The sequence below is a fragment of the Lynx canadensis genome, chromosome B3, assembly GCF_007474595.2.
Source record: "Lynx canadensis isolate LIC74 chromosome B3, mLynCan4.pri.v2, whole genome shotgun sequence".
In the NCBI taxonomy this organism is placed as follows: domain Eukaryota; kingdom Metazoa; phylum Chordata; class Mammalia; order Carnivora; family Felidae; genus Lynx; species Lynx canadensis.
In genome coordinates, this window is record NC_044308.2 from 145953344 (window position 1) to 146095232 (window position 141889).

The following is a 141889-nucleotide window of genomic DNA, read 5'->3' on the forward strand; positions in this document are numbered from 1 at the left end:
AGGGAGCTCTGGGTGGGTGTGACGTGGCTTGGAGTGTGTGGGAGGCAGGTCACGATGACTTCGGGGTGTCTTTCGGGGGCCACTCGGCAGGCGGTCATTCACTGAGGTGGCAGCCTGGGGGAGGGTAGACTTCCGAAGCAGGTAACTGGGAATACAGGGACCGCAGTGTATTGTAAATGTGTGCCGTGTGCAGGAGGACACATCCGGGGGACAAAGTGCTCTTGTGACTTAGGGTCCATGTTGCGGGGGACGTGCGTTCACTGAGCAAGTGTTTCTGAGCACCTACCATGTGCTGGGCTCTTCTTTCTGTGTTGGGCATCATCAGGGAGCCACAGAAAACTCTGTGCTCTTGGCATTAACTTTCTGGGTGATGGGAAAGAAATAACCAACCAATATAATGAGAAAGGGAGCCCCAGAGTGTGCCAGAGGGGCAGAGAAGAAAACGCAGTGGGGCAGCGGCACAGGGCAAGGGCATGGCCACTACAGGACCCGTGTGCGGACGAGCTGTGGGGGCACTGAGGCCTCCTGTGAACTCTGGACACGGGGCTGCCCTTGCCACTGATAGGTCGCCGAGGGCAGGGTGGGCAGGGTGAGCCCTCCGGGGCACAACCGTGGGCAGCCTCCTGAGTGGGTGGCACAAGGCTGGGGCAGCAGGTGGGCCCAGAGAGAGAACGGGATCTGTTCTCAGAGTTTGGCCTGAGACCCTAGATGGGGCCCCCTCGGCCGGCAGCGGTGACATGGGGACCCAGGGTGTGAGTTTCCTGTTGCTGCCACAGCAAATCCCACAGACCTTTGTCTCCTCAGTGTCTGGAGCCAAGAAGTCTGCCCCCAGCCCCTGGGCCACAGGCGGGCGTGGGCAGGCTCTGGGACACAGCCTGTCCCTGGTTTCCCTGCTCCAGGAGCAGCACCTGGGCTTGTGGCCACCGTGGGCACCTTGCTCTGGTGTCACGCTGCCTTCTCCTGTGGCTCTGTGACAACAGTGACCCCCACCAGCCGAGACCACCTCTCTTCTTGTACCCTGACCTTGATGCCTCTGCAAAGTGCCTTTGCCCCAGAGGTCACATGCAGAGGCCATGGGGGTCGTCTGACCACAGCCCCGCGTCCGATCGTGGCATGTCAGGTGTCAGGTGTGGGTCAGCCTCCACTGGCCACGTGCAGGGATGAGCATGAGCTGAAGCCGTGGACGGATGAGGGTGGGTGAGGACGGAGGTGGTGAGAGGGACGAGCAGTGACAGGGGGACACCAGCATTGTGGCATTGGGGGCGGGGGGGCCGTGGACCGGCTGGGCTTGACAGTGGCTGCCCTCACTCTTGCCCCTGGCCAGCGGGTGGCGTCCACTGTGCTCGCCTGCCCCCGTGACCACTTCCTCTTCTGCAGCTGGGGACCCTGGGCGATGGCAGGCTTCCAACGGTGACTGTGTACTGGGCAACACCAAGGTCTCCCATGTGCCCCTTCAGGCACGACTGCGTGCACTGCCCCCGCCTGCTGCACCGGAGGGAACAGACCCAGGAGGCCGTGGGGCCGGGCACACACAGAATGAGCTCCACGTGTGGGCAGCACCCACTGCCCCCAGCTAGGTGCATGGGAGCCGTGTGGCGCCTGGGCATGTGTCTGTGCGCATACGTGAGCACACACGGTCTGCAGACCAGTGCGTGTACTATGTGCGTGCAAGCACGAGCCTGGCGCTTGCACGTGTGTGTGCGTGTGCTGTGTCTGTAGGCTGCAGTGTGCGCGAGCATTGCCTGTGTCTGTGCACACGCGCTTCTGTGTGAACTGTGCTTGTGCACATGTGTGCGTGTGCGTGTGCATGTGGTGGGTGTATCTGTGAGTGTGCAGAGCGGCACCTCTCCCCCCTCCGGCTTCCCCACGGGGCAGCCCCCCGTGGCCCGCCTGCCACAGCCGCACCCCAATCCCGGCTGGGACTCTCTCTCAGCCCCGGATCCTCTGAGCCGACGGAGGCAGGGAGACAAGAGGCAGGGTATGTGAGCAAAGTTGTTTATGGGGCCGGCTGGCAGGTGGGAAGGCAAGGGCCCACAGTCAGGGCCGCGGGTTCAGGAAGCGTGGGCTGGGTTTGGCGGCCGAGCCCTGGGCACGGGTGGACAGAGACGAGCATGGGGCAGGCAGAAGTGGGGCCGGGGCGCCCCGCACAGGCCAGAGTCCCAGCCTCCCTTCTCTGCGGGTGCAGGACATCCGCTCTCCTGGGGCTACTTCACCTGCAACAAGAGCCCAGGGGTCAGGAAGGGGGCCGGTGGCCGGAGGGTGCAGAGGGGGGATGTGAGGAGCCAGGTCCCCAGACGACAGGGCCCAGACCCCCGTGTCCTTGTGAGCAGGTGCAACGTGCCCGCTTCCTGGCCGGAGTGCTGTGGCAGAGGGGAGGAGCCTCTGATGCCCGACAGGCCCCGGGCCCCTGTCCACGGCCCATGGCGGCTGCACATCCCTCCCGCTCCCACCAGGCTCCCTGGGCTGGCTCCAGTGTGCCCCCCACCGGGCAGGGCATCGCCTCCCCCCAGCCCTGCACACAGGTGTGCCGGCCGCCTTACTTTGATGAAGGTGACGAAGCCGCTGTAGAGCAGAGTGAGAAGGAAGAGGGCGGCGAACGTGGGCCACAGTCTGCCGGTGTCTTCCAGGTCCGTGGAGCCGCCGCCGCTCTCGTCATGGCTCTGGGGGGCTGGGGGGGCCATGTCCAGACCTGGGGAGCAAGGGCGCTAGTGAGGAGGTTCGGTTCGGAACCCGCACACGACGGGTTGCTGAGTGACAGGGGACTGCTCCGGGCATGCTTCTCCCGACCCGGCGTCTGTGAGGCTTCTCCCGGCCGGGTCCCCCGGTGCCCACAGAGCCAGACGGGGCCCCCCACCCCGTGCAGCAGACGGGCCGGAACCGAGCACTGTGGCGCACAAGTCCCGGGCGCGAGCGGGAGGTGGTTGTCACCCGGTAGGGGTAGTCGCACAGGGGACCCAGCCAGGCAACGAGAGGTGGGAACGGCACGCACGAAGCTGTTCTGGGAGAGAGCCGGGAGGGCAGAGGGGCCCCGAGTGGCTGCCGCGGAGAGCTTGGGCGAGTGGGGGCAGGGCGGGCATGGCGGGATCTGCATCTCTGAGCAGCCGCTCCCCTGGACACTCGGGCGGGGGCCAGGATGGGAGGGGTTGCCGGGGTCCTGGTTCAGGGCCCAGTTCCTGTGTCACGGGACGTGAGCGTGGAAGTCGTGTGCGCTTGCAAACTTTATAGCGGTCTGTTTATTCTAATAATGAAAACATGGCAATCTTTGTTAATTTCATCTTTCTAGTAATTAAACCCTGTTGCATTCTAGGAAGGTGTTGGTCCACGAGAACAGGAAATATTAACAAAGGCAGCTGTCCTTGCTCCGGATAATTTGAGAAAACCTGTTCCAGACACGTGAAGTGTAGTGGTGAACGGTTGGGGGGTCAGCTGGACAGTCAAAAGTTACACAGTCCTGCACGGACAGTGCCCTGTCCAGGTAAAGGCCGTGTGTTCTGACCCCCCACCAGAGCACCAGACTGAGCCCCAGGGCATCGAAGGCTGCTCAGAGGACAGGAGGGCGGGTGGGTGACATGTTCATTTGCGCCCTTCAGTCCAGTGAGGCGGGCCAGGCCGGTGGGCTGCGTGTCGGGCTTGGCCCAGGAGATGCTGTGATGTGGTTGGATGTGATCGCAACTGCTGTTAATGACAGAGTCTGGATCTCCTGTGGGTCTAACTCTGCTGCTTCTTATCTTGATTATGGCTGAAGCTTTTCTGCTTCTTTGCATGTCTTCTAATTTTTGATTGCACGCTGGGCATTGTGAACAAACAGCCAGCACTGGAGAAGTGGAGCATATGATAGCACTTTCCTCGGGGCGGGGGTGAGGGCACATCTGGTCTATCTAATCAGGACTCAAGACGGTGGGATGTCAGGACAGTTGGCTTCAACTCCAGTGTTTGGGGTGGGTCAGGCCCCTCCCTCCTCTGGGCTTCAGAGTCCAAGCACCATGCAGGACTGGAGATCTGTCCCAGCTCTGAGCACAGGTCCTGTCTGGGGCAGTCAGTGGTGGAGGGGATACAGTTGGGGCTCATCCCTATTCTTATTCCTCATGTCAGCCCATGTGGATGTTAAAGCCTTGACTGATTCCCTCAGGCCTCTCTCCTCCCTGGATGCCGATACCTCTGTCCGCCTGTGCCCAGGGTGGGGGTAACGTAACCGTGTCCGTCGGTGTCCAGGGTGGGGGTAACGTGGCCAACAATGTTGTCTTGCCCGGGAGCCAGGTCAGCTGGGCTTCTCTGAGTCCTCAGCTCTTCAGTGACTTCAAATAAAGCTGGTTAATAAAGTGCGTGTGGCGCCGTCCTGCTGTTCCCGCTTGCCACGCTGCCTTCGTTATCTGTGACGTCCTCACTGGAAGCTCACGCATCCCGGTGCTGGGCAGCAAGGCTGGGCTGTGCGGGCACGGCCAGCAGGAAGACACCCTCAAGGAGGCCACTGTGATTAGTAGGGGAAGGACTGGAGGCAGTTGGCAGAGAAGTCCGGACGCTATAGGGTCCCCACACGAAGTGGAGAGTGTGGGCCTGTGGGGGGTGAGCTTAGGAATCCCCCGGGCTTACACCAACGGGTTAACAAGGCACAGAGAAGTACGAAGCTATAGGATGCTCACCCCCGAGTTTGGGTAAACAAGACAAGGCAACCAAGAATAGGGGGGTATAGAGGACCCCGATGCATAGGTATATGAAATAAACAAGAGTAGGCATTCAGGGCAGAAGCACCCCCAATTTAGTACTATAGCAGCTTTCACGGGAGAATAGGACCAAGCTGGGTAAGTTGGCGAACTGCACTAGGGACCCCTGCACTGCAGGCGTAGCGGCCCAGAGCGGAGATGGTTAACGAAAGCAAAGGTGCCTTGTCAACCCTGAGGTCACGTGTCCTCCCTGCCTCATCCCCGAGGCTGAGATAAACAGAGGTGCTGCCTCAGGTCCGCTGTAAACAACCTTCCTCCCCACTGCCCGGCGCCCGGATTTTGTTTTGTATTAACCCAAACCCCTAACCCCGAGGATCCTCGAGACCCCCTTTCCCTCACGTCCACAAGTTAATGTTCACGGATCCCTCGTCTCTTTGTGCACGTCCACTGCCGTGTTTGCAAGCCTTCTGACCCTGATACAAACGGGGCAAGGGCCCTTATTCGGGCTCTTGTCTTTTCCCGGACGTTAGCCATCTCTCACTTTAATCCTGTGTCCCGCTCTCTTGCTGGCCAAGAGAGAACTTTAGACTTGGAGTCTACGGCAGATGGTGACCCCATTGTGATAGAAGGAAAGGGGACTATGGGCCGACGTGGCAAGGTGCTGCCGCGGCCAGGCAGTGCGACACAAGGACTGCAGGACGCCGCGGAACGCTAAAGGAGCTCCAAGAAAAAAAAAAAAAACGCACACGCACTGGTTACCGTGTCTACCTGATGAGGTAAGGGATAAAGCGAAACTAGTTTTGCCGCCGCAGAGCTTTTTGAGAGATCTCCCATGGGGCAACTCCCTCCCTCTGACTCCCTAGCCCCTGAACAAACGCGCTATGTTCGAATTTCTCAGTCCCTAGGAGAGATAGCAGGGACTACTCTAAATTATAAGGCTCTCCTTAGATTACTGGCTGTCCAACAAAATTGCCCTTGGTTCCCAGAACAAGGAACTTATGATCTTGATGTGTGGGAACGAGTAGGGAAAACGTTAAAGGCCAGGCATTCTAGAGGGGCTAATACCCCCCTAAAGTAATCCTCACCTGGTCCATTGTCCATACTGCCCTTCTCCCCTCAAGCTCGGACGGTGTATATGAAGATGTAGTTATCTAAAAAGGAGGAGAAACCTCGCTCCCCCTCTAGCCAGCCTGTGCCTGTGGCTCCTTTACAGCCAGGAGATACTCCTCCTCCCCCAAAAGGGTGGTACGATATCGATATCGAGCCTCTGAAAACCTCACCAACCTGCTCTGATAAAGTCCTCACCCCGGTGCAAAAGTACATTAAAAAAAGCCCATAAGGCCAGTAAACTCCAGCTATTTCCCATCGACAGGCAAAATGGGCAATTGGGTCATGAAGGCCTGCTCTTTCTAATTGTAAAAGAATTGCACAAATCAGTTCGGCTGTATGTCCATCACAGCCCTTTTACAATGGGTATTTTAGAAAATATTCGCGGCTCTCATTCCACGTGTGCCTGGGACTGGGGCTCTCTTAAGAACATCATCCGGACCCCAGCCCAGTATGCTGTCTGTGCCCAAGAGTTTCATGATGTTCGCATGACTCGTGCTGTGCAGAACTTTGCCGCTGCTATTCTGGTGTCTTTTCAACAACTGTCTGACACAGGGCAGTATCCCCAACCAAGGCAGCCAGCCCAGCTTCCAGTCGCTGTCAGCAAAGCAATGCACCGAAATAGCGCAGTGGATTTTACAGAGGGCATCCCTGATAGAGGGACTCTAACTCTCTCTGTCTCACTGTTTCTCCCTATACACTCTGTTAGTCTTACTATATGTGAGGGCCTCTCCCTCATTCATTTCCTGGGTTAATAACTATGATGATTAGAACCAATGGTCTCTGGCTAGTCTACCTCGGGATAGAGATTTTAAGGAATATTCCCAAGCAGCTGCTGAAACTCTTTTTGTTTGGGGGAATTTCCCTGCCTTCTCTGGCCCAACATGGACTGCCTAATTCCACTAGTGCAAAACAAAACAAAACAAAACAAAACAAAACAAAACAAATGATACAAAACAAAACAAAAATCGATATCTGTTCATTTGGCTGAGCTGACAGACTTTAGGACCATATAAATTCTTTTCTCTGTCCTCTGTGCCCTTCTCTGCCTTCAGGCCTCTTGGAGGTTCCTCACCTTTTCTGTCTTCTCTCCCCCTTCCTCCCATTTCTGCACCGCCTGGGGTAAGGCCTGCTATCTGAATCTTCAATGCTTCAGACAGCACTCCTCCCCATGCCGTCAAAAGGCAAAAACATGAAGACAAAAGCTTCTGCACTGCAAAGGAAACAATCAACAAAACTAAAAGGCAACTGATGGAATGGGAAAAGATATTTGCAAATGACATATCGGACAAAGGGCTAGTATCCAAAATCTATAAAGAACTCACCAAACTCCACACCCAAAAAACAAATAATCCAGTGAAGAAATGGGCAGAAAACATGAATAGACACTTCTCTAAAGAAGACATCCAGATGGCCATCAGGCACATGAGAAGATGCTCAATGTAGCTCCTCAACAGGGAAATACAAATCAAAACCACACTCAGATATCACCTCACGCCAGTCAGAATGGCTAAAATGAACAAATCAGGAGACTATAGATGCTGGAGAGGATGTGGAGAAATGGGAACCCTGTTGCACTGTTGGTGGGAATGCAAACTGGTGCAGCCGCTCTGGGAAACAGTGTGGAGGTTCCTCAAAAATTAAAAATAGACCTACCCTATGACCCAGCAATAACACTGCTAGGAATTTACCCAAGGGATACAGGAGTGCTGATGCATAGGGGCACTTGTACCCCAATGTTTACAGCAGCACTTTCAACAATAGCTAAATTATGGAAAGAGCCCAAGTGTCCATCCACTGATGAACGGAGAAAGAAATTGTGGTTTATATACACAATGGAATACTACGTGGCAATGAGAAAGAATGAAATATGGCCTTTTGTAGCAACGTGGTTGGAACTGGAGAGTGTGATGCTGAGTGAAATAAGCCATACAGAGAAAGGCAGATACCATATGTTTTTACTCTTATGTGGATCCTGAGACACTTAACAGAAGACCATGCGGGAGGGGAAGGAAAAAAAAAATGGTTAGAGAGGGAGGGAGCCAAAGTATAAGAGACTCTTAAAAACTGAGAACAAACTGAGGGTTGATGGGGGGTGGGAGGGAGGGGAGGGCGGGTGATGGGCATGGAGGAGGCACCTGTTGGGAGGAACACTGGGTGTTGTATGGAAACCAATTTGACAGTAAATTTCATATTGAAAAAATAAATTGAGGTAAATTCATTGGATATCTAATGAGATAAGAGGCTAAAGCACTAACTACTAGATGTAGGTTTGTGCTTCTGACTTGTTGCAAAATAAAGACTAAGGATATTTGGAACTGTTAAAAAACATGCTTTATGCTTAATGGATTCATAAGTCTACCACCTAAATTTTTCTAAGTAACAGACAATTCACAATTGGTCGCTATCTAGTTTTCACTGGAGACTAAGGTTTCTAAGAGTTAAAATTCTGCTAAATGTAGTTAAAACTGATAAAAATAACAAAGCAACTCTGTGTGTAGGAAAGAAAGATATAAGAAATGTAAATATATTTTGTTGAAGGTAAAAGAAAGTAATTTTGTCCTATACAAGACTGGTTATTTGCAGAGAAATGGCTTGGGACAAAGTCTAAATGCAAAGAAAAGTTGTGGAAGTTTCGTGCAGGAAATCTTTAAAAAGGAATTTTACGTGTGGTCGGGACGGACTAAAGTTAAAGTAAATGGATTTGAAAACTATACGGGGTTGAGATTCAAGTTCCTCCTCCTTTGAGCCAAAGGCTGGGAAATGATGGCAATACCCTTGGTGCTGGCCTCCAAATCCTCCACGTTTGTGTCGTTCCTGTTTAGCAGGGGACTGGATGCCTCTGCCAGATGACGGGGGGGAGGGGGTGATATTTGAAGGGCTTTTACTCAGATACGTGGGAGCCGTTTTGCTAAACTTAGCCCATCGTATGCCACAAATGGATATTCACATGGCTGAAACATATTTGTGTGGGCATTGGCGAGAAAGGCAGGGGAATAGACCTTGGCTTTGGCCCTTTAACCCCCTGCCTCAACGGCCAGTGATCGATATGTCAGTTACTGGTGAGCAGAAGTAAAATTAGTGCACCCTGCAACAACTACAGAAAACATAACACATTTTCGTTAATGGTAATGAATAAGTAAGTCAATACGTAAACGTATAAATAATTTTAACAAAAAGGGTAAAACAGCAGGACAGCATGCCCTTTTAAGTTGTTTCACTTAAGCCTTGGTTGGAATTACCCATTTCTTACAATCCACAAGGCCAAGCAAGTGTAAAATGAGCATATATTATGCTCAAAACATGTGAAAAAACAGAAAGGGGGAGATACCCCTGGCTGTCTGCATGACAACCTCAGCTTCTCGATCGGGCTATGATTACTCTTCACTTTTTAAATCTCAATCCTCAAGGACTCACCACAGCTGAGGGGCATTCTTTGAAATCAGATAAACCCGCTCACCCTATGGTGCTCTGCAGAAACCCCTGAAGGGGGGCCCACACAGACTGGGCCCACTCAGCTTCCCACCTGGGGTCGAGGATATGCTCGTGTTCTTTCAGATTCCCGACCTCTGTGGATTCCCTCAGAGGGAACCATGAGGGAATGGCATGGTGGACACCCCTAGGATATAGTCCGATGAACCAAGACTTCCGGAGAATGACCCCGAGGGAGCGGCCCCCTTCTTCAAGATGGGAGAAGCCTCTTCGTGGACTCCTCATCCTGAAGCCGCTCTACAAACACAAGTCCTTGCCCATGATATAACACGGGGAAGCCTTAAAACGCCTGTCTGACCAGGCTGGCATCCTCTTACAACACAGTGATATTGCATATACCCCTGATTCGCATCTGATGGCCGTGACTTCTGTCATTAACAAAAATTCAATACGTGTAAACCTGATTATACTCCTTGCCCTCATTTGTCCAGGCCAAGCTCGATATTCATATTGGGCCCATCTCCTTAACCCACCTCTGTTTGACAGCTTAACACTCCTAGGAGGCAGCGGGGTCAGTACTGTTGTCTGGACATGTCCTCCACTGTGCAGGGCTGCCCATGGCCGGGCCTGGGCTGTCGGGGGGTGTCCGAGCCACTGGAGGCTGGCACAGCCTTATTCTTATTAGCAATAATGACACTGAGTTCATGGGAGGAGCCACTCTTAACCCTCCCTTCCAAATGGAACAAGAGCATTGGCTTTAAATGCCAAGACCTCAGTGGTGGCTTCCTCCAGCACCTCCTGTGTGTGTTACCAAACTCAACAACTTATCTGCTCGTATTAAACGAAGAATCAATTGGCTTTTGCAAGCACAGCCCAAAACCTCTACAAGGCCAGACAATTTTCCCTTTTTTCTCAGCCACAAGCTTTGCTATACCTCAAAAAACAAGCATATCTCACACTCCTAATGTTATAGCTTGCTCTAGTCTCAAATATTCAGACCACCCCTGGAACATTATTCCCTGGACAACCTGTTATGGAGAGACTGAACATAATCTTCACTGGGGTAATTGGACTGTTATGATAGGGGTCCTAGAGGATATCATGAAACAAAATAGTCTAATAAGACCGTATCCTCTGGCCAGCCTAGTAGGGGGATATTTTTTGGAAAAATGGAGATTTGTCTGGCCCTATAGTTTCTGCATATAAAGGAAAATTAAAACGACCTTGGCTTGTTAGTCTTTGGAAGCTAGGTCTTCCCTTCTTCACTCTTCCTATTAGCCACGGTGAAATTTATGTAGAACCACATGCTAACCTAACTGGGGCCTCCCTGTACGATAAGCAGTTCACATGGACCAGTTCAAGGGACTATTTGTGTCCCTTCTCCCTATGTTCTCTTTGCTACCTCCACCATCCAGATCTGACAACTAGGACATAATTATAATATCTCTATGCCCCAAGGCTGGTTTATGTCCTGCATAAGTCATGATAACATCACCCAATTAAACATCTCCTCTTTATTAGTGCTTAGACAGTGCGTCTCAGCCTGGTTCCTGTTAACAGCTCTGTGTCCTACATGCATCCATCAGGACCAGGCGTGCTTTCCAAGCTTCTTCAACACTGACACTCTGCTGCAAGGCGGAAAAGATTTGTTAGCCTGTTAATCACGGGCATCCTAGTAGCAGTAGGCGTTATCGCCCCTGCCACCGTAGCTGGAGTCAGCCTGCATCATACTATCCAGACAGCCCATGTCCTTAACAAATTAATAACACCAAAGAATCTGTAAGCCAAACTTCGATTAATAAACAAGTCTTGGCCTGCCTTGAAGCTCTTGAGGCTGCAGTGGAATTCATCGGAAAGAAAGAGGAGGCCTTGTTCCTCTGCTCTAAACTGCCCCGTGACCCTAACAACCAGCATATACGCATGACTGCCATTCCTTAGAATCACTCCCAAGCTTGGGACGCTGTCCAGACACACCTTTGAAGTGTCTTTTCTTCCCACCTCTCTGACAATATAGAAGATTTAGATACGACATTGAGCCAACAGCTACAATATACAGAGGATCAGCTTAAAAATGAATGAGCTGATTCCTGGGGAATGTGGCGTTACCTAAATCCTTTCTCACTTACGGCTAGCACCCATCTCAAATTCTGGATCACTCTGGGAGGCAGAATGCTTTTACTGTGTCTCTTTTTATGTCTTTGCAGAATCTCCCTCCAAGCCATCCAAAAGCAAAAGGAGGACCAGGAGCTCATCATGACAGTTCTCAAACACAAGACTAGAAGAACCAAGAAAAGCAAAAAGGGGGAACTGTGGGGGATAAGCTTAGGAATCCCCCGGGCTTACACCAATGGGTTAACAAGGCACAGAGAAGTACGAAGCTATAGGATGCTCACCCCCGAGTTTGGGTAAACAAGACAAGGCAACCAAGAATAGGGGGGTATAGAGGACCCCGATGCATAGGTATATGAAATAAACAAGAGTAGGCATTCAGGGCAGAAGCACCCCCAATTTAGTACTATAGCAGCTTTCACGGGAGAATAGGACCAAGCTGGGTAAGTTGGCGAACTGCACTAGGGACCCCTGCACTGCAGGCGTAGCGGCCCAGAGCGGAGATGGTTAACGAAAGCAAAGGTGCCTTGTCAACCCTGAGGTCACGTGTCCTCCCTGCCTCATCCCCGAGGCTGAGATAAACAGAGGTGCTGCCTCAGGTCCGCTGTAAACAACCTTCCTCCCCACTGCCCGGCGCCCGGATTTTGTTTTGTATTAACCCAAACCCCTAACCCCGAGGATCCTCGAGACCCCCTTTCCCTCACGTCCACAAGTTAATGTTCACGGATCCCTCGTCTCTTTGTGCACGTCCACTGCCGTGTTTGCAAGCCTTCTGACCCTGATACAAACGGGGCAAGGGCCCTTATTCGGGCTCTTGTCTTTTCCCGGACGTTAGTCATCTCTCACTTTAATCCTGTGTCCCGCTCTCTTGCTGGCCAAGAGAGAACTTTAGACTTGGAGTCTATGTGTGTCATAGAGCCAAGGAGCAGAACCAGGTCAGGAGGAAGAGGACAGGGGCCTGGTGTGGGGGGACCTTCCGTGTGATGCTTTATAACGATGATGATGCTGGGCATGTGCGTGTGCTCAGGTGACCAGGGGTGCATGTGCACACACACCTGCAGCCTACACCTGGGGCTCTGTGCATGACGGCGGACCAGTCTCCAGCCTTGGCTGAGTCTGTCCAGGGGGCTGGTCCAGCCTCACCTGTGACATCACCTGTGATGGAGAGGCCTGGTTTGTGCCTGGGGAGGGCTCCCATCTGCTGGGTGTAGGAGAGTGGACATTGGAGGAGGTCAGTGTGGACCTGGCCCTCAAGGAGCCTCGGGTGGGGGGTCGATCTCCTTACACACCTGCTTAGGGGATCAGGGGAGGGAAGGTAAGCAGGGCCAGGAGGCTGCTCTGATGACCGGAGGACAGATGCGCCTGAGGGGCGTAGCCAGGGAAGAGGGTGCCCAGAGGGCAGGGGGCAATGCTGTGGAGATGGGCTGAGGACCAGGAGTCCCAGCCTCGGTGGGGACAGGGGCTGGTGCTGGGACATCACGGGGAGGCCTACGGGGACACAGGCAGGCGGACTGGGGGGCTGAGGAGAGCCGCCTTTCTAGGGGACGCTCCAGGCTGCTGCCCAACAAGATGCCAGCACTTCCAGACCTGGCTGTAGGAGGCAGTGGGTCAGTACTGTTGTGTGGACATGTCCTCCACTGTGCAGGGCTGCCTATGGCCGGGTCTGACGAGGGGGTGTCTGAGCCGGTGGAGGCTGGCACAGCCTTCCTGTGTGTCCCCCCCCACCACATGGCTGGCATGGTCTCCACATGGCATCTGCCTCTACCCCACTTCTAGGGCCACCTCTCCATGCTCGAACAGCGGGGGGATGGTGTCCTGCTACCTGCTTGGCCTGAGGTGTCCACCTCTGTCCCTCCAGGGCCTTGCCTGGGTGTTGTCCCCTGATGAGGTGGTGAGGGGGCCTGATAGCCAGCCTCTGAGGGGAGAGTGAGCCCTGGACCTCCAGTGTGAGCCCCCACCCTAGTGGGCCTCTGTCCCCTCTGCCCTACAGGTGGCCTGCAGTCAGGGCCTGCTGTGGGCATGTGCGGGTCAGATTCTCTGGGCGCCCCAAGCCCAGCTCCTACTTCTGGGTGTACCTGGCTTCTGAGGTGCTGACTGTTCTCCCGAGCCAGTGGGGGTCCTGGGGCTTGGGGAGGCTCAGATGCCCCTGGGAGGGTTGTGTCTGGGATGACCAGCCTCCCCAGGGGAGGCCCCTGCTCTGAGCTCAGCAATGGGGCGGGTCTTGGTGGGAAATGGTTGCTCCTTGCGGCCCGGCAGGGGTGACACCTACCTCCCACCCCTCCTAGTCCAGCACATGGCCTGTGGACATGAGGACAGGCTTCAGGGGGACGGGTGCCAGGGCATCCAAAGCCCTGAGTGCAGGGAAAATGTGTGCACACTCCAGGTGCCCACCAGGCTGGGGCAGGGTCATCCTGGCTGGGTGGCACAGACCCTTGGCTGCAGCCCCGGGACCTAGCCCTTCAGCTCCTCTGGGACTGCCCCCGCCCCCAGCCCTGGCCCCGTGCCCACGCGTGACTCACTGGCCGTGTCTGGGCTCCAGCTGGCGTTGAGCAACCTTCGGGAAGCCTCGTGCCGGACCACACACGTGTAGGTGTCCAGGCGAGGGGCCTGGGCCGTGCGGATGTGCAGGACGCTCCAGGTCTCGAAGGTGCTGCTCCCCAGCTCGGCTGCGGGGGGTGCAGTGGCAAAGGAAGCAGAGTCTACCTGGACCTGGTCCCTTAGCCAGGTGAGGAGGATGTCTGGGGGCGAGAAGCCGGACACCTTGCACAGGAGCCAGGAGGCTGCTCTGGACACAGTCAGGATGTGGACCGTGAGGCTGCCGGGCGCAGAGGCAGCTGCGAGGAGAAGCCTGGTCATGCGCGGGCCACCGGGGAGTTGGGGGAAGCTGGGCGGCCCGGGTCCCGGACAGAGGAGCGGCTGCGCCAGGAGGGGGCTGCGCGCGCAGGGCCCCCAGCCTCACCGTGTTCCCTGGGGGCTGTGGAGGGGGCCTCACCGTGTTCCTTGGGAGCTGCGGACACCACTTGGGAAGCCACGCCCAGGCCGCTCAGCGTGCAGGTGATGTTGGCCCCCGAGGCCCAGGAGGCCACGGGCAAGTCCAGGCGGCTTCTCAGGCTCTGGGAACCATTGGCACTCTCCTCCAGCGGCCCACTGTCCACACCCGCGTGCAGGGGCGCCCCGGCCACCTCCCAGGACAAGCGGGCCTCCTGAAGGCCAGCCCCCACTGCCAGGCAGGTGAAGGTGGCCTGTCCCTCGAGCCATGGGCCCTGCAGGGGAGGCTGTGGCAGGTAGAGGCTGGGAGGGCTGGTGTGGTTCCGACACTCTGCCAGAGGACAGTGGCCTCGGTCACTGGGGGCACTGGGGCGCGCAGACCCGGCCTGGGGGTGGTGCTGTGGGCAGTGCGACACGCCCTCTCTGACTCTGCCCGGCCTGCTGCTCTCCCTGGTGCAGACCCGGCCTTTGTCTCCTCCTGGCCTCCCGCCACCGGCCCGGGGGCTTGCTCCCGAGCTGGGCTGTCCCCGGGGCTCCCAAATCTGTTCTTCCCCTTCTTCCCCGCTCTGTGCCCCAGGGCACTGACCTCTGAGACTGGCGTCCGCTGTCCTTTCCGGCTCTCTGGTTTGCGCCTGGGTGTGGCTGGTGGAAGGCACTGCGGAGGGAGGTGGGGGGAGAGACTGTGTGCTGCACACGTGGTCGGGCCGTGGCCTCCCTGGGCCCCTCAGCCTTCCTGCTCTCTGGGGTTCTGAGACCTGCCCGGACCCGCCACTGCCCCCTAGTCACCACGCCACAGTCACTCCCACACTTGTGGCGACAATGGCCGGTGAGTTACCGGTCCCAGAAGTTTGCTCTGTAAAGGGTCAGACAGCAAATCTTTAGGCTTTTCTGTCTCTCCTCCTCTCACCCCATCCCCCCCCCCCCCCCCCGCCATTCCTCTCAAACTGCAAAGACTGTTCCCAGCTTGTGGGAGGAAACAGGCTGTGGGCAGCGTCTGGCTGCGGGCGTGCTGAGGCTCACATGCCCCGGGGGACGGGGACCGGTGAGCGAGTCCCGCTGCACAGACCACTCTGCATTCTTGCCCGGGGGCCTCCCCTGTCTCTTGATCAGTCCCCCCACGTGGAGCCAGGCCCCTGGCCGTGTTTGGAGATGGGGGTGTCGCGGCTCTGGCCTGGGTGGGGGCCACCCGTGGGGGGAGGCTCTCTGTCTGTCCAAATGCTTCTGCTAACGTGGCACAGGAGTGACTGTCAGACCCTCCTCCCGAGACGCCAGCAGGGCGACGGGGAGCCAGTGCGGGCGGGAGGGGAGGGCGGCTCCTGCTGTGGGGAGGCCTTGGGTCCCATGCCACGGCCCCCAAGCCTTCAGGGGGCATGCTACAATTCTGCAAGGGTCACTCCTGGCCGCTTTGGTGACGCATCCTCACGTGAGGCCCCATGACAAGCTCAGGGCCCAGTCCTGTGGGCTGCTGGGTCAGCTGTGTCCCAGTCCTGGCCCGTGGGCCTGCCTTTGTCGGCTATGCTTTCGCAGGGTGTCTTGGGTGGGTCTCCTGTTCACAAAGGGCCAGAGGCGTGTCTGCTGGTGCCAAGCACAGGGCCTGGTGCACAGTAGGTGCTTGGTAGACATCAGTTCAGGGCCTGTCTTTCCTGACTCAGATGGGACTTGAAGCCTTGCGGGAGAAGTCATGGAGGGCTGCCTGAAGGGGGCATCCTAAGAGATGGGAAAGCAGGAAAGGGTGTGCTGGGGTGGGGGCTCCTCACCTGAGACCCTGGCAGTGCTGGGCACTGTGGTGGAGACCTCTGATGGGGTTGGCCCAAGAGTCGACAGGGGGGCCTTAGTTTCCCAAGATGCTGAAATCAGAGGAAAGTGGCAGGTGAGGGTCGGACCGTGTGTGCACTGAGGTGGGAGGGCTGCGTGGTGGACGGGAGGACCTGGAAATGGCGGGAGGGAGGGACGAGCTGGTTGTGCTGTGCAGAGGTGGGGACTGGGCCGTGGGAAGCCTCACACTCAGCCTCTGCCTTTCTTTTCCACCCTGAGGACAGGGTCTGCGGGGAAAGGGTTTGAGGGTTGGGGTGATTGATGAGAGGTGACCCTCATGGGCACCGCGCTGAGGCCTGGGTGCCTGTGTCGGTCCTTGGGGTCAGGCCCTGGTGGAAGGTGTGGGAGACCCGGGAGGGCCCTCCTTGTGGTCTCGGGGCCACCCACCTGGCCACCGCAAGGCCTTCTGCAGCTTGCCGCTGGCGGTGCTGCACTGGTGGGGGTCTGGCTTCCACCGGGCAGTCAGGAAGGACAGCTCAATGTTGTCTTGTGCCTTCGGCAGGAAGAGATTGGTCTTTTTGGCCTGGTCCTGCTTCCCCGAAACCGAGGTCACCTGCACGGACTCTTGGGAGTATCCTCTTGTCAAGCAGGCCAGGACTACGGGGTCGCCTTCTTTCGGGGCTTGACACCCCGAGACCAAGGGGAACACGTGCAGCGCTTCTCCGGAGGCTGGAAGACAGACACGGGGTTCCGGAGTTGGGGCTCCCAAGGGTGCGGGGTGGGGGTGTGTGGCACGGCAGAGCCGGCCGAGTGGCCGGGGCTCCCACTGCGGAGCCCGAGGTTGGGGTTGCCCAGACCCCAGTGCAGGGCGGTCCCTCCGCGATGGGCCCGGGGCCATGCGTCCCCACACCCAGGGCTCCAGCTGCTGGCCCCTGGCCACCGCGGCACAGGTGCCGTTTGCCTGCAGAGGGGCCACGTGGCCAGACTTCTGTGTGGTTCTCCGAGGAGTGGGTGGGGTCGGCCCTCCCCCCGCCCCCCGACCCTGTGCCCTGGGGCGGGGTGGACAGGCTGCGCTGCACACTGGGCCCTACGGGCGGCAGGTCCCAGGATGAGGCACTCCAGGTGGGCTGTCTCCAGTCCCCTTGTCCTCTCCCCAGGGACCTGGCTGGCCAAGGGCGGCTGAGCAAGCGTGAGGCCCCTGAGGGCTCTGCTGTATCTTAGTCTGTGGGCCCTTTCCTCCTGGCTCCTGCCTCATCCCACGTCCCCCCAGGGCACCGTGCTGCCATTGCGTAGACAGGGTCAGTCATGCCCATTCTTCAGCCTGGACTGAGGTTGTCTGGGTGGGTGGGGGTGCCAACCCCCCTCCTCACTGGTCCCCTGGGGGCGGGACCCACCTCTCTGCTCTCCCAAGCACCTGGCCACCGTGCCCCTGCCTTCTCCCATCCACATGCAGAGGCCCCCGCTGCGCAGCCTCCCTGTCTTCCCCTCGGGCCCTGAACTTGGGTCTGTGGGCTGCGTTGCATCCTAAACCCCAGTGCCTCAGAACGTGATCTTGTTGGGGGGACACAGTCACAGTAGATAAAGTCATGAGGTCATACGGCCAGAGGGTGGGCTCCAAATGCAGCATGACTGTCCTTACAAAAGGGGATATAGACACGAACAGGAAGTGCTCTGCCTGAGGAGGACGGTGGGACTGGGGGGAGGACCGGTGATCAGACAGGCGTTATGCGCGAGGATGACGGTGGGACTGGGGGGAGGACTACGGATCAGACACGGCGCTGCGCGCGAGGACGATGGTGGGACTGGGGGGAGGATCGGTGATCAGACAGGCGTTATGCGCGAGGACGACGGTGGGACTGGGGGGAGGACTACGGATCAGACACGGCGTTGTGCGCGAGGACGACGGTGGGACTGGGGGGAGGACTACGGATCAGACACGGCGTTGTGCGCGAGGACGACGGTGGGACTGGGGGGAGGACTACGGATCAGACACGGCGTTGTGCGCGAGGACGACGGTGGGACTGGGGGGAGGACTACGGATCAGACACGGCGTTGTGCGCGAGGACGACGGTGGGACTGGGGGGAGGACTACGGATCAGACACGGCGTTGTGCGCGAGGACGACGGAGGGACTGGGGGGAGGATCACGGATCAGACACGGCGCTGTGCGCGAGGACGACGGAGGGACTGGGGGGAGGACCAGGGATCAGACACGGCGCTGTGCGCGAGGACGACGGTGGGATTGGAGGGAAGACCCAGGATCGGACACAACGGGCAGACGCCAGGGTTGGGGGGCATGGAGGGAACGCGCCCCCAGAAGTGACATGGTCAGCGTCCGGCTCCCGCTGTGTCGGCTGCCGCAGGAGAAGAGGGGCATACACACTCCGGTGCCAGAAGTGGGGTGTGACAGAGCCGACACGTGGAAGTGTCACACATGTAGTGTCAGAAGCCGAGGCTGCGGTTCTGAGGTGCACGTCAGAAAAAGCCGGACTGCCTTGAAGACTGTGCGCATGAATTTGGATGTTACCGGCAATTCTGATGAGGGCTTGGAGAGGAAGGGAGGGCGGAGGGCCTCCTGCCTCGGCTGTGCGCCGTGTGGACACGTGGCTCGGGACGTTTCTGAGCCAAGTGCCAGAGGAGGGGCTGGGCCTCTGCTGTCTGCTCCTGGTGGATGCGGGAGAAGGGAGAGGGAGAGGAAGGCAGGGAGCTGGCAGGGAGGAGCCAGAACTAGAAGCTTTGGGAGGGTCTCTTCCTGTCTGGACACAGGGCCCAGGGTCTGGCCGGGCCTCCTTTCGCTAAGGCATCACCTGTGTGGTCCAAGCAAGCATGTCAGTAGCAGCCATGTGGTTACCCAGGAAAGGTCCGGCCTCCACCTGGGCCCTCGCTGCCACCGCCCCGTGGCCCGTGGCCGCCCTGGCTGTCTGTGCGGCGTCCAGGCGAGCCTCTGCCACGGGTCCCACCCCCGCCTCTGCCACGGCCTGCCCCTCGTCTGCGGTGGCCTGGGGGGACGGAGACTGTTCTTGCGCCTCCCCTCTGCCAGATGCTCTCCTAACCGTCTCACCAGAAACTTCTCCTCCCATCCACACGCCCCAGATGCCTCAGCAGGTGGGACAAACCCTCGGGACAGGGACTTGTAGGTGGAGAGCCCTGCTGGAGAGCCCTGAGGCCCAAGCTTGGTTGCTGGCTCCCGACGTGATTGGGAGCCTCTCGAGCTCGGCTGCCGTCCTTCAGCAGACTGGATGAGCCTGAGACTCTGGGTCTCCCTCACGGAGATCTCTCCCGCCATGGCCCCTGGCAGGCAGTGTGCAGACAGACCCCCCCCCCCTTTCCCACACACGCTTCGCAACGAGGGATGGCCACCCCTGGATGCACACACAGCACACATGGGTGCAGTTCGGGATAAAGAACCTTCACGAGAAGCAGTTTCACAGGATAAAATATAAACGTTTATTTCAAGGCGACATGTGTGCACACTGCAGAGCAGTGCTGCGTCCACGGCACTTGGCCTGGTCTTGAGAAGCCTGCGTCTTTGGGCGGCAAGCGGGAGGGGTGACGTGGGAAGGATTTAAGTGCAAGTCGACAGGCTCTGCAGGCTGGGAACCCCGGGCCCCAAGGCAGTGCCCCCCTGGGTCCCATCTTCTGGGTCTCTGAAGTTCTTAGCGGGGGGGGGGTCATTTCACCTGCAGACGACAGACACATGAGCTGTTTCCCTGCTGCCCGAGGACAGTGGGTCAGGCTCAGCCTGAGGCCATCTGTGCCCCCCCTCTCCAGGCCGCCACTACCTTGAACAGGGTGACTGTGGTGCTGTAGAAGACGCTGAGGAGGAAGAGAACGATGAAGGTGGAGGCCATGGTGTTCAGATTCTCGAAGCCCTCCTCCTCGGCGCTCACCTCCCCCTCTGCAGGGGACACAGCACAGAGGGGTCAGGCCCGGCACCAGCACAGCCCAGCCCCAGAACCACCCTCGGCCCTCGGCTGTGCTGCACCCGGGAGGGACAGGTGGGGCAGGAGAGGGTGTCCGTGGCCTCCTGGCCTTGCAGTCTCCCTTGCACCCACCTTGTGGGGCTGAGGGCTCCTGGGCTCAGTCGGGAAGGGTCTCAGCCAAGCGTTAGCTGGGCCTTGACAGCCCAAAGCAGGGGGCCAGGTGGAGGCAGAATGTGGCCAAAGCAGAGCAGGGTAGCCCTGAGCACCTTGTCCAGGAGCCCTGGGATGGCAGAGAGTGCGACAGAGAAACATAGACGTGGGGGTGCGGCCTGGGCTGGGGCCGGAGGCAGTGACCCCAGAAGAGTGGCTCACAGTGTCCTGAACTCTCCTGTGGGGTGTGGTGACACAGCCGGAGCCACCTGCGGCTGAGAGGCAGAGAGCAGGGCCCCCTGCCACCTGTGGTTTGGGACAGGTGTGGCCCTGGCCGCCGAGGCCAGCGAGGGCTGGCAGTGAGGAGCTGGCAGATGTCTGGGCCCAAGGGGACCTCTTCACTTCCTAGTGAGGTTCCTACTCACTGTCTCTCCTTCTGGGAGTGAATAGCATTTGTGGGGCCCTGGCTGGCTTGTCTGCCCTCCCGGAACTCTGGGGCCAAAGGGTCAGACAGAGCCCTGAGGCTCCAGGGAGGCTAACACTGGGGTGGTCAGGCTGAGGACACTCAGTGGGGTCTGCAGCCCCTGCACAGGTGAACTCAGGCGCCCAAGGGCTTGGTGCCAGAGAGGGCCTGGGACGGGGCCGGAAGGGGGCTGTGTTGCCTTTGCCCATTCAGGAGAGGAGATCCTACTCAGGCCCCTCCCCTTTTCTGCCCACTGGGCTCTGTTCTCCCTCACTCCTGCTCCTGGGGCCTCACTTCCCACCCTTTCCAGGGCTGGGTGTTTGCAGGGGCTCCCCACTCAGATCACGCTTTCTACAGCCTCCCTCTAGGGAGGGGCCTCCCCACCTCTGGGGCCGGTGTCCAGGCACTGCCTGCCTTGTCCATTCACCCGTGGGTGCCTGGGCATGGCAGGGGCTTCCTTTGGCCCCGGGCCTGCCAACGGTGGCTATGGTCAGTGCCCAGGCTGGGCCAGCCCATGGACACACCTCCGAGCTGAGACAGAAGGATGAGCAGAGCATGGGCATGAAGGCCTGCGGAAAGTGACGTGGCTGGAGAGGGCGGAAGTGCCTGCCTGAGGCACCGAGTGACCTCGTGTGCACACATCAGCGTATCTGTGACTGTGTGTATGTGTGTGTACCTATGTGTGCATGTGTCTGCGTGTGTCCACATGTATGGGTGTGTGCTTGTATGTATGTGTGTGCATGTCCATATCCCTGTGCATCTCTGTGTGTGTATGCAAGTTCCTCCACGTCTATGTCCATGGGTGTGTCTGCATGTGTATTTGCACCCATGTACAGTGCATGAGTGCCTGTGTCCATGTACATGTGTGTTTCCTGTGTGTGTGTTTACATGCCTGCATGGGTGTGCATGTGTGTGTCTGTGTGTCCATGTTTCTGTGCCTGTGCCTGTGTAAGTACCCATGTGCATGCACGTGTGTGCCTGTGTGCATGTGTGTGTGTGTCCATGTGTCTCTGTGTGTGCATGTGTGCATGTGTGTGTGTCCATGTGTCTGTGTCTGTGTGTGCATGTGTGTGCATGTGTGTGCATGTGTGTGTGTCCATGTGTCCGTGCCTGTGTGTGTGTAAGTACCCATGTGCATGCACGTGTGTGCCTGTGTGCATGCGTGTGTGTCCATGTGTCTGTGTGTCCATGTGTCCGTGCCTGTGCACGTGTAAGTACCCGTGTGCATGCACGTATAAGCTTGCATGTGTGTGCATGTGTGTGTGTCCATGTGTCTGTGTGTGTGCATGTGTGCAGGTGTGTGTATGTGTGTGAGTCCATGTGTCTGTGCCTGTGCGTGTGTAAGTACCCATGTGCACGCACATGCGTGCCTGTGTGCATGCGGGTGTGTCCATGTGTCTGTGTCTGTGTGTGTGCAGGTACCCACGTGCATGCACATATAAGCCTGCACATGTGTGCATGTGTCCGTGTGTGTGTACGTGTGTGCCACACACCTGGGTGGCCACGAGAGCAGCGAGAGGAGCACAGAGACTTTCAGAGGCTGGGTGGGGGCAGGGGCGGTGGTGGGGGTTGGTCTGGGGGTGAGGACAGCACAGCTGTGGCCCCGGTAGGCGAGAGCATCGCTCACTCAGGACGAGCATCTTTTGAATGGATGTTTTTATTTCTAATTTGATAAAACGCCACATCTCACCCCATTGACACGGTTAGTTTGCACACATGCACACACAGCGACGGGTTCCCCAGGGACTCTGGGATCCACCCGGAGTGGGGCGGCCCACAGGTCAGTAGCAGGTGGTGGCCGTGTCAGACAAGACCAGGGACACGTTGTACAGGGTGGGTTTACCGGTGGACTTGTCCACGCTCCTCTCCGTCACCATGTGGGGCAGGGCCTCGTGGCCCACAACACAGGTGTAGGTCTCCCCCGAGCTCCACTCCTCCTCACTCACAGTCAGGGTGCTGTGGACAAAGTAGAGGTGGGGGTCCTGGGGCTCGGGCTTCGGGTCACTGGTCACGTAACTCTCAGAGGACATGGGTTGGCCTTTCTGCAGCCATTGCACGAACACATCTGCGGGTGAGAAGCCCTTCACCAGGCAAGTGACTGTGGCTGACTCCCGCAGGCTCAGCTGCTCCCGGCTGGGTGGCAGGACGTAGACGGAGGGCGGTTGCTTGTTGACGTCTGTGGGAGGAAAGGCGGCTGTTAGCTCAGGTGGGGGGCTGGGGGGAGAGGCTGTGGGAGAGTCCGGGGGCAGAAGAGAAGCGGACTCCTACCCTTGGGTTTAGAGATGGTCTTCTTCAGTGGCGAGGGCAGATCTGTGTGAGTCACCGTGCAGGTGAAGTCCTCCCCTGACTCCCAGTCCTCTGCACAGACGGTGGCCTCCCCCGTGGCACTGAAGGTGTTGTTGAGGTTGCTCTGGAAGATGGTGGTGGTTGGCAGAAAGTCGCCATTCTGGCGGGTCCAGGAGATGTTCAGGCTGTCGCGGGTGGTCAGGTCTACGACCCTGCAGGACAGCTTGGCTGACTTGGTTTGGAAGATGCTGGCGAAGGTGGGGGCAATGGCGAAGATTCTGATGCTGGCCTGCGTGTCTGGATCGGGAGAGAGTTTGTGTCAGTGACTGGCTGGATGGGCAACCGGGCAAAGGGGGGAGGTTTTCCCAAGAGAACAGAAGCTGGCCACGCCGAGCCTTGCTGAGCCCCAAGGACCCCTTGGAGGGGATGCTGGGCCCCCCCACCTGACAAGTGGCCCCCTCCCTGCCCTTGGCCGCTCCAGGAAGCCAAGGCTCAGGAAGCGGCTGCCCTGAGTGGACACCTATGAATGTGAGGAGGAGTCCCTGCCCCGAGGGGCTGCACCAGGGGCCAGGACCACTCACTGAGGATGCATGCGGAGGACACGTTCTTCTTGAAGGTCAGCCCATTGTGCTCCACATTGCAAGTGAACACGCTCTGGCTGAGCCAGGCATTCTCGGTGATGGTCAGCGTGCTGAGCACCCTGAAGGTCCCGGGCCCGGGCCCTTGGTTCTCAGCCTCCACGTTGCCTGTGTTGAAGCCCGACTTGATGGGCTTTCCGTCACGAAGCCAGGACACAGAGATCTTCTTGGGGCTGAAGCCTGTTGCCTGACAGAGGAGCTGGGACGTGCGCTGGTTGTTGTCAGAGAAGGCGTCACGGGGTGGGATGAAGACAGTCACGTTGGGGGACAGCTCTACAGGCACTGCGGTGAAGGGGACAAGACGTCAGCCCACCTGACCCCCCTCTCTGCCCCCATCCCCGGCCATGGGTAGGAGAGCCCGACTCTCACCTGGGATGGGCACGTTCACCTCACTGTTGCCCTTGGGGTGTTTCACATTGCATGTGAGGAAGTCATCTGAACCCTGGAGGACGTCCACGGAGGGCAGGAGCACCTGAGAGGTAGCCACGTACTTGCCCTCTCTCAGGACTGGAGGGAAGGTCTGGATGTCCTGGTTGTTGACCACACTGTTGTTCTTGTAGTTCCAGGAGAAGGTGACGGAGCTGGGCAGGAAGTCCCGGGCCAGGCAGCCCATGGCCACCAGGGGCTCATCGGACAGGGAGCTCTCACAGGTGATGAGGGGGAAGAGATTTGGACGGGATGAGGTCTCTGAGGACCAGAGAGGGACAAGAGACAGGGGTGAGAAGGCGTCTCCTTCCCACGCTCTGCCAGGCGGGCCAACGCCAACCACATGGCTCCCTCATTTCGCTACCACAAGGGCTGCCCTCGCGGCCTCCCCAGCCTGGACCGACGGCGCAGTGGGCAGCTGTGTCGAGGCCCAGGTCCTGCTGGGAAGGGGAGGCAAGGCGGCCCCCGCCCTGCTGCAGAAGTCCAGCTCTGGGCTTGTGGGAAGTTGGGGGTGCTTCACGCTGGGAGGGGCGGATGTGACCTCCTCCCAGCACCTGCCACCCTTGCACTCAAGTGCACTCTGGTGCCTGGCTCTCAGCTCAGGACAGCTCGGCCCTGACTGGCGGTGCCTTCCCTCTGAGACCCCAGAGCCACGTAGGCACACTGAGCCACGAGCCCCGTGAACCGTCCATGTGGCAGGCTGACAGCATGGAGAGAGGACCCCCCAAGCCCCCAGACAGACCACCAGCCCAGGCCTGTGTGTCTAGGGTCAGCAGAGACTGTGAACACGAGGAGTGGGAATTATGCAGATTCCTCTTGGCCCGTCCTTTGCACAACCAGGTCATTGAGGTCAGCCCAGTATTAGGACAGTCCAGCAAGGCCAGGTCTCCCCAATTAGAACTAAATGGCCCAACATGGGTTATTCTAGCACAAGCCTGGACATCAGACTCCTCTAAGCCAAGCCACTCAGAGAGTCCATTTCTGCTGGGCCAGCTCAGTGACCCTGATTAATTGGTTTGGTGTACTAACCCTAGCACACATCAGCCCAACCCAGCTCAGCCCAGCTCAGCTCAGCCCAGCTCAGCCCGGCCCAGCCTGGCCTACTCCAGCTTAGCTCAACCCAGCTCAACCCAGCTCAACCCAACTCATCTCAGCTCAGCCCAGCCCAGCTCAGCCCAGCTCAGCCCAGTTCAGCCTGGCTCAGCTCAGTCCAGTTCAGCCCAGAACAGTTCAGCCCAGTGCAACCTAGCTAAACTCAGCCTGGCCCAGCCCTGCCCGGTTTAGCTCAACCTATCCTAGCCCATCCCAGCCTAGCCCTGCTCATCCCAGTCCAGCCCAGTTCAGCTCAGCCCAGCTCAGCTCAGCTCAGCCCAGCGCAGCCCAGTTCAGCCCAGACCAGAACAGTCCAGCTCAGCCCAAACCAGCTCAGCCCAGAGCAAGCCAGCTAAGCTCAGCCTAGCCCAGCCCAGCCCAGCCCGGTTTAGCTTAGCCCAGTTCAGCCCAGTTCAGTCCAGCTCAGCCCAGAACAGCCCAGCCCAGCTCAGCTCAGCTCAGCTCAGCCCAGCTAAACTCAGCCCAGCTCAGTTTAGCCCAGGTCAGCCCCAGCTCAGCCCCAGCTCAGCCCAGCTCAGCCCCAGCTCAGCTCAGCCCAGCTCAGCCCAGCTAAACTCAGCCCAGCTCAGCCCAGCTCAGTTTAGCCCAGCTCAGCCCCAGCTCAGCCCCAGCTCAGCCCAGCTCAGCCCCAGCTCAGCCCCAGCTCAGCTCAGCCCAGCTCAGCCCAGTGCAACCCAGCTAAGCTCAGCCCAGCTCAGCCCGGTTTAGCTCAACCTAGTCCAGCCCAGCTCAGCTCAGCTCAGCCCACCTCAGCTCAGTTCAGCCCAGGTCAGCTCAGTTCAGCCCAGTTCAGCCCAGTTCAGCTCAGTTCAGCCCAGTTCAGCCCAGTTCAGCCCAGCCCAGCTCAGCCCAGTTCAGCCTGGCTCAGCTCAGCCCAGTGCAATCCAGCTCAGCTCAGTTTAGCTCAGCCCAACCCAGGTCAGCCCAGCCCAATTCAGCCCAGCTCAGCCCAGTGCTAAGCTCAGCCCAGCCCAGCCCAGCCTGGTTTAGCTCAACCTAGCCCAGCTCAGCTCAGCCCAGCTCAGCTCAGCTCAGCTCAGCTTAGCCCAGCTCAGCCCAGCTTAGCCCAGTTCAGCTCAGCCCAGCCCAGCCCAGCTCAGCCCAGTTCAGCCTGGCTCAGCTCAGCCCAGTGCAACCCAGCTCAGCTCAGCTCAGCTCAGGGCAAGCCAGCTAAGCTCAGCCTAGCCCAGCCCGGTTTAGCTCAGCCCAGTTCAGCCCAGCTCAACCCAGCTCAGCCCAGCTAAACTCAGCCCAGCTCAGCCCAGATTAGTTTAGCCCAGCTTAGCCCAGTTCAGCTCAGCTCAGCCCAGTTCAGCTCAGCCCAGCCCAGCCTGGTTTAGCTCAACCTAGCCCAGCTCAGCTCAGCCTAGCTCAGCCCAGCTCAGCTCAGCTCAGCCCAGCCCAGTTCAGCACAGCTCAGCCCAGTGCTAAGCTCAGCTCAGCCCAGCCCAGCTCGGTTTAGTTCAACCTAGCCCAGCCCGGCTCAGCTCAGCCCAGCCCAGCCCGGCACAGCCCGGTTTAGCTCAACCTAGCCCAGCTCAGCTCAGCTCAGCTCAGCCCATCTCAGCCCAGTTTAGCTCAGCCCAGCTCAGCCCCAGCTCAGCCCAGCCCAGTTCAGCCCAGCTCAGCCCAGTGTTAAGCTCAGCTCAGCTCAGCCCGGTTTAGCTCAACCTAACCCAGCCCAGCCCAGCTCAGCTCAGCTCAGCTCAGCCCAGCCCGGCTCAGCTCAGCCCGGTTTAGCTCAACCTAGCCCAGCCCAGCTCAGCTCAGCCCAGCCCAGCCCAGCCCAGCCCGGCTCAGCTCAGCCCAGCCCGGCTCAGCTCAGCCCAGCCCAGCCCGGTTTAGCTCAACCTAGCCCAGCCCAGCCCAGCTCAGCTCAGCCCGGTTTAGCTCAACCTAGCCCAGCCCAGCTCAGCTCAGTTCAGCCCAGCCCAGCCCAGCCCGGCTCAGCTCAGCCCAGCCCATCCCAGCCCGGTTTAGCTCAACCTAGCCCAGCCCAGCTCAGCTCAGCTCAGCCCAGCCCAGCCCAGCCCAGCCCGGTTTAGTTCAACCTAGCCCAGCTCAGCTCAGCCCAGCTCAGCCCAGCTCAGCCCAGCTCAGCTCAGTTCAGCCCAATTTAGCCCAGCTCAGCCCAGCTCAGCCTGGTTCAGCTCAGCCCAGGCCAGTTCAGCCCAGTTAAGCTCAGCCCAGCCCAGCCCAGCCCAGCTCAGCCCAGCTCAGCCCGGTTCAGCCCAGCCCAGTTCAGCCCAGTTCAGCCCAGCACAGCCCAGTTCAGGCCAGCTCAGTGCAGCTAAGTTCAGCCTAGCTCAGCCCGGTTCAGCTCAGCCCAAGCTCATCTCAGAAATGCCAGCTCAATCTGGTTTAGTCCAGCTTAGCTGAGGACTGCTTTGGGCAGCCCAGTGTAGTCCTGTACAGTGTAGTCCCAAAAGCCCAGTCCTGGGACTGGCCAGAAAATTTCAGGCCACCAGACCGGCGTGCCTTCGCCAAAGCCATCTTATCCAGGAATCCTGTACAGCTGAGCCTAGCTCAGGGTCAGTGCCTTCTGGTGCCCATCCCTACCTTTCCCACCCTTGTGTGTCCTTGGGGATTTCTTCAGTGGAATCCCCTATTTTTCCATGGCCCTGTCCAGTCTCAGCCAGCTCTTGGCCCCCAAGCATTATCAGTCACTACCACCTCAGTTTCCTGGGTAAAATACTTCCCGGCAAGTTTAAATTCACCAAGACATTTTATAAGGACTGAGGAGTGTTTGCCGTCATCAGAGTGAAAACCCGTCTTTGCCTTAGAATAGACAGAGACTTTGCTTCAGAAAACTGTGCTGGGGACTCTCCCCATGGGGCCTTCACTGTCCTGGGTACATGCCCTTAGCTGGTCTCCTCCCTTCTGAGTCTAAAGTAGGCCCCCAACTTTAACTAAATTTCCTCCAAATAAAAATCATCATTAAACATGACCAAAAATGCATCTCATCTGAATTTGCGCATATAATGCTGCTCTTTGTCCTGAAGCTCTTCACAAGGCGAAGGCTACTTTCAAATGCACAACAATGACCTCAAATCCGAAGCTGCGTTTATGACTCAAAGATGGCATGAAAGGCACTTTGTTTATGTTAGAGCATCTGAGCCATAGAATCCATAGTTAAGAAGCCAAGACAATGGCCACTCAGGATTCATACAAATAAATCTCATTGTTTCCCTGAGCGATCTTAAAAAATGACTCCTCCTCAAGCAGAAGCCAAAACACCACACACAAACTTTCCGGAGCAGCAAATTTGGCAGCCGGGACTGCCTCTCTCTTACCATTTTGGCTCCCTGGTCACCAGACAGTCCCGTGGGGTCTTTGGTATTGAAGAATTCCTCCAAATCCATTAAAATTGGCTCTTTGATGAATAGCCAGTTGGCAGAAGCCACGGCAGCCCTGGGGGGGGGGCAGGTGGACCCTCCACTGGGGCTCCTTCAGCTCAGGAGCCGGCCCGAATTCCTTTCTGATTCGAGACCTGACTGGGCTTCCTCTTACTCCAACAACCAACACTCTTCACTGAAATCACTCAGGACAATCAGCACACACGCTTCGCCTAAAACATGTCCCAACAAGAGTGCTCGAAAAGCAGTCTTGAAAGTGCTGACATGAATGAAGGCCACTTTATCAGGATATCTAAATGCTTCTTAATCACGAAGAGAAAATCAACCAACTTAAAATATTTAGAACACAGTAATTATGAAAACAATGCTTCGGGGTGTTAGAAAATGTTTGAGATTAATGACCGTTTGAGGAAATAACTAATTTAAAAAGTTAACATGAATGCATCGATAAACTGTCCCCCAGACTTCTCATTTCTTACATGTCTTAGTTTCAAAATGAGTATAAATGAGATGTTGGCAAGCGAAGACTGAAGAATTAAATTCAAATCGTTAAAAAAGGAACTGTTCCAGCTTCTGCCAGCATCTCGGTCTTATTTTAGAAATGCAAATTATGCAGGTGTTGTTTTTCAGACTCGCAGGGCTGAGCAAAACCTCCCGAAAACCATTTCTTCATAACCATAAGCTATAAATTTGCCAAGTCTGTTTACTTGTTTCCCGAAATAGACCGTCCCTGTGACCTGTTTCCGGCCACCTGGTGCAGGTGTCCGGCCCCACACGCCGCCCCCTGGCCAACTCCACAACACCACTTCCAGAATAGCTGAATTAAATAAAAAGTAAACTAATTCATTACTGTCAGAACTCAGCTCTGGGTAGGGGGGCCACAACACCGTGTTGCTATGTCCTGTATCTACTCCAGAAAGACACGATTCATGCTTGCTAATTGACTGATAGGATTAAAAAGTTTGGCATGCTCGAAAATCTCTCACATTTTAAAGTCTCAGTGGTCTTAATTATTTTTCTCAGGAGCCACTTCAGACATACCCTGTCCTTTGATAGTTATCGCGCCTCTCACAGGGAGCAAGCTGTCTTCTCCCAGAAGCTGCCCGCACTGAGCCGAGCTCGGTGGCCCCAGGCCTGCCCTTCCTAGGCGCCTAGTCCTTGCAGTTGACCAAGAATTGTAAGCACAGAACACCACTCCTCATTCCGAAAAAAGTCTTTCACGGCGCGCTCTCTGTGCGGCATTCTTGTGGCGCTCCAAACACAGCTGCCCACACACACTCGTGAGCCGACACCAGGATCCAGATAGCGAGACCTCTCCTGCCACAGCCACACTGTCCTGTGGCCATGGGGGTCCTGGCAACTCACCCACACATGGCCTGTCCAGCCTCCAGCCCCTCTTCAGGGGCTCAGTTACTGCCCCGGACATGCTGGCACTATTCCAGTTTTAGAAAAGCATCAGAAAATCAGGAGGCTCTGAAATCCCTAAGGCACCCAGCTCTCGTCCCCTCCGGCCAGCCTGTCCCTGGGGGACAGTCCTGAGGACCAGCCGTCGATGCCCAAAAAACCCCACAGACAAGAGTAGAAAATAAAGGCCCCAGCAGGGCCGCTCTTACCTGAGGACACTGTGACTGTGGTTCCATGGCCCCAGAGATCGATACCGTAGTAATCACAGTGGTAGAGTCTCCATTTGCACCCATCAAAACCCTGGGGGCCTCACCTGGCATCGCCCCCTCTGGAGGCGTGCACTTCCAGGCTGCACGGAGGCCGACCCTCCAAGTCACTGTTATCTGGAGGGTCCTGGACCCCCTCACTGGCCCTGGTCCCCACACCCCACTGCCCCTGAGACCCCATGTTCTGGCCTGGCCCCTCAGAAGCCAGACCACCGCCTGCCTGGGCCGCCCGACTACAAACCGCAGCCCCGAACAGGAACTCAGAAGTCCAATCAGCCCCAAGGGCCACTGCCCCGGACGGCAAGTGCATCAGGGCCACAGACCCCAATTATGTTGATTATACCACAGTCACGGGGGCCCCCCAGGAGGCTTCAGTTACGTGGCCAGGCCACTCAAAGGAGCCGCCTTGTCCCCAACTGTGGAAAGGTGATCTCCAGCCCCGTGTCTGGGGGACCCTGTCTCTGCCTCCATTTCCTGGCCTCCAAAATGCCCCAAACCCTAGATCTCCCCAAGTGCAGCCAGAGTGGGAAGGGTGAGGACCCACCTGAAGACACGGTGACCAGGGTCCCGGGGCCCCAGTAGTTGAACCAGTTGTCACATTGTGACAATGTTGGTGGGGCCCCAGACAAGAAGTGGGGCCTGGCTAAGGCCTCGGTCCACCTCAGATCACAGCCAGTGGGGCTGAGAGGACCAGGTGGCCCCTGAAGCTGAGGGTGGCTGAGGTCCCCGGAGAGCCTGGCCACCAAGCCAGCCCTAGATCCGAGACCCTGGCACCCTCCGTTTTCTCCCCAAATGCAGCCAAAACCTCCCGACAGAGAGAGGAGAGGAAAGCCGGGAGGACTCACCTGAGGACACCGTCACCACGGTTCCTTGGCCCCAGTAGTCAAAGTAGTCACATTGACACGGGCCCCGCTAAGGGGTGTACAAAAACCTCACCCCCTGACCACTGCCTGGCTTCCTGAATCCTCAGGTGTGAGCCCCCTCCAGCCCTGGACACGGAGCCCCCTCCCTCTGCCAACCTGCCTTCCACAGGCCGGAGGCCCCGCTCCCTGCAGAAAGGCCATCGGCAAGGTGGGAACCCCATAGCCTCAGAAGCAGCCCTCTGGCCTCCCCAGAAGGCCCCACACAGACCAAGGAGCCTCCGGATATTTCTTCCTCAGCCCCGAGACAGAGGGAGCAGACAGAAAGTCATCTTACCTTGGGAGACGGTGACCTGGGTACCTTGGCCCCAGATACCAAAAGCATTGCACAGGGATACAGTCCCTGCTTCTCCCCAGACAAAAATCTTCCCTGGCCCCTTGCACGGGCTGGGACTCATTCCCCAAGGATGCAGCGGACACAGCTGGCTTCCCTGCCCCCAGCCGCCCAACCCCAGGGCACGAGGGAGGCAGGCAGGGGTGCAACTACTCGAGGAGATGGTGACCGGGATGCCCCGTCCCCACATGTCGAGCTCATAGCGACACTAGTGTGCCGGGCCAGCCCCTAGCACACAAATATCCAGGCCCGGCCCCAACCCTGCTCTGCCACAACTTCTCCTTCCAGCCAACACCTGTCCCCGGGGCTTCTCTTCTCTCTGCCGGCTCTCAGCTTGCTTACCACCAGGGGCCCTGTCAGCTCTAAAGGCTAGTCCATAATGGGGCTGGGGCCCAGCAGGCCTCAGGCACTCAGCCCATGGTGGAGCTGTGACCGGCCCAGGGACCTGGCCTGAGGCCCCCAGAGCAGGTGCAAGGGGGACTCACCTGAGGAGACGGTGACCAGGGTGCCCTGGCCCCAAAACTGGAAGTAATCATAGGCACAGTGAGCTGTCCCTGTGCTGGGGAGTGCAGAACCCCCCACAGCCAGGGTCCCCAGGGAGCCCCAGGAACTAGAAAGTCTGTTTTCTGCTTGAAGAGATGATCCACCCTGGGCCCTGGCATGTTCCTTCCTGACCTCAGTCTCCTGGCCCGGGCTTTGGATGTCCTTCCCGACACCCGACTCCCTTTGGTCCCGAGGTCACGTTCTCGCTGCTCTGCCTTCCCATGACCTTCACTGCCTGGGGCCCAGTGTTGCCCTCCCTCCCTGAACCACTGGCCAAGCTGCGCCCCAGCACCCAGTCCGCTGCATACACCATGCCTCCCCTGGGGCCTTGGCGACCCAGTCCGTCCCTCTGGCTGGAACGCGTCTCTCTGTCATGACCACTTGGGAAATCCCCTGGCCTTCTGTGACCAGCTCAACACCACTCCCTCCCCTCCCCCGGCTTCGTTGGGTTGCCCAGCGACTCCCGCCCCTGGCCCTGCAGTGAGCCCCAGAGAATGAGCAGCTGGCCGCCCTGGGAGTGCTCTGGCACTGGGTTTCTGTAGAGCTGTCGGTCACGGTGGCCCTGGTTAGCACTATGGTTCCTGGCTTAGCCAAAACCCCACGGGCTGTAAGGCAGGCGAGGGGGAGCTTGGTGGTGGGCCACAGGGCACACAGGAGACCCGGACCTCCATCCGCCATCATTCCTGAGTCACGAGCACACAATGATCAAAATGTTGAAGGCCTCCCCTGCGCATTTTCCCTCTTTCTTTCAGAAATAAGAGCAGATCCAAGGCTGGGTCCATGAGCCACCTGCATTTGAGCTGTGTTGTCTGAGAACATCCCCAGTGGTGGCCCGTGGGCCCCACCCAGGCTCATGGCTGACCAGAGAGGTGGGCCCCATGGGGCCAGAGTCTCAGTCTGTGAGACTGCCCCTCCTCGGCTCACACAGGTAGAGGCAGCAGCATCTACGTCGTTAACTCTGCCCACTCATGTCTTCTGTGGACCAGGACTCCCAGGAGGCCAGGGCCACACCAAGCCCTTCATGCCCCCGGGGAGAGATGTCTGTGTTCCCACCCATCAGACCTGGGGCCGAGTGCCGGGACCCACAGGCTCCCATGGGCCGGCTGTGAGTGTCGCGGGTGTGTGTGACAGGGCGGGGGGAGACAGAAGGGAGACAACCAAGGACTGGGAGGGACGAGGAGACCCCGAGGCTTGTGGCCGAGCAGGTGAGGGAAGGCCATGCTAGAAGCACATGTGTCTGTGCGCCTGTGGGTTTGGGTGCATCACTCCAGGCACAGGGACAACCAGAGCCCTGATCCAGGCTGGGCTGTGGGCCTGGAGAAGAGTGGCAGGTGGCTTGGTTGTAGACGGACTCAAGATGGCCTATGTGCCCTTTGAAGAAGCTGAGGGTCTTTCTCTGGAAAGTTCTGTCTAGTATGGCATGGAGGATGGATGTGGGCTGGGCTGGGGCCACCAGGAGTAGGAAGGCCGTGGGGCTGTGGGAGGCAGAGGGCAGGGATGGCAGGCGTGTCTGAGGTGGGGCTCCCAAGAAGCAGGACAAAGGCTGGGGCTCCAGGTCACTGGCCTGGTCTTTGGGAAATGGGGGCAATGCTGGAGGTGTAGGCACAGCAATGGTGCAGGTGGTGATGTTGGCCTCAGGTGGGAGGTGCCGGGGAGACCCTGCTGTGATGCTGGGGCTCAGGACCTCTCCAGAAACAGCTGGACCGCAGCATGTGGACAGTGTCCGGGTCTGGGGCAATGAGGGTGAGCCTGGGGGGTGCTGTGGGGATGCCCTGTGTGAAGGCGGATAGGCTCAGTGGCCCGGAGGTGTCTGTGGAGGAAGCAGGCGGGGGAGGAGAGGCAGGGGTGAGGTGGGGAGAGTGGAGTAGGAACAGGGACTCTGTAGCCTGAGTGAGAACTGGCCAGTCCTGGGGACCCGGGGGCCAGGGCAGACTGAGGAGTGGGGCATGGCCTGTGCCTTCTCCCCACTGCCATGCCCAGCCTCCAGTGCCTGCCCTCCACGGCCCGTGGGGGTGGCTTCTGGCTTGCAGACCGGGCTTCCTGCAGCCCCAGCCCCTTTATGGAGGCTCTTTGTGCTGTGGTCTTGGCTCTGGGGCCTCCTGTCTCCTTTTAGGGACCAAAGGGCAAGGTCTGCTTCTGGCCCTTGAGGAAGCACCTGCTCTGGCTTTCTAGGGCCTTCCGTTCCTGGCTGGGGCAGGGAAGGTGCCCTTCATGCCCTGCTGGCCCTCCCCCACAGTAGAGAGCCAGCCAGGCTGCAGGCATCGTCTGGCCTGCAGAGGACCCAGTTCAGCTCTCGTAGACCAGTGTGTCCTATCGGGCCCCTGGGCAGGGTAGGAGCTGACCTCAGCAGAGCTCTTTGAGCCTTCTAGAAAGATCTCTGACCTGTCATCCCTGGTTTTTCCTGGCAATCCATGTGGAGTTTGGGTCGGGGCAGCTGTGGTGGGTCCTGAGCCTGCAAACCATGCTGCTGGCTGTGGTCATGCCCAGGCTGGGCTCCTTCTGCAGCATCCCACAGCCCAGTTCCAGGAGCCTGCCCTTGCCCCTCTCTCCACCACAAGCACATGTCAGGGAAAGGACATGGGTGTCACAGGTGGGTGCCCCAGTGAGTGCCGGGCATGGTGTCTGGATCGGTGTAATGAGGTTTCCAGAATGGGGCTATCTGCTCAGTCTTCCAGGCTCTGCCCATAGCTTCAGCCTCCAGGGGCCCTACCCCTTCCAGAATGGAGACTGAGAAGGTGTCTCCTGGCTCGGCTGCTTACGAGCAAGACTCCAGTGCAGCTGAAGGCTGAACCCCTGGGAGGGGAGGGGAGGGCACCCTGTCACTCAGCTCCCCTGTTAGTCATGGCATGTCCATGCAAGTGCTTCTGAAAACAGCCAGTGAGCTAAGAGTGGCTAGATGGGGCCTTGAGGTCCTTCCAGGCCTTGGTGGGCTAATCACACTCTAGGGTCGCATTCCCCCAGGATCGGACACTGTGGTAGACCAGATGGCCAGAATGCAAGTAGTTGAAAAAATTCCTAATGTGCACAGGGAGAGGCTTTGTGTCTGAGATTTGCCTTGATGGCCTCTGCCATCAGGGAACTTACTCCTGAGCACTTTCCCCCAGAAGGAAGGTCCTTATGCATGAGAAACATGACAGGAAAGCCCTTCTTGCGTCACTTGTTAGACCAGAAGCAACACAAGAGCAAATGGCTGCTGCCGCTGATAAACCAACAGTTGTGAGAAGCCACCAAAGGGAATAGAAAGGAACGAGAAACTGAATTTCCCTCCTCAAATACCCTATGATGAGCAAAAAAAGAGTAAAAACCAGAAAGAAGGCAAGAGCTTACAAACAAACAAACAAACAAACAAACAAAATGGGTGGGAACACAAACTCATGCTACCGTCAAAGAAAGAGCGAGAGTCCAGCGGCTGCTGGCACGCTCCCCACTTCACCCCTACGGCCCACAAGATGCAGTGGGGAGTTAACAAAGTCCGGAGCAGGCCCACATGTTCCTCCCGTTCCTGAGGGAAGGGGCTGGCCACGGGGTCCGCATGCCACAGGACAGAGCACTTTCAGTGCACGGGACAAAGGATCCACAGCGTCAGTCTTCTCAGTGAGTGAGGAGTCAGGACAGGAGTCTGCCCAGATGCCGAGGCTATGGGGTAGTGGTCGGGGGCCTCTGTGGAAGTCTGGCTGGTCCTCCGTGGTGGGAGAGGGGCTGCTGCCGGCACTGGCTCCTGAAGCAGGAGGGACGGCCAGGAGCAAACGCACTCTCATTGTCAGTCTGGCTTTTTGTTCAAGAAAGGAAGCCCCAGCTTCTCCTGAATCTCCTTGTCCAGACCATATCCTTGTGTCCATCTGGGGCCTCCATCATGGTCTTGTCCCCCGGACCTAGGAGTGTTGGTTCTCTTTTCGCTGGGGTCCAAGAGCACATACTGCTGGATGGACACCTCATTTCAACCTGCTCTCTGGCTGGCATGGGAGCTGCCACAAGGACGGGGAGGGCGGCCACAATGGGCCATTAGTGATGGAAGCAGTGGCTCCAAGGCTTGGGTACTCAGGGCAGTACCCCTCCCCCCAGAGTAGGACAAGCCTGTCCCTCTGGTCAGTCCCTGCAATGACCTGGACATTCACAGAACCTCAGAGATCATGACATCTCCTTCTCCCCTTCTTTTCCTGAAGGCTGGGCTGAAGCAGATCAGGCCAAGCTCAATCCTCAGCCAACGGCACTGAGGGGTGTCTGTGGCACGATGTCCCCCTTGCCGTTCCCTCGCCATTGCTGGCATGCTCTCGCGCCGGGGGGGGGGGGTTTCCAGCTGTATGCACTTTTGAGGCAGTGTTCAAGTTTTTCTCTTGCGGGTTGTCCTGACTTGGCCTCAGAGGCTCTCACCCACTCTCCCCACAGACTCCTGTCATCAAAGGCTCCCAACGAGAGTGAGTGAATGGGAAGAGCCAAGTAGCCTCAGAATTCTTGGGGCGCTCCCAATGGCCATCGGTCAAGGCTTGGCACCTAAACTGTATTAGAGAAAGTGGATGCTCTTTGGATAAAGGGTCTGGGTGGGCAGAACCAGGAATCATGGCTCCCTCAGTTACCAGAGCATGAAGACAATGAGGGGCTGCCACCACAGCCACTGACCCACCAGAGTTGGCTCCTGTGTGGTGAGTTGCTTTCCTGTTGGTGGCTCCCTAAGGCCCCTGCAGTGGGTAGACCAGTTGGTTTTCTTGGAGTAAGGAAGAGGCAAGAGTGTGCAGAGGTGCAGCTACGTCCTGCTCCACATTTACCACGATTTTCCTTGGTAAGACTCTTGAATGCTCTGAGGCTTAAGATCCCTCATATGCAGAAACACAGGTAATAGCATCTTGCTTACGAGAGTCTTGTGGGATTAAGAGGTAGTGATGCATAAGAGGCCCCTGGTGACAGGAACTCACAGAGAGAAGATCTAAGGAGAGTCATCAGCTATGACATGGAGGCTGAAATATTTGCCTCCATAAAATTTAAAAGTCATTTTATTTTACTTTATTTCATCACGATGAGTGCATTCCTATCTCACCTGCCCCCTCCCCTGCCCTTCTGTAACCATCATTTAGCTCTTTATAGATAAGAGTGTTTTTTTTTAAATTTAGGGAGAGAGGTTAGGGGGAGAGGCAAAAGTGGCGGGAGAGAGAGAGAGAGAGAGAGAGAGAGAGAGAGAGAGAGAGAATCCCAAGCAGGCTCCATGCTGTGCATGGATGTGGGGCTTGATCCCAGGACACTGGGATCTTGACCTGAGCCAAAATCAAGAGTCAGATGCTCAAGTGACAAAGCCACCAAAGGGCCCTAAGAGTCTGTTTTTTGGCTTGTCTCTTTTTCTTTGTTCCTATGTTTTGTTTCTTAAATTCATATATGAGTGAAATCATATATTTGTCTTTCTTTGATTGACTTATTTAGCTTAGTATAATTCATTCTAGCTCCATCCACATCCTTGCAAATGGCAAGGCTCCATTCTTTTTCATCACTGAGTAGTATTCCATTGTATACATATACCACATCTTTATCTGTTCATCAGTTGGTGGACATTTGAGCTCTTTCCATAATTTGGTTATTGTTGATAGTGCTGCTATAAACATTGGGGTGCATGTGCCCCTTTAAATTAGTATTTTTGTATCCTGTGGGTAAATACCCAGTAGTGCAATTCCTGGATCATAGGGTAGTTCTATTTTTAACGTTTTGAGGAATGTCCATACTGTTCTCCAGAGTGGCTGCACCGGTTTGCATTCCCACTGACAGTGGAAGAAGGTTCCTGTTTCTCCACATCCTTGACAACACTTGCTGTTTCCTGAGTTGTTAATTTTAGCCATTCTGACAGGTGTGAGGTGAGGTGGTACCTCATCATGATTTTAATTTGTATTTCCATGATGACGACTGATGTTGAGCATCTTTTCATGTGTCTGTTGGCTACCTGTAGGTCTTTGGAGAAATGTCTGTTCATGTGTTCTCCCCATTTTTATATTGGATTATTTGGGTTTTTTTGGGGTGTTGAGGTTAAGTTTTTTATAGATTTTTGATACTAACCCTTTATGAGATATGTCATTTTCAAATATCTTCTCCCATTCTGTCAGTTGTCTTTTAGTTTTGTTGATCATTTCCTTCACTGTGAAGAAGCTTTTTATCTTGATGAGGTCCCAATAGTTCATTTTTGCTTTTGTTTCCCTTGCCTCTGGAGACATGTCTAGTAAGAAGTCACTGTGATCAAGGTCAAAAATGTTGCTGCCTGTTTTCTCTTGTAGGATTTTGATGTTTTCCTGTATTACATTTAAGTCTTTCATCCATTTTGAGTTTATTTTTGTGTATGCTGTAAGAAAGTGGTCCAGTTTCAATCTTCTGCGTGTTGCTGTCCAGTATTCCCAACGCCATTTGTTGAAGGGACTGTCTTTTTCCTATTGGATATTCTTGCTTGCTTTGTTGAAGATTTGTTGACCATATAGCTGTGGATCCATTTCTGGGCTTTGTATTCTGTTCCATTGATCTGTCTGTTTTTGTGCCAGCACCACACCATCTTTAAACTTTTTTTTTTTTAACTTTTTAAATTTATTTTTGGGACAGAGAGAGACAGAGCATGAACGGGGGAGGGGCAGAGAGAGAGGGAGACACAGAATCGGAAACAGGCTCCAGGCTCTGAGCCATCAGCCCAGAGCCCGACGCGGGGCTCGAACTCACGGACCGCGAGATCGTGACCTGGCTGAAGTCGGACGCTTAACCGACTGCGCCACCCAGGCGCCCCTGCACCATCTTGATGCTTACAGCTTTGTAATGCAGCTTGAAGTCTGGAATCATAGTGTTTCCAGCTTGTCTTTTCTTTTTCAAGATTGCTGTGCATATTTGCCATCTTTTGTTGTTCCATACATATTTTAGAATTATTTGTTCCAGCTCTGTGAAGAATGCTGATGCTTTCTTTTAATATAATTTATTGTCAAATTGGTTTCCATACAACACCCAGTGCTCATCCCAACAAGTGCCCCCCTTCAATGCCTATCACTCACTTTACCCTCTCCCCCACCCCACATTCACCCTCAGTTTGTTCTCAGCATTTGAAACTCTCTTATCATTTGCCTCCCAATCTCTCTGTAACTTTCTTTTCCCCTTCCCCTCCCCCATGGTCTTCTGTTAAGTTTCTCAAGATTCACATATGAGTGAAAACATATGGTATCTGTCTTTCTCTGCCTGACTTATTTCACTTAGCATAACACTCTCCAGTTCCATCCACGGTGATGCAAATGGCCATATTTCATTCTTTCTCATTGCCAACTAGTATTCCATTGTATATATAAACCACATCTTATTTATCTATTTGTCAATTGATGGACATTTAGGCTCTTTCCATAATTTGTCTATTGTTGAAAGTGCTGCTATAAACATTGGGGTACATGTGCGCCTATGCATCAGCACTCCTGTATCCCTTGGGTAAATTCCTAGCAGTGCTATTGCTGGGTCATAGGGTAATTCTATTTTTGATTTTTTTTCAACGTTTATTTATTTTTTTGGGACAGAGAGAGACAGAGCATGAACAGGGGAGGGGCAGAGAGAGAGGGAGACACAGAATCGGAAACAGGCTCCAGGCTCTGAGCCATCAGCCCAGAGCCTGACGCGGGGCTCGAACTCACGGACCGCAAGATCGTGACCTGGCTGAAGTCGGACGCTTAACCGACTGCGCCACCCAGGCGCCCCTATTTTTGATTTTTTGAGGAACCTCCACACTGTTTCCCAGAGAAGCTGCACCAGTTTGCATTCCCACCAACAGTGCAAGATGGTTCCCATTTCTCCACATCCTCGCCAGCATCTATAGTCTCCTGATTTGTTTATTTTAGCCACTCTGACCGGTGTGAGGTGATATCTCAGTGTGGTTTTGATTTGTATTTCCCTGATGAGGAGTGATGTTGAACATCTTTTCATGTGTCTGTTGGCCATCTGGATGTCTTCTTTGGAGAAGTGTCTATTCATGTCTTCTGCCCATTTCTTCACTGGATTATTTGCTTTTCAGGTGTGGAGTTTGGTGAGTTCTTTATAAATTTTGGATACTAACCTTTTATCCTATATGTCATTTGCAAGTATCTTTTCCCATTCCGTTGGTTGCCTTTTAATTTGTTGATTGTTTCCTTTGCAGCACAAAGGCTTTTTATCTTGATGAGGTCTCAATAGTTCATTTTTGCTTTTAATTTCCTTGCTTTTGGAGATGTAAGAAATTGCAGGTCTCAATAGTTCATTTTTGCTTTTTAATTTCCTTGCTTTTGGAATAAGAAATTGCTATGGCTGAGATCAAAGAGGTTTTTTCCTGCTTTCTCCCCTAGGGTTTTGATGGTTTCCTGACTCACATTCAGGTCCTTCATCCATTTTGAGTTTACTTTTGTGTATGGTGTAAGAAAGTGGTCTAGTTTCATTCTTCTGCATGTTGCTGTCCAGTTCTCCCAGCACCATTTGTTAAAGAGACTGTCTTTTTTCCATTGGATATTCTTTCCTGCTTTGTCAAAGATTAGTTGGCCATACATTTGTCTCTATTTGTCTCTATAGAATAGAGTCTCTATTCTATTCCATTGGTCTCTATTCTATTCCATGTTTCTGTTTTTGTGCCAATAACATACTGTCTTGATGATTACAGCTTTGTAGTAGAGGCTAAAGTCTGGGATTGTGATGCATCCTGCTTTGGTTTTCTTCTTCAATATTACTTTGGTTATTTGGGGTCTTTTGTGGTTCCATACAAATTTTAGGATTGTTTGTTCTAGTTTTGAGAAGAATGCTGGTGCAATTTTGATTGGGATGCATCGAATGTGTAGATTGCTTTGGATAGTATTGACATTTTAACATGTTCTTTTGATCCATGAGCATGGAAAGTCTTTCCATTTCTTTGTGTTATCTTTAATTTCTTTCATCAGTGTTTTATAGTTTTCAGCCTACAGATCTTTTAACTCTTTGGTTAGGTTTGTTCCTAGGTATCTTATTATTTTTGGTGCAATTGTAAATGGTATTGATTCCTTAATTTTTCTTTCTGTTGTTTCATTATTGCTGTATAGAAATGCAACAGATTTTTGTATGTTGATTTTATATTCTGAAACTTTGCTGAATTCATGTATTAATTCTAGCAATTTTTTGGTGGAGTCTTTTGGGTTTTCTACATAGAGCATCATATTGTCTGCAAATCGTGAAAGTTTGGCTTCTTCCTTGCCAATTTGAATGCCCTTTATTTCTTTTAGTTGTCTGATTGCTGAGGGCAAAGATTCCCACACTATGTTAAATAGTAATGATGAGAGTGGGCATTTCTGTATTGTTCCTGACCATAGAGGAAAAGCTCTGTTTTTCCCGATTGAGGATGACATTAGCTGTAAGATTTTCATATATGGCCTTTATGATGTTGAGGTATGTTCCCTCAGTCCCTACTTTGTTGAGGGTTTTTATCAAGAATGGATGCTGTACTTTGTCAAATGCTTTTTCTGCATCTGTTGAGAGGACCAGATGGTTCTTATCCTTTCTCTTATTAATATGATGTATCACGTTGATTGATTTGTGAATACTAAACCACCATTGCATTCTGGGAATAAATCCCACTTAAACATTGTGCATGACTTTTTAAACATACTGTTGGATTTGGTTTGCTAGTATTTTGTGAGGATTTTTGCATCCATGTTCACGAGAGATGTTGGCCTGTGGTTCTCGTTTTTGGTGGTGTCTTCATTTCATTTTATTATTAGGGTAATGCTGACATCATAGAATGAGTTTGGAAGTTTTTCTTTCTCTTGAATTTTATGGAACAGTTTGAGAGGAATGGGTATTAACTCCTCTTTAAATGTCTGGTAGAATTGGAGACTGAAATCTCGTCACGAGAAAATGGCTGCCTTGGCTCAAATGTTTCTGCTTCTCCTTTTCTGTGTGATGCTCATGAGCTGTTTGTTTTGTTTGTCATCTTGTCCACAAGTGCTTCCCCTCAGTGGGCACAGTAAGACCACTCACACTTGCTGAGAGGACAGACATGTTAGTCTCCATCCTATCCTAGCTGTTCATGTCATGATTCCTGCTTTTCAACTCCCAAAAGAAGTTTTCCATTTCAAGCTGCCCTTCTCTGCTCTTTGAGTATGCAGTGGTTGCTCTGTTGTGACAACGTCCCGCAATGTGTGGCCTCCGCTCTGCGAGGTGTGAAAGCCCTGGCTCCTTGTCATGCCCACTTCCTTCCCGCCTCTGGTCACAGGGTCCTCCTCGGACCTCTGCTCTCCTACTAAACGGTGTGCCTAGCTCTGCCTCCACCCCTCCCACCTGGGTCCACCTCATTGACGTCCTTGGGCACCTAGCTCTCCGCGTGCAGCCGCGGCTGTCACCTGCCCTGACCTGGCACTTTTGCCGGGGGGGAAATTTCTGCTTTGTCGGGACAGAACCCATCTCCTCTCTGTTCAGTCTCCCCAGCCGCTTGGGTCTCAGCCTCATGTTTTAACCACATTAGTATTTTCCACGGGTTTTGTGGCCCCAGCTTCTCCGTGCATCTATTGGTGGCTGACGTATTTCACGAACAATTTTGCCATGTGGGGGTTATAGAAACCTCTTCACTGGATTCTTGAATGTTCAAACTGTTTTTCAGTAGTGTGACTTTTTCTTGTTGTCGATAAGGCACTTTATTTCTAAAACTGAGACATAATTGACATATAACGTTGTGTAAGTTTAAGGTGTCCACGTATGATTGTTATGGCAGAGCTAACACCCCATGGGGGGTCACATAATTATCATTTCTTTTTCGTGTTGGGAATAATTAGGATGTGGTCTCTCAGCAAGTAGGAAGTTTACGATACAGTATCGCTGACTGCACTCCCTAGGCTGTGCATCGGACCTCCAGAACTGTTTCATCTACTAGTCGTAAGTTTACACCCCAAACCACGTCTCCCCTGCTCCCCCACCTCCAGCCCTTGGTTGCCATCTTTTGACCTTCTGTTTCGAGGAGTTCGGCTTTTTAAGTTTCTGTACATAAGTGAGATCACACAGCGTCTTTCTGTGGCTCGTGTCACTCTCCATAATGCCCTCGAGGCCCACCCGTGTGGGCCGACAGCAGGATTTCCTTTGGGTGGCTGAGTGACACAGTCCACAGTGTGGACTCCACGTCTTCTCTATGTGTCCGCCCGAGGTGGACACTTAGCTTGATGCCACGTCTTCAGGGGCCTTATTCTGGAAGGACAGACAGGCTCCCGCCTTCCCCTGTGACCTGTCGTGCTGCTCACGGCTGCCTGGCGCTGACCGTGGGGTCAGAAGCGGAGGAGCCTGTGTCTCCCCTTTCTGAGGAGTTCGTCTTTTTGAATCCTGCCCAAGTCGATTCTTTCCAACGCTAACTAACGAAAGAAGAGGAGGGAAGATGTATTTTAAGATGGAATTCATACGCTCCATCCTGGCACAGGCACAAACTGCGGCCGACAGGGAGCCTCGCGCGCCTGAGACGAGGGACCCAGCGTGCAACGGCCGGCACGCGGCGTCGCGGGGGTCCCGCAGGACGCTGGTCACGTGTGCGCCCGTCCTCCGGTGCGCGTACGCGCCTGCGCGGCCTTGGGGCCCCGCGCGTCACCGCCACGCGCACAGCGTCTTCCTTCGTCCCCGAGGCTGGACCGTGCGTCTTGACGGCCGTCGCGGGCGTTGTGTTTCCCGTCACAAGTCCCGCTGCTCCGTTCATTGCTTTCCACTGGTGACGGATGATCGGGTGGACGTGTCCTTCTGTGGCCCGGTTTCCCTGGGGACTCCTCCTCCGGTGCGGGTGCGGCTCGCTGCTGTTCTCCCAATGCCGATACTGTTCCAGTTCACACTCGCACTCGTCGTCTCCCGAAGTGACCCCCTGGACGCGCTCTTTTTGTAGCGTCTCGTCGGAGGGAGGACGGGGCGGACGCCGGGGCGGGGCAGCCTCGGGAGCTCCGCGGCCCGGGGACGGGGACGGGGACGGGGTGGGCGGGCGGCTGGGGTGACCCGCGCTGGGCACCGAGGGGCCCTGCGGACCGCGGTCCCCGCCCCCCGCGGGTCGTGGCACACGAGGCGCTGGGACCAGGGAGAGGTGTTCGTGGGCAGAACGCCGGGCCTTCTCGGCTGTCCTGTGGCCTCCGTCACGTGGGCTCTGCAGGTGTCAGCGGCTCGTGGCTCCTCCCTGCGTCCTGTGCATTCGCGTTACCTCAGTCTCCCTAGGGTCACTAAAAATGGACGTTCCCCTCGCCACGATTCTACATGCGTGTCTCCGCCGATTCTGGGAAGCTGAGGGGCAAGGGCTGTGTGGGGGGGGGAGGGGGGAGGGGGGGGGGGGGGGGGGGTCCCGGAAGGAGGAAGTCACAGGCGGTGGGAACTGCGAGCCTCTACCACGCCCAGGAGCTCCTGGGACTCAAGCTGCTTCCCCTCCTTCTCCACTCGGCTCTGCGTCCCCAGAGGGGACCTGTATCCAGTACCTGGCCCGGCTCTCCGGCCTCCGGTCCAACCAGCTCCGGGCCCCACCCCCGCCCCGGCAGGTGCAGCCCCCCTCCCCCCCCGCCCCCCCCCCCCCCGAACATCCCCAGGGGGACCTGCTGCTCCCCCAGCTCCCCGCCTGCCCGCCCGCTGGTGGCCTGGCCGCATTCGTGCCTCTCTCCACCCTTTACTGCTGCCTTTGGGGTTGGTTAATTAAACAATATTTTCAGTATTTCATTTATGCTCCTCTGTTGGCATCACAGCTCCTTCTGCCTGACAGTGACGACTGTACGCTCGTTGTACGGTGTTCATGGCTCCCGCACATGCACACGCCCCCCCCCCTCCCCCCCCCGCAAGCAGGCTCTTTTACTTAAAATGGGTATGTCTTTTGCATGAAACCTTCCAACTATCTATTGGTTGGATAAAGTTTCAATTAAATTGAAATTTAATTGAATTTATTATTTCAAATAATTTTATTTCCAATAGTCTGTATTATCTGTATTGAATGTTGGTTGTATATGTGTGTACATTCATATGAAGATTTTCATTATTCAGCTTGTATAATATAGACTCGAAAACATTATACTTTTTATAATTAAATATTAATGTCTTACATATGGATTTACTCTGTAAGGAAGAATTGAAGGGGTTAGTCCCCCAAGTTCACGCACATGGAAAATATATTTGAATGCCCGTGTTTTGGGTCATAAAATTCTTGAGTCATATTTTCTCTCCAACAGAGTTTTATGGGCATAAATAAGCTTTCATTTTCTTTTGAGAAATCAGGTCAGATTGGTTCTCCTCTTGTCAATGATCTGATCTCCTTTTGCTTATTTCGAAGTTGTCAATTGCAAAATGAACAAATCTTTTAGAATTTCTAATGTTTAATCTTGAGAGAGAGAGAGAGAGAGAGCAGGGGAGGGGCAGAGAGAGAGGGAGACACAGAATCCAAAGCAGGCTCCAGGCTCCGAGCTGTCAGCACAGAGTCTGACGCGGGGCTCGAACTCATGAACCTCAAGATCATGACCTGAGCCGAAGTCGGACACTTAACTACCTGAGCCACCCAGGCGCCCCTCCTGCCTTTTAGAATTTCTAAAAGAAAGAAGAGTTTTACCAGAGCGCAAGTGAAGCCGCTGCTGGGACCCACACTTGCTCCGGAAGCAACCTTTAGTGTGGGGGATTCTCACATGAAGAGATACAGATCTTCATGAACAAAGAACATTCCAGAAAGTCACCGACTCATGTCCTGTTTCCAGTACGTTCAAGGCTGCAGTCTCCAACCTTATGGGAACGTGGGGAGGTCTTACTCTTATCTTTCTGTTTGCAATGTTTCCTGCAGGTTATTTGCCGCTGAAGTAGACGTATGGCATGTGCTCAGGGCAGAGAAGGAGCCCCTGCTGGGAAGTCTGGTCGTGTCGTTCTGGCCTTGGTCAAAGTAGAGCCTTCCTGGGCACTCAGGAAGTGCCTTAAAGCTGAATATCTCCTGTATTTTATTGAGCCCAGTAACTGTATTGACTGCTCTGGGTTGTTTTTTTCCTGAGAAGTTTAATAATGTTCTGGAACACTGTTCGAACACTGTTTTGAATCCTGTTGGTTGGTTTAAGATTCCCTATCGTCTTTCTGCAACTGGCGGGACTGGTGGGACTGCAGTGAGGGGCAGCCCCCAGGACCCCCAGGTGTGAGCATGTGTGAGGTGTGGTGACGGGCTTCCACAGGTCTCTGGCGTTGGGGGTGTGTGACCTCTGAGGTTTCCATGCAGACGACCCGCAGGGTGACACTGACTCCAGGGAGGAGGCTTCTGGGTGGAGGGACCCCCCCCCACACACAACAAGGCCCCCCTCAGAGCAAGTGTGGGCCTCGTGAGTGACTGTGGGGTTTTCTCTGAGACGGGGGGGGGGCTCTGGGAGGGTTTCCAGCAGGTGCATGGGGTGGGGGAGGGTCCAGAGAAGGTCTTGGAAGGCCTGCTGTTGCCACTTAGGGTGGTGGGGTGCACCGGGAGGCATGGGGTGCACAGGCGGGCCATGGGCCCCAAGCAGGCCATGCACAGTGGGCTGTGTGGTGTCCTCTGAGTGTGTAGGGCTTCACAGTGGAGCCTACAGGGTTTGGGGTGGATTAGACATGGGGAGTGAGACAGAGCAGCCGTGAGTATGGGTGGCCACGGAGAAGGAGCAGAGGGTGTGCAGTGGTGGGGCAAGCTCCAGGGAGGTGCCAGTGCCCAGGTGGCGTGTGGGCATCTGGTCCATCCAGGGCCAGGACCATCAGTGTGTAAATGGTGTTTGAGCCGGAGGACCGGAGGACGTGGAGGGATGCATGCAGGAGGACTAGGACCCTCGTCCCGGGTCCTCGGTCAGGAGTTGGGGGGAGGGCGGGAGCAGCGAACGGACACCGGCCAGGGAGGAGAGGCCAGACTGCAGACGCCTCAGAGGCCAGGAGCGTGCCTGAATGTGCGGGAGGAAGGTGGGGGTCACTTGTCTGCAGCTCACGGGCTTGGGCATCCCGGAACCATTAACCAAACCCAACTTACCTGGGACCCGACTTTGATTTCTCTGACTTAAATGGTCTTCATGCTTTCAAACCATTTATTCTTTTTTTTTTTTTTGAGTCTTTTAAAGCATTTTTATTTAAATCTGTAAATGTGCACAGAGGACACAGGATGTCCCCCGGCCTCTGGCTCTGCACAGGAGTATGCTGGAACAAGGAAACAGAGTGAGAACATCTTACTGCATTGTGGGACAGAGACATATCCTCATTGTAGCTATTAAATGTAGGTAACATCTGTCTAATTAGCCTTATTGTAGGGGTGTCTGGGTGACTCAGTCTGTTAAGTGTCTGACTTCGGCTCAGGTCATGATCTCACGGTTCTTAGGTTTGAGCCCCACATCGGGCTCTGTGCCGACAGCTTGGAGCCTGGAGCCTGCTCCGGATTCTGTGTCTCCCTCTCTCTCTGCCCCTCCCCTGCTCACACTCTGTCTCTTTCTCAAAAAGAAATTAAAAAAATTAAAAAATGAATTAGCCCTACTGTAGTTGCATTCTCCTTTTACAAAATCTTGCATTTATGCATCTAACCTACAAAATGTGAAAAACGCTCTAGAGAGTTGAAGAAAGGAGTTGGAATGAATCACCGTCAGAAGACAGGAGATATATTTTAAAAATAGAGTTAGGTGTTTCCACGCACACCGCATAAAGGTCCTGCTACTGGTCAGTCCTAACTGCAAATAGTCCTGTTTGATTAAGTAACAAGATTCATGCAACAGAAAAGAAAGTAGCACCATATAATCCGTAAGTTCAAATAAACATCCATTCTTGTTTTCGTGTGATGGTGACAGGTATGTGTGCACCTATGTGCTACCTGTCCCAACATGGTGCCGTCTTTTGTTTGGTGTGACTGTGTCCTTGTTGGCTGCCTGTGAAGGTGGCCTCTTTGGGGACCCACACACATGCAGGCAGGTGGGGGGGGCAGGCTTTTCTCTTATTCTGATCAAAATAGGAGATGACCTCAGCTGGGCAAGCAGGTAGGGAGGGAGCCTCAGACTGGGGAGACTGGATGGGACCCACAGCATAATCCCAGTGGGGGTGGTGGCTGGGAAGCTCCTCCATGGGGATCAGTCAGGATGCGTAAAATAGAAACCCCACTGCACCAGCTTAATCCTCCCGTGTGAGAACAGAGGAATCTGTCAACACCACTGGGGGCCAAGATTTCATCTATATTTTTGGCCCACTATCTTTAGTAGGTGAGCAAAGGGCCGCTCACCTCTGGGCCTTGCATCTATATCCCAGGATAGGCAGGCAGCAAACAGCAAAGTATAGTCTGGAAGCCTCCTTCTTCCCAAGTAGATCTCACTGGCCTCTGTGGGTCCTGTGGCCACTGGGCTGCAGAAGAGACTGGGAGGTGCCGGGAAGTTGAGGGGAAAGTGGATATCAGCTGGGTGCTGGGGTGGCCTGCCCCAGGCAGACTGTGTGGTGAGGGCCTGTAAGAGCTAAGCCCAGCAGCCTGCAGCCCCCTTCAGCATGTGGCCACCAATTCAAAATGGCGCCAGGGAGCATTGGGGTCATGACCCCTGTGTGTCCAGGCCTGGCTGTGGAGAGTTGGGCTCACCTTGCTGGGTCGTGGGGATGGCTGTGGGTCGAGGTCACGGGTGCCATGCCGGTGAGCTGGAGGGTCCTGAGGGGTCCCTGCAGGTGAGAGTAGGGGAAAGCAGCAACAACCCCAGGAAGGGTGGGCCAGGAGGGGGCAGGGTGACCGCGGGTGAGTGTGCATGTCACCCTGAGGCTGCTGGGCTCGAGGACCAGAGGGGAGAGTGTTTGGGAGGTGGGGGTCACTGTGAGGGCCTTCTCAGTAATCAGTCTTGTGGGGCTGGGGAGGGAGATCTGTGGACCGTCGTCTTCTGGAAGGTGGGGAATGGTGTGGCCTCCTTTCTGGCCGCTGGCCGAGCAGTGCGCCCTGGCAGGAGTGTGTCCTCATCCAGGGCTGCATGGGGTTCCCTGGGACCCTCCCCAGAATGGTTGCATCTGGATCTGCAGATCAGTAAGATTCCTGGGTAGGGGGTCCGTGTGCACTGAAGCTTGAGGGTGCTGACCTTAGGGACCTGGAGAAGTGGGGCTTGTGTCCCCTGCCTGGGGACAGGAGCACTGACTTGTTGGTGTCCTATACTGCTGGGGGCTCCAGGGCTGGGGCGTGCTCCTCTGTGCCTGGACCTTGCACATCTGGGTCCCTGTGTCCCCTTTGCCCGCTGCATCACCGCCTGGGACCAGGGCTCCTGAAGTGCAGCCCGGCTCTGTCTTGGGCTCCAGCTCGTTCCTGAATGACTCAGGCTCCCCCATCTGAGGCCCCCTGTCCTCCCAGAGGGCATCCTTGCTAGCCCCTCGGTCCCCGTTGCCAAAGTCCTGGACGCTTCTCCTCTCCACCTGCAGCTAGAGTGCCTGGTCCTCCAGGAAGGGGCCCTGACTGACCCACACACTCCAAGCCACACCCTGTGCCTCCCCTTCTCAGTGTCACCTGTACATGTGCAAACGTCTGTATACCCTCAGGGCGGCGTGTGCCTGCTGTGTCACACCCCAGGGCCTGGCTAAGTTCCCTGGGCTGATGAGTGAGGGAGTGAGTGAGTGCAGTATTGTGGTGCTGGGAGCGAGGGAAGAAATATAGAGTTGACCAGAGGAGAGAAACTGCAGGGAAATCCATGGAGGGAAACCCCAGCTTTAAGGTAAAGTACCTGAAAACCTCCCAGGCCTGAGTGCAGGGAGGGCAGGGAGGGGAGGGGAGGGGTGTGGAGGAATGGGGTGGGACAGGAAGGGAAGGCAGGAGGGGGTTTGCTGCCCTGGAGCTTATCTGCTTCCTGCCTGGGACATGTGGTGCTGAGCCCAGGGAGCTGCGCGGGAACAGGGTGCCTGGAGCCTGGCTGGCTCTGCCCCCAAGACCGGTGCTGGCCAGTGGGGACCTGAGCTGGATGAGCCTTCACCCAGGAAGGGAGGCCTCTGAGCTGGGGGCTCCAGGCCCTCTGGAGACTGGCTCACAGGTGACAGGTGGGTGGGTGCAGGCTGGTGGAGGGCCCCAGTGAAGGCAGAGCTCCTCTTCCTTGCTCCACATGGTGGGCTCGGGCTTTTGGGAGTCCTGTTGTGGGCTGGGGGACCCTGGCTGCCCCGTGTGGCCGAGTCCTCAGTGCTGGGACAGGGGCTCTTGAGGACCCAATGGCTGCAGCATGGGGGCCCCAGGGAGAATGCTGCCTGGATGACCGTCCCCACAGGGGAGGGCACTGGGCTCAGGGGCGATGGGCAGAAGGGGCGCACGGGTCCCTCTGGGTGGTCTTCCTGGTGCTGCCTGCTTGGCGGCTGGTGGCTGACGGGCACCCCATGTGCTGGCCACCAGCCGGGCATTCCTAAAGGGCCCTGAGGCCCGGCTGGACTCTGTCCAGCAGTGGCGCCTGGATGACCGACGTGAGGGGTCATGCCTGCTGACCCCTGCCCAGGGCAGCAGTGGCAGAAGCAGATGCTTGTGTCTCCCTGAGGGACACAGGCCTTGAAGGTCTGCTCTGGAGGGTGAGGACAGGGCCCAACCCCCCCCGGCCCCCCGCCCGGCCCAGCCTCCTGTCCTAACCCGGAAGCGGGGAGGCTGAGGGGTGTCCAGGGCTATCCGGTTACCCCAGGAGCCCGTGGACACCTCCTGGCTGGGGGCGGGGCTCCCCTGTCGGACCACTAGCTCCAGGCTGCGCCCCCAGAGCCCATGGGGACAGTTTTGGCCACAGCCAACGTCTCAGTGCTAGTTCCCACCGGACACAGTGACCCCGGGCTGCTCAGAATACTCCAGGCTCCTCCTTGGCCGTGAGGTCCCCGCACGGAGGGATGGGCTGCTGGGTGGAGGTATTCTGTCTGGCGGGGCCTGCGGGTGGGTTTTATGAATGGCCTGAGGCACCGTGAGCCCACCCGCTACTACCCACTCTGCCTCAGGCCTGCACAAAATCCACCAAGGACCCCCAGATGGGGAGGCTGCACTGGGCAGCCTGTCTCCTGGAACAGGACCCTCCTCAGGCTATCACTGACCCCCTGAACTGGGTGGGAGGATGCAGACCTCAGGCCGGGAGGCAGGCCCTTCTGCTGGTGGACCCACTTGGGGGCAGGGGTTTCCGGCCTGGAGGGTGTCACTGTGGGACCAGCTTCCGCTATACCACCATGACACAGACTGACTCATAAACCTCCTGGCCTGCTGGGGGCTCAGCCCCCTCCTGGGTCTTGTCTGATAGATGAACGCTGGGGGCTCAGGCCCCTCCTGGGTCTTGTCTGATGGACGGACGCTGGGGGCTCAGCCCCCTCCTGGGTCTTGTCTGATGGACGGACGCTGGGGGCTCAGCCCCCTCCTGGGTCTTGTCTGATGGACGGACGCTGGGGGCTCAGCCCCCTCCTGGGTCTTGTCCCATGGATGGCGGGGGCGGGGGGCTTCTCCATGCTGGACACTCCCCCTGAGCTCTGGAGTCTGGAGTTCCAGTGCGTGAGGATTCTGGGGCACGTTCAGCCCAGTCCGGTGTCTGGTTGAGCCCCATACGGGTGGGTGGGCTCTGAGGCAGAAGCCAGCCTCCCCCAGCCCACCCTGCGTGGAGCGGGGCTGCAGCCTGAGCCCGGGTCTGGTGGGCTGGCCTCCTGCTCCTTGGGCTCTGGGCCCCCGGGCATGTTGGGTCCGTCCTGTCTGTGAGGGGTCTGCTGCTCAGCATGCGGCTGGTCAGTGTCAGCCAGAACGGGGTGCCTGAGGGCAGAGGGGCAGAGGGCTCAAGGAAGGGCTTTTGGGTCTGTCCTGGGCCACTGTGGGGGTTGTGACACCTTGAGAGGGTCCCGTACAGAATCTCCCCTCCCTCCCGTTCCCCCTGGGGTAGGGGTGTGGCACCTCAGCCCAGCTCCCCCTGCAGCAGCCTCAGCCACTCCCCTGCACTGGCAGTGCCCTGTACACCTGCCCTCCACCTGGCAGGTGCGGGGTCACGGGCACCGGGACTTGGGAGCCGGGCCAGCACCCTGGGCTCGGCCCCGGGCTCACAGGGCGCTCGGCAGGGGGGTCAGCTCAGATCTCGGTCAGGTTCCGGGCCTGAGCTGCCCCCGCCCCAGTCGCTGTCTGGTATCTGCTCTGCAGTAGTCACAGTGCTGTTGGATATCATGGTGGGGGAGCCCGGCTCCCCATCCTCTGTGGCTTCCCCTCCCCGGAAGGGTCTTAGCACAGCACGTGGAGGGAAGAGGAGGGAGAGCTCAGGGAACAGGGAGAGGAGGTGAGGGCTGGGGGCCATGGGGAGGGCTCCCTGCAGAGGGCCTGCCAGCTGACTGTACCCCAGCCACGTGCCCAGGCCCGAGCCCAGGGTGCAGGAGGGCCTCCTGGGTGTGCAAAAACCCCGCGCCATCCTCTTGTTCTCAGAGGGGGAGCCTCCCAGGCAGTGAGGCCGGGCGGCTGGGAGGAGAGGGGCCGGCTCTGGAGGTCAGCGCTGTCCATACCCTTTCCTCCCAGGGTGCTTGCGCTGGACCCCGGTGCCCAGACCACAGTGCCCCAGCCCTGCCTCAGGACAGCACCGGCTTGAGGTCTGCAGCCTCTGATGACAACTGGGGGGACAGCATGAGGGGACAGGGCCCAGCCCCTAGCAGGAAGCAGTGGGGCCCAGGGAGGGAGGCTGGTTTTGAGCATAAGCCATGTTGCTGTGGGAGGTAGTACCCCGGTACCCACAGTGACAGAGGCTCAGACAATATGGCCTGTCCCTGGGGCCCAGAGGCGGGCCCTGCTCACAGCTGCTCAGCCTGTCCTGGCCGAGGCCACGGCCCCTCAGCCTGCCTCCGAGGGACATGCTGAGGCAGGTGTCCCCCGGGGATGTTGAGCGTGGGCTGGGCTGGGAGCTGGGGCTTGGTCGAGGGGCCCTGGGTCCCCCTGGGTCCTGACCCTGGTGTGGCTCATCTATAGTCCGTGGTGAGGAGCTGGGCATCTAGGACTGGTCCCTGTGGCCTGTGGAGGGGGTGCTGATGGAGCCTCTGTGGAGGGGAGGACCGACGGATGGACGTGGGCTGACCTGTGCCAGCCTGAGGGCTCTGTGCTCCCTGTCCTGGTGAAGGCAGGGCGGCTGCTGGGCCTGGGCTCTGTGACTCACAGGCCTGGTCCCTCTGCCCCTGTGTGCACCCAAGCCTGTGGTTTCCTCCTCCCCAGGCCCAGCACAGCCCCTCTGGTTATGGATGTGCCTCCTCCTTTAGAATCAGTCAGCCCCGGAGACCCCCTGAAGCACAGACCCCAGCGTGAGGGGCCCATGCCTCCAGGGCCAGAGGCTAGAGGTGAATGCCTCAGACTGACAAGGGTGAGCTGCCAGGCCTGGGGTCAGAGGGTGGGCCCCCAGGCAGCAGGTGGTGCCGGGCCTGGTTGCTGCTATGAGGGGCATCACTGTGGTACCACCCGTAGTTATAGACACTGTCTGATGCCCCATGACAATAACCAGGGCCTGGCCCCTGCAGGCGGGGCTGGTGGGAGGAGCTTCCTCAGGACGGGGAGGGCCCAGGGGCCATTAGGGCTGTGGAGGAGGCTTGGATCTGCCCTGGGACCAGGATGCATGCCCGTTGCCGCGGTGGGTGCCTGGAGGCCGCAGTCTGCAGCCCTGGCTGGGCTGGGACGGGAGAGGACGTGCCCAGAACGCCTGGGCTGGTAAAGGTGGATGCATCCTTGTTCGTGGATGCCAGGCCTGGGAGGCACTGGGGCAGGCTGGAGATGGAGGTGTGGGTCTGCCGCATTGCTGGGGCTCGAAGCAGTTGCTCCAGGGTGGGAACAGCGGCATCGGGGGCCATGGGCTGGCCAGTGAGGAGCTGTCCGCTTGTGGGAGTCTGCGGTGGGCTGGCAGGGACCCGGGGCTCGGGCTCAGGTCCGAGGGGCACTGGATGGGGCGGGCAGTGGGGGAGGAAGGTAGTGGCTTCCAGACAGGCCCTGTGGAGGGGACAGTCCCCCACGCCACTGCCCTTTGGCCTTGCCTGCCCATCCGGGAGATTCGGGCTGAGCTTCGCTGCTGTAAGTCATGCAGTAGATGCGCTCCTACCCCAACCTCCCCCCCGCCCCACCCGCGGTTAAAATCCCTGCTGTCCTACAGCCAGTCTCCCAGGAAGGTGCACCCAGTGGGGGTGCCCCTGCTGGGAACAGAAGCCTGGACGTGGGCAGGGGCAGAGTGTGTTTAGGAAGGCCCAAGATGTGCAGCAGAGGGCCGGAGCTCGGGGGCCGCGTGGCGGGGAGCTGGGTGAGGCCCTGGACAGCGTCCTTCCCCAGGAGCCTGGCGGGTACGGAGGGGAGCGCAGCTCTGGGCCCCTAGCAGGGCCTGGGCTGGGCTGGGCTAGGCTGGCTGCTCGGAGGGGCTTTCCCTGGAGGGCACTCACTGTGGGTGGGTTTCTAGCCTCCCGGCAACGACCAGAGCCCGCACCGCCCGTCTCCTGGGGCACAGGCCCCAGGAGCCCCCGCTGGCCCGTCCAGGATCAGGACCCATGTCCCTGAGGACGGCACGGGCTGTGAGGTGCCCCACTCCCTGAGAGCCTGTCCTGCCTCCAGCATCAGTGAGCTCCTACGCAGCCTAGTGTGGGCCTAGCTCCAGTGTCCACTCCTGCCAGCCCCGCGAGGGTCTCTGGGGGTCCTGCCCACTGGGAGTTTGCCCAGGGTAGACTCTGTCCTTCCTGCTCGGTTCCGCCGTGGTGTTGAGAGCAGGTCCGTTTCTGCCAGTGCGGATTGTGCGGCCACTCAGAGCCCTTTGAAGCCCCCAGCTGCGGGTGGATGTTGTACCTGGACACGAGCCCACGGGCCGAGCTGGCTGCCGGTGGCTCAGGAGGCCTAGGGTCCCGCTCTGGCCCTCAGGAGCCGGGCTGGAGGGCCCTGCCGCTCTGGCTGGTTTTTGCTGCTGGGTCTGTCACCGTGGGCATAGTCACTATCGTAGTAACACAGTAGAAAGTTCCCCGTCAAAAAGCCCCCGAGCGCAGCGGAGGGGCCCCTTCCCTGCCAGAGCCCCAGGCGCCCAGCCGGGCATGTCTGCACAGGTGTCCAGAGCTGCCCCACGTGGTGGACAGCTGGCGGGGTCCGGCTGCCCTGTCTCCCCAGGGACACCTGCTGCAGGGGCGGGTGGAGACTGAGCTTCCACGGGCGTGGGCACAGGGGGTGTGGGTGGTGGCCCGGGGTCTCACACACTCTTGGGGTGTGTGCCCACATCTGTGGCCCAGGCCACGGGGAGAGTGTCCACTTCGGGGATACTGTGTCTGCAGCGAGTCTCCAGGGTCGCTGGGGGCCTCCTGGTGAGGCCAGGTTTGGACGAGGCCAAGGGGACCACAGAGCATGGGATGGATGGACCAGTCAGACCGGTCGAGGGGCACGTGGGTCTATCCGTCCTCCCAGAAGAAACGTTTCCCAAATCGGGTTCAAACAGCCGTCCCTGAAGGGGGGAGTCCTGCCCACCTTCCCGGGTCCCACGGGGCAGGCCCCCAGTCTGCTTGGGGAACAGGTGCTGTGGGGTGACGTGGGGTTGGGGTGATGTGGGGTGTGGGGTGACGTGTCCGGGTAGCCCAGTGGCCACAGGGTGGGGCAGGGCCCGCTCACCAGGGCAACCCGTGTGCTGTCCCGGCCCAGACAGGCAGGTCTGGCTGAGGTTTGGGGTGGCCTCCGCTGGGGGGTTTCAGGGTCTGATGGAATCAGCAGGCAGGGTCCTGGCGCGGCGTCCCGGAAGCCCCGTTCCTTCCGTTGTGCCTGCTGCGGGTGGGTTTCGGTTACAGGCTGCACTGCCCTGGTGACACCACATGCATGGTGATGTGGCCCCATTCAAAACCCGGGGGAAGGCGTCCCTGCTGCGCTGAGAGCAGGGCCACAGCTGGGACCCCCCGGGACGGGGTTTTGGATGGGTGCTGTAATGCTGTGGTAGCACAGCTACTCCCGATACAGTAATCACCACAGTGACACAGACCCGCCTCCAATCCTTCTTCCCAGGGGGGCTGCGGGGCTGGAGGGGGAGGAGCCTGGGATGCCCAGGGCTGATCCGAGGGCGGAGGCGGAGCCCGGGGAGGCTCCTTGCCAGAACAGGGCACTAGGCGGCCGCCCATGCCACATGGTGGGGCGTTGTGAGGGGTCACTCTGGGGCCAGCAGGTGGTTCCCACCCGGGGAGGCTGGAGCGGACAGGGGTCAGTCCTGTTGCCGCTGAGCCTTGCACTCGGGGTCTGAGTTGTGCTCAGACCCGCGAGGGCGTCTGGCTCTGCCTCACCGGCCCCTCTCTGGCTGTCTCCCTTTGCCATCTGCCTGTGGCCCCATCTACCTTAGAGCCACCTGGGATTGTGCCATTGTGGTGACGGGCCTCAGTGACCAGCCACTGCCGGAGCACCTGCTGTCCTCGGATGCAGTTTCAATTCCCCCTGGTTCTAGCAGGACCTGGGGCACATGCAGGTGAGGAAGTGCAGGTGTGGGGAGGCCCAGGTGCGGGGCGGCCCAGGTACGGGGAGGCCCAGGGGAGGCCTAATCCTGGTTTAAGTCTTAGTTCAATGAGCTGGACGGAATTTGCCCTCCTCGAGGGCCCTTCATGTTAGTATGAAAACGGGCCTGCGTTGCTCTTTTTGGGCTCTTTGGGGCATGATTCACTTACAGGGTCCAGGAGCAGGTCTGCGTGGCAGTGACCGCGTCTGTGGAAGTCTGAAGCCCCGTCCACGAAGCCATCCGGGCCGGGGATGTCGGGTCTCTGGACGGCTCCCACCGCGGTGTCCGCCTGCTGAGCCGTCTGGCTAAGCTTCGTTGCTAGGAAAGGAAACGTGACGCCTATTCTGTGCTAACAAGTGCATTCTGCTGGTCGTCCCCAGCGTGAGCTGCTGCGATACCCTGAGTGGGCGAGTCCACACCCGCACCTGGCGCCTGCCCCACCCGAGCCACGGGAGCAGCTGTCATTTGGGGGAGCAGGGGTGTGGACATGCCCTCAGCCGACCACTGAGCCCCCAGTGTCCCAGGTCCCCTCCTGGGGCCGGAGAGGGCAGGGCCGTGGCCCAGGAGGCCTGGCAGCTTTGCGGGGGTGGGGCGCACATTTGTACAGCAGATGAAGGATGCTGGGGCGGGGCCCGTGGTCGTGGGCTGAGTGCTCGCTGTGGCTGCAGGCTGCGGCCTGGTGCCTGTCTTCACGTGGTCCTCAGCACCCACCCCGCGGGGCTGTTGTTATTACTGTTATGACTATGCCACTGTGCGGTGGGCGTGCTGAGGCCCAGGCCTCCACACATCTACCTCCCCCCTGCTCCCTGCTGGTAGAGGTCGCTGGGACGAGAAGGAGGGGACGGAGCTGGGTGGCATCTGGCCAGTTGCACGGGTCCCCCGGGGAGGTTGAGTGTGGGCTGGGCTGGGAGCTGGGGCTTGGTCAAGGGGCCCTGGGTCCCCCTGGGTCCTGACCCTGGCGTGGCTCATCTATAGTCCGTGGTGAGGAGCTGGGCGTCTAGGACTGGTCCCTGTGGCCTGTGGAGGGGGTGCTGATGGAGCCTCTGTGGAGGGGAGGACCGACGGATGGACGTGGGCTGACCTGTGCCAGCCTGAGGGCTCTGTGCTCCCTGTCCTGGTGAAGGCAGGGCGGCTGCTGGGCCTGGGCTCTGTGACTCACAGGCCTGGTCCCTCTGCCCCTGTGTGCACCCAAGCCTGTGGTTTCCTCCTCCCCAGGCCCAGCACAGCCCCTCTGGTTATGGATGTGCCTCCTCCTTTAGAATCAGTCAGCCCCGGAGACCCCCTGAAGCACAGACCCCAGCGTGAGGGGCCCATCCCTCCAGGGCCAGAGGCTAGAGGTGAATGCCTCAGACTGACAAGGGTGAGCTGCCAGGCCTGGGGTCAGAGGGTGGGCCCCCAGGCAGCAGGTGGTGCCGGGCCTGGTTGCTGCTATGAGGGGCATCACTGTGGTACCACCCGTAGTTATAGACACTGTCTGATGCCCCATGACAATAACCAGGGCCTGGCCCCTGCAGGCGGGGCTGGTGGGAGGAGCTTCCTCAGGACGGGGAGGGCCCAGGGGCCATTAGGGCTGTGGAGGAGGCTTGGATCTGCCCTGGGACCAGGATGCATGCCCGTTGCCACGGTGGGTGCCTGGAGGCCGCAGTCTGCAGCCCTGGCTGGGCTGGGACGGGAGAGGACGTGCCCAGAACGCCTGGGCTGGTAAAGGTGGATGCAAGGACTGTGGACTCCTTGTTCGTGGATGCCAGGCCTGGGAGGCACTGGGGCAGGCTGGAGATGGAGGTGTGGGTCTGCCGCATTGCTGGGGCTCGAAACAGTTGCTCCAGGGTGGGAACAGCGGCATCGGGGGCCATGGGCTGGCCAGTGAGGAGCTGTCCGCTTGTGGGAGTCTGCGGTGGGCTGGCAGGGACCTGGGGCTCGGGCTCACGTCCGAGGGGCACTGGATGGGGCGGGCAGTGGGGGAGGAAGGTAGTGGCTTCCAGACAGGCCCTGTGGAGGGGACAGTCCCCCACGCCACTGCCCTTTGCCCTTGCCTGCCCATCCGGGAGATTCGGGCTGAGCTTCGCTGCTGTAAGTCATGCAGTAGATGCGGTCCTACCCCAACCTCCCCCCCGCCCCACCCGCGGTTAAAATCCCTGCTGTCCTGGGGCGCCTGGGGGGCGCAGTTGGTTAAGCATCCGACTTCAGCCAGGTCACGATCTCGCGGTCCGTGAGTTCGAGCCCCGCGTCGGGCTCTGGGCTGATGGCTCAGAGCCTGGAGCCTGTTTCCGATTCTGTGTCTCCCTCTCTCTCTGCCCCTCCCCCGTTCATGCTCTGTCTCTCTCTGTTCCAAAAATAAATAAAACTTGAAAAAAAAAATTAAAAAAAAAAAAATCCCTGCTGTCCTACAGCCAGTCTCCCAGGAAGGTGCACCCAGTGGGGGTGCCCCTGCTGGGAACAGAAGCCTGGACGTGGGCAGGGGCAGAGTGTGTTTAGGAAGGCCCAAGATGTGCAGCAGAGGGCCGGAGCTAGGGGGCCGCGTGGCGGGGAGCTGGGTGAGGCCCTGGACAGCGTCCTTCCCCAGGAGCCTGGCAGGTACGGAGGGGAGCGCAGCTCTGGGCCCCTAGCAGGGCCTGGGCTGGGCTGGGTTAGGCTGGCTGCTCGGAGGGGCTTTCCCTGGAGGGCACTCACTGTGGGTGGGTTTCTAGCCTCCCGGCAACGACCAGAGCCCGCACCGCCCGTCTCCTGGGGCACAGGCCCCAGGAGCCCCCGCTGGCCCGTCCAGGATCAGGACCCATGTCCCTGAGGACGGCACGGGCTGTGAGGTGCCCCACTCCCTGAGAGCCTGTCCTGCCTCCAGCATCAGTGAGCTCCTACGCAGCCTAGTGTGGGCCTAGCTCCAGTGTCCACTCCTGCCAGCCCCGCGAGGGTCTCTGGGGGTCCTGCCCACTGGGAGTTTGCCCAGGGTAGACTCTGTCCTTCCTGCTCGGTTCCGCCGTGGTGTTGAGAGCAGGTCCGTTTCTGCCAGTGCGGATTGTGCGGCCACTCAGAGCCCTTTGAAGCCCCCAGCTGCGGGTGGATGTTGTACCTGGACACGAGCCCTCGGGCCGAGCTGGCTGCCGGTGGCTCAGGAGGCCTAGGGTCCCGCTCTGGCCCTCAGGAGCCGGGCTGGAGGGCCCTGCCTGCCGCTCTGGCTGGTTTTTGCTGCTGGGTCTGTCACCGTGGGCGTAGTAGCTACCGTAGTAACACAGTAGAAAGTTCCCCGTCAAAAAGCCCCCGAGCGCAGCGGAGGGGCCCCTTCCCTGCCAGAGCCCCAGGCGCCCAGCCGGGCGTGTCTGCACAGGTGTCCAGAGCTGCCCCACGTGGTGGGCAGCTGGCGTGGTCCGGCTGCCCTGTCTCCCCAGGGACACCTGCTGCAGGGGCGGGTGGAGACTGAGCTTCCACGGGCGTGGGCACAGGGGGTGTGGGTGGTGGCCCGGGGTCTCACACACTCTTGGGGTGTGTGCCCACATCTGTGGCCCAGGCCACGGGGAGAGTGTCCACTTCGGGGATACTGTGTCTGCAGCGTGTCTCCAGGGTCGCGGGGGCCACCTGGTGAGGCCAGGTTTGGACGAGGCCAAGGGGACCACAGAGCATGGGATGGATGCACCAGCCAGACCGGTCGAGGGGCACGTGGGTCTATCCGTCCTCCCAGAAGAAACGTTTCCCAAATCGGGTTCAAACAGCCGTCCCTGAAGGGGGGAGTCCTGCCCACCTTCCCGGGTCCCACGGGGCAGGCCCCCAGTCTGCTTGGGGAACAGGTGCTGTGGGGTGACGTGGGGTTGGGGTGATGTGGGGTGTGGGGTGACGTGTCCGGGTAGCCCAGTGGCCACAGGGTGGGGCAGGGCCCGCTCACCAGGGCAACCCGTGTGCTGTCCCGGCCCAGACAGGCAGGTCTGGCTGAGGTTTGGGGTGGCCTCCGCTGGGGGGTTTCAGGGTCTGATGGAATCAGCAGGCAGGGTCCTGGCGCGGCGTCCCGGAAGCCCCGTTCCTTCCGTTGTGCCTGCTGCGGGTGGGTTTCGGTTACAGGCTGCACTGCCCTGGTGACACCACATGCATGGTGATGTGGCCCCATTCAAAACCCGGGGGAAGGCGTCCCTGCTGCGCTGAGAGCAGGGCCACAGCTGGGACCCCCCGGGACAGGGTTTTGGATGGGTGCTGTAATGCTGTGGTAGCACAGCTACTCCCGATACAGTAATCACCACAGTGACACAGACCCGCCTCCAATCCTTCTTCCCAGGGGGGCTGCGGGGCTGGAGGGGGAGGAGCCTGGGATGCCCAGGGCTGATCCGAGGGCGGAGGCGGAGCCCGGGGAGGCTCCTTGCCAGAACAGGGCACTAGGCGGCCGCCCATGCCACATGGTGGGGCGTTGTGAGGGGTCACTCTGGGGCCAGCAGGTGGTTCCCACCCGGGGAGGCTGGAGCGGACAGGGGTCAGTCCTGTTGCCGCTGAGCCTTGCACTCGGGGTCTGAGTTGTGCTCAGACCCGCGAGGGCGTCTGGCTCTGCCTCACCGGCCCCTCTCTGGCTGTCTCCCTTTGCCATCTGCCTGTGGCCCCATCTACCTTAGAGCCACCTGGGATTGTGCCATTGTGGTGACGGGCCTCAGTGACCAGCCACTGCCGGAGCACCTGCTGTCCTCGGATGCAGTTTCAATTCCCCCTGGTTCTAGCAGGACCTGGGGCACATGCAGGTGAGGAAGTGCAGGTGTGGGGAGGCCCAGGTGCGGGGCGGCCCAGGTACGGGGAGGCCCAGGGGAGGCCTAATCCTGGTTTAAGTCTTAGTTCAATGAGCTGGACGGAATTTGCCCTCCTCGAGGGCCCTTCATGTTAGTATGAAAACGGGCCTGCGTTGCTCTTTTTGGGCTCTTTGGGGCATGATTCACTTACAGGGTCCAGGAGCAGGTCTGCGTGGCAGTGACCGCGTCTGTGGAAGTCTGAAGCCCCGTCCACGAAGCCATCCGGGCCGGGGATGTCGGGTCTCTGGACGGCTCCCACCGCGGTGTCCGCCTGCTGAGCCGTCTGGCTAAGCTTCGTTGCTAGGAAAGGAAACGTGACGCCTATTCTGTGCTAACAAGTGCATTCTGCTGGTCGTCCCCAGCGTGAGCTGCTGCGATACCCTGAGTGGGCGAGTCCACACCCGCACCTGGCGCCTGCCCCACCCGAGCCACGGGAGCAGCTGTCATTTGGGGGAGCAGGGGTGTGGACATGCCCTCAGCCGACCACTGAGCCCCCAGTGTCCCAGGTCCCCTCCTGGGGCCGGAGAGGGCAGGGCCGTGGCCCAGGAGGCCTGGCAGCTTTGCGGGGGTGGGGCGCACATTTGTACAGCAGATGAAGGATGCTGGGGCGGGGCCCGTGGTCGTGGGCTGAGTGCTCGCTGTGGCTGCAGGCTGCGGCCTGGTGCCTGTCTTCACGTGGTCCTCAGCACCCACCCCGCGGGGCTGTTGTTATTACTGTTATGACTATGCCACTGTGCGGTGGGCGTGCTGAGGCCCAGGCCTCCACACATCTACCTCCCCCCTGCTCCCTGCTGGTAGAGGTCGCTGGGACGAGAAGGAGGGGACGGAGCTGGGTGGCATCTGGCCAGATGCACGTGTTCAGGGGCCGCGTGGATGGTGCAGTTTGAGGTCCACCCTGGTCCATGAACCCTGGGCTGGTGGCCAGTGCCCATCGGTTCCCCACTGGGACCACCACGGGGTCTGGGAGAGTGGCCTCTCCCCTCATGTCCTCCAGGCCACTTCTGGAGCCACGGCAGACAGCGTCGTGGGATGGCAGCTCTCCCGGCATCCGAGTAGCCCCTCTGCCTGACATCTAGGCCCCAGGGTTAGGGTGGGCTTTCCTGTGGGGCTGTAGCCTGACGAGGGAGCCCCTGGCCGTCCCTGGCCCATGACCAGTCACAGCAGCCACAGTGCTGGGCCCCAGAGACCAGGGTGCCCATACTCCTCCTAATTTTGAGGAGTGGTCTTGGGGGAGTGAGGGGGACATATTTGGGGAGCCCCTTCTGGAACTTTCCTCCTCCCCAGCTCCTCCCCTTCACCCCTGGGACTCTCACCTCTTGGAGCCATGGTGGTGTCGGGTAAGCATTTCTGGAAACTTCCAACTCTGAGCTTTAGAAACGATTTGTGGATTTTAAGGGCTTTGATCCCCAGGAAAGGTGGAGAAATAAGTCAGCCAGGCCAAGTGCTGAGGACAGACGAGCCTGCAGGTGCCGAAGCCTCTCCTGCAGCCTCCTCGCTGTGAAACACGTGTTCTTGTGTGCAAGAACACATCTGACGACGGAGCAGGCACACGTGCCCTCTTCCACGCGCACACAGCCGTGTCCGTGGTGCTGTCCTCAGGAAGCGGCAGGACGTAGTCGGAAGGAGAAAGCGTGCATCCGTGCCTGGTCCGTGGGTCGCCCACAGGAAGCCTGCTCGCCCCAGACCTGCAAGGGTCCCAGCCTCCCTGGCTGCCGGTGGGCAGCCCTGTGGGGTGGAGGGTGGTTAGGGGCTTTGGCTGCATCCTGCGTCCCTGCGCTCAGGGGTCCTGGGCGCCCCTGTGGTTTCGTCCTGGTGGTCCATGTTCCGCTGTGTCCAGGAGCTCGGACTGGGGCTTCGAGGACATTCTGCAGCTGGGCCCTCCCAAAGAGCTGGCAGTGACCGGGGGCTGCTGAGGGGGCAAAGATTAGGCTCGCTGCTGCTCTGCCCTCGGCAGAGACCAGTCAGACCCCTCCCCAGCAGAGCAGACTGCACTGGGCCTTGGCCTGAGGGGGGTGGGGGGTGGCTGCTGCCCCAGCTCCCTTCTCGGTGCGACAAACCGTCCGAGACCTGTCTCTCTTGGGTCACATCACAACTTGCATCTGCTCTCCTGGCCTCTGTGTTCATGTGGGGGCTGGGGACGGTGCCGCTTGGTGCCAGCCTCCCTCAGGCAGTCCTTGAAGGGCCCCTCTGCCAAATACACGTGTCCTTTCCCAACTCCGGTCTCCCCGGGAGTGCTGGCCCCTCACCCTCGCCAGGCTAGGCGCTCAGGAGCACAGCCCGCGTCGCCGGCTCCGTGAGCACAGGCTCCAGGACGTGATGCAGGGCCCCCTGGTCTAGGGGAGCACTCACTCTGGTTCTCGTCGCTTCACCAGGGCGGACAAAACACTTTTACCTGCACCTCCCTCCGCACCAGTTACAAGCCCCGTGCCTGCCAGTGGTTCAGGCCCAGAGCTCTTCGTCATCCCCAGCTGGGCAGGGGCCCAGGCGAGGCTCAGTGACAGATGCCTGCCTGCTGTTGGGAAGGACATGGCTTCCTCAGTGCCCCCAGGATGTCAGCTCGACTCTCTGGATCTTTGCTTTGCCCCAAGGGCGTGGTGGAAATGTGTCTAGTCCTGAGAGGGGGAGCCCAGCCCTGAGAGGGGTGCTCTGATCCCAGGAAGCAGTGTCTGGCCCAGAGAAAAGGATCCAGAAGCATCCAGGGCCACACCCTGCACGTCGCTTGGCTGAGGGCCCCTCCTTGTGTCCTCAGAGCTGGAGGGGTGGTGTCCTCTCTCTCCTGTAAGGATGTTGTGATGACATTTAGGGCTTTGATAATAATCCAGGAGAGCCTCCCCATCTCGTGACCTTAACTAAATTCATCTGCACAGACCCCTTCTCCATATAAGGTGACAGTCACAAGCTCTGGGAATAAGGACCTGGATATTTTTTGGGGGCCACTTGTGAACCCTTCACTCCACCCACTCAATGGGCATTTATGGAACACTGACTGGAAGCCGGACCCGCCTTCTGGGACACGCCAGTGATTGGTGGATTCCAGAAGCTTCTGCTGCTTCAAGTTTAGAACTTGAGCCCCAGGACTCACCAGGTATCACTTGGTAGATGACAGGCAGGTGACAGCCTCTGTCCTGCTCAGGCTTGATCTGCCAGGGCATCACAGCCCAGGGACAGCCCAGGGCTGATACAGTTCCCGGCTGCCTCTATCTGACCCTGGGTGGGTTCGAGGGCCTCTCCATCCCTCTGGGCCCCAGGTCCTTCCACCCCAAGGTCCCGGCCCCAACCCAGCTGGTCACCTGGGGATTTGGATTTTGTGTCACCCCCTGGCTTGGGTCACCTGGTCCACCTGGCCTTCACACATCTCCTCCACCTGGGACAGAGGCACCCTCACCCTTCCTCTCTGAGCTGTCAGCCCACACAGCCTTCTCTGGGCTGTGATGCTAAGCCCCCCATGTCCAGGCCTGTGCAGGGAACTTTGCTGTCAGTGTGTCTAGGGACGTGTCCCGTGGGGCTGCAGGTGGCAGTGAGGACAAGGTGGGAGGCAGTGGGTGCAGGTGCCTGTGGGTCTGTGGCCGCCCTCTGCACCTGCATCCACTCCCCTGTCACCTCCATTTTTAGGGGGACAGGCAATGCAGGTGAGTGCTTGGAGCTTGGCCTTCCCTAAAGCCAAGCCCTAAGTTACACACCAGAATCTTCCGCACCACTGTGTGTGACAGACCTCAGACACTGTGGCCTGGGTCCGTTGATGACAACTTTCTTGTTCTGACCCTGCTTAGCCCTTCAGCCTTGTGGGGTCCCAGCTTGTGGCTGCCTGGGGTCAGTGGGCCTGGCCTCCCGGCTGCAGAGATGCCACTGACCACCTACACTTCCCCACAGTTAGCGAGCCCAGCCGCCCACCTGTCCCCACTCCGTGGGCACACCCACTTAGGTCATCCAGTAACTGGCATGGCTGCCGTCACACCCTGTCAGGTGAGACCCTCACCAGCCCTCCCTGGGACCTGGGAGACGCAGGTGTGGGCTGGCCTCCTACATTGAGCTCTGTTGAGCTCGGTGGTTTCTCGGGACTGGTATTCTCCCCGTAGACCCAGGCCTGCCCCGAGGTTGGGGTCCTGCAGACCCAGAGGGAGGACCCCTCAGAGCACCCCCCCACCCCCAGACTGGGGCAGCTGCCTCCCTGGGCGAGGTCCCCAGCCTCAGACAGAGGACCCTGGGGAGCCCCGGGGGGACTGGTGCTGCAGGGGCGCCTTCTGGCCTTCCCCTGAGGAGTCCCTGGGGTCTCTAACATGGTGGGTCTTCAGGGAGCTGTGCCCGCCCAGCCTGCACGTCCTGACCACACTTCCCCGGTCCCTGGGCCACACCTTTTCTAAGGGACGGCCCCGCCCCAGCTCTGTGCCTGTGGTGGGTCACCAGTGTGAGGACCCTTGTCTTGTCCACCCCCCCAACAGGCCTGGGCAGCCCTGCTGGGGCACCTGGCCCCCGTCTTTCCTGTTGGGAGACAGAGATGCAGCAGAGAGAGACCATGGGTGGCTGCAGAGCTTATATTTTGGGGGGCCCACGGCGGGGAGCCCATAAGGGGGCCCACAGGAGGGAGCTACAGGGGGGCCCACAGGAGGGAGCCCACAGGGGGGGCCCACAGGAGGGACCCCACAGAGGAACCCACAGGAGGGAGCCCACAAGGGGGGCCCACAGGAGGGACCCCACAGAGGAACCCACAGGAGGGAGCCCACAAGGGGGGCCCACAGGAGGGAGCTCACAGGGAGGCCCACAAGAGGGAGCCCACAGGAAGGAGCTCAGGGGGGGGGCACAGGAGGGAGCTTACAGGGGGGGCCCACAGGAGGGAGCTCACAGGGGGGCCCATAGGAGGGAGCCCACAGGGGGGGCCCATAGGAGGGACCCCACAGAGTAACCCACAGGAGGGAGCCCATGGGGGGGGCCCACAGGAGGGGGCCCACAAGAGGGAACTCACAGGGGGGCCCACAGCAGGAGCGCATAGCGGGGAGCCCACAGGGGGGCCCACAGCAGGAGCCCATAGCGGGGAGCCCACAGGGGGGCCCACAGGAGGGAGCCCATGAGGGGTCCCATAGGAGGGAGCTCACCGAGGGGCTCACAGGAGGGGACCCACGGGGGAGGGGCCCATAGCTGGGAGTCCATAGCGAGGAGCCCATGAGGGGGCCCATAGGAGGGAGCTCACAGGGGGAACCCACAGCAGGAGCGCATAGCAGGGGGCCCACAGCGGGGAGCCCACGGTGGAGGGGCCCAAAGGAGGGAACTCACAGAGGGGGCTCACAGTGGGGGCCCACAGCAGGAGCCCACAATCGGGACCCCACAGTAGGGCGTAGACGGCTTGTTGCCCAGAGCACCTCGGCGTGCATGAGTGCGTGCATGAGTGCGTGCATGCCGTTCCAGCTCACAGTGAGTGAGCGGCTCCCTGGTGGCTTCTCGGGATCACAGGCCCAGGGGTGTGTCTGTTGGCTCCACAGTCAGCTTCAGCCACCCCCTTGCTGCCTGGGGGCCAGGACTCCAGGAGCATCCTGGCTGCAGGGCTCCCGACCCAGGGCCTCTTCTGAGCCCAGGCCCGTCACTCACGGCCATGCCATGTCGCTGTCCTGAGACCACCAGCCAAGGTGCCTCGCTTCAGTCCAGCTACTGAGCCTGGGAGAGCCCCCGCCTTTACAGATGTGCCGAGTACAGCGGCCCTGATACCGAGATGAAGGCCTTGGAGACCCAGGGCACTCAGCCTCGGGTGGAGGCTCAGGGACCTGGTTGTTTTGGTGGCGGTGGCTCCTGGGGGGTCTGCCTCACCAGCCGCAGGGCGTAGAGACACCTGGGCGGTCCTGCTCTGTGGAGAGGACCTGAGCCTGGAGGCCTCACCCTGTCCAGGGCCCTGGCTCCCCCACCTCCTGGCTGTCAGCCAATCTGCCCGCAGGGTTTAGTTTATGTGCTGTTCCCTTGTGTGGCTGTCGAATCAGGAAGGAGAGAGGGGCCAGCAATGCACTGGCTCACAGACCCTCGGCCTCTGTCCCTGGGCAAATAAGTGCACAAAGGAACCTTGAGGAACCCTTAGCGCTTTGCCAAGTCCCTACGTGCAGGATTCCAGGCAGGCTTGCTTTTAGGAAACCTGCGTGTGTCACGTCCACATGGATGACGCGTGGGGGAAAGAACATGTGACATGTTCAGAATACAGAGAAGCAGCCAAAGGGCTTAAATAACTTAATGAGGTTTCCTTGTAACACAAAAGCCAATCAGATTTTTAATTGAGAAGTGACGTGTTCTCTTTCGGACATACGAGTTTGCAGCCCATCGTTTGCTTACCTCCGTGTGCCATCGGAACCGTCATTATTATCCTGTGAGCCGAAGTGGCACAAACGGGTTGTCAGAGCAGATGCTGGTCGGTTGCTGGGTCATGTGAGCTTCTGAGGTGAGTTTGCTTTTATTTCCAACATTATCTTGTTTGGGATGTAGCTCACCCAGCTACTGTGAGCTTGGGAAGGACTGGGTGTCCCAGCCACACACGGGGCGGGGGTCCTGCTTAATGCTCCTCCCACACACGCACTTCTTTCTTTAATTTTTTTTTCAACGTTTATTTATTTTGGGACAGAGAGAGACAGAGCATGAACGGGGGAGGGGCAGAGAGAGGGAGACACAGAATCGGAAACAGGCTCCAGGCTCCGAGCCATCAGCCCAGAGCCTGACGCGGGGCTCGAACTCACGGACCGTGAGATCGTGACCTGGCTGAAGTCGGACGCTTAACCGACTGCGCCACCCAGGCGCCCCACTTCTTTCTTTAAAATATTTTTTAAATTTAAAGTTTATTTTTTTTTGAGAGGGAGAGAGAGAGAGACACATGAGAGAGAGCATGGGAGGGGCCGAGAGACAGGGAGACAGAGAATCCCAAGTAGGCTCCACTCTGTCAGCACAGAGCACAATGTGGAACTCGAACTCACAACCATGAGATCATGACCTAAGCCGAGATCGAGTCAGATGCTTAACCCACTGAGACCCCCAGGGGCCCCCCACATGCTCACTTCTTTGGGGTTTATGTCCTCCAATAATGCCAGAAAGACTCGTGGGGAAGAAATAGCTGGGGTCAGAGGCTGTGGCCAGCCTGGTGGTGCTCATGGGCGGGCTTGCGTCTCTACACACTGCTCTATGCATTGACACAGTCACACACAGCATGCATGTGCCACACTGGGTATTTTTGTGCATAAACGGGACACACACACACACGTATGTGTGACTTGTTTTTCCCACGTAGGAGCGTCCCCTAGAGCTCCTTCAGTGCGGTGTCCCTGTGAGCAACAGCACATCTCTCTAACCTGTTCCTTTGAATGGTCCGTGCTATCAGGCATCATTATTACTTGGACCATACGCACTGTTTCCATTTTCCGGCTGCTCTTGTGTATTTTACCATCCGTAGGACGTATTTGTATTACACTGAATATACAGGTTACCGAAACAGGATTGTCTGCCTCTGTGGTAGGAAGTTTTCCCACTGAGGATGATGAGGTGGTCCCTATTCATGCTCTCTGTGCCCCTGATCTACTGAACCCTTGCTGATGTCCCAGGACCTGTGAGAGACTGGGCCCCCAGACCCACAGCCTGGCATCAGAAGGCAGCACAGCGAGGCTCTTTCCTCCCCCGTATATCAGCACCAGAGGGAAGACTCCTGGAAAAGAGGGTGAGTGGGACAGGAGCTGGGAATGGGGCCCCACAAGCAATTAGGGGCCAGGCTGAGACAGTCCATTTCCCCAGAGACGACCAGGGCTGGTGGGGGGAGCTGGTGGGGGCTCACTCTCATAGCAGCCTGTCTGGAGACCCTTGTTGTCTCCAGGGGTTCAAGAGCTCAAAGCTGGCAGGGCAGCCAGGACACCATCCCGGGGGACCCCACCCCAGCCTGCCTCCCACCCTCCAGGCAACACCTGTCACAATAGGCATGCCACAGTGGCAGGGATGCAAACGCGCCAGTGGAACAGACGCCCCGCCTGAACAGTACATGGTCCACAGCCTGCAAAAGTACCCCAGGCCTGACACTCAGCTAGAGATGTAGTGGATGAAACCTCCAGGATGCAGTAAAACAGTGCCCATCATTCCAGCAATCAAGACAATCTAACTTGAGGAAAAAACCAGTCAAATGACAGCAACAGTCAGGTGAATTCCATGTTGTAATTATATGGCGATGTTTTAGAGCCGGAGAGCCAACTGGTGGTCGCCAGAGTGGAGGTGGTGGTGGTGGTGGGGTGGGGGGAGGCGGGGACAGGTGACAGGGATGGAGCAGGGTGGTGTAGGGAGGTGCTGAACCACTGCGCTCACTCCTGAAACTAATGGGACACTGTACGTTAACTACACTTCAGTAAAACACACACACGAGATGCCTCAGAAATTAATCACAAATTTTATTGAAGCAAATGAAAAAAACCAGAAAGTGGAAGCAAAGAAGTAGAATCTATAAAAAAGAATCAGAACTTACAGAACAGGAAAACACAGTCTGTGCTGGGCGGACACTAGAGCAGAGACGGAGTGCCCAGTCGGCGGACTTGGGGATGGGACAGTAGAAATGACAGAGAGGAACAGACTTCCCAGAGCAGCCTGGTGGGGACCCGAGGCAAGAACAGAGGTGTCACCCGGTAGCACTGGAGCCCCAGAAGGAGGGAAGGCAGTGGGCGGGAAGACTGAGGAAATAATGACTGAGAAGTTAACACATTTGGTGAAGGATACAAACTTCCAAAAAGCAAAACCGGATAAGCTCGAAGAAACCACAAGACGTTTCACAACGAAGCCTTTGCAAACCAGAGTCCAAGGAGTGGTCTCGAAAGCAGCGAGAGAGAAAGTACATGTCACCTGGGGAGGGTTTCCCATCTGAGGCCGTGGGGGCCACGAAGGGGCTGCACAGGCTTCCCAAGTGCTGGACGTAGAAGGGCTGCTAGTTGTGGGCACCACATCCAGGGAACACGGCCTCTGGGAGCAGAGGGAAGTAGGTATGTGCACGTGTGAAAAGACACTACAGGAATTGCTTGCAGACGTTTCCGTGAGGACCGGCTTTGTGACGTGTTATGTAGCGTTCCTCAGACATTCGGCAAATCAAAGGAGAAAGACTCAAGGGGCTTCATGGAGGAGCAGTGGTGAGACCGGGGGTGTCCACACAACAGGCTTTCTTTTCCTCGAGTTTTACAAATCATATTTGACGATTGAAAGAGAAACCAAACGTTTAAGACAATGTTCTCCACGGGTGGGGAGGGTACAGGGACAGACGGAACGGGTGGTGACTGCTTGCTGGAGGATCTCCCAGTGTCTGTGATGATGCACCTGCTATGAAAAGTTCATGCAAAGACACACATTTCGCTGTAAAGATTTGAAGGCATGTAAACCCAGATGGATCCTAAAATATGTTCAGGTGCCACAGGAAGGCAACAAGGGTGAACAGAGAAATGAAAACTGCAGGAACCAAATAGAAAGCACATGTAAAGAGATTTAAGGCTAATGTGTCAATAATTACTTTCAATGCAAGGTCAGACAGACCAATTAGAAGATAGGTTGGCAAAATGGATCAAAGAGGTGACCTGACTATATACTGCTTGTAGGAAACTCACTTCAGGGAAGCCTGGGTGGCTCAGTCAGTTGAGCGTCTGACTCTTGATTTCGGCTCAGGTCATGATTCCAGGGTCATGGGATCGAACCCCGTGTCAGGCTCCGTGCTGAGCGTGGGGCCTGCTTGGGATTCTCTCTTTTCCTAGCTCTTTGCCCCTCCCATGCTCATGCTCTCTCTTTCTCTCAAATAAAAAAAAAACTCATTTCAAATTCAATGACAGATGGAGATAGAAAGTGGAGGGTTAGAGAAGGTGCATCACATGCCCGGTGAGTATGAGTCCCAGTGGCTGTATTAACATCTGAGAAAGTAGTCTTTGGAGCAGTAGAAGTTACAAGGGTGCAGAGTGACCCTGCTTAAGTCCTTAAGAGGACGCTGCAGAGTGACGGGTCCTCTTACCCGTCCACGGGAAGGCACAACACCCTAAAAGTGCAGCCTCAAAACTGATGAAACCACAATTTTATTATGATCAATAATATCAATGTTATTACCAAATTCTGGTTTAATTTTCTGCTCTTAAGGGACATTGGAATGATGCCATTGAATTTTTATTTACTTACCTGCCATCAACATCCTTCTAAGGGATCTGCATCCCAATTCCCTGTGGTTTTTATGTTCACTGGCGCATTATGATTTTGTTCTCTGTCGAAGACACCACGATCCCAATCCAGAAGTGGGGGTGGCAATGACAAAGTGTTTACCAATTTTTTCTTGTGTTTATGCAAGAAACAATTTGGAGGGGTGCCTGGGTGGCTCAGTTGGCTAAGCGTCTGACTTCAGCTCAGTCACGATCTCGCGGTCCGTGAGTTCGAGCCCCACGTCAGGCTCTGTGCTGACAGCTCAGAGCCTGGAGCCTGCTTCATTCTGTGTCTCCCTCTCTCTCTCTGCTCCTCCCCTGCTTGCACTCCGTCTCTCTCTGTCTCTCAAAAATGAACAAATGTTAAAAAAAAGAAACAGAAACAACTTGGAGAGGTGTATTTTCTACCTGTCTTTGGATTCCTTCTCTCCTACACGTGGTCTGGTGGCTTCTAGGGTTGACCTTCTGGCGGTCTCCTGTCTTGTGCACAAGGAAGATGGAGGCTGGTGTCTGAGGTTAGAACAGGGAGGCCTGCGATGTGGAGGAAACATCTGTTGGGGATGTGAGGGGGACCACGTGTTTGCGAAGGAAGGCCTGGCCAGTGGCATCACCTGCCACAGGGCGCCTCCTTGGATGAAGCCCGGTGACATTGGGTGTCTTGGTTCAGTGCTATTGTGATGACAGAGGATGGCAGAGATGGTGTCACTGGGAAGGGTGGAAATTCATGCGACAAGTCAGCATGAGTTCCAGCAGGGGACTTGGAGGGGATGCGTGGGGTTGGGTACAACCAGTCTGCTGTGTGCTTGTCTGGCAAGGGACATGTGCACCCTATGTTTATAGCAGCACTATCGACAATAGCCAAAGTATGGAAAGAGCCCAGATGTCCATCAACAGATGAATGGATAAAGAAGATGTGGTGTATATATATATACACAATGGAGTATTACTAGGCAATCAAAAAGAACAAAATCTTGTCATTCGCAACTATGTGGATGGAACTGGAGGGTATTGTGCTAAGTGAATTTAGTCAGAGAAAGACAAATATCCTATGACTTCACTCATATGAGGACTTTAAGATACAAAACAGATGAAACATAATGGAAGCAAATATAATATAAAAATAGGGAGGGAGACAAAAACATAAGAGACTCTTAAATATGGAGAGCAACAGAGGGTTGCTAGAGGGTTTGTGGGAGGGGGTATGGGCTAAATGGGTAGGGGGCATTAAGGAATCTACTCCTGAAATCAGTACTGCACCATATGTTAACTAACTTGGATATCAATTTAAAAAGCAAAATAAAATTTGAAAATAAAAAAAAAATAAAAAAGAATTGAAGGGAGGGATGAAGAGTTTCCCAGACAAAGAAAGCTACAGGAGCTCATCACCACTAAAATAGTCCTGCAAGAAATATTAAAAGGACTTCTTTAAGCTGAAAAGGAAGAGTGCTAGTTAGTAATAACAAAACATATGAAAGTATAAATCTCACAGGTAAAGAAAAATATATATTAAAGGTAGTGGGATAATCACTTATAAAGCTAGTAGGAAGTTTGAAAGAGGAAAGTAGCAAAAATAACTGTAACTACATAATTACTGGGGGGACACACAAAATCAAAAGATGTGAAATGTAACATCAAAAACATAAAACATCGGGGTGCGGGTGGGTGGCCCAGTCAGCTGGGCATCCAACCTCAGCTCAGGTCATGATCTCACCGTTAGTGAGTTCTGTGCTGACCATGCAGAGCCTGCTTGCGATTCTCTTTCTCTCCCTCTTTCTCCACCCCTCCCCTGCTCATGCTCGCTTGCTCTGCCTCTCTGAAAATAAATAAATAAACATTTTTTAAACACATAAAACACGGGGGAATAAAAATATAGACTTAGAATGTGTTCAAGCTTAACCTTGTTATCAACGTAAACTAGACTTATAAATACAGCTTTCATATGTAAGCCTCAGGGTAACCACAAAGCAAAAACCTGTAGTAGATACACAAAAAGCAAAGAAAGGGAATCTAAACATAACACTAAAGCAAGTCAACAAGCCACAAGGGAAGGGAGTAAGATAAGATGAAATGAAAATAGAAGAACTACAAAAACGACCAGAAAACAACGAACAAGATGGCAATAAGGACAAGTCTATCAATAATCACTTTACAGGTAGATGGACGACTCCGTATTTCCGAGGTGACAGTTTTCTTCAGACTGCTCTTAGCTCTGCTAGGTAGAAACCAGACACCAGCAGTGGAGGGAACACCCTGAGGTGGAGCCCTAAGTCCTTGAGTGGACAGACAGAGAGGAGCTGCAGGTGAGAATACACGAGCTGCACATTAACACCCCAGGGTCAACATCGTGACCTTGTTGCTCCCAAGACCTGGAGGCTGACAAAGAGCCACAGGTGCAGAGCTTGTGATGTCCTCCTCCACCTCCACCCTAAGGTAACCCTTAGATTCATCACAATGCATTTGCTTTGTGGGACAGCCCCTTCCTATGGAGAAAGCCTGCCCTGAGGTTCCCTACAAACCTTGTAGGGTCAAAAACTCCCCCTCCCAACCTGTGGAGTGATTGGAAACATCTCCATTAAAGACCACCCCTCTGTCCACCCCAGCCCCTCCCAGCCCAGAGAGACCCATATCCAACCCAAAGTAACCTGGGACCAATCTGCACCTTGAGAATGCACTTTCCAATTAATAAACTGCTTTGCACTTGCTGCTTTCCTCCTGGCCGTCTTAATTTGAGCTCAGATCCCCATGTAAGGAATCCAAGGACCCAGATCTCCATCCACAAAACACTGACTACCACACCAGTAACAGCTCCAATGTGGTCAAAACCAAAATCCCAAAAGAATTTTAACTGTATGGAAATTTAAAGGCCAGTTCTAAAATTTATAGGAAAGTGTACATAGCTTAGATTCTTCGGGACAATCCTGAAGAATGTCGGGTTAGTCGTGCAGATGGATTCCGGAACATACCAAGAGCATGTGGTATGAAGACTGGTGTTGGCAAGAGGCAGACACAGAGTTTGTTTTTCTTTTGCTGTGTTTAACATTTTTTAAGTAGGCTTCATGCCCAGCATGGAGCCCAATGTGGGGCTTGAACTCACAACCTTGAGATCAAAGCCTGAGCTGAGATCAAGAGTCAGATGCTCAACCGACTGAGCCACCCAGGCACCTGTCTTTTGCTGCTTTTGAGTCTCTCTTTAACTTTTGACATTTTATTTATAATGCGTCTTGGTGTGGACCTCTCTTGGTTCATCCTATTGAAGATCTCTGTGCTTTCTGGACCTGGATGTCTATTTCCTTCCTTAGATTAGGGAGGTTTCTAGCCAATATTCCTTCAGAGAAGTTCTTGGCCCCTTACTCTTTCTCTTTTTCCTTCTAGAACCCCTAAAATGTGGACGTTAGTCTGCTTGATATTGTTCCTATCTTCATTCTTTCAAATTCTTTTTTTCTTTTTGCTTCTGTTTGAGTGAGTTCCACTGCCTTGCCTCTGGTATCTACTGTTCCTCCTCGTCTGCTGTTGAACCCACTAGGGTATTTTTCCGTCCAGTTACTGTATTCCTCACTCTGTGACTTCTGTTTGGTATTTCCTACATTTTCCCATCTCTTTGTTGAAGTTCTCCCTGTGTCCATCCATCCTTCTCCCTGGTTCAAAATCTTTATGACCATGACTTTGAACTCTGTCAGGTAAATTACTTATCTGTTTCATTAAGGTTTTTTTTTCTTGAGGTTTTATCTTGTTATTTCATTTGTAAAATATTCCTTTGTTTTGTTTTGTTTTGTTTTGTTTTGTTATGTTTTTGCTTGACTCTCTGTGTTTGTTATTATATATCAGGGAAAACAGCCATCTCTCCCACTATCCAAGGAGTGGCCTCATGTAGGAGAAGAAACTTATCTTTAAATTCTGCCCAGCTCTTGGTTGCTTCTTCAGCCTTTGTGATAGTCCAAGCAGTCAGACTTATTCTTGGTAGTCCCCAGTTGCTGATGATAACTTGAGACCTGTGAGTGCTCCCAGGACAAGACCTCAGTCAGCACCTAGTTTCAGGCTGAATGGAATCCAGGCACTCAGGCAAACAGCTTTTGAACTTTGTAAATACATACTGTCCTGTGGGACTACAATTGTACACCCTGCTGTTCTCCAGACTACTGTCCCCTGGATGACGGTACAGATGTGGAGCTCCAGATGAGTGTATAAGCTCCCTTCTAAGAGATACTGGTGAGAGCTGTAGCCTCCAGACATGTAGGGGTTCTGAAGCCTGGTCCTCACACTGAGGCTTCCGGACAAGTAGATAGATCTCTTGCACAGAGAGACTTGGGGTGTGTTTCAATCTGCTGTCTGTGTGGTGCCCTGGTGTGGTAATATGCCAAGACCATTCTCATTGTTATGGTCCCAAGGGACCCAGGAATGCAAACCCTCTGGCTTCTTGTGCTCATGGGGTGTCCCCTGTGCTGCTGCTGCAAACATTGGGGGCTAGACATAGGTAAAGGTTCCCCTCCAGGAGCTCCCGGAACTGTGGAGCATGGCAGAGGGAGGGTGTGTGCACCCATTGGCTTGTGCAAGGTGCAGAGAGCACACAAGGGACTCAAAGGGACTTCCTTCATGCCTCTGTCCCAGGAGAGAATCCCCACAGGGCCCTGTCCCATCACCAGGTGCTTTAAGATTAGCAAATGAGTCTCCTACACATGTGTTTTGGACACTTTCCAGGCTGCTGGTTCTGTTCTGCACTTGGGGACAAGTGAGTCTATGCACCAAATACTTGCTAAGATTTGGAGAAACTGGGTCTCTCATACACTGCTAGTAGGGATGCAAACTGGTGCAGCCACTCTGGGAAATAGTTATTTTTTATTATTTATTTATTTATTTATTTATTTATAAAACAAAACATTATCGTTTGAACCAGCATCCAGCTCACCAGCATTAATTCCAGAGAAAGGAAAACTTATGCCCATAAAAAACCTATATACACTTATGTCCGCAATAACTTTGTTTGTAATAGTTTCAAACTGGAAACAACCAGGATGTTGTTCACTGGGTGAAGGGTTAAGGATGCCCCAGTGTATCACACAGTGGAACACAACTCAGAAATAAATAGAACTGCTGGTTCATGCAGCAGGCTGGATGGATCTTGAGCATGTTATGGTGAGTAAAGAGAAACAGTCCCCAAGTGTGAAATACTATATGAGTCAGCTTACATAACATTTTTGAAATCACAAAATTATGTGTATGGAGAACAGATTAGTGGTTACTAAGGGTTAGGAGTGGTGGTGGGTGGTGGGAGAGGGGGCAGATGTGACTTTAGGAGGAGAGCATGAGGGGTGCCTGGGTGGCTCAGTCGGTTAAGTGTCCGACTTCGGCCCAGTTTGTGAATTCGAGCCCTGTGTCAGGCTCTGTGCTGACAGCTTGGAACCTGGAGCCTGCTTCGGATTCTGTGTCTCCCTCTCTCCTTCTGCACCTCCCCAGCTCATGCTCGCACTCTGTCTCTGTCAAAAATAAATAAACTTAAAATAATAATAAAAAAAAAGAAGGATAGCATGAGGGGGATCTTCCTGGTGATGATCTCCTGCACCTTGTCTGAGGTGGTGGCTACACAAATCTACACATGTGTAAACATGACATAGAAACACACACACACACACACACACACACACGAATAAATCATTACATTACTCAAATTTCAATCATGAGATTCCTCTGAGAGACTTGGGAGTTATCAACTGATCCTCACTTCAGTAGACCCTAGTGCCTCAAAGTTTACAATAAATGTTATCACTTTACTCTCCAGGTTGCTTAAACTTTGCTAAGAATTTAAAGTGAATACGAAGTATAAGTGAATAGGGATATTCTCAGAAGTAACAAATTATTATACCTTGCCTACTCCCAGAAGGAATTATTCAAATATAATAAATATTCCTTGAAATTGAATGGAACTCATTTTGGATTGGCTTTTAGAAAATAATATGAGCTAATATAAATTTAAAATAAACTCAAAGATTTCAAGAACAAAAAAAACTTGCTGTTTAAGCTATAAAAAACACTGGTTCTTGAAGAAAAATTATGCTTGCTCAACCTTAACTTGGAAAGAAAAGAAATGACTTAATTATGATTTAAACTAATCACTTAGCTTACCAGGTACAAGATAAGAAGTGGGAGAATGGAACAGAACTGTATTTTTAACAACTTAAATTAGTTACAAATAAGTTTTATAATTTTACAGAAAAACATGAACACAATAATCCTGCTCAGGATGAGTCTTTCGGAAAGTTAAGCTAGTTGAATGGCTCTGGTTTAGGAAGAGACCTCAGCCTTCTTGATTTTAATACATCATAAAAATAGTATTAAAGTCCTATTGGGGTTCATTGAGGTGCTTGGATTTATAGATTCATGTCATATCAGTTTGGGAAGTTTTTGGCCTTTATTTCTTCAAATATTGCCCTGCCCCTTTTTCTCACTCTTCTCCTTCCATAATGCACATGTTGTTTCTTTTGAAGGTGTCCACAGGTCCTTAGGCACTGCTTACTTTGCTGATCCAAGGACTTGATGATGTCAATGATCTTATCTTCAAGTTCACAGATTCTTTTTTCTGTCTGTTCAAATCCACTCTTGAACACTTCTAGTAATTTTTCATTTCTGTCATGGTATTTTTCAGCTCCAGAATTTGATTTCTTTTTACCATCTCTCTCTCTTTTCTTGATTTCTCCTTTCATTCACACGTTGTTCTCCTGTTTCCTGTAGTTCTTTGTTTATGTTTTTCTCTTGTTCGTGGATTATATTTAAGTTGTCTTAAAGTCTCTATCTGGGAAGTAAACCAATATTTGGACTTTCTTAAAGACAGTCTGCCAATTTATTTTTTCCTGTGAGTGGGCTATACTCTTCTCTTTCTTTACATACCTTGTGATTTTTTTTTGTCTTTGAAAGCCAGACTGAATATTATAATATGGTAATTCTGGAAATCAGATTCTTTGCCTTCCCTTTGGTTTTCTTTTTTCCCCTTTGGATTGCTGAAGGATGTAGTAGTCCATCTGTCTAGTGAGTTTTCCAAGCTATCATTATTATTATTATTAATTTGCAAAGACCATATTCCTTGTCATGTGTGGTAGCTGAAGTTTCTGTTTCTTTAGCTCATGGTCCACATGCCAGGAGCTAAACAAACATTTGAAAAAAAAATAAACAACCAGAAAATAAAGAAACATATCCCCAAACATCTCTCTCTCCCTTTGCAGATTGGCTCTGTCTTGGGTTCTCCAACACTTAGCTGGTGAATCTGCCACTGAATCTAAGGATTAGCCCAAGGTGAAAACTTGGCATCTTATCAGGACTTTTCTGAGCATGCATTTTGCTTTGGTCATGTATGCAGCTTTCAAAATTCCCTCATATACATGGATGCCTTTTAATGGGTGCTTTTGAATGTCCTAATTCCCCAAAGACTCTCCCCAGATTTTCTTCCTATACCTTAGACAGTCTATTGTATGTTTTGACCATATCTTTTCTCCAGGCATCTGCAAGTCATTGGTTGTCTTGCAGTGTTTTCAAGTAATGCCCACTGCTTTTAGGGCTTGAGTTTGTGTCAGGTGGAACAGAGATAAGCTCTCCATGTCTGTCCTTCCTGTGGCTCCGGATGCATTAGAACAGGCAGAATATGCTTTGTTCTGTTCTTTCTGGAATCAGGGGCCAGGGACTCACACTGGGAACATGGATCACTCTTACTTCAAAATTGCTGTTATGCTGGTATGGGCAAGTAGAAACACTACAAAGCTTTACTTCTGTTTCTGAGTTTCCTTATATTTGATTCAGTGTTTTCCTGGGTGCTTCAAATCTTTGACAGTTTTCAAGTCTGACAATGGTAGTTCTGACCGTTTCTGCTTGCTTTTTTGATGTTTTTGTAGGAGAATGAGAGCTTACTCTACTATTCTGTCACTGTCATTCACTCTCAGTGACTCACTTTGAACAAATAGAGACTGGAAAGGGAAAGTTGTAACACTATTAGACTCATACTATCTGTAGAAGAAGAGGTGAGAAAGTGGAAGGTGAGTGAGCAGAGACAGAAACAATGGCCCAGTTTCACTCAGTTACTTTGGTATATGGTAAGATGATCTCGTGTTCTAGGGAAAGTAAGATTTCTGTTATCTGGAAGATCACAAGACACACACATTAAAAAGAGGTGATTTTTCCTTCGCTTAATAGATGTGTTCCAGGAGTCTTTGTTTAGCATCTGACCCCAGACCTCCACATCCCAAGCGTGCTGTTTCTGTGACTCTGGGAATTCTACTTTAATTTTTTTAAAGCTTTATTTATTTTTGAGAGAGAGAGAGAGAGAGAGAGAGAGAGACAGAGCATGAGAAGGGGAGAAACAGAGAGAGGAAGACACAGAATCTGAAGCAGGCTCCAGGCTCTGAGCTGTCAGCACAGAGCCTGATACGGGGCTCAAACCCACGAACTGTGAGATCATGACCTGAGCCGAAGTCGGACACCTAACCTGACCGAGCCACCCAGGTGCCTCTGGGAATTCTAGTTTAAAAGAATCACAGATTAATGGTTGTCAGGGACTGGGAGGAGGAGGGAATGGGGAGTTAATGTTTGATGGGTACGGGGTTTCTTTATGGGATGATCAAAATGCTTTGGAACCAGAGAGAGGTGATGGTTGCACAACATAATGAATATACAAAACAGCACTGAATTGACACTTCAAAGTGGTTAATTTTCTGTTGTGAATTTTATGTCACTTAAAAAAAGGAACAAACACAAGTTCTGCAGGTGGAAATCGGCATTGATAGGAAAGTGCCATTCCTAAAAAAGAGAGACTTAAGCCAATCACAGACCAAAAGGGAATGCATTTTTTCTTTAACACATAAAACCTTTTAAAAAGTCATATTTGCTGAAGTGGCAAGTTTTTAATAATTGTGTGCACTCTCCTCAACACATGTATTATTTTTGTTTTAAATTAAGAAAAAACAGTACAACCGCTACAACAGTATATTCAGTTTCCTGTGAGCTCTGTTAATGAATCTCGGCGCAAAAGCAATCTAAGACACAGCAGGAAACTCTGCCTTTGCTCACTTCTGCACCTGCTTCTGGTCTGAGCCCTGCGCTTGTGTTCTGGGCACCCCGTGGTGGCTCCTCTCTGCTCTCTGGTGACCTGAGCGCCCCCTGTTGGTCCTGAGTGACCCCTGGTGACCTGAGGGCACCCTGGAGTTCTGAGCCCCCCAGTGACCTGAGTGCCCCCTTGTGGCCTGAGCACACCCTGATGACCTGAGTGCCCCCTGATGTCCTGACTTCCCCTGGTGTCTAGAGCACCACTTGGGAATGGTTGCATCTGAGCAGCCCTTCATGACCTGTGCCCAGCCCCTCCTGTGTCCCTGCAGGGAGGTTTGTGTCTGGGCTCACAATGATGCCCACTCACTCTGTCTCTTGCACAGTAATACATGGCCATGTCCTTGGTGGTTGCTGAGCTTAGCTGCAGGGAGAGCTGGTTCTTGGACATGTCTGAGTCCATGACTAATCGACCTTGGAGAGATGGTGGGTAGTCTTTATACCATCTGGGCATGTAGTACATCCTCCCTGGCCACTGGAGACCTTTCCCTGGAGGCTGCCTGAGCCATTTCCAAGTAACACTCTTGCTGGAGACAGTGTCCCCAGAGATGGCACAGGTGAGGGATAGGACCTGTGAGGGCTGCACCACACTGGAGCCCGACTCCTGAAGCTGCATCTGGGACAAGACAACTGGGGACAAAAGGAGGCAAGGTTAAATACCACATAGTTCTGTCAATGCTGCTGTGAACCATTGAATCCCCCCGATACCGACCCCACGGGAGACCCAGCATGGGGAGGAAAATGAGGAAGAAGATAGGCATTTTGCTGGGTCAGCCAGGTGCCAGCAGGCTCTGTGGCCCCTTGCAGGGATGCTATATTTAAACTGGAAACCACACCTGGCATTTGCTTGAGCATCACTAGCTGATATAAGGTCCCGGGCTCCCATCACCTGCTGAGGCACAAGGCCTAGCAATTCTATGGCTGGGTTTCTCCAGAGGCATGCACTTAGTGCAGTGACTCCCAGATTCCGTGCATGGAATCTTCCATTTAATGCTATTTATTTGAGAGAGAGAGAGAGAGAGAGAGAGAGAGAGAGAGAGAGAGAGAGAATCTGAAGCAGGCTCCAGGCTCTGAGCTGTTGGCACAGAGCCTGATGCAGGGCTCAAACCCACAAACTATGAGATCATGACCTGAGCTGGAGTCAGATGCTTAACTGAGCCGCCCAGGTGCCCCAGATCTTCCATTAATACTGGAGTCTGGGGGCGCTTGGGTGGCTCCGTCAGTTGACTGTCCGACTTCAGCTCACGTCATGATCTCATGGTTCACAGGTTCGAACCCCATGTTGGGCTCTGTGCTAAAAACTCAGAGCCTGGAGCCTGCTTCAGATTCTATCTCCAGCTCTCTGTGCCCCTCCCCTGCTTGTGCTCTGTCTCACGGTCTCTAAAATAAATAAACATTAAAACAAAATTAAAAAAAAAATACTGGAGTCTGTATGCCCAGATCCCATTCATTCATTCACTCACTCATTCATTCAACAAACAAACCCTGAGGGCCAGTTACACAGCAGCATCCCTGCAGATCCTAGGACCTATCAGCCAACAAGACAGATGCAGCTATTCCCTGGGATCACACCTGGGTCCTTGTGACTGAGACACAAAACAGCCACCCTGGCCCCAGGAAGCTCGCGAGTGGAAGGACAGCCAGTCAGTGTTCTCATCCCTGAGGACCTACAGAGCCAGGGACATAGGCCTGGGTTTGTGTTTTGCATCCAAATGGTGGGGTGCAGTCAAGCCAAGCTAAGTGGGCTGTGGCTCTCAGCATGGAACCATGGACAGGAACACTGGGTGTGACCCAGACACCCGGGATGGTAGACACGGCCCAGGATGGGGGGTTGGGGTGAGTGGGCAGGACCCCTTCCTCTCAAAGCACCCCCAGTTGTCAATCAGCAAATGGTGATGGCTAATGACAGATACATGCTGTATGAGGGTCTTTGAAGAGACTCTCTGTTTGGTGACACATGGATACAGGTGCTAGGTGTCCGTCCTGGTACTTTCCTGAGCAGCTCCCAGCTGGCCACATCCTGAGCCCCACTGTCCTTGGGCCTGTGGTCTTCAGCAGTCAGACATGCTGCATCCATGGTGTGAGGACAGGGGACGCCACCATTTCTCACCACATCCAAGAAGCCTGTAGGCTGGCCGACTGCTAGGGCCTGCCTACCACTGCTGGTCCCTGGAAAATGCTGACCTGCAGAGGGGAGGGCAATGGGGTGGCCATCTCCCACGCTACTCTGGTCAGTGGGAGGAGGGCAGGGCAATGTCTCTCAGCTTTGACACCCTGTACAGTTAGGCCTTCATCCCTGGCCTGGAGAGGTGTGCCTCTATGTGGAACACACATGGGCATGACCAGGGAACACGCATGGCCGTGACCCGGAAACATGCACAGCCATGACCGGGGAACATGCACGGGCATGACCTGTGAACTCCATCCAGGGGCAGTTTCCCCAGACCTGAGGTAGTCTCCAGTGGAGCTCACTGGCTGGCATCACAGTGCCTGAGACTGGAGACCCTGCTGGGGGACTAACCTCCAGCAGCCCCACAGTACCACCATGGGGGGTCCTGCAGAGCCAGAAAAGAAGGGCTCTGAAGGTAGATGGGAAGGCTGGTCCTCATGCCATTTGTGCTGACGATCGGGGCTGGGATCTCTGCAGCCCCCACGGCGAGTCGGCCAGTGTGACCTCATCACAGAGAAGGGCCTGCAGGCTGGGAGGCTGTTTTCCTATAAGTGGCACACTCAGTGCCCTCACCAACTTCTTCACTGGGACTTTTCTTCATTCACTTTAAGGTCTGACTGTGGCCCAGAGAGGGAAGAAATTTTTCCTGACTGAGTTGCTCATCTCATTGTGGTTTCTGCCAGGGCACCTGCCCATCGCCGGGGTCCAGGCTTGCGTGCACAGGAGGAAGACCCTGCTTGGTTGGGGCCACAGCAAGTGTAGTAGGGCTGCTGTGGCAAATCAGAAACCTCTAGGCTGTCAAATGCGTGGCCAGCTTCCTCCTGGGGGCCTCATTTCCTGGGCAGGCTGTTTCCTGTGCTGGGTGCCGAGGAGTTCTGATGCAGGATGGATGGGGTAGTGTCTAACTGAATTTTCTAAGAGATGGACAGAATACCCCTAGGCCTGTGGCACTTGGGAATAAGAACCTCCCTGAGAGGGGATGCAAATGTCCACCCCAAGTTCTTGCCAGGGCCCATGGTGCAGCTTTGGAACAGGAATCACGGCTGCTATGGAGGTCATAATTTTACATTTAAACTGTTGATCCTGGGGCGCCTGGGTGGCGCAGTCAGTTAAGCGTCCGACTTCAGCCAGGTCACGATCTCGCGGTCCGTGAGTTCGAGCCCCGCATCGGGCTCTGGGCTGATGGCTCAGAGCCTGGAGCCTGTTTCCAATTCTGTGTCTCCCTCTCTCTCTGCCCCTCCCCCGTTCATGCTCTGTCTCTCTCTGTCCCAAAAATAAATAAACGTTAAAAAAATAAAATAAAATAAAATAAAATAAAATAGCACAAATCTCACTCAGTCTGAAGCCTGGTGCTGTGGGGCTGACGTGAAGGTGTTGGCTGAGCCATGTTCCTCTGGAAGGCTCTTGAGGGGCTGCCTGCATCACATGGCTTGCAGTCTAACAGACGTCTAATTCTGCTGTCATGTCTCCTATTTAACTGACTCTCCTGCCTCCTTCTTACAGTGACTTTCGTGATTATTCTGGGCCCAGGGCGAGTCAGGACAACCTCTCCATCTCAAGAGTCTTAACTGTGTCTGAAAAGTCCCCTTCACCATGCATGGTCACATACTCACAGCCCTGGGGGCCATCACTGTGCTGACCACAGTGGTTTACTTGATATCAGCTCCACGTTGGGAGTAATGCAGTTACACACCAATTTGAGGACAGATAAATAAACTGCTATATATCCTTGAAATTTAATATCACACAGTAATTAAGAAAAGAACAAACTGTGTAAACAACAATACAGATGCATCTTTTGAATGAAATCAAAGACATATAAATAAAAAGTACATGATTTCATGTATATGAGGCTGCAGGAGAGGGTGTTCCATTGTTATGGGAGCCGGAATAAAGTCATCTTTGGCAAAGTGGGTGACGAGGGGTGAATGTCAAGATGCTGTGCTCTGTGGCAAAATTCTAGATGCTGATATGTGCTGTGGTCACAAACATATACATATGTGATTTAAAGATTAGTACCTTTTGCACATGATACTGTGTGCACACATCTACACATACCTGTGTATTCATTATACCTAAAAAATTTAAAGGCAAAGAGATAGAAAAAATACATACAGAAGGGGAAATAATACTTAGAGTTTAATTTGTGGAAAAGCTTAATAAAATTAATACAAACTGAGTGTGACAGAGGGAAAAAGAAAGAAAGCAGAAATTACCCCAAGGGGAAGGAAGGGGACACCATGAAAGATCCTACGGCTAGATATTAAAACAGTAACAAAGACATAGTCTAAGTAAACTTAAGGAACTAAATTGGAACAATTAAATAAAACAGACAAAAACATTCATGAAACTTTGGAAAACTGGCACAGGAAGCAACAGAAAATATGAACGGTGCAGCGTCTTCTAAAGAAATTTAATCCACAAGTATGATATTTATCATCAAAAAAGGGAAAACACACTTCATCTCAGTTTTACTGGCACATCCCCCCAGTTACTTAAAAAAGAAATAACTGCCCAGTTTGCTCCAGGACAACACTGCAACCTTGATGCTGAAATCTAGGAGAGTATCACAGAGGGAATAATTACAGACTAATCGTGTCTCATAAACAACAAAGCAAAAACAAAACAATGTGTTAAATAGCAAATCAGTCAACATACTAAAAGGAAAATACAACATGACCAGATAGGATTTTTTATGGACAAAGGGATAGTTTAACATTTGAAAATCAATGTTGTTCACCATGTTAACATGCAAGGGAGAAAGAAAAAAGTCAGTAGGTGCAGAAGAATCGTTTGATAAAACTCAAGATACATTTATGACTAAAATTCATAGCAAATGTGACTAGAAGCTAATTCCTTTAAGAAAGGGCATATATGGGGACCTGACTCTGGTGCCACTCTTCTTTTAAAAACTGGGATTTATTTGACATACAGCAACATTCCTAATGGTGAAATATTGAGCGTTTGTTTCAAGGTGTTTGGTAAGACACTATTTCTAGTCACACTGTTTGGACGTCCCAGTCAGAGCACATGGGCAGCTGGGTCTCAGCAGGTAAACAAATGCTCCTGGAGACTGCCAGTGATGGGCCACTCCTGGAGATGACTCCCACAGGTGTGGCAGGATCAAGAACACGACTTCGGGACAGAGAGGCCCCTGGAGGAGTGTCTGTGGGTGCCAGGATCACTGGGGCAAATGGGATCTGGAGCCTACCCCCAGAGAGTCGGTGAGGCAGTGGCAAGAACCCTGACCCCCTCTGATTGTTCTGCCACCACCTTGCACCTGCAGCCAGCTGCCCAGGGAACAAGAGGTATCAGGACAAATACAAATCTAAATTGAAACAAAAACAGTCAAGGGTCCGACTCTTGATTTTGGCTCAGGTCATGATCTCATGGTTCACGGGATCGAGCCTCCCATCTGGCTCTGTGCTGACAGCTCGGAGCCTGCTTGGAATTCTCTCTCTCCTTCCCTCCCTCTCTGCCCCACCACTGCTCGTGCAAGTGCTCATCTATCTCTCTCTTCCAAAAAAAGTCATTTTTCCTAGTGCAAGAAAGATAAAGAGATCTCCTCCCCCCGTTTCCTTAGAGACTTTGGGATTATGAATTCTTTCTCTGCTTCTCTGAAATGTATGTTAAGACTTTATAAGCTAAATTGACCTGTTGCCAGTGGGATCACCCAGGCATGTTCCCTCAAGGACCTGGGAGCCATGGCTTTCAAATGTCATCATCTGGGAAGGCAGCGCCCCATCACCCAGTTTCTGTGAGACAGAGGGAGCCTAACTTCACGGGCATCTGGCTCCAAGTTGCACGCCTACTTCCTGTCATAAAATATGGGAAATTTACCTTTCCTTTGGATAAAGGCAATTAGTGAGCACAGACGTCCACCCTAATTTCCAGGTGAATTTGTGATAAACAGTGCTGTCAACTTCTTGAGGCTGGTTGCATCTCTGTCAAAAACCTATTGGCCACTCTGACTGGCGTGAGGTGATACCTGAGTGTGGTTTTGATTTGTATTTCCCTGATAAGGAGCGACGCTGAACATCTTTTCATGTGCCTGTTGGCCATCTGGATGTCTTCTTTAGAGAAGTGTCTATTCATGTTTTCTGCCCATTTCTTCACTGGGTTATTTGTTTTTCGGGTGTGGAGTTTGGTGAGCTCTTTATAGATTTTAGATACTAGCCCTTTGTCCGATATGTCATTTGCAAATATCTTTTCCCATTCCGTTGGTTGCCTTTTAGTTTTCCTATGACCCAGCAATAGCACTGCTAGGAATTTACCCAAGGGATACAGGAGTACTGATGCATAGGGGCACTTGTACCCCAATGTTCATAGCAGCACTCTCAACAATAGCCAAATTATGGAAAGAGCCTAAATGTCCATCAACTGATGAATGGATAAAGAAATTGTGGTTTATATACACAATGGAATACTACGTGGCAATGAGGAAAAAATGAAATATGGCCTTTTGTAGCAACGTGGATGGAACTGGAGAGTGTGATGCTAAGTGAAATAAGCCATACAGAGAAAGACAGATACCATATGGTTTCACTCTTATGTGGATCCTGAGAAACTTAACAGGAACCCATGGGGGAGGGGAAGGAAAAAAAAAAAAAGGACGTTAGAGTGGGAGAGAGCCAAAGCATAAGAGACTGTTAAAAACTGAGAACAAACTGAGGGTTGATGGGGGGTGGGAGGGAGGGGAGGGTGGGTGATGGGTATTGAGGAGGGCACCTTTTGGGATGAGCACTGGGTGTTGTATGGAAACCAATTTGTCAATAAATTTCATATATATATATAAAAAAAAAACAAAACACATGCGCGCGCGCACACACACACAAAAAGATCATAGAAATAAAGTCAAATATATTTTTAATCTTTATAAATATATATAAAACTTTATAAATAAATATAATTGCAATATTAAAAAAAAAAACAACCTATTGGCCATGTTTATGTAGATGGTTTTCCACACAGAACTCAGTTCTGTCCCATTATCTATTCCTTTGCTAGGATCACACAGTCTTTATTGCTGTAATTGTATTGAGACTTAAGACTGTGTATGATCCCCCCAACTTGGTTTTCAGCACTGTTTTGGATGCTTCAGTTCCCTTGTCCATATAAATTTAAAACTCAGTTTGCCCAGATCTACAAAAAAGTTTGCGAATAGTCTGATTGACATTCTGCTAATTCTGCAAATCAGTTTGTGGAGAACTGAAATATTTCCTATGATACACCTTGCAATATGTCTGCATTTATTTATTTGTGTCTTCTTTGGTTTATTTTACCTAGAGCATAGGTCCATTTACAGGTTTTGTTAGATTTATATCTAAATATTTAATCCTTTTGGGGGGATATTGCAAATTGTATTTTTTTTTTAATTTTTTTTTTCAACGTTTATTTATTTTTGGGACAGAGAGAGACAGAGCATGAACGGGGGAGGGGCAGAGAGAGAGGGAGACACAGAATCGGAAACAGGCTCCAGGCTCTGAGCCGTCAGCACAGAGCCCGACGCGGGGCTCGAACTCACGGACCGCGAGATCGTGACCTGGCTGAAGTCGGACGCTTAACCGACTGCGCCACCCAGGCGCCCCGCAAATTGTATTTTTACTTTATATATTTTTAGAATGTTTATTTATTTATTTTGAGAGAGGGAGAGTGAGCAGGGGAGGGACAGAGAGAGAGAGAGAGAGAGAGAGAGAATCCCAAGCAGGCTCTGCGCCACCAGCACAGAGCCCTGTGCAAGGCTCGAACTCACAAACCATGAGATCATGACCTGAGTTGAAACCAAAAGTTGGATGCTTAATGGACTGAGGCATCAAGGCATCCCTTACTTTAAATTTGGATTTTATTTAGACATTGGTAGTATATAGAAATAGATTAATGTTTTGTTTATTGACCTGTGATCTTTCTAAAGTCACTTATTTTTTTTTTTAATTTTTTTTCAACGTTTATTTATTTTTGGGACAGAGAGAGACAGAACATGAACGGGGGAGGGGCAGAGAGAGAGGGAGACACAGAATCGGAAACAGGCTCCAGGCTCTGAGCCATCAGCCCAGAGCCCGACGCGGGGCTCGAACCCACGGACCGCGAGATCGTGACCTGGCTGAAGTCGGACGCTTAACCGACTGCGCCACCCAGGCGCCCCTAAAGTCACTTATTAAATGATGGATGATTTGGGGGTAGATCCCTTTGATTTTTTTTTCTCAGAGGTACAAATATTGTCTACGGACATCTCTTTTCCTTTCACATTTGCACATCCTTCTGTATTTTTTAGTCTTATTGCCATTGTTAGAGTTTCAAGTAAAATGTTGAATAGATGTGGGAAGACTGGATATCCTTGGCTTTTTCCAGATCTGAGGGGGAATCACTCATCTTTTCACCATGAAGTATGATGTTAGCTGTGTGTTTCTCCTTATCAGACTGAGGAAGGGCCCTTTTATCCCAAACTCTCCAAGAGTTTTTGTCATCACTGGATGCTGTAATTTGTCAAGTAACTTCCTCTCTCAATTTACATAGTCATGTTAATACTCTCCTTTATGCAGCTGACATGTTGGATGAAGTTGATTCATTTAAAAGTGTGGAAGCAGGGTGCCTGGGTGGCTCAGCCAGTTAAGCGTCTAACTCTTGATTTTGGCTCAGGTCATGATTTCATGGTTGTGGTATGCTGACAGCATGAAGCCTGATTGAGATTCTCTCTCTTCCTCTCTTTCTGCCCCTCCCTCTTCCCTACCTCAAAAACAAAACAAAACAAAACAAAACAAAACAAAACAAAACAAAACAAAACTGAAGCAGGCTTGACTTGTTGGGATGGTTCCTGCTTTGTCATGGCATGGTATTATTTTCATATATTGCTGATAGGATTTGCTGATACAGTAACACCTTGGATTGTGAGTAACTTGTTCTTTGAGTGTTACACAAGAAGAGAAAACATTGCTAATAAATTTTAACTTGATAAACAAGTGATGTTTTGCCATACTAGGAGTATGTGATGTCAAACGTCACATAATCACAACTGAGTCAATGGTTCCTCTCTCTCTCTCTCTCTCTGCAGGACTGTGGGGGATTGTCTCCCATGCTCGGATGCTTGGTCTCAGGCCAAAGTGTTTGGCAGAAATCAGTGATTTTTAAGAATGTTGGAAGGTGCCCACAACTGGCACTCGTGCATTTTTGTCACTTCAAAGCACCTATGGGAAGTCCTCTGCTTCCAGACAAGAGTAAACTTAGGAAAGCTTTGCATCATTCTAGGGTAATCTGCCTGCAGATAGAGACCCTCTCCTCTGCTGCCTTATTGCTGGTTACATTAAATTCAGTAAATGACAAGAGTTCATTAATTCTTTACTGTAGTCAACATGCGTGTGAGCATATACAATGGCCTCCATGCAGGAAAAGGTTGAAAAGAAAGGCAGTAAGAAAAAGGAAATGATTATGGTGCAAGTTAAGAAGGAAATCATCGAGAAGTACAAACGAGGTATATTAGTGGCCGAAATTGCAAGATTTTATAAGAAGTCTACATCGACTATTTGTACAATATTAAAGAAGAAAGAAGAAATAAGGAGGCTAGATGCAGCCGAAGGAGTCATGAGAATATCAAAGCAATCGCCATGTGTTCTGGAGGATGTTGAAAATATGCTTCTGGTGTGGATACACAAGAAACAACTAGCAAGTGATACTGTGACTGAGAACTTTACCTGCAAGAAGGCAGAGGCCTTGTACACCGACCTTGCAAGTAAACTGCCAGGTACACCAAAGGAAAATGAAAAAGGCCTCAAGGCAAGCAGGGGATGGTTCAATAACTTTAAGAGGAAAAGTGGCATCTGTAGTGTCGTGAGGCATGGAGAGGCTGTGAGTTCAGATGCTAAGGCAGCTGAGATGTTCGCTACTGAGTTCCAGAAGCTCGTGGCTTCCGAGTGTTACCTGCCAGAGCAAGTTTTTAGCTGCGATGAGACGGGGCTTTTTTGGAAAGAGATGCCAAAGAGGACGTGCATTACGGAAGAGAATGCAGTGCCCGTCGCAAGCCCACGGAAGACCATCTCGCCTTCTTGTTTTGTGCTAGTGCCAGTGGGGGTTTCAAAGTCAAGTCCCTGCTCATGTAGCATTCTGAGAATCCACAAGCCTTCAAGAAATGCAAGGAGAGCCGGTTAAATGTTCTGTGGAGGTTCAAGGGCAAGGCTTGGGTCACTCGTGTCTTGTTGAGTAGATCAACGAGGTCTTCAGTCCTGCAGTGAAGAAATACCTCTTAGAGAAGAATGTGCCTTGGGTCGTGGGTGATGCTTGTGCTCGGCCTCCAGGCTTTGAGGACGACTCACTGGAGGGATCCGAGTTCATTAAGGGCAGGTTCCAGTCCTCCAGCCCATGGAGCAGCAGGTCATTCAGAACTTTGAAAGGCTTTACTCCAAAGCACGATTTCAGCGACGCTTTGAGGTGACCGAAGGAGCAAATCTTGCCCCATGAGAGCTTGGGAAAAATCATTTCCACATCGTGAACTGCCTCCAGATCATCAGTTGAGGCTGGGATGGGGTCACCAAGAGAACCCTCAATTCTGTTTGCAGAAAACTGCAGCCCGGTTGCGTTCTTGGACCTGGCTCAGAGGGGCTTGCTCATGAACAGCGGCCGCCAGCTGTCGACGAAGCTGTGTCCTTGGGGAAGACCAGGGGCCTGGAGGTGAATGAGGACGACATTCAGGAGCTGGCGGAGGGGCATGGCCAGGAGCCGACACCGACGAACTGATGGGTCTGCATCGCGAGCAGAGGTTATGGGGGAGATCTCGTCTGCAGAGGAGGAGAAAAAGGCCAAGGAATCCCTCACTTCAAATCAGATTTGGTAGACGTGTAAAATGTGGGAAACAGTGAAACATTCTATAGAATAGCACCACGCGAACAAGGCTGTAGCAGTGCGAGCAATGAATCTGTTTACTGACAAGGCAATGCCACATTTCTGCAAAATCCTCAAAGGGAGACGAAGGCAAGTGTCATTGGATAGGTTACTTGCTAAAGTTGCACAAAAAGAAAAAAGATTCCACGGAGCCAATAGACAGCAGTGATTCTATTAGTGAGAGTGAAAGTTGGCCTACACAGTAACCGTCCTCTCTCTTGTCTCCCTCACACCAGCCACAAAGGTTTTCAAAGTAAGTGAAGGTTACTTTGTTTCTTTTTTTATATTTTGTATTTTCATTATTATTTTGTATTATATTGTGGCATTGTAATCATTTTTTATGTATATTTTTGGTTTGTGATATGAATCGTCTGAGTTTCTGTTATTTCTTATGGGGAAATTCACTTTGATATACAAGTGCTTTGGATTACAAGCATGTTTCCAGAATGAATTATGCTCACAAACCAAGGTTTTACTGTATCTTGTTAAGGATTTTAGCATCTATGTTAATAAGGGATACTGGTCTGAAGTTTTCTTTCTTTGTGCTGACTGTACAGAGAATGTGGTCTCATGAAACACAGTGTGGAATGTTTTTATATCTCCTCATTAGAGTTTGTTATTGATGATTTGTCTCTTTTTCCTTTGTCAGTCTTGCCAGCAATTGGATTGATCTTTTCAAACAATCTGCTTTTGCCGTTGTTCATTTTCTTTATTGTTTTTCTGTTTTCAATTTCAATGACCTCCATTCATCTTTATTTTCCCTTTCTTCTGATTGATTTTAGTTTATTTTGATTTTCCTTTTCTAATTTCTAAAGTAGAAGCTTAGGTTATTAACTTAAGATCTATTATTTTCTGGTGTAAGCATTTAATGCTATGTGTTTCCTTCTAAGCACAGATTCTGATATTTTGTAATTTTGTTTTCAGCCAATTTTGCCTTAAAATTTGGAATATAGTTTCACTTAGTTTAGAATTCTAAGTTAATGGCTTTAAAATTTTCCTTCAGCACTTTAAAGTTCTCACCCCTTGCCTTCTGCTTTGGTTGTTTTTCATGGAAAGTTTTGATGTTGTTATTAACCTTGTTCCTGTCTTCATGTTTTTTTTCTTTGCTGCTTTTAGGATTTTCCTCGGTTTTCAGGAATTTTATTTTGATGTGTCTTGATTGAATTTTCTTTAGTTTTATTCTTCTTGGGGCACTTTGGTCTCCTTAGATCTGTTGATAATTTACATCAAATTCTGAAAATATTTTCCTTGATTCCAGTTATACATTATATTTACATACACATATGTGTGTATGCATGTGGAGATACATGTATACACACATATGTATGTATATGTTAGACTGCCTCTATTGTCTGTTACATTACAGGCACTTGGATTTTGTTTTTGGAGACATACATTATTCTGTGCTAAATTTTGGATGGTTTTTATTACTCTTCTTCAAGTTCACTCATGTTTTAATATGCAGTGTTAATCTTATTACCCGTATTTTTCATTTCACGTTTTGTATTGTACTTTTTTAACTCCTGGAAGTTCAAAATACAGAACAGTGCTAATAAGATTCTTTTTGTGTTACGTAAAAGTATTGTGTGTTTTATTCAACACAGGGAGGCTGTGAGTGGACCATAGCCAGAGGTCACTGGTCACCTGGGCTGCAACATCATGCCCTTGGCCACTGCCCAAGGGATTTCTCAATTGCCTCCTTAAAATTGAAAGATTTCCTGGAGTAGAGAACCAAGGAAGTATTAAGGACTCCTGACTATTTAAATTAATGGAGCAGAGGTGGTAAGTGACTTTACCTGTGGGGTGGTGTTAAAAAAATGCAACACAGGAAGAAAGACAGTGAGTCCTTGGGGGAGGCATACACTCATAGGGAATAAAATCACACACCAGACTAATGGAAGACATATGCTCCCATGCATGGGCTCAGGAGCTGGTCCCTATGCTGTGTAGTCCTGAGCACCCTCTGGTGTCTTGAGTGACCCCCCGCCATGTGACTGACCTGAGCAACTGCTGGTGACCTGAGCGCCCCATGGTGGATCCTGAGCGCCCCCTTGTGTCCTTAGCTCTCCCTGGTGACCCAAGTGCCCTTTGGTGACCTGACCAGGCGCTGGTGTACCCACCGCCCCCTGGTGACCTGAGAACCCCCTCATGACCTGAGGTCCCCTGCAGCCCAGCACCTCCTGTTTCCCTGCAGGGGGGTTTGTGTCTGGGCTCACAATGTCCACTAGCTGTGTCTCTTGCACAATAACATATGGCCATATCCTTAGTGGTCACTGAGCTCAGCTGCAGGGAGAGCTGGTTCCTGGATGTGTCAGCAGTGATGGAGATGCGGCCCTGTGTCTCCGTCTCTCTGTCTCTGTCATCTCTGCACCTCTTTATCAGTTTAACAAATGCTTTTAGTTTTATCTACTGTGCTGAAACTTTCCTTTTAGTCACCAACCAATATATTTTAGAGAATGTTTTGTCCACCTTATTACAAAATTTTGTTATTATTTTACTGCAGGGTGGGTTTTAAATATGGATGCACTATTTTTGGAATTGAAGATTGTTATCACTATCACAGTGTTTCATAAATGGTATTTCCCCTGGGGTATGGGATTGATGTATTGAATTATTGTACCACAGGAATGGGAGTTTTCATTAAAAGGGTCCATTGCTCTTTTGGGGATATAGCTATACCAAAGCACATGCAATTGCCCACGTTAAAGTAGCTTTCTCCCCACATATCTGATAACATTTAAAATCATGTTCTCGGGGTGCCTGGGTGGCTCAGATGGTTGAGCATCCGACTTCGCTCAGGTCATGATCTCACAGTCCGTGAGTTCGAGCCCTGCATCGGGCTCTGTGCTGACAGCCCTAATTCGGATTCTGTGTTTCCCTCTCTCTTTGACACTCCCATGTTCATGCTCTGTCTCTGTCTGTTTCAAAAATAAATAAACGTCAAAAAAATAAAAAATAAAAAACAAAATCATATTCTCTCTAATACTTTGGATTATAGGAAGAGACATGGATCATTATTTCAAATTAAGTTTTCTCAGAATTACCATAAACATTATGTAAGCTTTTCATATGTGTACCAGCATTTTGTCTTCAGTGTCTTGTGGGTTTCTTATTAACAACATGTGGCCACATTTTTGCTTTTTCTTCTAGATATTATACTTCTTAATTCCTTTCCATTGTGAGGAACCCAGCCAAGGGGAGGATTCTCCTTCCTGTACCATACATACTGGAATGGCTGGTGGAACACTATAACATTTGAAACAAAAAATGAGCTTGGACATAAGAGTCCAAGCTCTTGTCAGCATCCAGAAATAGACTAAAACTAAAGAGCATTTGAACTGAGAATGAAATCAGAATATCCCCCTGCATTTCCGAAGTGGCTTTCATGCACCCAGGATGGGAACAGCCACACAGCTTGTGAGGCTGGACTTAGGTGGGATGCTGTAATTCATTCAGACCAAGAAGCCAGGTGGGAGACGCCCACTCCCTGGAAGCAGTTGTGGACATAGTGGTAACCCAGACACTGAGCCCCTGCTGTCCGTGAAGTGGTCTGAGTGTTTCACTCGCCAGGTTGGAGCTCAGAAATTACCCTCGTGGAATGTCAGAGAGGCAAGTGGACCCTAGGAGGAAGGAGCAAGATGCCACCCTATACAATGTGCCCTGACCAGGGGAGAGGGCTCCTGTGACGATGTCTTGTAGTTAGAAGCCATATCATACACCAAGGAAAGAAGGGCTGTGGGCAATCTGAAGACCAATAAGGGAAGGTAACCCTGTAGAGATGGCAGAGCATTTCAAGTATAATTTTCTAATATTATAAAATGATAATATCTGTGGGTTTCAGTTAATGCCAGCGTTTCTATTTCCGATGAGCTACCAGGGGTCTGACCAAGAACGTGTCGGAGGAAGAAGTAAGGGGAGACACAGCACTGATGCGTTGACCTCTTGGAGCACTTCCCACACATTGTGAAAAATGGCATCATCTACGTGGTCCAAACATCACACTGGGCCTGAAACAAAAGAGAACGCAAGCAAGCAAGAAAGGGAGGTCCCCGTAGGATCAGAGTGCCAGGAAGAGAAAGCTCCAGATACTGACAGCGAGGACCTCACTCCTGCTCTGCCCCTGTTTCTGGGCTGGTCCCTGTGGCAAGGGGCCCTAAGCCCCCCCTGATGTCCCTAGTTCCCCTGGTAGGTCCTGTGCGCCCTCTTGTGGATCCTGAGCGCCCCTGCAGCCCAGCCCCTCCAGGTCCCTGCACCAAGGTTTGTGACTGAGCTCACACTGACTTTCCCTCACTGTGTTTCTTGCACAGTAATACACGGCCGTGTCCTCGGTGGTCATGGAGCTCAGCTGCAGGGAGAACTGGCTCTGGGCTGTGTCAGCAGTGATGGAGATGCGGCCCTGGAAAGCCGGGTTGTAGCTGGTGCTACCTGACCAGTACCCCAGCCACTCCAACCCTCTCCCAGGGCGCTGGCGGATCCAGTTCCAGTAGTAACTGCTGGTAACGGAGCCTCCGGAGACAACGCAGGTGAGAGAGAGGGATTGTGAAGGCTTCACCAGTCCTGGGCCGGACTCCCGAAGTGTAAGTTGAGATAGGACACCTGGGGGGTAAGGAGAGTCATGGTGAGTCTGTCTCATCCCACGGAAAGGCCCTAGTCTATCCCAGAGCCCCCAGATCCTCACCCAGGGGAGCTGCCAGCAGGCAGAGGAGGGACCACAGCATCTGCATTTCCGTCTTCTGGATGGAGGAGACCCAACACACTGGCCTTGGCCTGTGATGCGGGTCTTTTCTGGGAGCACCTCAGGTGATTTGCATGTGGGTCCCGTGGAGCAGGGGAGGCATTCAAAATGCTGAACCCGGGTGACTGTCACCAGTTCCTGGTGTCCTGGTGTTGGGTGGTGTGGGGACCCACTGAGGCTGGTCCTAGTGATCTGGGCTCCAGTTCTGCCTGTGCTGATTTCTGGCCCTGTTTGCTTGAGAGGGTTAGTGTTGCAGTTGATGAAAATTTGGAAGCTTTACCAAGTCTCTCTTATATTCTATTGTCAGGCTGTGCAACTGTGGACTAAGTTTCAAGCTCCAGGGCTAACTGTTCACAGAAACGGAGGATGAGGCAGTGGTCCAGAGTCCAGGCCCTTGACTGCCTGCCTGGTTTGGGTCATCCTCCTTCTCCATTCAGATATGAGGTCCTGGAAATGATTGTAATGGATAGGATCTCCAGTGCTCCATCTATAGGAGGGGACATTAGGAGATATACTCCAGAATTTACATAAGAAAAGAAGCTCATCCATATGAGGAGCAGGGCAGAAGGATTGGTGGCTGTGTCTGGAATCAGGTCATGAAGTTTCCCTGAAGGTGGAGAGGAGACAGCCCACTGGAAAGGAGGTCTAGTAGACCTCTGCGTGTGGACATTGGCATTCCCATTCTATTTCCACTCTAGAGAGTCAAGAGAGTTGGCAGTCAGGCCATTACCTGCCAGGAGTAAAATGAATACCTATTCAGGTGAGAAACATGATATTTAATTTAAAAGTTATAACTTTGCCTGAAAAGTGGGGTCCCCAGTTAAAAAGCCAACTTCCGGGGCGCCTGGGTGGCGCAGTCGGTTGAGCGTCCGACTTCAGCCAGGTCACGATCTCGCGGTCCGTGGGTTCGAGCCCCGCGTCAGGCTCTGGGCTGATGGCTCGGAGCCTGGAGCCTGTTTCTGATTCTGTGTCTCCCTCTCTCTGCCCCTCCCCCGTTCACGCTCTGTCTCTCTCTGTCCCAAAAATAAATAAACGTTAAAAAAAAAAATTAAAAAAAAATAAAAAAAAAAAGCCAACTTCCTTCAAGATATCTCTATAAGCCACAACATACAAAGATTCTTTAGTCAGAATTCTTGTGAGTCATTCCTAAATATGAACACTCTACTATAAGTAGTAGAAGAGATCTCCAAAACAACTACACAGAGAAGAAGAAAAGGAAACAAAGACTTGGACAGGAAATCTGTACAGAGAATGGAAGAGGGAAATAAACAATCTATGTAATACATTATTTGAGGTAGAAAAATACGTTAATAAAATGAAGGTATGAATTCAACCAATATGGGTAGAATGCTGTTAAAAGGGTGAATGCATATAGGAATGAAAAACCACCTGGGAGTTTCTAATAAAGTTGAAATTATGTTTTAGGCTTAGAAGACCAAGTTGATATAATACTGGAGAACAATGAGAATTTCTATAGAAAGAGCAACACGATTAGTAAATACTCCATTGTGTTGATGTCCCACATTTTCTTTATTCATGCTCATATTAAGGACATTATGAATGAAGCTGCCATAAACATTCATGTGCAGACTTTAATGTGGGTATTATTTCCAATTTAGTCCCATAGATAAGTAAGAAGACATTTGCTGGTTTGTGTCCTAAGTTTGGTTCAGATCTGTAAGAAACTGCCAAGATGTCTTCCAAAGTACTTATACCATTTTGGATTTCCACTAGCAATGAGTTAGCTTCTTTTCCATCTACATATATATATTCCTTGGTGAGGTGTCTGTTCAGATCTTTTCTCCATTTTTACACTGGGTTGGTTTCTTATGGTCAAATTGAAGAATTCCCTGCATATTTTTTTTCAAATTTTTATTTAAATTCTAGTTAGCTAACATATAGTGTAATATTGGTTTCAGGAGTAGAATTTAGTGATTTGTCACTTACATGTAATGCTCATTATAACAAGTGCCCTCCTTAATACCCATCACCCATCTAGCCCATCCCCCACCCACCTCCCTTCTAGTAACCATCAGTGTGTTCTCTATAGCTAAGAATCTGTTTCTTGGTTTTCCTTTCTCTTTTTTCCCCAATGTGATTGTTTTTTTTTCTTAAATTTCACACATGAATGAAATTATATGGTATTTGTCTTTCTCTGGTTGAGATATTTTTCTTAGCATTATACTCTCTAGCTCCATCCACATCACTATAAATGGTAAGATTTCATTCTTTCTTATGGCTGAGTAATATTCCCTTATATATATAATATTCCATTATATATGTGTATATATATATGTATATATACACACACATATATATCTATGTCTCACATCTTTATCCATTCATCAGTTTATGGACACTTGGACCTTTTCCTTAATTTGGCTCCTGTCGATAGCGCTGCTATAAACATTGGGGTGCATGTGCTCCTTCACATCTGTATTTTTGTTTCCTTTGAGTAAAAACTTAGAAGTACAATTGCTGTATCAGAGAATAGTTATATTTTTAACTTTCTGAGGAACCTCCATACTGTTTTCCAGAGTGGCTGCACCAGTTTGCACTCCCACCAACAGTGCAAGTGGGTTTCCCTTTCTTTGCATCCTTGCTGACGCCTGATATTTCCTGATTTGTTAATTTTGGCCATTCTGACAGGTGTGAGGTGGTATCTCATTGTGGTTTTGATTTATATTTCCCTGATTATGAGTGATGTTGAGCATTTTTCTCATGTGTCTGTTAGCCATCTGGATGTCTTCTTTGGAAAAGTGTGTATTCATGTCTTCTCCCCATTTCTTCCCTGGATTATTTGTTTTTTTGAGCATTGAGTTTGATAAGTTCTTTATAGATTTCGGATACTACCCCTTTATCATATATGTCATTTGCAAATATCTTCTCCCATTCTGTAGGTTGCCTTTTAGTTTCCTTGATTGTTTCTTTCACTGTGCAAAAACGTTTTTATCTTGATGAGGTCCCAGTAGTTCATTTTTGCTTTTGTTTCCCTTGCCTCAGGAGACATGTCTAGTAAGAAGCTACTAAGGCTGATGTCAATGAGGTTGCTGCCTGTGTCCTCTCCTAGGATTTTGATGGTTTATTATCTCACATTTAGGTCTTTTATACATTTTGAACTTATTTTGTGTATATTGTAAGAAAGTGGTCCAGTTTCATTCTTCTGCATGTTGCTGTACAGTTTTCCCAACCCCATTTGTTGAAAAGACTGTCTCTGTTCCATTAGATATTTCCTGCTTTGTTGAAGATTAGTTGACTGTATAGTTACGGGTCCATTTCTGGATTTTCTATTCTGTTTCATTCATCTATGTGTCTGTTTTTGTGCCAGTACCATACTGTGTTGATGATTACAGCTTTGTAGTATAGCTTGAAGTCTGGGATTGTGATGCCTCCAGCTTTGGTTTTCTTTTTCAGGATTTCTTTGACTATTTGGGGTCTTTCATTGTTCCATAAAACTTTTAGGACTGTTTGTTCTAGCTCTGGGAAAAATACTCAAACATCTACTCAAAGAGCAGTATTAAAGGCCACTATTATGGGTTTACAACAATTTCCTAACCAACCTATTAATATTGTAGTAGATTCTCAATATGTAGTTTATGTGATAGAGAATATAGAACAGGCCTCTGTTAGGGAATTAACGGATCCCTCCTTATTGTCATTATTTTTAACTTTGCAAGCCTTACTAGGTGAACAAGCATACCCTCTTTCTATCACTCACATAAGAGCACATTCAGGTTTACCTGGACCTTTAACAGAAGGAAACGAGTTTGCAGACCAATTTGTTGACTACAATATAGCTTTTAAAACTGCTCGATTATCTCATGACTTTTTTCATCAAAATTATAAGTCCCTCATTAAACAATTCCATCTCACAGTTACTCGAGAGAAACACATTGTTGCTGCTGGCCCTGACTGTCAATAGCAATCAGGAGGACACAGCAATGGGGAATAAACCCCACAGGTCTAAATGCAAATAAGCGTTGGCAAGCTGATATGACATACTATGCCCCATTCGGGCATCACAAATATATCCGCATGTCTGTGGAAACCTTTTCAGGAATTTAATGGCCTCTATTCACACTGGAGAAAGTGCAAAAAATATCATTCTTCATTTTTTTTACATGCACTTTCACAAGCCAGTAAACCTCAACAAATTAAAACTGACAACAACCTGGATACCTTTCCTCCATGGTAAAGGCATTCTTCCAAAGTTGGAATATGCAACACATTATGCGCATACCATATCACCCTACCAGACAAGCTATTATAGAATGTACACATGCCACTTTAAAACAAATGCTTCACAAACAAAAGAGGGAAAACACAAAATGCTTCCCCATGGAATTCACTATATAAAAACTTCTACATTCTAAATTTTTAAAAATTGTGATTCCCATGGCCTCACAGCTTCCCACCAGCATTTTGCACCATCACCCAGCTCAAATATCAGAGCCAAGGTGCTACTTAAAGACATATATTCATGGAAAGGACCATATGAACTGATAACATGGGGACGGGCATATGGATGTCTTCTTCTCCCATCAGGATCCCACTGGGTTTCTGCCTGTCTGATTAAACCATACCAGGAGTTGATTCTTCAACTCTCTTCCTCAGATGGCCAATTTGTCCTTACAAGGACAACAGGGGAGACAATGCCCGCAAATGACCAAGGTATATGACGTCACCTGGGACAACTTAAGAAGCTCCATCGACATGCCACCAAAGTCATGCACTGTGTCAGAGCGCCATCTACCATAGAAAAAAGGTTTGTAGCATATATTTAGCTGTGGTTTCTCAGAGTTTGGGTAAGGTAATGATTTGCTTAATCTTTTTCTTCATCCAGACTGCTACTACTTTTTCATCACTGTGTTTGGCCTCACATCATAGATCCTCCTTTCTTTAAGTCAGTTAATATAACATTTGACAACCCACATTATGTTTTTGAAGTATCTCCTCTGGCTTGGTACACAGCCTGTATCAGCCATCATGTTACCAAACTTTCTATCTCACAATGTTTATCCTAAAAAGACAGCCTCAAATTTGGCTGCCAGTAAATCTAATAAGGCCCTGGGAAGGGTCCAGTGGCCTCTGAATTAGCTGAATTATCCCAAGCTGTTTCTTTTTTAAATAATTTTATTTTTTTTTATTTTTTAAAATCTACATCCAAATTAGCATATAATGCAACAATGATTTCAGGAGTAGATTCCTTAATGCCCCTTACCCATTTAGCCCATTCCCCCTCCCACAACCCCTCCTGTAACCCTCTGTTTGATCTTCATATTTATGAGTCTCTTCTGTTTTGTCCCCCTCCCTGTTTTGATATTATTTTTGTTTCCCTTCCCTTATGTTCATCTATTTTGTCTCTTAAAGTCCTCATATGAGTGAAGTCATATGATTTTTGTCTTTCTCTGACTGACTCATTTCACTTAGCATAATACCCTCCAGTTCCATCCATGTAGTTGCAAATGGCAAGATTTCATTCTTTTTGATTGCCAAGTAATACTCCAGTGTGTGTGTGTGTGTGTGTGTGTGTGTGTGTGTGTGTGTATCACATCTCCTTTATCCATTCATCCATCATTGGACATTTGGGCTCTTTCCATACTTTGGCTATTGTTGATAGTGCTGGTATAAACATGGGGGTGCATGTGTCCCTGTGAAACAGCACATATGTATCCCATGGATAAATGCCTAGTAGTGCAATTGCTGGGTCATAAGGTAGTTCTATTTTTAGTTTTTTGAGGAATCTGCATACTGTTTTCCAGAGTGGCTGCACCAGCTTGCATTGCCCCCAAGAATGCAAAGAGATCCTCTGTCTCCGCATCATCAACAACATCTGTTGTTGCCTGAGTTGTTAATGTTAGCCATTCTGACAGGTGTCAGGTGGTATCTCATCGTGGTTTTGATTTGTATTTCCCTGATGATGAGTGATGTTGAGGATTTTTTTGTGTGTCGGTTGGCCATCTGTATGTCTTCTTTGGAGATGTGTCTATTCATGTCTTTTGCCCATTTCTTCACTGGATTATTTGTTTTTTGGGTGTTGAGTTTGATAAGTTCTGTGTAGATTTTGGATACTAACCCTTTATCTGAGATGTCATTTGCAAATATCATCTCCCATTCTGTTGGTTGCTGTTTAGTTTTGCTGATTGTTGCCTTCACTATGCAGAAGCTTTTTATTTTGATGAGGTCCCAGTAGTTCATTTCTGCTTTTGTTTCCCTTGCCTCCAGGGACGTGTTGAGTAAGAAGTTGCTGCGGCCAAGATCAAAGAGGTTTTTGCCTGCTTTCTCCTCGAGTATTTTGATGGATTCCTGTCTTACACTGAGGTCTTTCACCCATTTTGAGTTTATTTTTGTGGATGGTGTAAGAAAGTGGTCCAGGTTCATTCTTCTGCATGTCACTGTCCAGTTTTCCCAGCACGACTTGCTGAAGACACTGTCTTTATTCCACTGGATATTCTTTCCTGCTTTGTCAAAGATTCGTTGGCCATATGTCTGTGGGTCCATTTCTGGATTTTCTATTCTGTTCCATTGATCTGAGTGTCTGTTCTTGTGTCAGTACCATACTGTCTTGATGATTACAGCTTTGAAGTATAGCTTGAAGTCTGGGATTGTGATGCCTCCTGCTTTGGTTTTCTTTTTCAAGATTTCTTTGGCTATTCGGGGTCTTTTCTTGTTCCATACAAATTTTAGGATTATTTTTTCTAGCTCTGTGAAGAATGCTGATGTCACTTTGATCGGGATTGCATTGAATATGTAGATTGCTTTTGGTACTATCGGCATTTTAAGAATATTTGTTCTTCCTATTCAGGAGCTTGGAATCTTTTTCCATGTTTGTGTGTCTTCTTCAATTTCTTTCATAAGCTTCCTATCGTTTTCAGCGTATAGATTTTTCACCTCTTTGGTTACGTTTATTCCTAGGTATCTTATGGTTTTTGGTGCAACTGTAAATGGGATCAATTCCTTGATTTCTCTTTCTGTTGCTTCATTGTTGGTGTATAGGAATGCAACCAACTTCTGTGCATTGATTTTATATCTTGCAACTTTGCTGAATTCATGAATCAATTCTAGCAGTTTTTTGGTGGAATCTATTGGGTTTTCCATATAGAGTATCATGCCATCTGTGAAGAGTGAAAGTTTGACCTCCTCCTGGCCAATTTGGATGCCTTTTATTTCTTTGTGTTGTCTGATTGCAGAGGCTAAGACTTCCAATACTATGTTGAATAATGGTAGCGAGAGTGGACAACCCTGTCTTGTTCATGACATTAGGGAGAAAGCTCTCAGTTTTTCCCCATTGAGGATGATATTAGCGTTGGGTCATTCATATATGGCTTTTATGATCTCGAGGTATGGTCCTTCTATCCCTACTTTGTTGAGGGTTTTTATCAAGAAAGGATGTTGTATTTTGTCAAATGCTTTCTCTGCATCTATGGAGAGGCTCATATGGTTCTTGTCCCTTCTTTTATTGATGTGATGAATCACGTTAATTTTTTGCAGGTATTGAACCAGCCCTGCATCCCAGGTATAAATCCCACTTGGTGGTGGTGAATAATTTTTTTAATGTATTGTTGGATCTGGTTGGCTAATATCTTGTTGAGGATTTTTGCATTCATGTTCATCAGGGAAATTGGTCTATTGTTCTCCTTTTTAGTGGGGTCTTTGTCTGGTTTTGGAATCAAGGTAATGCTGGCTTCATAGAAAGAGTTTGGAAGTTTTCCTTCCATTTCTATTTTTTGGAACACCTTCAAGAGAATAGGTGTTAACTCTGCCATAAATATTTGGTAGAATTCCCCTGGAAAGCCATCTGGCCCTGGACTCTTGTTTTTGGCAGATTTTTGATTACTAATTCGATTTCCTTACTGGTTATGGGTCTGTTCAAATTTTCTATTTCTTCCTGTTTCAGTTTTGGTGGTGTATATGTTTCTAGGAATTTGTCCATTTCTTCCAGATTGCCCATTTTATTGGCATATAATTGCTCATAATATTCTCTTATTACTGTTTTTATTTCTGCTGTATTGGTTGTGAACTCTCCTTTGTCATTCTCGATTTTATTTATTTGGGTCCTTTCCTTTTTCTTTGTGATCAAACTGGATAGTGGTTTATCAATTTTGTTACTTCTTTCAAAGAACCAGCTTTTCATTTCATTGATCTGTTCTGGTTTTTTTTTTTTTTTTTTTGGTTTCGATAGCATTAATTTCTGCTCTAATCTTTATTATTTCCTGTCTTCTGCTGGTTTTGGGTTTTATTTGCTGTTTTTTTTTCCAGCTCTTTAGGCCTAAGGTTAGGTTGTGTATCTGAGATCTTTCTTCCTTCTTTACGAAGGCCTGGAATGCTAGATACTTTCATCTTATGACCGCCTTTGCTGAGTCCCAGAGGTTTTGGATTGTGGTGTTATGTTTTTCATTGACTCCCATATACCTTTTAGTTTCCTCTTTAACTGCTTGGTTATCCCATTCATTCTTTAGTAGGATGTTCTTCAGTCTACAAGTATTTGTTACCTTTCTAAATTTTTTCTTGTGGTTTATTTCGAGTTTCATAGAGTTGTGGTCTGAAAATATGCACGGTATGATCTCGATCTTTTTGTACTTACTTAGGATTGATTTGTGTCCCAGTATATGGACTGTTCTGGAGAACATTCCATGTGCACTGGGGAAGAATGTATATTCTGCTGCTTTAGGATGAAATATTCTGAATATATCTGTTAAGTCCATCTGGTCCAGTGTGTCATTCAAGGCCATTCTTTCCTTGTTGATTTTTTGATTAGATGATCTGTTCATTGTTGTGAGTGGGGTGTTGAAGTCTCCTACTCTTATGGTATTCTTATCGGCGAGTTTCTTTATGTTTGTGATTAATTGATTTATATATTTGGGTGCTCTCACATTTGGCACATAAATGTTTACAATTTACACGTTTACAAATGTTTACAAGGTCTTCTTGGTGGATAGACCCCTTGATTATGATATAATGCCATTCTGCATCTCTTGATACAGTCTTTATTTTAAAGTCTAGATTGTCTAATATAAGTATGGCTACTCCGGCTTTTTTTTTTTGCTGTTGGCCATTAGCATGATAGATGCTTCTCCACCCTCTTATTTTTAACCTGAAGGTGTCTTTAGGTCTAAAGTGGGTCTCTTGTAGACAGCATATAGATGGATCTTGTTTTCTTCTCCATTCTGTTACCCTATGTCTTTTGATTGGAGCATTGTGTCCATTGATGTTTAGAGTGAGTACTGAAAGATATGAATTTATTGCCATTATGATGCTTGTAGACTGGGAGTTTCTGGTGGTGTTCTCTGGTTCTTTCTAGTCTTTGTTGCTTTTGGTATTTATTTATTTATACAGACATATTTTCATCTTTTCTCCCCTCAGAGATTCCCCCTTAAAATTTCTTGCAGGGCGGGTTTAGTGGTCACAAATTCCTTTAATTTTTGTTTATCTGGAAAACTTTTAATCTCTCCTTCTATTTTGAATGACAGCCTTGCTGGATAAAGAATTCTTGGGTGCATATTTTTCTGATTCAGCACACTGCATATATCCCACCACTCCTTTCTGGCCTGCCAAGTTTCTGTGGGTAGGTCCACTGCAAACCTGATCTGTCTTCCCTTGTATGTTAGGGACTTTGTTTCCCTGTTGCTTTCATGATTCTCTCCTTGCCTGAGTATTTTGTGTATTTGACTATGATATGCCTTATTGCTGATTGGTTTTTGCTGAATCTAATGGGGGTCCTCCGTGCTTCCTGAATTTTGATGTCTGTGTCTTTCCTCAGGTTAGGAACATTTTCTGCTATAATTGGCTCACATAACCTTTCTACCCCTATTTCTCTCTTCCACTTCTGGGATCCCTATGATTCTCATGTTCCTTTTTAATGAGTCACTGATTTCTCTAATTCTTAAATCATGCTCTTTTGCCTTAATCTCCCTCTTTTTTTCTGCTTCATTATTCTCCATAAGTTTGTCCTCTATATCACTGATTCTCTGTTCTGCCTCATCCATCTGTGCTGCCGCTGCATCCATCCATGATTGCAGCTCAGTTATAGCAGTTTCAATTTCATTCTGGCTATTTTTTACTTCTTGTATCTCTGCAGAAAGGGATTCTCATCTATTTTTGACTGCAGCTAGTATTCTTATTATTGTGATTCTAAATTCTGGTTCAGACACCTTACTTGTACCTGAGTGGTTAAATCCCTGGCTGTCATTTCTTCGTGCTCTTTCTTTTGGAGTGAATTCCTTCATTTTGTCATTTTGAAGGGAGAAAAGGAATTAATGAGGTAGAAAAATTAAAATTAAAAAATATTAAAATAAAAAAATTAAACGCGCACACACACAAATCAAATAAATGATGCCAGATCCTAGGTGTGTTTTGGTCTGGGTGTTGAAAGTGATTTGACAGATTAGAGAAAAAAAGGGTGGGGGAAAGAAAAAAAAGGAAATCTTTTGAGAATTTTAAAAAATGAATACACTGAAGTAGACTAAAATGAGATGATGGGAATAAAATAGAATTTGAAAAAAATATACACAAAAGTAAAGAATATAGTAGAAAAAATAAAGAAAAATATTTTAATAAAAATTAAAGATAAAAATGAATTTTTTCTCTTTCTGTATTCAAGAAAAAGAAAAGAAAGAAAAAATAGAAATAAGATTAAAAAAGAAAAAAAAGAAATCATTTGAAAATTCAAAAAGTGAATACACTGTAGCAGACTAAAATAAAATGATAGAAGTAAAATAGAATTTGAAAATAATTACATAAAAGAAAAATATAGTAAAAAAATTAAAGAAAAATATTTTTAATAGAAATTTAAAGTAAAAATGAAGTTTTTCTTGGGGAGCCTGGGTGGCTCAGTCAGTTGAGCCTCTGACTTCGGCTCAGGTCATGATCTCACGGTTCGTGAGTTCAAGGCCTGCATCGGGCTCTGTGCTGACAGGTCAGAGCCTGGAGCCTGCTTTGGATTCTGTGTCTTCCTCTCTCTCTGACCCTCCCTCATTCATGCCCTGTCTGTCTCTGTCTCAAAAATAAATAAACATTAAAAAAAATTTTTTAAATGAAGTTTTTCTCTTTCTGAATTCAAAAAAAAGAAAAGAAATAAAAAAGAGAAAAAAGAAAAAAAGGGAATCGTTTGAAACTTTGAAAAGGTGAATACACTGAAATAGACTGAAATAAAATGATGGAAGTAAAATAGAAATTGAAAAAATTTACCCACAAGTAAAAAATATAGTAATAAAAATTAAAAACAGATATTTTTAATAAAAATTGAAAATAAAAATTAATTTTTTCTCTTTCTGTATCAAGAAAAAGAAAAGAAGTGTAAAAGAGAAGAAAACAAAAGAAAGAAAATTGAATAGATGGACTTGCTAACAGATTGAAGTAGGACTGAAATTACTTCGTTTTCCCCTGGAAGTCAGACTATGTAGCACTTTATAGTCCACAAACTAAGCTGGCAGTGAGACCTGTGTTCTTGAAGAGTGAAGTTGGCCCAGTTGGGCGGGGCTCAGTGTAATGGCTTTGCTCTCCACTAGATGGTGGTGCTAGCCTACTGGTGTGGATTGTTGTGGCGCTCGTAGGTGCATATGTGCATGCGCGGGAACGGTGAAAATGGCGCCACCCAGCTACCTGGTCTGTTCTCCCGGATCAGTAATCACGCACCCATCCTTTGTCTTCAGCTCTTGTCCACTCCCTGCTCCTTCACTCTCTGTGACCAGGCCCCAGGCAGTACCTTGCTCCTGAGTTTTGTCTCAGATGCGGCTGTTTTCTCCAGACCTTTACTTCCAAAGGACTGTGGCTTTGACCCCCTCCTTCCCTCTGTGGGAGGGTCTCACCCAGCAATGGCTGAATGAGCAATGGGCAAATGTCAGCTGCAGCCAGGAATGCTCGCTGGACCCTGTTGTTGCTGGTGCCCCAAGACTGTGGACAGGTGCCAGCCCGTCCCAGAAAATGTTCGCGAGACAGTGTAGCAGCAGCTTTTCAGGGATTATGGAAAATCACAACACACATCTGGTAGTAGGCTTCACCCTTAATGACGTTGTTCCAGCACCAGTGAGTGTGGCCATTTTATGGGGTCTGTGGGACCAGGTGGCTTCAACAGTTTCTACCAAATGTCCTTCCAGCAGTGGAACCACTTTTCTCCACGTGGCTTGAGAACCTCCCGGACCCCACTCTGTTCCTGGGATTCTCCCTTCTCACCAGAGCACTGCCAGGTATCGATCTGTGGAGTTGCAGCCTTTGTGCTCCCCTTGTTTACAGTCTTAATGGAATTTAAACCCTCTCCTTTCTCCTTTCTCCCTTTTTAGTTTAGTCCCTGTGGCTGTTTCCAATTTTCCAATTTCTCTCCAGCTGCTTTTGGGGAGGGGTGCTTTTATTGTATTCTCTCCACCCTCGCCAGTCTCTGTCCTCTGCTCACAAAAAGACCTTCCTTCCTGCTCCCTCTTGCTCCCCAAGTTCACCTCTCTGCGCCGCGTACCTGCTGAATTCAGGTGGTTCAGGTTGTGCAGATTGTTGTGTTAATCCTCCAATCAGTTTTCTAGGTTTGTAGGATGGTTTAGTGTTGGTCTGGCTGTGTTTCACAGACGCGAGACACACAAAATTCTTCCATGCTGTTCCGCCATCTTGGCTCCTCCCTCCAGTCCAAGCCATTTCTAAGTGGAGGCCTAAAATATTTGTTGGATGGCTTGTTGTCTTCCTTATCTCATTGGTTGTCATCTTACCACAGCCTCTGTTGTAGCTGTCTCCCTGACAGAGTCTATCCATACTTCTAAAGTAGTCAATCACATAATGACTAACATCACCCAAGCAATGAGGAGTCACAGATTGATAATGGTATCATGCAGAGACTGCAAGCTGCAGAAGCAGCACTCCAATGGATGGGGGACTGCCAACAGGCACTTGCTGATCATCAAAATATACAATGTGACTGGCAACATGACAATATTTGTGTCACTCTCTTACAGTATAAGACGTCTCACCACTCCTGGGATTTAGTGAAAAAAGACTTACAAGGATTATTCCACCAATTTACAGTCTGAGATTAATGCTCTGTCTTCCCAGCTGCATCAACAACTGTTAGATACTCAACAGGAAACACAGATATAAGTGGAACATGAGTTATTTGACAATGTGATATGGTTGAATCCAACCTCCTGTTTCCTTGGCCTCAAGTTACATATTTGGATTATTGGAGCTCTTTGCTTATTAATCTTGATTGTATTTCTCATAGCCCTCTGAATGATCTACTCAATAGTGGCCTCCTCAAGAGGTCATGAATGACAACTGATTGCCCTCCTCAACTCCGATGAACAAGAAGATTATTCAAACAAAAAAGGGGATATGTGGGAAATCAAATAGCTATTTTCTGGGTTAAGAGATTATAGGGAACACATTACACTGCTTTCTGCCCATACTGAAAACAGCTAACCAGTATCTGGTTAAAGTGTATTTAGGGGTTGGTTCCTGCCTTGCTCATGAATTCCTTAGACCATGTTATCTATGGAATATTTTATCTTGTTATCCACCCTGTTTTCAGCATCTGCTCTTTTGTAGTCTTGGGAATGCTTTGTGTTTTTTTTTTTTGTTTTTGTTTTTGCCTGCTTTCTATGCTTTCTGTGTTCTTCTGGCATGTAACCACGAACATATTGTGTGATGTTTTCCTTATAAATTGTGCCTAATAAATACAGAAGCTTGAGAGCAGCTCAGAGAGATTTCCCTTAGCCTCCATCTCACCTCTCTTGACTTGTGGAGTCTTGAGTAATCCTTTCTTCCATCTTTGGCTTTGCTGGACAAAGCCAAAAGCTGAACCCAAAGTTTATATGTTTTACTGGTGTTTTTTTTGTTGTTTCTATATCATTGATTTCTGATCTTTTAAAAAAAATTTTTTTTCAAGAGAGAGCACCAGTGGGGAAGGGGAAGAGAGAGAAGGGGACAGAAGATCCAAAGCAGACTCTATGCTGACAGCAGCTAGCCTGATGTGGGGCTCGAACTCACAAAATGTGAGATCATGACCTGAGCTGAAGTCAGATGCTCCACCCACTGAGCCACTCAGGTGCCCCTCTGCTCTAATCTTTTTTATTTCCCTTCTTCTCCTGGATTTAGGCTTTATTTCCTTTTCCTTTTCTAGCTCCTTTAATTGTAAGGTTAGGTTGTGTATTTGAAATGTTTCATTCTTTTTGAGGTAGGCCTGTATTACTTCCCTCTTAGGACTGTCTTTGCTGCATCCCAAAGGTTTTAGACTGTCATGTTTAATTTTCATTTGCTTCCCTGTATTTATTTCTTCTTTAATTTCCTGGTTAACCCATTCATTCTTTAGTATGATGTTATTTAACCTTCATATATTTGTTGTCTTTTCAAATTTTTTCTTGTGGTTGACTTCAAGTGTCATAGCATTGTGATCTGAAAATACGCATGGTATGATTTGAGTCTCTGTATTTGTAGATGACTGATTTGTGACCTAGTATGCGATCTAATCTGGAATGTTGCATGTGAACTTGAGAAGAATGTATATCTGATGCTTTAGGATGGAATGTTCTGAATATGTCTGTTAAGTATGTCCAGTCCAGTGTGTCATTCAAGGCCATTATTTCCTTATTGATTTTCATCTTAGATGATCTGTCAATTGTTGTAAGTGGGATGTTAAAGTCCTCTATTATGATGATATTATTATCAATAAGTTTCTTTATGTTTATTATTAATTGATTTATATATTTTGGTGTTCCAAGTTGGAAGCATAAATATTTATAATTGTTAGACCTTCTTGATGAATAGATCCCTTAATTATGATATAATGCCCTTCTTCATCTCTTGTTATAGTCTTTGGTTTAAAAGTGACTTTTATGATACAAATATTGCTAATCTACTTTTATTTTGGCATCCATTCCTATGGTAGATGGTTCCCCATTTCCCCCACTTTCCATCTTCAGGTGTCTTTAGGTCTAAAATGAATCTCTTGCATGCAGCATATAGATGGGTCTTGTTTTTTTTTTTTTATCTGTTCTGATACCCTATGTCTTTTGATTGGAGCATTTAGAGCATTTGGATTCAAGGTGATTATTGATAGATATGAGGTTGGTGCCATTGTATTACCTGTAAAGTTGGTGTTCCTGGTAATGTTCTCTTGTTCTTTCTTGTCTTTGTTGCTTGTGGTCTTTTCTTCCCCTAACCAAAGAGTCCCTTTTAATATTTCTTACAGGACTGGTTTAGTGGTCAAACTCCTTTCTTTAGTTTTTTTTTTTTTTTAATCTGGGAAACTTTATCTCTCCTTTTATTCTGAATGACAGAGAGCCTTGCTGGATAAAGAATTCTTGGATGCATATTTTCCCCATTCAGCATGTTGAATACATCGTGGCACTCCCTTTTGGCTTGCCAAATTTCTCTGGACAGGTCTGCTGGGAACCTGATCTGTTTTCCCTTCTATGATAAGGAGTTTTTTTTTTCTACTTGCTGCTTTCAGGATTCTTTCCTTGTCTGTGTATTTTGTGAATTTGAGTATTATGTGTCTTGTTGATGGTTGGATTTTTTGAATTTAATGGGAGTTCTCTACTTCTTGGATTTTGATGTCTGTGTCTTTCCCCAGATTAGGGAAATTTTCAGGTATAATTTGCTGAAATAAACCATCTACTCCTTTTTATTTCTGTTCTTTTTCTCAGACTCCTATGATATGAATGTTACTGTGCTTTAAGGAATTGATGAGTTCTCTAAGTCTACATTAATAATCCAATTGCCCTTCTTTACCTGCTCTTTTCAACTTCATTATTTTTCATAATTTAATCTTCTATATTACTAATTTGCTCCTCTGCTCATTCATCTTTGTTTTTATTGCCTCCATTTAGGTTTGTATCTTGGTTATAACATTTTTAATTTCAACCTGACTAGATTTTAGTTCTTTTATCTCTGTAGCAAGGGATTCTCTGGTATCTTCTATGCTTTTTTAAACCCCAACTAGTATCCTTAAGATTATTGTTTTAAATTCTCATTCAGGCATCTTACTTATATATTGATCAAATCCCTGCCTGCGACTTCTTCCTGTTTTTTTGTTTTGGGGTGAATTCCTCCACCTTGTCATTTTATCTGGATCACCTTTTTGTGTGTGTGGTTGTTAGGAAAGACTGTTTTATTCCTGCTCCTGAGAGAATGCCTATATTAAGAAGAGGTCCAAGGGGCTCCTGGGTGGCTCAGTCGGTTGGGTGTCCAACTTCAGCTCAGGTCATGATCTCACCATTTCTGAGTTTGAGCCCCATGTCCTGCTCTGTGCTGACAACTGAGAGCCTGGAGCCTGCTTTGGATTCTGTGTCTCCCTCTCTCTGTACCTCCCCTGCTCACACTCTGTCTCTCTCTTTCAAAAATAAATAAACATTAAAAATTTTTTTTTTAAAAAAAGAAGAGGTCCAAAAAAGGGGAAAAAAAAGGAAACTAGACCCTGTTTCCCTGAGAGGTGAAGTTTTGCAGCACCATATGATTAGTCAACTTGGTGCAGGCAGGGGGGTTGTGCTGGCCTTCCTTGGCAGGGTTCTGCTGCTCTGATTCTCAGGAGGACTTGCCCTAGTGGAGATGCACCTGTAAGGTGCAGGGGGTGGGGCTTGGTGTCAGCAGGTCTGGCCTCCACTGTCTAGAACTGTTTTGCTCACTGAAGTTGGTAAGTGCTGATGGGCTGGAGGGAAAATGACATTTCTCTGCTCTCTTGTCCTCAATGGGGAGCTCAACCCCACCACTGTTCAGAAATCCCCCACAGAAGAGCAATCACCTCTCTTGTATTTCCACCTTCTGCCAGATCTCTGACTTCATCCTGCCTGCATCAGAATTTCCCACATGCCAGGTGGCACAGTGCTCTTGTAGTTTATCTCAGGTGTATGGCTGGGTTTCAGAACTCCAAGCTCCAAATTTTAGGGACCCACATGATGCAGACCCATGCTGATCCTCTGGGGGAGGGTCTCACTTTGCCTTTGCTGTTTGCTGATTTGTCCCCAAAAAAGCAGTAGCATGACTATGAAGCGGTTTGGAGTTTATGGTAAAGTGTAGCACAATGCTGATGCCAACGTTTGCTGCCCTCAGTCAGTGTCTTCGTTCCAATGCTAGGGAACAGGGTGGCTGTTGGCACCTCCAGTTCTTTTGTCCCCGGAGAGGCCATGCTGCCTCTCCAAAATGCAATTCAAGATGGGAAACTGTCTCTCCCCGTGCAAGTCAAGGGATCTTCAGACCACACTGCCTGCTCCTGGGCCTCTGCCCTCCTTCCCCACAGGAGCACCACTAGGTCCACCTATATGATGCTAGCAATGGCGGACTTCTAAAACTTCAGACTTTGCTGCTTATAAAAACTTGTAGTAGTTAGCCCCTCTAATTTTCCCAGTCAATCATTTTGGGGAAGAATTTTTCTTGTGCAATCCCCTATGCATGCTGTCACTCTCTCTCTTTCCATGATTCTGTTTCTCTCCCCTTCATAGCACCTACAGTTCTTTATTCCCCCAAATCAACTCTTCACAGCTCCTATCTTACATGATGTGGGCGTTTTTTCCTACCTCTAGTTGTGCAATTTTGCTCTTTCAGTCCTCAGATAAATTTCTTGGGTGTTCAAAAGTGATTTGATATTTATGCAGCCATGAGCGGGCTGGGGCACAGAGAGGGGGAGAGAGAGAATCTCAACAGGCTCTGTGCTCCACACTGAGCCTGATGTGGGGCTCAATCCCACAACTGTGAAATTGTGATCTGAATTGAAACCAAGAGTCAGATGTTTAACTGAATGAGCCAGCCAGGCACCCCATTGGTAAAAGAAACTTGTTATGTGCAAGGAAACATCCATAATTATCAGATTTTGCACCATGGACTTTGCATGCTTGAAGGGAGCAGCATCATATATTCAAAGTGCTAAAAGAAAAAAAATCTGTCGACCAAGAACACTCTATCCACCAAAGTTGTCCTTCAGAATTGGAAAAGGGATGACAAGCAAAGCTGAAGGAGTCAATCACCACCAAACTGGCCTTAAGAGAAATGTTAACAATAATTAATACCAATCTTCTTGAACTCTTCCAAAAAATAGAAGAGGAGAGGATAATTTCATCTAATTTTATGAAGTCAGCATTATCTTGAGACCAAAACCACAGAAGACAAGAAAAGACAATTATAGGCCAATATCCCTGATAAACATAGATGCACAAATGCTCAACAAAATATGAGCAAATAAAATATTTATTGAGCACAAATGCTCAACAAAATATTAGTAAACCGAATTCAACAATACATTAAAAGGGCCATACACCATGGTCAAATGGAATTACCAGAGAGATGCAGGATGGTTCAACATCCAGAAATAAATCAACGTGGTACACCACGTTAGCAAAAGGAAGATGAAAATCATGATTGTCTCAATAGATTCAGGAAAGGCCTTTGACAAAATGCAACATCCTTTCATGATAAACTCAACAAACTGGTTATAGCGGAAACATCGCTTAACATAATCAAGGTATATATATGACAGGTCTACAGCTAACATCATACTCAAAGGTAAAAGGTTGACAAGTATTTCATCTAAGATTAGGAATAACACAAGGATGCCCACTCTTGCCATTTTATTCTGTATAATGGAACTCCTAGCCATTAGTGTCTGAGCAGTTAAGCAAGAAAAAGAAATAATACATATCCAAATCATAGAAGTGAAACTGTCTTTGTTTGCTGATGGCATGATCTTGAATACAGGAAACAGGAAGAAACCACCAATAACTGTTAGAACTAATGAGCAAATTGAGTAAAGTTGCAGTATACAAAATGAACATGCCTAAGTCCATTGCATTTCTATACCATATCAAGAAATGATCTGAAAATAAATTAAGACTACAACCCATTTATAATTGTATCAAAAGGCCAAAACACCAAGGAATAAACTTAAACAAGGAAGTGAAAGATCTATACATTGAACACTAACATCTTAATCTATCCATAAGTCAATAGACATTTGGGCTCTTTCCATAATTTGGCTATTGTTCATAGTGCTGCTATAAACATTGAGGTGCATGTACCCCTTCAAATCAGCACTGCTGTATCCTTTGGATAAATACCTAGTAGTGCAATTCCTGGGTCATAGGCCTAACTTTCTAAGGAAACTCCATAATGTTTTCCAGAGTGGCTGCACCAGTATTCCATCAGCAGTTCAAAAGTGTTCCCTTTTTTCTGCCTCCTCACCAACACCTGTTGATTCTCATGTTATTAATTTTAGCCATCCTGACAGGTGTGAGATGGTATCTCATTATGGTTTTGTTTGTATTTCCCTGATGATAAGCGATGTTGAATATATTTTCATGTGTCTGTTAGCCATCTGTATGTCTTCTTTGGAAAAGTGTCTATTCACGTCTTCTTCCCATTTCTTCAGTGGATTATTTGCTTTTTGAGTGTTGAGTTTGGTAAGTTCATTATAGATTTTGGAGACTAACTCTTCATCCGATATGTCATTGGCAAATATCTTCTCCCATTTTGTCGGTTGCCTTTTAGTTTTGTTGGTTGTTTCCTTCAGTGTGCAGAAGCTTTTTATCTTGATGAGGTCACAATAGTTCATTATTGCTTTTGTTTCCCATGCTTCCAGAGACATGTTCTAGTAAAGAGTTGCTGTGGCCAAGGTCAAAGAGGTTGTTGCTTGTGTTCTTCCCTAGGATTTTGATGGCTTCCTCTCTTGTGAACACATAAGACATTGATGAAAGAAATTGAAGACAGAAATAAATGGGAAGATATTCTCTGATCATAACTGGAAGAATTGATATTGTTAAAATGTCCATATTACCCAAAGAATCTGCAGATTTGATGTAATCTTTATCAAAATCCCAATGGCTTTTCCACAGAAATGGAACAAACAATCCTCACCATTGGGTAGGAGCACAGAAGACCCCAAATAACCAAAGCCACAAAGGTAGAGGCATCACACTTCCTTATTTCACATTACATTAAAGCTATAGTAATTAAAACAGTATGGCGCTGGGGGTGTCTGAGTGGCTCAGTCAGTTAAGCATCTGACTTCAGCTTGGGTCATGATCTCACAGTTTGTGGGTTTGAGCCCTGTGTTGGGCTCTGTGCTGGTTGCTCAGAGCCTGGAGCCTGCTTCAGATTCTGTGTCTTTCTCTCTGCCCCTCCCCCACTTGTATTGTCTCTCTCTCTTTCTCTGTCTCAAAAATAAATAAATACTAAAAAAATTTTGAAACAGTATGGCACTGGATTAAAAATAGATATGTAGAACAAAGGAACAGAATAGAGAGTCCAGAAATAAACTGTCATATATAAGGTCAAATACTATTTGACAAAGGAACCAAGAACACAGAATGAGGAAATTATAGTGTTTTCAACACATGGTGTTGTTATAACAGGACAGTCACATATAGAAAAATGAAATTGGACTTGTATCTTGCACTACTCACAAAATTTAACTCAAAATGAATTAAAGACTTAAATGTAATATCTGATAACATAACATTCCTAGAAGAAATTATAGGGAAGAACCTTGATAATGGACTTGGTGATGATTTTTTGGCTACAACACCAAGATCACAAGCAACAAAAGCAAAAAATCAAGTGAAACTACATCAGGTCAAAAAGTTTCTGAACAACAAAATAGTGAACATGAAGATTCAACCTGTGGAATGGGACAAACTATTTACAAACCATATATCAGACATGGGCTAATACACAAAGTGTGTGAGGAACTCAGAAAACTCAATTTAAAAAAGCAAAATATTTTATTAAAAAATGGGAAGAAGAACTACATTGACATTTTTTAAAGGATTATACCAGGCAGCCTCTGGGGGGTTGTGAACCAACAATTGGTGAGCCAGCCAGGAGACAAATGAAATGGGAATGAGGCATTTGTGGGAGAAATCCCAAATCTGCAAATGACTTCTATATAGTGAGGGATGGCCCATATACTTAGATGCTTGGAGACCACCTCACGAATACAGGGGCATCCCCCAAATTCCAGCCAATCTAATGCACTTATTTTAGAAACTGCAGCAAAAGAGGGAAATGAATGAGTGCCTCAGTGGGCTGGCCTTCACAACAGGCAGATCAACTGGCCACCAAAGTCCAAACAGAGGCTGAAGCTCAAATTAAAAAGTTGGAAGAAGAGCTGAGAGTAGAGAAGGACATGAGGTTGTCCACTCCTCTGCTAGCCTCGGGCCTAGCAGACAGGATGGGAGAGCAGAAGATAAGCCAGTGTGCTATTGTGCAAAGCAAGGAGGGTATACATTGGGGCAGGTTAAGGTCTAAGCACTTGTGACAAAGCTTGATTGATGTGTTAAGAGGTAGAATCCATGGAAAGGTGATAAAAATAAAGAGCAGGAAGCTGTGATGATTCATCAGAAAACAGATGAAATGCCCCATGCCGTCTGACCCCTCATACAAAGGAAAGCAAAAGCACAGCACAACCCCAGCCAGTAGGGCAGCACCCGGCTGAGGAAATGTTCCTGATGAGAAAGCACACTCCTGCTGAGCTTATTGACATGGTTGGTGAGTCCCAGCAGAAGGGCAGGGAAAGTGCCCAGGCATGTTTGGTGTAGCTGTGCAACATCTGGGGCAATGGCACTTCTCTGACCGGCAGGGGGCAGAGAAGAAGAGCAACATCACCACACAGCTGCCCACCAGCAGCTCCTGCTTAGCTCCCAGGGGATCCAAAGTACTCACTTCCTTATGGGTTGGGTGATCTTAGCTTTCCGTGAGGCTTTGCCCAATGTGGGGGATGTTCCTGGGCACATGGGACCCTAAAAACCTACAGGTGTGACATAAAAAAATCCTTAGGAAACTGGGAACAAAACAGGTAATCCACACTCCTGTCTTTGAAAGTCTTGATCAGGCCACAGTCACTGCAGGAATAAAAAAACAAGATTATCCAGTCCACCCCCAGCACCTGATATGGGATGCTGATATCCATGCTGAACCCAGTTGTGGGACAAAATATTTAAGATATTGGGAAATCCACTGCTATTTGGGGGAAATGGATAGACCCCAGGAATGGGCATGGCTATGGGAAAGGCTCAACATAGAGAAGGAGTTTCAAAAACCAAGGACCCCTCCCCACTGGCTGCAAAAATACCCTGGAGGCAATGTGGTTTGACCTCACTGCTGCTGGGACCTAAAGAGATAGACCAACAACCCAACACTGTGTTGGTTGGCTTGTGGAAAGCCATAAAACCTGAATAACAGTCTGCCCCTACCGTCCCTAATACTCCACCTGTTCTAGCAGAGGCCTCAGGGACACAGTCCTATTCAGGGTGGGTGCCTCCTACTCCCCAGGTAGAGGATGTAGAACAAAACCACTTCCAGGTGAGGGCCATTGGGATTGACTAGAAGCCCCATGTTGAGCTCGCTAAGTCCTTCAGAAATAAACACAACATGATGGCTCTGGTGGGAACAGGAACAGAATGCATTCTAATCCAAGGTAACCCTCAGAAGTTTTCTGGCCCCCTCAGTGCCATCGGTGGCTACAGAGCCAATCAGTCATGGTCAGGAAGGTCCCTTCTGACACTGCAAGTTGGGCATTCTGCTTCCTGAGAATATGAGGTTTTTAATCTGCCCCATACCAGAGAACATACTGGGCATTGATAATCTACAAAGTCGAACTCTGCAGGCCTCTATTGGTGAATTCTGCCTCCAAGTTAATCAAACCAGTGCTAATGGGAAACTCCAACTGGAAACTGGCAAGTGTGTCAGCCTTGCAAAGTGTGGTTAACTGTCAAACAATATAACTTGCCTGCAGGCATAAAGAGATGGAACTTATCGGAGACCTGCACCAAGCGGGTTTTATGTGCCCTGATCACAACACTTTCAACAGCCCAGCATGGCCAGTAAGAAAGCCAGATGGGTCACGGTGGACAATGGTGGACCACTGAGAACTGGGCAAGGTGGTGACACCCATATGACCATGTGGCTGTGTGCAACATTGCCAGCGTCTTAGATGCCTTAGTCATGATCCTGGGAGGGGAGCATACTGATCTGGACTTATCAGATGCCGGCGCCATTTCCAAACAGAATGCTGTGTGTTCATACCTGTCAAGTTGGCTACTATGTCATATTTATGAATCACATAGCTCACAAACAATGCCTTTTATGATCTACCCCCAGCCTAGAGAAATTAATAGATCAATGATTTGGATCATGGGGATCTTGATGGAAAAGTTGTCAATGATTTTGGGAATCATTGCTTAATCTGTATTTTCTCTGCTGGCCTGTGCCAATATGTTCCATATTGTAGATGTGGCATCTGCCTCCAATGCAGCCAGACATCCACCACAGGCGCCACCCACATGCTAGTGAAACCCCTTTGCTGACTGCTCAGGGTACAGTCTGGAAGAGGGGCCCATGAAATTATAAGAGCTGATCACAAAAGGTAAACTTTGGAGGAAGGTTATTGAGAGGATGTGACCACTGGTTGCCCCAAGGGCTAAACCACCCACTAGGAGGCCCCATGCCTCTTCTCCTGTCCTTGGAATGTGTGTTCCCTGTAGCTTGAATGCTCTTAGAAGCTGCTCCAAGGTTATAGCCTTGAGATAGTGATGTAGTGCTGAGATTGTCTGAACAGTATGCATGACTAAATCCAGTTTTGGCTTCCATAGGAAAACTATTAAGATTTGGCAGGTGGATACAGAAACCACTCATCTCATGGATGCCTGAGACAAACCTTGTAAGTAAGTTCCTTTGCTCATTAAAACTGCCACCTCCCAACCTGGAGGGTCTTGCCCCTGTCTTTGGTCTCTGAGTACAGGGTCCAGGTTCAGGTTATATCAGGGAAGCTCCTGAGAAGCTTGTAAAGCAACAGACATCCATATGGCTAATAGGTACACTAAGAGATGCTCGGTACCACTAATCAAATGCAAATCAAAACCACCATGAGGTGTCCCCATGCACCTGTTAGGATGGCTATTATCAGAAACACAAGAGACGTTAAGTGTTGGTGAGGATGTGGAGCAAAGACACCCTCTTGCACTATTGGTGGGAATGCAAATTGGGGCAGCCACTGTGGAAACCAGTTGGAGGTTGCTCAAGAAATTCAAAATATAACTGCTACATGACCCAGCAATTCCACTGCTGGGTATTTATCTAAAGAAAATAAAAACAGGATCTCAAAGAGGCATCTGTACCCCCATGTTTGCTGCAGCATTATTCACAACACCCAAGGTGTGGCAATAACCTAAGTGGGTATGGGTGAAGATGTGAACACAATAGTGTTCAACCATGAGAAAGAAGGGAACCAAGCCTTTTGATGCACCATAGATGGACCTTGAGGGCATTATTCTAAGAAGAAGACAATTACTGTGTGATATCATTTGTATGTAGAATACAAAACTCCTGGTAGCCAAGGGCTGGGAAGTGGGGGTTTGGGGAGATGTGTAAGGGTACAAACTTGCAACTAGTAGATAAGTCCTGGAGATCTAATGCATAGCATAGAAATTATACTCAATAATACTGGATTATAAACTTGAAAATTGCTACGAGACTAGGTCTTAGCTGTTATCACTGTAAAAAGAAATGATAGTTATATGAGGTGATGGAAGTGCTCTCTAACCACATGGTGGTAATAACACTGTAATATATAAATGCGACAAATCAACACCTTGTATGTCTTAAAGTTATGCATAGTGTATGCAATGATATCTGAAAAAATAATATTTTTTTAAAGAATATATTTAGGGAAGAGATAAAACAAACCTAACTCTAGCTTTCCATAGTCTGGGGTGCAGATTAGGTCAATTTGGACTTGATGGGCTTTTGAGGAGAGACAGCCCAGGCTGTCACCTGGGCCACTGCAAGCCTGTGCCCTGTGAATAAGAGAGCTGCCTTCACACATCAGTCCCTGACGGAGTATTGTGACCTGCTTGCACGTTGACTCTGGGTGGCATGGCAGTGATGTCATTCTTCTCTGGAGAGAAGTCACATTGCCCAGAACCTTCACACTTCCTCATACACTACCTTGGGACTGCCGTCATAAGCTATTAGTTATGTCAGGAGACATGATGGGACGATTATAAATCAGAAAAAGAAAAACACAGAAAATAGAGATTCCTATGCGATGAAGACTCATCACCCAACAGTGCATTTGGAGTGTAGATGAGCCCTAAGGAGAAGGGAGGGGACCCTTACAGAGAGACCTTCCCAGCCACAGGGGATGTCTGCATGGGAGGGACAGAGAGGAGTACAGGAACAAGGTTTGAGGAGTCATGTCATTAACCATCAACACTTAAAGGACATGGCAGTGGGGCACCTGGGTGGCTCAGTCGGTTAAGTGTCTGACTTTGGCTCAGGTCATGATATCGTGGTTAGTGAGTTTGAGCACTGTGTTGGGTTCTGTGCTGGCAGCTTGGAGCCTGCCGGGGTTTCTCTCTCCTCTCTCTGCCCCTCACCTGCTCACACACACTCTCTCTCTTTCAAAATAAATAAACTTTTGGGGGCACCTGAGTGGCTCAATCGGTTAAGTGTCTGACTTCAGCTCAGGAGGTCATGATCTTGCAGTTCATAGGTTCGAGCCCCGTGTCGGGCTCTGTGCTGACAGCTCAGAGCCTGGAGCCTGCTTTGGATTCTTTGTGTGTGTGTCTCTCTCTCTCTGCCCCTCCCCTGCTCATGCTCTGTATCTCTCTCTCAAAAATAAACAAACATTAAATTAAAAAAAATAAAAAAGGACATGGCAGTGAGTGGGTATCTGATTCGCCCAATTAAATTTGCCATTAATACTACTAAAATTATGGAATTATCTAGCACAAAAATGGACTGCGGTATCTTAAGTGTAGATTGAATGTTGGAAATAGGAAGAAAGTTCAAGGATAGGACATCAAAATATATTTGGAGAAGAGAGGGTAGGGTTCAACGATGTATTTGTAAGAGCACAAACTATATGCATTGAGGAAAGCACTGGAAACAAACATTGCTATAGACTAAAAGTGGTTTTCTGTGGATGCTGAGAGAAGTGCAAGTCCTTAAGTTTGCGAGATTTTTGTTGTTGTTGAAAATACTGTACTTTGTACCTGTATTGCATCGGGGAAAAAAATAATATCATTACAAATGTCAGTTTAAAAAGTTTTGTCATTCATTTATACATTTTATTTTTGTTAATTTTACACTATACTCTAGAATTGAAAATTATTTAGCACTGAAAATTATTTAGATATGCATAGACTGGTTTTCCATTGGCACAATCCTGTTCTGAAGACTGCCATCTGACATTCACCGTGGCTCAACTACAGTCACTGTTCAGCTCACTGAAAAGTAGGCAAAAGAAAGAAAGAGGGATTCACATTCACTGGGCTCTCTCTGGATGCCAGAGTCATCCATAAGCACTTGTGCCTACCTTTCTGGTTGATTTCATTGGGTGCTAGTTTCAGCCTCATGGTCTCAGTCTCCCACATTTGGAAATTTGCTCTCCAGGGAGGCACAGCTTGCGCTAGGTGGAACCTAACTCTGGTCCCCTTCCCTCATACCCACAGACACCCCAGTGTGGGACAGGCAGTGTGGGTGGTGGTAGCCCTCCATTACCCTGAACCCACATTGGGATCGGGGAAGGAGAGATTACCTGGAAAATGAGAAAAAGCTCAGTGTACAAGAGCACAGTTTTGGAGAAAACTCATGAATTTGTCCCTAAAAGAGCTTGTGTCAAATTCTCTTAATTCTGGAACCAGACACCTCAGTTCAGGACACAGCTGCTGACTCAGGTCCTCTGCGCAGAGTCTTGGGCTCAGTTTGGGCTCTTACAGGCTTACAAGATACATACAGGCCACAAGCATGCAGTTTTCAAGTTTTATTTCAGAGTGCTGGTCAGTGACCCATGAGAGACCTGGTGTCAGAGCCGTGATGTGCCTGGGGACCCCTGGAAACATGGATGTCAGCTTTGACTTCTCATTACTGTATTTTCACAGATGCACCAGGTGGTTTGCCTATAGTTGTTCAGGGGTCTGGAGGCTGATTTATGGATTGCCTTCACCAGCAATCTCTTCCTTAACTTTCACTGTCTTGACAGTTCTGACATTTGTGGCGATGCCAAAGAGGAATGTAGTGATTAAAGCATAAATTCGAGCAAAGATCACTCTGAGATATACCACGGATTCCTGACTTTGCCTGACTGACCGCATTCTTCTTGGAGGGGGTCCACTGTCTGTGCTCCCACCAGCACCTCGTAATTTGCAAAATGGAGGATCCCAACCTATGTGGCAATGGCAGTTTCTGTTATTGTTGCAAATCCCCCTACGATTGCATTTCTCAGGCAAACAGTTGTAATTTATTTCACCTATAGTAGCATTGCAGAGGGAATTCTGACAGAACTTTCCAGGAGCACAGGGGGTACCATGTCTCACATGACCAACATCAGTTGTTCCTGTGGCACGATGTTCATCTAGTCCCCAACACCAGACTCCTGAGATTTTAGACTGATGGAATCCAACGTGTTCCTGCAACCGAGGGAGGTGAGTGACATTGGTACACTGCAGCCTTCCACACTTGACATCTCGGTCATGACATTGAATAAAGCGTCTGGCTGAAAACTCTCTTCTACAGTGTCCAAATCGGTGGCCTTTTTTATTAATCTGGTAGCAGACATCTGGACCCTCCACAGTGCTTGCACCAAAGATTTCTTTGCAGTGCATAGTACGGTCAGTGCAGTTCCCATGATAGCAGTAGCCTTCTTCACTGCACGGGGTTCCATCCTGCATGTAGAAATCATCAGGGCAGCCAGAAGATCCCCCTTGGCAGTACTCTGGAAGGTCACAGATATTTCGGATTGGTCTGCAGAGCGTCCCAGCAGCGGAGAAGGTGCAGTTTGTACAGCACAATCCTTTATCACAGAGAAATGTACTCTCAAATCTGCAGTCATTACTACAGCAGGGGTTGGCATTACACTCCTTGAAGGAGCCACAGTCACACTGCTCCCTATCCTCCACTATAGAGTTTCCACAACGTATGTGTATCAGGCTTGCGTTGAAGAACTTCAGGTGTTCACTAAATAGGCAATGCTTTTCAGTACTCAGCATGTTTTGAATGTGCACAAAAGAACAGTTACTGAAGGAATCTGTCAACCCAGGGTATCTGTGCATGATGCAGCTGGACCTCCTCTGGCAGCTGCAATCATGATCATCAAAATACAGACCCAAGCTTCTTCCACAGAGATGAGATGTTACCACAGCTAACAATAAATAATGTCTGCCTAGGTGACCAACCATATGTAGGCTTTGAGAAGAGCAGAAGCCAAACATTCTAGGGTTGTACTGATAATCTTCTGGTCCATCTTTAACCACAATGAAGGATGCACTAGGTTGTATGACATTGTACAAGTAGGTATGGTGGAATTGGTAGTATTCACCACCTGGAATTCTATAATCATTCATGTTGACTGGATCTCTAACATCAAATACAAGAACTGCAGTAAGATGGTACCTTATGTCAAGACCTTTGTACATTGAGTCTATTAAACTAACCATATCTATCATGAATTTTATACACAATGTCATATTATTATATACATGATACATTGAATTGGAACTTTGAGCAAATCCTCTTATCATGCCTTTATGGGATGAAAATATCCTATTATTGATCCTGGGGGCTGTACTGGCAGTTTTCTGAGAGAACAGGGGGTCCCTATCCTCCTTATATCCCAGTTTATAAGTAGGTCCCGTTGCACTGATGTCTGACACTATCTGAGAAACAATGTGTTCAAACCGTTGGGAATCGCTGAGGGGTCTGATTTCATAGGCAAGGTCATCCAACTTCATGATACCTTCAAGACCCCCATAGCACGTGTCCATGGTGACCATGGAAAGAGGAATCTCCTCCAGGTAGCCGAGGTAGTAACAGTCTGGAGGGATGAAGGGGTAGTCCATCTGCAAGGCTCCCTGATCATCCTGAGTCATCATCAGCAGATGTCTGGACCAAAACAGTTTCTTGCGTCGCATGTGGATAACATGTCTCTTGCCACCAAAACGCAGGCTATAGGACAGCCAGCCAGGCATCTGAACGCCCTTGCCATGGTGAAGCTCCTTCTTGGGAATTACCACCTCAGAGGAGATGTAGCGCCATGAGGGATGCCCTTGAGAACCCTGCACAGGAGCCAGCACTGCCCAGAGTGCAAACAGCAAGAGGGGCGCCCTCAGGGTGACCTGGCCGTCTGCCAGCCTCATGCCCCTGCTCAGGGACATCTGCCAGTGAGAGTGGATAAATGGAGGATCCTCAGCAAAGCCAGGTCTAGACCATCTGACAGAACAGAGGGCTGTGCCAGGTGGCCAGCACCCTACACCTCGGGGCCACCTGTGGGGTTAGGTAACAGTCACAGGGTGTGGCTTTGGGTGACCCTGCACATCAGTTCAGCTGGGGTGGATGTGGGAGAGTCAGGTGGGCCATGGTCAAGAGTGGTCACATGGACATGGGTAGGGACTTGGACCCAGAAACACGGCTCTATTCAACACATTCCATCTTTTCTCCAGCTAGTGAATGTGGGATATGCAATTTTAATACCCTGAACTTATCTGCCAATTCCATGTCCTGTGGTACTGCTGGGTCACTTTCCATGGATTACTGCTTTTCCTCATTATGGAGACCACTGCTTCCTACTTCCTTGGGATGTAGAGGTAGACATTGTCAATTTTACCTTTGTACGTATTGAAAAACATTGCTTTGTAATTTTACATGTCTTATTCTGGTTGGCTATTAGTTTGCAAGCCATTTGATCCTTTTGGTTGTTGCTTTGAAGGTTCCTCTGAGTTTACTGAGGAAACATTTCCCAGTATTCTGTGTCATGATTGGTGAAGTACAAGGTTGTATTTTAGTATTTTTTTTAATGCCAGCAGGGGAGAAAAGAAATTACTGCTGACCATGTGTGAGCCCCAGGGGTTTTCCACTCTAATCCCTTATTGTGGTTCTTTCCTGGCCTCTGGCAGTCTCCTCCCATGCATGTGAGGTTCTCTCCTCAGCTGGAGGTGCAGGGGAGTTGAGGTTACGTTGGCAGCTTGCACCATGGCAGGCTGCACATGATGGAAAGATGGTATCGACCATGGAACTCCCTTGTTTAAGTACTGTCTAGTCCTTTAAAATCCCCTGAGTTGGGTAGAAACCCTCAGAGTTGGCTTTTGGAGAAGAGTCTGCCTTTTCTCCAGGTGGCTGGCCTCCTAAATAAAGCTCAACTTCTTTTCCCACCGAAACTAAAACTATGAACATTGACCTTTCCAGAAATACTCAGCTGAATTTGGGATTTGATAACAATAAAATGGAGAGTGGAACGGCAGTTGTCTGGGGCTGGTAGGGTGGGGCAATGAGGAGTAGATCTCAAGGGCTATGATTTTGTGTTATGCAAGATGATTAAGTTCTAGAGGGGTCTCCACAACATTACACCTGTAATTACCAATACTATACTGTATGGTTAAAAGTTTGTGAAGAGTGTGGGTCTCATGTTCAGTGAGATCCTAACACAGTACGAAAGTGGAAACACTAATTTTGCTTCTCATACGACAGTATGATGAACTGCATGGACACACTCTCTACTGATAATGTGAAAATAATTTAAAAACATTTACATACTTTGAATACTAACCCTGAGGATATGTCATTTACAAATATCTTCTTCCATTCCATAGGTTGCCTTTTAGTTTTGTTGATTGTTTCCCTCACTGTGCAGAAGCGTGCTATTTTGAGGTAGTCCCAATAGTTCATATATGTATGTATTTAATTTTCTTGTTTTATTTATTTATTTATTTATTTATATTTATTTTTTCAACGTTTATTTATTTTTGGGACAGAGAGAGACAGAGCATGAACGGGGGAGGGGCAGAGAGAGAGGGAGACACAGAATCGGAAACAGGCTCCAGGCTCTGAGCCATCAGCCCAGAGCCTGACGCGGGGCTCGAACTCTCGGACCACGAGATCGTGACCTGGCTGAAGTCGGACGCTTAACCAACTGCGCCACCCAGGTGCCCCTCTTGTTTTATTATTAATTTAAATTCAAGTCTTCAGTCTTTGAGTCCCATGTTTACAGGAAGTTGACTTGTCATGATTAACTTTATGGGTTATCTTGACTGAGTCATGGGTACCCAGATTCACTACTGTTTCTGTGGATGTCTGTGATGAGTTTCCAGAAGAGATTGGCATTTCCATCCATGGTTTCTTTCTGCCTGGGCATCACCCATTCCATTATAGTTCTGAGTAGAATCCGATGCAGAGGGAGGAAGAATTCCTTCATTTTTACTTCCCATCTGCGTGTTTGAACTGGAACATTTGTCTCCTCCTATCCTTGTTACTTCATCAGCTCCCCAAGTTCTGAGACTAGACACTAGTTCAGAATCAGACAAAAGTTAAATCACTGGTTTTCCTGGGTCTCCAGCTTGTGACAGTAGATCATGGGACTTCTCAACATATTTTGTCATGGAAACCAATGTGCTTTGGGTTCTGTTGCTCGAGGGAATCCTGACTAATACATGGAGATGATTTATGTCTTGTTTAGAGGAATTGAATAAAGCTGTAGCTCATTTAACGTCCTGAGTAGCAAGTGCCAGGAGGGAAGTCTCACGTTGTTTGATTGGGACAAGTGCTGGGTGAAGGTAATGGGGAGCTGTGGGATCCTGTGGTCCTGGCTGCACAGGGAGCGCATCTGGGACTCTTGTAAAGGTTCAGCTTTCGTGCCTCAGGAAATATGTAATTCACTCATGTTGAGGGACAGGAGTAAACAAGTGCAAACAACTGTGTCTTTGTGCACGTTAGTCTAGTTTCCCTATGACAACCCAGTTGCTAATTCAGAGAGTTAATAGGTAAACACAGAAGCATATAACCAGGGAGGCTCCCTGGGAAAACTGTGTGGAGAGGAAGCCCCAGACCCTGACAGGAAACCTGCCTGTAACCTCCATCTGCACATGCGCCTGGGAACAAAGCAAAATTGTGCATAGTGTGCGCCCCCTGGTGGTGCTGATCCCCTCCTGCAGGGAGGTTTGTGTGTGGGCTCCCAGTGAGGTCCCCTCACTGTGTCTTTCGCACAGTAATATGTGGCCGTGTCCTCGGTCTTGAGGCTGTTCATCTGCAGATACAGCGTGTTCTTGGCGTTGTCTCTGGAGATGGTGAATCGGCCCTTCACGGAGTCTGCGTAGCTTGTGCCACTTCCATCATCATAAATGTATGCGACCCACTGCAGCCCCTTCCCTGGAGCCTGGCGGACCCAGCTCATGCTGGAACTACTGAAGGTGAATCCAGAGGCCACACAGGTGAGTCTCAGGGACCCCCCAGGCTTCACCAGGTCTCCCCCAGACTCCACCAGCTGCACGTCACACTGGACACCTGCAGACACAAGACATGTTGGTCAGGAAACTGTCACACATCCACTCTTTCTCAGTTATGTCCACTCACATACTCAGTGTCTCTCATTCACCATGAATTACCTTTTAAAAGACCAACCAGGAAAACCCAGCCAAGCACAAACTCCATGGTGAGGTGTGTGTGTTCTGTGCTGATCACAGAATGGGAACACCTGGGACTCCTGGGGCTGGGGCTCGTCTCCCAGCTACACGGTCGGGCTGGGCTGGTTTTATCAGCACAGAGAGGGCCCCATTTGCATGTGCTCTGACATATATATTACACTCCAGACTTAGATTTGATTCTTTAAAAGTGAACAAGTTTAAGGATGCACTTGTAGAGTAGTTTGTGTAGATGGCGCTGTGACAATATGAAGAATTCTAATCAGTGAGCACAGTTATATTTGCAGGGACTTGTGCATTTTTACATGTCTTTCATCAACAAAGGTCATTTTCACTCTACAATTATTTTACATAATTTATAAAGTTTAATCCCAAGTACTTTATTCTGTCCCATTTTCAGTTGTATAATTTTGTTATTTGTTTTGCATATATTTCCATGCTGGTGTGTAGAATCACAGGTGGTTTATTTTTATTCATTTTCTTTGTTCATTTTGCATCCTGCACCTTTCCTCATTTTAAAAAAACTGGTTCTAATATTTTTTGTGGTATCTCTAGGGTTTTGTTATGTTTAAGATCATGTCATCTGCAAACAAATAATTTTCCTTCCTCCTTACTGATTTAAATGTCTTTTATTTCTTTTTATTGCCAAAGTTTGTGGGTACTTCTTCCAGTTGTAGGACAAGAATGCCTTTCCCTTCTTTTCTTCTGGGTTTTCACCCAGTGTAAGGATTCAATTGACATAAGACTGATCTAAATGGGGGAATAAATTTCATTTTGCAAGTGCCTGGGCCTCCTAATAATATGACACCCAGAGAATGAACAAAGCAGGTGGCACTTGTGACTTTCAGACAACAAAACATTGGATTTGGCAAGAGTCAAGGCAAAGGTGTGGTTTTGGGGTATTTAACTAGTCAACAAATAACTAGGTTTGTTTGCACATCCTTCTTGTCCCTGTGTTCCTTATTCTGGTGCTAAGGATGGTTCTCCCCTCCTGGTACAGGGAAGGGAGTTTCCCAAGGGAGATTTATATCCTGCTGTCAAGGGACACAGCAGGGTCTGAGTGTCCTTGGACTGGCTGTTTCTCCCGTGACTTTCGTTCAAATAAGGACTGTGACACGATGACATGGTTTGAGGCGGCATCGTTATTCTTCACGTTATCATGTGGAATACTTCCGTTGGGGATGACCATCATTTCCTGGCTCCTGATGTGGCAGAAATGGTTTTAGTATTTTATGTTCAATATGCTGTCAGGTGTGGGCTCTCATAGTGGCCATGATCGTGTGGAGGTAATTTCCTTCTCCTTTTTAATTGAGTTACTTTAAATGATGAACATGTGCTTTTGTTCATGAAAAAACTGTCTAATGATTTTATGAATAAATTAAGGATGGCTTTGATTCAATCATTCCCTCTGTTAATGGAGGACATCACGTTTTTGCATTTGTGTATGTTGAAGGATACTTGCATCCCAGGGATGCATCACACTGGATTATCACGTATGATCCTTTCAGTGTGCTGTTGAATTCAGTAGTCTCGGATTTCATCAAGGAATTTCGCATGTATGTGTATCTGAGACACTGGCCTGTAGTTTCCCTTCTTGTGCTGTGTTTCTCTGGCTTTGTTGTGAGAGTAAAGGTGTCCTCATAAAGTGCATCTGGGAGTGGTCTTTTTCATCAGCAATTTGTAATAGTTTGAGAAGTATTGGCATTAATTATTCTTTAAATATTGTAGAATTTTAATAACACCATGTTTGTTTTGGAGGGTGAAAGTTTTATATTAAGGATATCTTCTTACTAATTTTTGTTTTGTTCCTCTTGTATTTTTGCATGAAAGAGTCTTGGTGGCTTACATGATGCTAGAAAATGTGTAATTTGTTCCTGGTGATCTAATTGTTGGCCTATAAATACCTAAGTTTTCCTTTAATTATCTTTTCATGTCTTTAGTTCAGTTATGTCTCCTTTTCAGTTCCGATAGCATTTGTTTGAATCTTACCTATTTCCCTAGGCTACCTATGTTTTTAAAATTTCACTTATCTTTCCAAATTCAAATTTTAATGAAGTTGATTTGTTTTCTGTATTTGTGATAGTCTATATCTTTTCTATGATGTATCTCTTTATGTTAATTTTATATTTATCTTTTTATCTCAATGAAAATACCAATGACTTTTTTTTAAAGGAATCTGAAAAGTATACTAATTCATAGGGAACCACACAACACATGGACGTAATAAAACAATCATGAAGAGGAGAGAACCTGGAGACATCACACTTCTTCCTTCTAAATATATTGCAGAGGTACATTAACTCCCACAGTGTACTGCTGGCATGAAATGAGACATATAGACCAGTGGAGCTCATTATGGAGCCCAGAAGTAGAATTGTGCAGATGCAGTCAGCAAATCCTCCATGAGATTTCCAACAATGTGCAGTGGGGAAAGGATCGTGTCTCTTAAACATGGTGTTGACTAGGGGCGCCTGGGTGGCTCAGTCGGTTAAGCATCCAACTTCCAGTCACGTACTGATGTCATGGTTTGTGGGTTTGAGCCCCACATCAGGCTCTGTGCTGACAGCCCAGAGCCTGGATTCAGTTTCTGCCTCTATCTCTGTGCCTCCCGTGCTCATGATTTGTCCCTCTCCCTCAAAAATAAAAGAAACGTTAAAAAATGGTGTTGATATATGCAAAATAATGCAAATAATGCAAAATACATGCAAAATAATGACATTTGGCCATAATCTTGCATCATACATATATGTCAACACAAAAAAACCTCAAAATGGATTAAAGATTAAGCAGAACAGCTGACCCAAAATGGCTTCGAAGAAAACACACAGGATAAACATCAAGATATTCGCTTGACAATGATTTATTTTATACAAAAGCAAAATCACAGAGAACCAAGGCAGACAAGGGGGACTACATCAAACTAGAAAGGGGGCAAAGAAAATAGTAGCAGAGCGAGAAGGCAGTCTATGAAATGGGAGACATTACATTAAAAATATTGAAAAGGAGTTAATATCCAAAATACAGGAGGGACTTCTTAACATCAATAGCAAAAATCACAATTATAATCATAACAATAAACACATCACCTAATTAAAATTTGGGTCAAATATGTAAATATCCATTTCACTATTAAGGTTGAAAAAATGTCCATCCAGCATATGACTTGATGTTCATCATCACTAATCATCAGAGAATTCCACCCCCGATCCCCTGAGATATCACCTCACAACTGATAGCAAGGCTATTATAAAATAAGACAAACACAAGGAGAACATCTCCAGTGTTGCTGAGGATGTGGAGAACAGACAATCCTAGAATTCACTTGATGGGAGTGCAACATAGTGTAGCCACTATGGAAAACTGCGGTGAAATAACCCACTGAACTGAGTTCCTAATCTGCTCCCATACAGTTGACTTCATGTCCAGCTGAGTGTGAGGAAGGTCTGGGCCTCATGTTGTCGGGAGAGGCAGGTGAGGATACAGGTGGATCCAGTGGAAGATTCCTTAACTACTTCAGTAGAATGAACCCCTGGCTGACCGTTTTGTAAGACTTGACTCAGTGTGCCTCCCCACTTGTTGTCTCTGGCTTCCTGAACTGGATGGAGAACAAAGGGAGTGAAGGGTAGAAACTACTCTTTTCTCTCACAGGAACGTGTATATCCTGAGAATCTTGAGAGAAAGTCGTGGAGTTGATGAAGACGCTGTGGGGTTTCGACAACCACAAGGGTCTTTACTCATGGTCTCTCTTCATGGGCATCAAAGGAAAACCTTAAGGAAAATAAAAGGAGAGAGAAGCTGCCCAAATATATTAAATTTAGATCACTTGAATGAGTCAGTCTCCTCTGTTTGAAAATCACTTACATCTATTTTATTTTTTTTTATTTTTTTATTTTTTGGATTTTGTCAAATGCTTTTTCTTTTTTTTTTATATATATATATGAAATTTATTGACAAATTGGTTTCCATACAACACCCAGTGCTCATCCCAAAAGGTGCCCTCCTCAATACCCATCACCCACCCTCCCCTCCCTCCCACCCCCCATCAACCCTCAGTTTGTTCTCAGTTTTTTTTTTTTTTGTTCTTTTTTTTTTGTTCTTTTTTTTTTTTTGTTGTTGTTCTCAGTTTTTAACAGTCTCTTATGCTTTGGCTCTCTCCCACTCTAACCTCTTTTTTTTTTTTCCTTCCCCTCCCCCATGGGTTCCTGTTAAGTTTCTCAGGATATATATACACAATGGAGTACTATGTGGCAATGAGAAAAAATGAAATATGGCCCTTTGTAGCAACGTGGATGGAACTGGAGAGTGTAATGCTAAGTGAAATAAGCCATACAGAGAAAGACAGATACCATATGGTTTCACTCTTATGTGGATCCTGAGAAACTTAACAGGAACCCATGGGGGAGGGGAAGGAAAAAAAAAAAAAGAGGTTAGAGTGGGAGAGAGCCAAAGCATAAGAGACTGTTAAAAACTGAGAACAAACTGAGGGTTGATGGGGGGTGGGATGGAGGGGAGGGTGGGTGATGGGTATTGAGGAGGGCACCTTTTGGGATGAGCACTGGGTGTTGTATGGAAACCAATTTGTCAATAAATTTCATAAAAAAAAAAAAAGAAATGAGATCGATAAAAAAAAAAAAAGAGTGAAACCATATGGTATCTGTCTTTCTCTGTATGGCTTATTTCACTTAGCATCACACTCTCCAGTTCCATCCACGTTGCGACAAAAGGCCATATTTCATTTTTTCTCATTGCCACGTAGTATTCCATTGTGTATATATACCACAATTTCTTTATCCATTCATCAGTTGATGGACATTTAGGCTCTTTCCATAATTTGGCTATTGTTGAGAGTGCTGCTATGAACATTGGGGTACAAGTGCCCCTATGCATCAGTACTCCTGTATCCCTTGGGTAAATTCCTAGCAGTGCTATTGCTGGGTCATAGGGTAGGTCTATTTTTAATTTTCTGAGGAACCTCCACACTGCTTTCCAGAGCGGCTGCACCAATTTGCATTCCCACCAACAGTGCAAGAGGGTTCCCGTTTCTCCACAACCTCTCCAGCATCTATAGTCTCCTGATTTGTTCATTTTGGCCACTCTGACTGGCGTGAGGTGATACCTGAGTGTGGTTTTGATTTGTATTTCCCTGATAAGGAGCGACGCTGAACATCTTTTCATGTGCCTGTTGGCCATCTGGATGTCTTCTTTAGAGAAGTGTCTATTCATGTTTTCTGCCCATTTCTTCACTGGGTTATTTGTTTTTCGGGTGTGGAGTTTGGTGAGCTCTTTATAGATTTTAGATACTAGCCCTTTGTCCGATATGTCATTTGCAATTATCTTTTCCCATTCCGTTGGTTGCCTTTTAGTTTTGTTGGTTGTTTCCTTTGCTGTGCAGAAGCTTTTTATCTTCATAAGGTCCCAGTAATTCACTTTTGCTTTTAATTCCCTTGCCTTTGGGGATGTGTCGAGGAAGAGATTGCTACGGCTGAGGTCAGAGAGGTCTTTTCCTGCTTTCTCCTCTAAGGTTCTGATGGTTTCCTGTCTCACTTTTAGGTCCTTTATCCATTTTGAGTTTATTTTTGTAAATGGTGTGAGAAAGTGGTCTAGTTTCAACCTTCTGCATGTTGCTGTCCAGTTCTCCCAGCACCATTTGTTAAAGAGGCTGTCTTTTTTCCATTGGATGTTCTTTCCTGCTTTGTCAAAGATGAGTTGGCCATACGTTTGTGGGTCTAGTTCTGGGGTTTCTATTCTATTCCATTGGTCTGTGTGTCTGTTTTTGTGCCAATACCATGCTGTCTTGATGATGACAGCTTTGTAGTAGAGGCTAAAGTCTGGGATTGTGATGCCTCCTGCTTTGGTCTTCTTCTTCAAAATTCCTTTGGCTATTCGGGGCCTTTTGTGGTTCCATATGAATTTTAGGATTGCTTGTTCTAGTTTCGAGAAGAATGCTGGTGCAATTTTGATTGGGATTGCATTGAATGTGTAGATAGCTTTGGGTAGTATTGACATTTTGACAATATTTATTTTTCCAATCCATGAGCAGGGAATGTCTTTCCATTTCTTTAAGTCTTCTTCAATTACCTTCATAAGCTTTCTATAGTTTTCAGCATACAGATCCTTTACATCTTTGGTTAGATTTATTCCTAGGTATTTTATGCTTCTTGGTGCAATTGTGAATGGGATCATTTTCTTTATTTGTCTTTCTGTTGCTTCATTGTTAGTGTATAAGAATGCAACTGATTTCTGGACATTGATTTTGTATCCTGCAACTTTGCTGAATTCATGTATCAGTTCTAGCAAACTTTTGGTGGAGTCTATCGGATTTTCCATGTATAATATCATGTCATCTGCAAAAAGCGAAAGCTTGACTTCATCTTTGCCAATTTGGATGCCTTTGATTTCCTTTTGTTGTCTGATTGCTGATGCTAGAACTTCCAGCACTATGTTAAACAACAGCGGTGAGAGTGGGCATCCCTGTCGTGTTCCTGATCTCAGGGAAAAAGCTCTCAGTTTTTCCCCGTTGAGGATGATGTTAGCTGTGGGCTTTTCATAAATGGCTTTTATGATCTTTAAGTATGTTCCTTCTATCCCGACTTTCTCAAGGGTTTTTATTAAGAAAGGGTGCTGGATTTTGTCAAAGGCCTTTTCTGCATCGATTGACAGGATCATATGGTTCTTCTCTTTTTTTTTTGTTAATGTGATGTATCACGTTGATTGATTTGCGAATGTTGAACCAGCCCTGCATCCCAGGAATGAATCCCACTTGATCATGGTGAATAATTCTTTTTATATGCTGTTGAATTCGATTTGCTAGTATCTTATTGAGAATTTTTGCATCCATATTCATCAGGGATATTGGCCTGTAGTTCTCTTTTTTTACTGGGTCTCTGTCTGGTTTAGGAATCAAAGTAATACTGGCTTCATAGAATGAGTCTGGAAGTTTTCCTTCCCTTTCTATTTCTTGGAATAGCTTGAGAAGGATAGGTATTATCTCTGCTTTAAATGTCTGGTAGAACTCCCCTGGGAAGCCATCTGGTCCTGGACTCTTATTTGTTGGGAGATTTTTGATAACCGATTCAATTTCTTCGCTGGTTATGGGTCTGTTCAAGCTTTCTATTTCCTCCTGATTGAGTTTTGGAAGAGTGTGGGTGTTCAGGAATGTGTCCATTTCTTCCAGGTTGTCCAATTTGTTGGCATATAATTTTTCATAGTATTCCCTGATAATTGTTTGTATCTCTGAGGGATTGGTTGTAATCATTCCATTTTCATTCATGATTTTATCTATTTGGGTCATCTCCCTTTTCTTTTTGAGAAGCCTGGCTAGAGGTTTGTCAATTTTGTTTATTTTTTCAAAAAACCAACTCTTGGTTTTGTTGATCTGCTCTACAGTTTTTTTAGATTCTATATTGTTTATTTCTGCTCTGATCTTTATTATTTCTCTTCTTCTGCTGGGTTTAGGCTGCCTTTGCTGTTCTGCTTCTATTTCCTTTAGGTGTGCTGTTAGATTTTGTATTTGGGATTTTTCTTGTTTCTTGAGATAGGCCTGGATTGCAATGTATTTTCCTCTCAGGACTGCCTTCGCTGCGTCCCAAAGCGTTTGGATTGTTGTATTTTCATTTTCGTTTGTTTCCATATATTTTTTGATTTCTTCTCTAATTGCCTGGTTGACCCACTCATTCGTTAGTAGGGTGTTCTTTAACCTCCATGCTTTTGGAGGCTTTCCAGACTTTTTCCTGTGGTTGATTTCAAGCTTCACAGCATTGTGGTCTGAAAGTATGCATGGTATAATTTCAATTCTTGTAAACTTATGAAGGGCTGTTTTGTGACCCAGTATATGATCTATCTTGGAGAATGTTCCATGTGCACTCGAGAAGAAAGTATATTCTGTTGCTTTGGGATGCAGAGTTCTAAATATATCTGTCAAGTCCATCTGATCCAATGTCTCATTCAGGGCCCTTGTTTCTTTATTGACCGTGTGTCTAGATGATCTATCCATTTCTGTAAGTGGGGTGTTAAAGTCCCCTGCAATTACCACATTCTTATCAATAAGGTTGCTTATGTTTATGAGTAATTGTTTTATATATTTGGGGGCTCCGGTATTCGGCGCATAGACATTTATAATTGTTAGCTCTTCCTGATGGATAGACCCTGTAACTATTATATAATGTCCTTCTTCATCTCTTGTTACAGCCTTTAATTTAAAGTCTAGTTTGTCTGATATAAGTATGGCTACTCCAGCTTTCTTTTGGCTTCCAGTAGCATGATAAATAGTTCTCCATCCCCTCACTCTGAATCTAAAGGTGTCCTCAGGTCTAAAATGAGTCTCTTGTAGACAGCAAATAGATGGGTCTTGTTTTTTTATCCATTCTGATACCCTATGTCTTTTGGTTGGCGCATTTAATCCATTTACATTCAGTGTTATTATAGAAAGATACGGGTTTAGAGTCATTGTGATGTCTGTATGTTTTATGCTTGTAGTGATGTCTCTGGTACTTTGTCTCACAGGGTCCCCCTTAGGATCTCTTGTAGGGCTGGTTTAGTGGTGACAAATTCCTTCAGTTTTTGTTTGTTTGGGAAGACCTTTATCTCTCCTTCTATTCTAAATGACAGACTTGCTGGATAAAGGATTCTTGGCTGCATATTTTTTCTGTCTAGCACACTGAAAATCTCGTGCCAATTCTTTCTGGCCTGCCAAGTTTCAAAAGAGAGATCCGTCACGAGTCTTATAGGTCTCGCTTTATATGTGAGGGCACGTTTACCCCTTGCTGCTTTCAGAATTTTCTCTTTATCCTTGTATTTTGCCAGTTTCACTATGATATGTCGTGCAGAAGATCGATTCAAGTTACGTCTGAAGGGAGTTCTCTGTGCCTCTTGGATTTCAATGCCTTTTTCCTTCCCCAGTTCAGGGAAGTTCTCAGCTATTATTTCTTCAAGTACCCCTTCAGCACCTTTCCCTCTCTCTTCCTCCTCTGGGATACCAATTATGCGTATATTATTTCTTTTTAGTGTATCACTTAGTTCTCTAATTTTCCCCTCATACTCCTGGATTTTTTTATCTCTCTTTTTCTCAGCTTCCTCTTTTTCCATAACTTTATCTTCTAGTTCACCTATTCTCTCCTCTGCCTCTTCCATCCGAGCCGTGGTGGTTTGCATTTTGTTTTGCATTTCATTTAAAGCGTTTTTCAGCTCCTCGTGACTGTTCCTTAGTCCCTTGATCTCTGTAGCAAGAGATTCTCTGCTGTCCTGTATACTGTTTTCCAGCCCAGCGATTAATTTTATGACTATTATTCTAAATTCACTTTCTGTTATATTATTTAAATCCTTTTTGATCAGCTCATTAGCTGTTGTTATTTCCTGGAGATTCTTCTGAGGGGAATTCTTCCGCTTGGTCATTTTGGATAGTCCCTGGTGTGGTGAGGACCTGCAGGGCACTTCCCCTGTGCTGTGGTGTATAACTGGAGTTGGTGGGCGGGGCCGCAGTCAGTCCTGATGTCTGCCCCCAGCCCACCGCTGGGGCCACAGTCAGACTGGTGTGTGCCTTCTCTTCCCCTCTCCTAGGGGCGGGATTCACTGTGGGGTGGCGTGGCCCGTATGGGCTACTTGCACACTGCCAGGCTTGTGATGCTGGGGATCTGGCGTATTAGCTGGGGTGGGTAGGCAAGGTGCACGGTGGCAGGGGGGGCAGGCTTAGCTCGCTTCTCCTTAGGTGATCCACTTCAGGAGGGGCCCTGTGGCAGCCGGAGGGAGTCAGATCCGCTGCCGGAGGTTTGGCTCCGCAGAAGCACAGAGTTGGGTGTTTGCGCGGAGCGAGCAATTTCCCTGGCCGGAACCGGTTCCCTTTGGGATTTTGGCTGGGGGATGGGCGGGGGAGATGGCGCTGGCGAGCGCCTTTGTTCCCCGCCAAACTGAGCTCTGTCGTCCGGGGGCTCCGCAGCTCACCCTCCCTTTGTCCTCCAGCCTTCCCGCTTTCCGAGCAGAGCTGTTAACTTATGACCTCCCAGACGCTAAGTCGCGCTTGCTGTCAGAACACAGTCCGTCAGGCCCCTCCGCTTTTGCAAGTCGGACTCGGGGGCTCTGCTTGGCCGGCGAGCCGCCCCTCCGCCCCGGCTCCCTCCCACCAGTCCGTGGAGCGCGCACCGCCTCGCCGCCCTTCCTACCCTCTTCCGTGGGCCTCTCGTCTGCACTTGGGTCCGGTGACTCCGTTCTGCTAATCCTCTGGCGGTTTTCTGGGTTATTTAGGCAGGTGTAGGTGGAATCTAAGTGATCAGCAGGACGCGCGGTGAGCCCAGCGTCCTCCTACGCCGCCATCTTCCTGTCTCCTGCTCCACTTACATCTATTTTAAATGGTGGCCCGTGTACTTGTGAGGCACAGGTCTGTATATAAGTTGATTTATCCCCAAGCTTGGTCTCTGTCAAGGTCGGCACTACTATATGACTGTTCACTCTAAATGTTAGAAGACATCTGTGTTTGTAAATGGTTTAGGAAACAGTGTGTGCTGTTTACTGGTCAGGATGAAGTTTGCAGGGCATGATGAGAAAGATGCTTCACAGGAAACCTGACCCTGAAACACTGGTTCCGGATATGAATTCTGAGATCTTGGGTGCCCCCTAGAGACCTGTGAACCTCCAGGTTACCTACGTGGCTCCTGGTGTCCTGTGTGTTCCTGATGACCTGAGTGCCCCCAGGTGAACGGAGTGGCAACCAGTGGCCTCAATGCCACATGGAGACCTGAGCATCCCCCTGGAGGTCTGAGTGCTCCATGCAGAACTGAGCGACCCTGGTGTCCTCAGCTCCCCCTGGTAACCTGAGCACCCCAGGAGATCTCAGTTACCCCTGGTGTCCTGAATGCCCCCTCATGACTTTTAAATAACCTAAGGGCAAATTGCAATTTTTGGGCCGATGCTCAGCTCTCAGAAGTCCTTTGTGGTGTTTGAGCCAGCTCTGTGGCTAGGCCTATCCTGTCCTGTTCACCCTTAGAGGCAGTTCTGATTGTGTGGCTGTTAATCCTGGGGGAACCTCCAAGGGTGTGGCCAGCACCTGCTTTATCCCTCTTCCTCTTGCCTAACAAACTGCCTAACTGATGGACATGTGGCTCTTGTGGTCTGGACCCTAGTATGTGATATAGAATATAGGATAGAATGTGAACCATCCACTGCATCCACTCTGCTGGGGTCGGTGGATCCAATTCCACCAGAAATTACTGGTTGAGATGGAGAACCCCAAGATGCTGCCAGCGAGGTTCAGGGTGTGCAAGGCACTCACCAGTTGGGTGCAAACCCTGTAGCTGCACCTGGGACAGGACCCCTGGGGACAAGGAGACTCAGCCTGGGCCAGTCACCAGCAGTCACAACCATACCCATCACCCCACATCTGACATCTGAAACCGTCACCTTTGGGACCTCTCACCAGGCACAAGGAAGTCCCTACAGTCTCTTCTGTTTCTCGAATACAGTTCTGACTTCCTCAGGGACTTCAGCCCTGTCTGAGGAGAGAGCTGTGGGCTCCCACACGCTGAGATTGGAGTTTACTCTAGATCTTGAGAAGTTTGCCTGTGTGGGAGGGAGCATGTCCTTATAAGTGGACAAAAATTGAGTCAGGCTCCCCTTGTCCTTCCAGGTCCACCTGTGGGCATCTCTTTGTTGATCCACAGGCCTGTTTGTCCTCAGTCAAGGCAACACTTTGTCTATGAATTGTGTTGGAGGCAGGTCAAGTGATGGCCTCACCTTTCTGATCAGATAGTGAACAAATGAGTGGATCACAATTCACTATACTCTATCTGTCCAAAAGATATTTGAAGGGATCCATATTTTCTCCAGAAAACTTTCCAAATCAAGTCTTTAAATACATTCAATTTTAACAGTCATTCCTCACATAACTGCATAGGAAAAATCTATATTGATGTGCAGTCTGGTGTAAATATAACAAGCAAAGGACACTTGTTCCCAGGATCATATTTCTTTCAGTTTCCACACTAATGTATTAACCTCACCTGACAACTACCTGCAGAGCTTGAGCACACCTGGAGACTTCTGATCTTGATGGTTCTCTGCTGATGGGGTTTGCTTCCTCAGTCATCTGCAAAGCTTGGAAGCAGTGCCGACATCTTTAAGTGCACAGACACCAAGACATGGACACCTTTCTGTCACCTGCAGATATGATTCCCATGCATGGCTGGTGTCTCCATCTCCTGAGAAATCCCCATCCAACACAAGGGGCTGTTAACTCAGGGAGGAGGCACAGATGTCACAGAAAAGTGGGGGACTCTTCACTGATATGGACAGAGACCATCAGTATCTGAGGTAAGAAGTTAATGGCACTAAAATAACCACATTAATGAAAATGGATTGGCTGACCTGGACATCACTGGAATCTAAAAATCCGGAGCTCAAAGAAATGGTAGAAAAAGTGTTCATAGTCCTGAAGGCATGTGCCAAGAGGATAAATGCTGAGTTAGCTGAATAGACTTCAAATAGAGATCAGAATGCTAGATAGTAGATAGATGACAAGTGGATAGGTGATGGATGATAGAGGGTAGATAGATGATAGATAGATAATAGATAATTTTATGTTATATTAAAGTCATTATAGAGGATTCACATCATTATGAATGTATTATAATGAAATTACCCACTATTGGCAATATTTTTTAAAAGACCATAATTTCATACGGAAAAGAATATTTGACACCAACTTTAGATATACAAAAGAAATAATTATGACTTCAATATTTTCTGAATACAGCTTCCACATGGGGTAGCACATGCTTGCTTGTAGATTCCTCCTCCCTCTGGGGCTTTGGCTTCCACTCCCATTTGTCCCCAGGGTCTCCCTTCCCAGGATGTCCTGAGCTCTGGGATGTGCAGGGACAAGAGCTCTGTCCTGGATCTGGACCATCGTCCCTCTGGCCTAACATTTACAGCTCCTTCCAGGCCCTTGCTCAACCACCAGACTTCTGCCCACCAGGCTCCATCCCTGCATCCACCACCTGCCAGCCTCCTTCTGGACTCTTCCATTCATTTCCTGTGGATTTAACAACAGTTTGTTAGGTTGGCAGGTCTCCTAATAATAATTCGCATTGAGGAAAGAACTCTATAGGTAAAACATGACAGACTCTCTCCACAATAGCCTTGAGTTCATTCCCATGATGTTATTATTTTGCACCCCATTTCAGCCCCTTGACGCCACAGTCTTGCATTAGAAACTGTCACTTTCATGAACTGAACTAAATCTGTCCCCCCTACACAACTGGTCCATCCTATGTATCTACTCTATATGGTCATCAGACAACCACCAAGCTAAGGAGGAACACAATACAGAGTGTGAAGACATAAGTATTTATATAAATAATTTTATAAAATTTTAGCTAATAATGAAAGTAATGATATATTTACAGAAGTAACTTAAATATGGTAAATGACCATGTTTATTATAAGATTCTATGAATTTAGATGAACATAATCAAGTTACGGGACAACCGAGTAACCACAGGTCAAAGAAATGTATCATTCTCAGGTGTATCCAAACCCTTTCCTTTGCACACCAATCACTTTCCTATCTCTCC

General features: G+C 50.1%; 2 protein-coding genes, 2 long non-coding RNA genes and 3 gene segments (V, D, J or C); 1 reads left to right on the forward strand and 6 right to left on the reverse strand.

Annotated features, from left to right (window-relative positions):
- Nucleotides 1–1979: 1979 nt before the first annotated feature.
- Nucleotides 1980–19337, reverse strand: LOC115516949. The segment is given in 12 exon segments: nt 1980–2360; nt 2541–2689; nt 13829–14143; nt 14302–14695; nt 14884–14952; nt 16055–16144; nt 16386–16441; nt 16500–16781; nt 17144–17217; nt 17816–17963; nt 18903–19050; nt 19113–19337. Coding segments are annotated over 12 exon segments (2106 nt in total).
- A 137-nt stretch (nt 19338–19474) lies between these two features.
- Nucleotides 19475–53563, reverse strand: LOC116738111. Its single transcript, XM_036064288.1, has 14 exons — nt 53324–53563; nt 53079–53242; nt 52241–52345; nt 51356–51509; nt 48375–48451; nt 48030–48148; nt 43389–43882; nt 31816–32056; nt 23881–24198; nt 23455–23793; nt 22856–23170; nt 22431–22763; nt 19834–19949; nt 19475–19731 (listed from the first exon to the last, which is right to left on the reverse strand). Exons 1-14 carry the CDS (start codon nt 53561–53563, stop codon nt 19723–19725), a joined length of 3024 nt encoding a protein of 1007 aa, XP_035920181.1. The 3' UTR covers nt 19475–19722.
- Nucleotides 53564–54636: 1073 nt separating this feature from the next.
- On the reverse strand, nt 54637–56459 carry LOC118517831. The gene is made up of 3 exons (XR_004908370.1): nt 56372–56459; nt 54934–54936; nt 54637–54648 (listed from the first exon to the last, which is right to left on the reverse strand). It is a non-coding gene; the product is annotated as an uncharacterized LOC118517831 (long non-coding RNA).
- A 4362-nt stretch (nt 56460–60821) lies between these two features.
- LOC116738112 lies at nt 60822–63170 on the forward strand. Its single transcript, XR_004343722.1, has 2 exons — nt 60822–60911; nt 61110–63170. It is a non-coding gene; the product is annotated as an uncharacterized LOC116738112 (long non-coding RNA).
- A 32209-nt stretch (nt 63171–95379) lies between these two features.
- Nucleotides 95380–95990, reverse strand: LOC118517833. The segment is given in 2 exon segments: nt 95380–95822; nt 95905–95990. Coding segments are annotated over 2 exon segments (489 nt in total).
- A 26862-nt stretch (nt 95991–122852) lies between these two features.
- On the reverse strand, nt 122853–125075 carry LOC118517834 (disintegrin and metalloproteinase domain-containing protein 21-like). Its single transcript, XM_036064289.1, has one exon. It carries the CDS (start codon nt 125073–125075, stop codon nt 122853–122855), a length of 2223 nt encoding a protein of 740 aa, XP_035920182.1.
- Nucleotides 125076–125167: 92 nt separating this feature from the next.
- Nucleotides 125168–128406, reverse strand: LOC118517835. The segment is given in 3 exon segments: nt 125168–125184; nt 127843–128193; nt 128295–128406. Coding segments are annotated over 3 exon segments (414 nt in total).
- Between the last annotated feature and the right edge of the window lie 13483 nt (nt 128407–141889).

Excerpts from the sequence above, each read along its gene's own strand:
- LOC118517834 (XM_036064289.1), bottom strand. The coding sequence starts at position 125,075 with ATGTCCCTGAGCAGGGGCATGAGGCTGGCAGACGGCCAGGTCACCCTG.
- LOC116738111 (XM_036064288.1), bottom strand. The coding sequence starts at position 53,563 with ATGGCCCCCGATGCCGCTGTTCCCACCCTGGAGCAACTGCTTCGAGCC. Across the intron at positions 32,057-43,388 it reads CCCCAAGGCCGCGCAGGCGC|AGGGAGTCGGGTGTCGGGAA; the intron begins GTACGCGCACCG and ends CCTCGGGACCAA. Across the intron at positions 23,794-23,880 it reads GGTGAACGTGCCCATCCCAG|TGCCTGTAGAGCTGTCCCCC; the intron begins GTGAGAGTCGGG and ends CCTTCACCGCAG.